The sequence below is a fragment of the Anopheles arabiensis genome, chromosome 2, assembly GCF_016920715.1.
Source record: "Anopheles arabiensis isolate DONGOLA chromosome 2, AaraD3, whole genome shotgun sequence".
Lineage (NCBI taxonomy): Eukaryota > Metazoa > Arthropoda > Insecta > Diptera > Culicidae > Anopheles > Anopheles arabiensis.
The window spans coordinates 14,294,197-14,411,629 of record NC_053517.1 but is presented as its reverse complement, the minus strand read 5'-3'; the positions used below and the strand labels follow the sequence as shown (position 1 = coordinate 14,411,629).

The 117,433-nt window shown below is 47.6% G+C and overlaps 9 protein-coding genes across 19 annotated transcripts; 6 read left to right on the top strand and 3 right to left on the bottom strand.

Moving 5' to 3' along the window:
• Positions 1-33,970: 33,970 nt before the first annotated feature.
• Positions 33,971-48,069, bottom strand: LOC120894157 (ATP-binding cassette sub-family G member 5). The gene is made up of 8 exons (XM_040296576.1): positions 47,795-48,069; positions 47,353-47,652; positions 46,974-47,272; positions 46,751-46,894; positions 35,628-35,795; positions 35,352-35,563; positions 34,949-35,279; positions 33,971-34,880 (listed from the first exon to the last, which is right to left on the bottom strand). The coding sequence occupies exons 1-8, from the start codon at positions 47,846-47,848 to the stop codon at positions 34,580-34,582; spliced, it is 1,809 nt and encodes a 602-aa protein (XP_040152510.1). The 5' UTR covers positions 47,849-48,069; the 3' UTR covers positions 33,971-34,579.
• On the bottom strand, positions 35,906-43,430 carry LOC120894156. The gene is made up of 2 exons (XM_040296574.1): positions 41,077-43,430; positions 35,906-38,065 (listed from the first exon to the last, which is right to left on the bottom strand). The coding sequence occupies exons 1-2, from the start codon at positions 41,392-41,394 to the stop codon at positions 35,999-36,001; spliced, it is 2,385 nt and encodes a 794-aa protein (XP_040152508.1). The 5' UTR covers positions 41,395-43,430; the 3' UTR covers positions 35,906-35,998.
• A 704-nt stretch (positions 48,070-48,773) lies between the features above and the next one.
• On the top strand, positions 48,774-80,885 carry LOC120895938 (ATP-binding cassette sub-family G member 8). Of its 4 annotated transcripts, none has more exons than XM_040299682.1 (9): positions 48,774-48,839; positions 50,732-51,063; positions 75,144-75,323; positions 77,003-77,368; positions 77,855-79,072; positions 79,151-79,294; positions 79,371-79,630; positions 79,699-79,979; positions 80,059-80,885. In XM_040299682.1, exons 3-9 carry the CDS (start codon positions 75,166-75,168, stop codon positions 80,302-80,304), a joined length of 2,673 nt encoding a protein of 890 aa, XP_040155616.1. In that variant the 5' UTR covers positions 48,774-48,839; positions 50,732-51,063; positions 75,144-75,165; the 3' UTR covers positions 80,305-80,885. The 4 variants fall into 4 exon arrangements, with proteins under 4 accessions (XP_040155616.1, XP_040155615.1, XP_040155618.1 ...); XM_040299681.1 differs by having other exon boundaries at positions 48,777-48,888; XM_040299684.1 differs by lacking the exon at positions 48,774-48,839 and adding an exon at positions 48,897-49,045.
• A 2,318-nt stretch (positions 80,886-83,203) lies between these two features.
• Positions 83,204-84,516, top strand: LOC120896868 (protein D2-like). The gene is made up of 2 exons (XM_040301368.1): positions 83,204-84,055; positions 84,132-84,516. The coding sequence occupies exons 1-2, from the start codon at positions 83,562-83,564 to the stop codon at positions 84,271-84,273; spliced, it is 636 nt and encodes a 211-aa protein (XP_040157302.1). The 5' UTR covers positions 83,204-83,561; the 3' UTR covers positions 84,274-84,516.
• An 880-nt stretch (positions 84,517-85,396) lies between these two features.
• On the top strand, positions 85,397-87,489 carry LOC120894286 (phosphatidylethanolamine-binding protein homolog F40A3.3-like). Its single transcript, XM_040296789.1, has 2 exons — positions 85,397-86,043; positions 86,148-87,489. The coding sequence occupies exons 1-2, from the start codon at positions 85,622-85,624 to the stop codon at positions 86,299-86,301; spliced, it is 576 nt and encodes a 191-aa protein (XP_040152723.1). The 5' UTR covers positions 85,397-85,621; the 3' UTR covers positions 86,302-87,489.
• Positions 87,490-88,679: 1,190 nt separating this feature from the next.
• Positions 88,680-89,787, top strand: LOC120897006 (protein D3-like). Its single transcript, XM_040301576.1, has 2 exons — positions 88,680-89,113; positions 89,202-89,787. Exons 1-2 carry the CDS (start codon positions 88,895-88,897, stop codon positions 89,691-89,693), a joined length of 711 nt encoding a protein of 236 aa, XP_040157510.1. The 5' UTR covers positions 88,680-88,894; the 3' UTR covers positions 89,694-89,787.
• Positions 89,788-90,787: 1,000 nt separating this feature from the next.
• Positions 90,788-91,887, top strand: LOC120897825 (protein D3-like). 2 transcript variants are annotated; one of them, XM_040302951.1, is made up of 2 exons: positions 90,788-91,489; positions 91,568-91,887. In XM_040302951.1, the coding sequence occupies exons 1-2, from the start codon at positions 90,838-90,840 to the stop codon at positions 91,621-91,623; spliced, it is 708 nt and encodes a 235-aa protein (XP_040158885.1). In that variant the 5' UTR covers positions 90,788-90,837; the 3' UTR covers positions 91,624-91,887. The 2 variants fall into 2 exon arrangements, with proteins under 2 accessions (XP_040158885.1, XP_040158886.1); XM_040302952.1 differs by having other exon boundaries at positions 90,790-91,477.
• Positions 91,888-92,813: 926 nt separating this feature from the next.
• On the top strand, positions 92,814-102,196 carry LOC120898084 (yemanuclein). Of its 4 annotated transcripts, none has more exons than XM_040303427.1 (6): positions 92,814-94,351; positions 95,476-95,712; positions 95,795-98,452; positions 98,524-98,599; positions 100,129-100,399; positions 100,772-102,196. In XM_040303427.1, the coding sequence occupies exons 1-5, from the start codon at positions 94,046-94,048 to the stop codon at positions 100,272-100,274; spliced, it is 3,423 nt and encodes a 1,140-aa protein (XP_040159361.1). In that variant the 5' UTR covers positions 92,814-94,045; the 3' UTR covers positions 100,275-100,399; positions 100,772-102,196. The 4 variants fall into 4 exon arrangements, with proteins under 4 accessions (XP_040159361.1, XP_040159363.1, XP_040159364.1 ...); XM_040303429.1 differs by lacking the exon at positions 100,129-100,399 and adding an exon at positions 98,710-98,913; XM_040303428.1 differs by lacking the exon at positions 92,814-94,351 and adding an exon at positions 94,376-94,656.
• A 653-nt stretch (positions 102,197-102,849) lies between these two features.
• LOC120898085 (atlastin) lies at positions 102,850-116,830 on the bottom strand. Of its 4 annotated transcripts, none has more exons than XM_040303432.1 (8): positions 116,538-116,830; positions 108,166-108,642; positions 107,933-108,082; positions 107,704-107,859; positions 106,979-107,608; positions 106,612-106,892; positions 106,469-106,535; positions 102,850-105,012 (listed from the first exon to the last, which is right to left on the bottom strand). In XM_040303432.1, exons 2-8 carry the CDS (start codon positions 108,358-108,360, stop codon positions 104,878-104,880), a joined length of 1,614 nt encoding a protein of 537 aa, XP_040159366.1. In that variant the 5' UTR covers positions 108,361-108,642; positions 116,538-116,830; the 3' UTR covers positions 102,850-104,877. The 4 variants fall into 4 exon arrangements, with proteins under 4 accessions (XP_040159366.1, XP_040159365.1, XP_040159367.1 ...); XM_040303431.1 differs by lacking the exon at positions 116,538-116,830 and adding an exon at positions 113,612-113,739; XM_040303433.1 differs by lacking the exon at positions 116,538-116,830 and adding an exon at positions 108,808-108,932.
• Positions 116,831-117,433: the final 603 nt, after the last annotated feature.

The window sequence follows — 117,433 nt, the reverse complement described above, 5'->3', positions numbered from 1 at the left end:
AATAACACTCCAAGCTGTTGAGGTGGTGCTGCATTTTGGACCCTGGATCTAGTGGCTGCTGTGCGTGTGTGTTGTGTGGATGGTTTCCGAATGTCGTCCGATCGATGGTTCTTTGGCGAATTTTCGTGGTCAATCGATGGTCAATTGAGGTCATACGGATCAACCACACGGTAACAAGACGGATCAAGTTTAATTGTGTCTGTATAGTTGACTTAAGCTAAGCTGACCGCCTCTTGTATGTATATTAATGAGGTTTAAAATCAGTAAAGTAAGACTTTAAAAAATGAAACCTTTAAAAACATAATATTATTAAACTAATATTTCATAAAGCAACATCACCAAGTCATTCGTTCGTTAGATTCATCGTTCTGTATTGATGATAATACAATTTCTATATATTTTCGATTATCTTTGTCATGAAATTGATGATAAAAACACAACATAATGCTCTATGCATTCTACCGAGACTCCACAAAGTCTGCAACGGTTGCTTTGAGATAGAATCAGCAGCCCTGTAATGTAATATTGCAACACTTTCCTTTTCCCTGGTGCACTAATTTCACTCTCGTTTTGCCGTTACTGTGGTAACGACGCTCCTCCTCTCGACTTCTTCTTTTTCCCTCATTTCTTTAAGCTACCATTTACCCTCTCACCCTCAACATAGTGCCCTTCCAGGGGCGTACAAGCTCACCCACCCGCCAAGAAGCTGCTCGACCAAAAAACCGCAAACCGGCAGACGGTCGTGCGAGGTGCTCGGGTTAATTTGACTTTAATGCGCACGCTATCCGCCGGGGGAACCGGGGATAATCTGGCTCGCAAATTAGTCATTAATTTTCGAGCAGTGGCCTCCCGGGCAAGGAAGATGCCAGTGGTTGGCATACGTACTTAAAACCCCTATCCCGTTTTGTGTTGTGGGGTTTTTAGTGACAATCAGAATGCCAATCAAATTCGAACGCTTATCGATCAGTTGTGCGAGAAAAGAAGGAGGTTAACTTATCAGCCTTGAGTTAATTATGTTTTATTTCGTTCACATTTCGCACTAATCCCGTGTCATTTACAAACACCTTGGATGAGCAAAGTCCACCACGCAGATTCACACAAAGCTAAGTGAGTGCTTCGCTTTTGAACAGAGCTTATTAGGCAGAGACGATCGCAAAACACCGAAATTACCCTACAAAAACGGACATTTGGCCTGGGTGCAAGCGTTACGCCATCGGTGATGTGAGAAATGCGGACGGCGTTTCGGAGCATCCCGTGCGGGGGGGGGTTGTGCGGGGGGGGTTCGAGATTGGGTGGGATGCATGCTAATTGATTTTATGATCATGTGGAGTTCAGTACCAGTAGCAATAGTAGCCACAAACCTTCTTTTTTATGTCTGCTCCTGTACCATGTGTCATAACGTTTTATGGTGTTTATTTGTTTGCAGGGGGTCGGACAAATCGAGCAGCCGAAAAGAAGCGTCGGCGAAAGCCATTCGCCAGGATTGTTTGCTTCAAACACCACCGCAACAGTAATTTCCCTAAACAGTCCTGTGCTTGCTTTTGTGTGAAACAAAATGAGTTCTCTATTGGGCAAGGGAGTTGCATGCTCGCGGAGTTGGTCAGTTTTATTAGCTAACCCTGTCGTAAGGGTAACCGATTCAGATAAATGTAGCAAATCAAAAGGTAGTTATTTGCACCACACTACAGAAACAAAACAAAACAGAAACAACGCATTGCGAAACAATGACACCACACTGTCTTATCATTACATCATAATTCTACCAGTGCTTTAGTTTTTCCAACAAAGCCGGGAACCCCTCGAAAAGGGAACGAAAATGATGGACATTTCTTCGAAAATAATAAAACACATCCATTACGGATAGTGTCGTTACGGTCAAACCCATAATTTTAGCACCATTACGAAAGGGTGGTGAGGTGAGCGATACCGGAGCGAAGGTGGGATTTTGGGCCGAGGCGGAAAGCAAAGATCGAAAAATAATCGCCAACTAACACCCTTGCGGAGGGTCCGGCTTAGCCTGGCCTTAGGACCCATAACCTGTTGCGTAAATATGAACCACCCACCGGGGCAAGCGGTCCATCAACGAGGGGCGTGAATTTTCGACCACTTTCCCGGCCTGCAAACGGAGCTTGAGGACGATCATTTTTGGCTTGACTGAGGTTTGTCAACGAAGTGTGAAGAAGAAGACGAAGAAGAAGAATAAGAAGAAGAAGGAGGGAAAACATTCATTTATGACACACTCGAATCAAATCGGATTAGAAAGGGGTGGATGAGGGCAAGTAGAATCGGTGCATATTAGTTGGAGGTTCAACTTCAACGTGAAGGAAAAAGGGGACCAGAACCAGTTGTGGAATATGTTCACAATTGTGGGGTCATACATAATCTTAGATTTAGTTTTCCCTTATTTTTCACATAAATTTGAAGCCGTTTGATAACATTCGAACTATCTTTCTCGCGAAGTTATTTATTTTTAGTTAAAATAACGACCTTATTATCGGATCTAGACCAATCCCAGTGCTGATTGGGTCTTTATTTTAAATACCAAAATACATTTAACAAATATCTGTTTCATTCCCCAAACAAAAGACATTGCCAAAGAATTGTTCTCTCATCTCGAAAAAAAAAGACTCCACTCCAACCACACTTTACATAATTAACGATTCGCAGTGCGACAGCGCAAATATTCAATCGTCACTCACTATCCCCAATCTCCCAAAGCCTAGCCCGGGGATGGTACCGTCCCCCGCCCGCAGGGGGCAGGGTGGGAATTATTTTGCAAATGCGCCAACGCTCCAAAAGCTAAAAAGCGACACCAAAACTGGCGACCCGTGCCAATGCGCGACACTCGACCGACCGGCTTTTGCGAACCGGGGTGGGCCTGACGGTCTGATCTGTCCATTGGCAGTCGGTCAGCCAGCGCAAAGGGGGATCTTCTTCAACGCGCGCAGATGAAGCAATAGCAATGTCGGCATGCTTGCTGCGGCTGCGGCTGCTGCTGCCCGGTTGCATAATGCTTTCCACCTGAGGCACCGGACAAAGGGAAACCCTTGAGGGAGGGGGATGGTGCGGTGCAGGATGGTACATTGAAATGGCCCAGCGACACGATGCGCGAAACCTAATGAAGACGATTGCTGCACATCGGTGGTGAATGTGTGAGGGAGGCCGAAAGTCGAAAGCACGTTGCGGGAGAGGCATCTATCGCTTGTTGATAGTGGTGGGCAGAATAGGAATAATCAATGTTTCACTGTTTCTATCGGTACAGCGCAGTACAATGAGGAATGATTGTACGAAGAAAAATGTAATTTCGAAGGTACGTGAATGTGCTTTTCATAAAAAGAGAAATGAGAAATGACACATTCCGTGGACGCCTTTTTTCTAGACGTCATCCTAACCGATCGATTGATCATCCCAGCGATGACATTCCGGTATCGCAGAGTGCTCTTTTTCTGTTCGCTTCATTTACATCATAACTTTCACTGGTGATCGCAATGGCGCACAAATAGAAACAAAAAAAAGCCAGTACACAGCCTCACCGCAACCCCCGCTCGCTCCGGTCAGTAATTGTGACGATCGGACGATCTTTATTTTAAGCGTAGAGAAGAAAGACAACCGTCCCAGTTCACCGCACGCGAGGGACGCGCCATAAATGCACTGTGTTTATTTTGCGTTAGTTTTTCCCCTTCATTTGAGCCATCTTTACGTTTTATGTCTATTCCATTTTCCTTCACTGTGCGTTTGGCGTTTGCTGTGTTTCACATTTTCGGGGCCCTTGTAACACCTTTTTTTGTTCTTCTATCGTTTACGGCTGCTCAAGCAAGCCAGCGCGCGTATTGCACGCGTGTGTCGCGCAAAGTTGTGTGCCTCATGCGCACAACAAAAAGCGTCGCAGCCTTCCCCGTACTTTGGACGGGCGTTATGTTGGGCCCCCCGTTTCTTCTATCAGCCTCATTTTACTATTATGCTGACGCTACAGCTCGAGGAGTTTCCAGCGGCAAACGTAGGGAGAGGATGTGGGAGTTTACTGTTGACTAACATGGCCACGATTAGACACAGCGGCACGGCACGATGTCATGGGCTACTCGCGGCTTCCTTTTATCGCGCGCACCTTGGCTCCTCTTCTTTAACTCTCCAGCGGTTCGCACGTCAACGATGGTGTGGCGTCGGCGGGATGGTAGTGACGGTTAGTTTTTTGTGTTTGTTGTTTGTTGCTGCAATTTTTTTCTCAGCTTTTTTTCGTTTCTTGTGCTTCAATCGCTTGCTGATGTAAGAAAGAAAAGTACCAACACACACACACACAAAAAAACTTAATCCCTCGTACCCCATTCACTCCCAGTCCAGTCCACTAAAGTGGCCGCGTGCGGACGGAATTAGACGGAGCGCTAGCTCGCCCCGCGGCACACAATTGCTCCATATTGTGAGAATTTCGTATCGGAATCGCCCATTTGGCAGGCGCGACGCTTGGCACGGAAAATGTGGGTCATTTCCGTCATTTGGCAAGGTGGCGAGATATTTGCGACGAGAAGAATTTTTAGGGCACTTTTTATGCCTTTTGGTCGGTGCGAGGGCGGGCTGGTTGTTTGTTTGTCTGTTTATTTGCGGGTTTTCATTGCTTGCCTTAATTAAAGTGTGGTGTGCAATGGTGCTGCTGTCGAATGTGAAAATTAGCGAAGGAATTTTCACTCGCCAGCGCTTAAAGCGGGGAGAAAAGTGTCCAAGAATCGCTTAGTTGGGGCTGAGATTTTCTCATGCAAATTAGATCGATGTGTGGTGAAATTGCAGGTTTGTTGTTCGATGTGAAACCTCAAAAAAAATCAAATTACTTCCTTTGTGTTTGCAATAAGTTCTAAGCCAATTATATTAAATGTTTATTGAGCTTATTTTAAATTCCATTAACTGTTTTTTTTAAACAATCTTCACTAACGAATGCATTTCTCGGAACTGATTGTAATTATCAGCGAAATGGGTGTTGCCTAAGCTACTGCAAAACCGCGCGAACACAATGCGCAATTCTTGTTTTAAAACACATTAATTCGGTCGTTCACACCAGCGCAACGAAACAAACCAGCGGCTAAGCTTCCGTACCCTGTAGCAAAGCCGAAAATTCGCACACTTTTATTTCGAAAAACAATTATTCATCAACGGAAAGGTTGGACCCGTGACCAGTGCTCGCTGAAGACAGGGAAAATTCGCAACGACGAAATTAACGAAAACTGCAACCCAAAAAGCAAAATAAAAACAAAAGTCTCCGAAAAGCCGAAGAGAAAAGCAAGCTGCCTTTAAGATGATATTTAAAGCATTTTCACTCCCAGTAGCCTCCCGGTGGGTGGTTCCAAAGAAAAAAAAAGCTGTTGTGGTTGTATTTATGCATTTTTTTTGCCACTAACGTTTGCAGTCTATTTTCCATGCTTTTCGTGCAACACTTTTTACTCGCCATCTCTCTCTCTCTCTCTCACACACATACACCCACCACTTCAGAGCGTAACGCCACCAATGTTAGAAGCGAGGAGAGTGCGATGTCATTTCGACGAGCATCAGTCAGTCATTAAGGCGGTGACTTTTTTTCCATACCGTCTTCCCGCTGCCTGCCCGCTCGAGGTCGTCCGTCCGAAGCACCACCGAGTGTGGGAGTGTGGGAAAATGTGCAACCAACTCGGCCCACCACGGGCTCAGACAGTGGGCAGACACGATAGCGGCGCGCTGCATTCGATCTCGATCTCGCTCCCTTCCGAACGTAAGCGACGAACCTTTGCTGCTCGGTGTGTTTGTGTTTTGCTTCTGCAATATCAGTACGCTCCATGTTCACCTTTCCTTTAGTTGCATTTCCCTCTGACTGTGTGAGTAGCAGGAAAGAAGGGGCCTTGGTACGGTACCTCTAAGACGATGTAAACGAAGTGGCATCTTTAGAACATCCCTTAGTACCGGTGAATGCTTTTTTTGCTATAGCAATTGTTGTAAGTGCTTTCGCTTTTAAAGCACTTTTCCCCTACTCGGATGATCCCGCTCAGCCGAAAAGGGGGAAAGATTACGTAGCCCGTTCTGCACATCGGTACCATTTTTCACTCAATTCAATATCCATATGCTCCGGGTGCAGCTATTAGGCGCAGCATTTCAGCCAAAGGTGTCGATCGATACCTACCGCTAATGACTATCATTAATGACAAACGATGGTAACGGTTAGGTCGTGGGGCGGTGGTGGTGATGGTAAGGAAATTACAGTTTTTTCCGAAAAAAGCTGCAGCTGGAGATTGTCGTGAAGCAGGCATCACGCTGGATTACGTGTTGGTTTCGCGAATATTGTGTGTGAAAAGTGTCTGCTGGTGCTGGTGGTGAATGGTAGCGTTCACTGTGCCGCTCCGGATGCAGAGGGAACGATCGATACGTCACCCGGAAATTGCATTAAAGCTTACCGCTGTGTGAGTAGCAGCTGGTAGCACCGGGAGGAATGGCAGCGTGTCCGCTTCGGTGGGTAAAACGTGTGTGATTTTGTCTAAATTCCCGATGCTTTCGATGTGCTAATTAAGATCCATTAGCCATAATGCACGTCTTGATCGCCTCGGGAATAGCACGGCCAGTGAATAAATAAATTCACTAATAGTTCTTTTAAATAAAAATATTTTATACTAATTTTAAAATAAAAGCATAATTTAAAAATAAAATAGCAGTTTTTGTGCATTTTTGTTGTCGTTAATTATGATCTTGTTAATTGATTCACTTATCGCGATGAATTCAATCGTTTGTAAAATCTCCGGCTGTATCAAGTCATGCATGCATGCTTCATTATCTTAACGTTTATGATTTACGGTCATGTGTTTACATAAAGCACACCACAACATGATCAACTCGTGCGACATACACCCATAAAGAAACAGTGGAAATGTCCCATAACCGTCGTCGTCGTGCCGCAGCACTGTTTTTATCGTGCACTACCTCCCCTTGGTAGGACATTGCCTGGAACGAGCTCAATAATTTAAGCAAAACGTATGCTGCCACACTATGTACACAGTCCGGCACGTCCGTCGTCTCTAGCGCTGCATCATTAGTGGTGTAATAACTTCATCGTATCACCCGCGCCTTACAGCCGGAGTGGAGCTGCCGATCGTTCTAGCCGTTACGTAAGCGCCGCGCCGTGGGACGAATCACGCTGCCGCGATGCAACGAGCAACGAGTCGCCATAGACCACGCACCTTTCTCCTCGGTCTCGGTCGATAAAATGGGCACCTTTTGGGAGACGGTCGACGGCCAGCTGTGGTAAATTCGAAAGCATCCAAGCTGGGTGGATCGAACATTGAACACGGTAACATAGAGGAACCATTGGGCAAGCCAAGGCTGGCGTCCCGGGTACGAGCGCAAAGGAGGGAAAAATTGATGCAGCAATGGAGGTGATAAGTACGGAATCGCGACATGCTAATTGTACAGCTTGTTTCCTTCGCTGCTCCACTCCATCGGACGGCTTGACCCAATGCCCTATTGCGTGTGTGGGTGCGGTAAGGAAGGTGACCGACGGTCCGTATTGTTTGTGGGGCGACCGGTCTGGATGATGCATATGCCACTAACCCAGTTCACGCGAGCCGGACGGTTTAAGATTGTTTATGAGATGCAGTAATTTTAATACGCTTTTAACTGCACGTCGCAAAACATTTCACCATACACACCCAGTGGGGGTCCATTCATGCTGCCCAAGTCTATTAACAGGGGCTGTATGAGTGTGGTATGCAAAAAAGCAGCATCTCCCCGCAGCAGCCTGCAAAATCAGCAATTGTCCACCGAATTGTATGCAAATCGGGCGTTCAATTTCTCGCACAAACTGGACCGAAGCTGGTCCGACGGGCGTACGCGCAGAAACAAAAGACTTGCCCGTACGAGCAGGCGACGAACGTTACCACCTACTCTTGCTGCAAGAATTAGCCATTCGGGGGGTGAGGGCGTTTTTTTTTTGGTTTGTTTTTGCTTCCACTCTTGACCTGTTCGTGTGTACTCACACCCTCCGCGGGTAGGTGATTATTTTGTCACCGTGTGAGATAAATACGTCATTCCGCCGGGCGCCATTCCGATGTGGGGTGGCCTCCATTACAACGTGCAAAACATGATTATGACACCCGAAAAACGAACGCCGAGGCGAAGGAAGGTCGGTCGGCAAGGGGTAATCGTTTTCGTTTCGCTCCACATTCAACCAGTGTTGTGAATGAAAACTCTTTTTTTACTGGGTGTAAAGAAAAACACACACACGCGCACACGAGACCGTGTATGGCGTTCGGTTGGTTTCCCATCGCGCTCGGTGCACATTTGTCACAGTGCGGTGTTCGGACTGGCAGTTGGACAAATTTGACAAAATGAGCCCAGTGTGTGCGAGAAATGAGCTCCACCCGTCTCAGTGCAGGGTGGTGGTGGCGGAAAAGGGCTTTGTTCTCACCACTGAATTAAGGTCGTTTTTTTATTGCTATCCCCTACTCCACTCCACCGGAGTAGTATGTTTGCTAAGTAGGTTGAGCTTTTGATTTCCGAGTTCGATACGTCTGTCAAGGAGCGTAATGGCCCACGGCCCAATCAGGCTGGCTCCCGCTTCAGCTGCGTTGTTCCATTGATTTTGCTGATGGAAAAGGGCATCTGTAGTTATTGATTTGTTTGTTTACCGTACCGTGCTGTTGTGTTTCCGTGGTCGAGAGGGGCGGACTGCGTTTGATCGATTTCGATGTGTGAGAGCTTGCAATATTATGCTCTCAGCATATGTGGCTAGCAACGCCCGCAGCCCAAGAGCACCGTGAAACAACAATCAAACCAACAGTGTTGCAATGCGTGTGTGTGTGTATGTGTGTGTGTGACCCCCAGTAGTGTGCGGTTCGAGAGGTGTCGATGGCATTGGCTGTCGGCAATTCGTCAGCAGCCGATCAATCGACAGAACGGATCCGATTCGATTCGATTCGAGCTCCGATTTCGCAAGGCGTTGAACTGCAATGAAAAAGAAGGTATGAAACCGTACCGCAGCAGTTGACGAAAGCACTGTGTTTTTTGTCTTCTTTTTATTCTCAGCCCATTTGGGGTGGATCTGCGATGTCGATCGCGAAATGTCATTTGATGGGTTACGCACTTTTTTTTTGATTTGGTGCGACCCTTACAGGGGTGCTTGCAGGCTGATGGAAGGCAAGGAAGTTCTCTTTTTTAGAAAATTTAAGATAATATTTTTGGCTTGAATTATGTACAGTGGCCGGCAATATAAAGTGGCCACTACTTACAATTTTATATTTTTTCCATTTTTTCCGTGAAAGATGAAGTTATTGTACTGCTTTATTTTTTGAAACATTGTTCGTGATATGCTTAAGAATGCGCAGTACCATAGCATGACAAAAATGAGAAGTTTGCTACAAGAAAAAATATTTTTTCCAAAATTGATCAAAATCACTGTGCCAAAATAAAGTGCCCACTTTATTCATTCTACAGAAAATATTTTTCTGAACAAATATAACACTAAACTTATAATTTATATGCGTTCCTCTTGCATTCTTTACATGTTCGAGGATCTTTGACATAATTTAGTTTTGTTTTATTTGCACATATTTGGCATTTATTCTTCCTAAGAGTATTTCAGAACTTTAACATATTTTATTTTTCCTAATCACGTCATTCTCACCACATTTGCATCAAAATTTGCACACGAAATCTCGATAGTATTAAAGTTAAGACTAAGTAGGAGCCATTAAAGAAGTTTTATTCGATTTGATTGAAAAAAAAATTAAAAAAATCTTCGTGTGTAACTTGAGTCGTCTTCCTGTTGTAACATAAATTTATTTACTAACTCCGTATTTTTCACAGAAAACAGATAAATTCACACAGGATGCTTATATAGGTATAAGCTTTCATTATGCTGTCGATTCATACCATGCTCCCCACTCCTCGCATAGAAATCCCCTCCTTGGTCATCACATTGCACTCTTCATACACATAGGTTTGTTGGATCGCGTCTACTTATTTTTGAACATCAGTTCTAATTTGGACTCATCTGTCCAAATACCAGTTTTTCATCAATCTAACGATATATCTGCATGTTCTTGATCATATTGAAGCCAATTGGCTTTGTTAGATTGCTGTAGCTCGAGCGAGGAAGTTGAAGGACGCCACATCTAACGGGCAGTAAATTACGAAAATTGCAATGTGATAGCTAGGGGGTGTTTATCTTTAGGAGTAGCGTAAAAACTGGTGTGAATCGAAAGTACAACTATGGCTGATACCTTTTTTAACATTCTTCATCAATACTTTGGGATATTTCTTTTTAAAAAATGGGGTTTGAAAACTAAAAACATGTTCCTACAGGCTAACATCTCAACACACACAATCAATACAAAAAACATTTCTCAACTAGTATCGTATGAAACACCTTGCATGTCCTCCATGAAGTCTAAATCTTGGTTCCATAGAGAATTTGAGGCAGATTCTATGTGCGAAGGTGGATAAAACTGGTGTCACAAACAAATAAATTGAAATTTAAAGCTCTTGATAACGCTTGAGAAGAACCAGATCCAAAAACTAGATGCAGAACTAGATAAACCTTTAAAAATTAGAAAAAAAATACGCCAAAGATCCTCGAACATGTAAAGAATGCAAGAGGAACGCATATAAATTATAAGTTTAGTGTTATATTTGTTCAGAAAAATATTTTCTGTAGAATGAATAAAGTGGGCACTTTATTTTGGCACAGTGATTTTGATCAATTTTGGAAAAAATATTTTTTCTTGTAGCAAACTTCTCATTTTTGTCATGCTATGGTACTGCGCATTCTTAAGCATATCACGAACAATGTTTCAAAAAATAAAGCAGTACAATAACTTCATCTTTCACGGAAAAAATGGAAAAAATATAAAATTGTAAGTAGTGGCCACTTTATATTGCCGGCCACTGTATGTGTGATGATCGTCATTGGATTCAAATAGGGTTAACCATGTGGAAATCACATAAGAATGGACAATCTTCCCATACGAATCAAACAGTTGCATTGAAAACAGTTTAAAAGCAGCAAAGCACATTTTAAATTAAATTGAACGAGTAACCTTAGGATGAGTCTCTGCGACGAGCCCTGCATCGCAGTGAGCGAATCGATTTCAAATCTCCCATCATCTGAACGATCGGATCGGCATAATGCACGCATCGCCCTGCATGGTGCAACAAACCATCGTCGGAAAGGTCGTCATCGAATCCGCGCAAAAGTGACCAATTAAGCTAGGCAACTTCCAATTTGAGTGCCCACCTTCTTCTTGGGTTGCCACTGCTGCAGTCCGGTTCAAAAAATTGTGTAAATCCGTCGTTGCACGCTCAACATTTCGACGCTCTTGCGGGGGGCGGAAATTGTACCTTTCTTTGTTGCGAGCGGCGGCACGGCGATCGTGAGCGGCACCCGCTCCATGTCACAAGCGTGCACAATTTCGGTGCGCCAACACCACCGACAATTAGTCCGGCCCTGGCGCCGAGCCTGGGTACCATCTTCCCGGTCTGCCAGGGACGGATCGACATTTGCGGATCCGATCGAACGAAACCCACCAATCTGCCGCCATCCACCGAAGGAAGGGGGGGGGGGGGGAGAAGAGCCGATCCGATTCGGGATGCACTGGGTGGGAATCGCGGCTTCCTTCCCGGGGGGTTTTTCGGCTGCCGGTAATCGATGACCACATCGCTAGGATCATCAATCGACACCGAATCGATCCGCGGAAGACTGCCGTATGATCGTGATCGTACCAACCCACCACGAAATGACCAGCAGTCCGGAGGGCAGTCAAATTTTTATGAGCCATTTAACACGTTCGCTCGCGAGTGCCGTACCGTCCCACAGGAACAACCTTTCTTTTCTGAAAAGGTGCGCTGGAATTAAGCTGATTGCAGGGCGCATTATTGTTGCGCGATTGCGTGATTTGAAATTGAGTGAGTGCGATCAATGCGCGTGCGACATTTGCCAACATTTCAAAAGAAAAAACGCGCGCCTCAGAATGTGGACGATATTACGACGATGGTAGAAAGGTAGAAGGCTTTAAAGACCTTCAAATCTGGAACAAGCTCATCTAGAAGATCATCTCCACACACAGCTCGTCAAACAACATTCCACCATGTTTTACCTTTTTGCAGCTCGTGATGAGCTCAACACAAACACAAACACACATACACACGCTCGTAAAATCGCACGCAGAGAGATCGTGTGCATTCTGCGCCAAAGGTGCTGCTGCGTGTGCCCCGGGGAACGGAGGGGACTTCAGTCATCCGAAGAACGCTCGCCAAAACCCGGTGGCGAGCGGGCTTGAAAGTCAGCGATCAACGTTCATCCCAGGCGGGTAAAGATCATCTCGCCTCGCGACGGTCTAGATTTATGACGGCTGCCTGTCGCTACCGATCGGCGTTTAGCCGCGATCGAAGTAGAACTACGTGTTGTTTGGCAAATGTGTTGCAAGCCACCTCCGCAAACGAACCTTTCCCTTCTTTTTTTTGGTCTGTTGCTGTTGTTTCTTCTACTACTAGTGCAGCTCCCTGGGCTGACATTTTACATTCGATTCGTCGGCGGAGTGGCGGTGGTATATGAGCCGACAATCGATGACCCGAGCGCCATTCTAGCCTGGAACCGATCGTTTGTTCTGCGCATTTGTTGCGCGAAGGTGAGAAGGTCAAAGGATGAGCTTGCTTTTCGAGCATGAGCGAATGGCGCAGTGTAAGATGGTTGCGAAGGAGAAAGGATTCGCATTTTTCTCTGTGCGCCCCGTTCCTTTCACCCGGCATCTGGTTGATAAGCTCTTGCGCGAAGGTGACATCGATTTGTGCCAAGCAGAGGATGGGTTTCTTGTTGACTAGTGATATTCAAGGCGAATAGAAAGTAAAAGTTGGGTATGCAACAAGAATGGGCAAAGAATGTAATAAAAGCTTAAATAAAATTAAAAGGCGTAATTTGATACGGTATTGCATACATTAAGGCGTATTGAATTATAGATGGTACATTTAATTTCATTTCAGCTGCTTATAAGCTCAAAATTGGTAAAAGTGTTGAAAGATTAGCAGGAAGAGATGAAACGGTTAAATTTACTTTCAATATTTAATTTCAACCATTTGCGAAAACGGCGGATCAGCATAAGTTTCTCAGCATTTTTTTTGTACATTTCCCCACAAGGTACACGCAAAGCCCCCGAAACCGAAACCTGTCCCACGATAGCAAAAGCTCCAGTTTCAATCACAGTTTCAATCACAGGGTAAGTTTTGGGGGCTGCTCGCTATTTTCTGTTGCATTTGATTTACGATTTAGCGATTCACAGTTTTGGGACGGGTTTTAATTGTTTTGTCATGCCGTGGCGTTTCCCAGCCAGCCGGTGGGTTGCAAAAAGCCGAACGAAATTAAACGCGTGCACCATTTCGGGTGATCGCTCGCTCCGGTGTGCAGAAATCGCTCTGTGAATTGCAGTGCTTTTGTTTGATTTTTTCGATTCATGCCAGCATTCCAAAAGTAGGTGGAGAGGGATGGAAAAAGACTGCACTGAACTGCTTTGCATCGGCCCCCATCGGCTAAGGGGAAGATTTGAAAGCAATAAAAATGTCAGCTCAGATGATTTTATTTGTTACGTCACTTTGTCACACCGTCATTGCGATCGAGAAGGTTTCTTTTCCCAGTTTAATTGTACCCTTTTCTCTACCACACATTGCCTTTCCAACATGTCTAAGGTGAGCTGCAGTGCGGTATTCTTTGCATTATGTTTATTACACTCTACATCTCGCCGGCATTCGCCACTTCCTTGCGATCCCGAATGGGAGGTTAATTGAATGAACTTTCGGTGTGGAAATTAAAGGCCATCTTCCTCACGGATACCGTGCACCGTTCCGTGGTGGCAGTGCCCAGTGGCTTAGAAGAGGCACGAAAACGGTCACAATTCAGGCAGTAAAGAGAGAACAAAAAAAAAAAACATTCCAAACAAATGAAGCATCATCCTCTCTTTCGTAGAGTTCACGGTATCGTTTGCGGTTTGCGGTCGCATTGTTGGGCGGTCATACAAAGCACACGAGCGCCAGCGAAGATGGACCGCCAACCACCGGGCCAAGAAGAAGGCCACCGGCTTCACATGGCGATCCTTTAGAGTGACCGAGCCGATGGACCGACCTTCACACCAGCGGCTCCGGGTTGTAACGTGTGCCGGCAAACACGCAGGATAAATGTTAATGGAGAATCCGTTTTTATTGGCATTTAGCAAATGGCACATAAAATTAGAGAAACATTAGCGGAGCAGTTGGGGTGCGTGGCACGGTGTGTAGCGAGCGGGTGAGATCATACCCCACTCCAGTCATAATCAAGCGAAGATGCAAATGGTAGTTTAATCCATACCTTGGCCGGGGGATAATTTAATGTGTGCGTTTTTTACGCTTCCATTGCAAAGCAGATTACGTTTAAGCTATTGGTTCTGTTCGCAGCGGAAGCTAGAACGTGGCATAATAAGCTTATTAAAAGCTAATGAATGTGCTTGATTGCTTAATTTAGGGTACTTAACCTTTATCATAATTTAATATATTTTTTCCCCCTGATGGGAACGGGTTTTGCTTTGCAAGATTGAGAGGAAAATGGCAAATAATTCGCATTACCTGTTGTGTATTTTGCAGACGATCGTTTTCTAAGTTGATTATATTGACTGTCTCGCAGTAACGCTGTAGAAAAAATGATGCCTCCACATCGTGTCGTACCAATTTTGGATAACAAAGGCTACCATCTTATCCCGGGTGTCACAAAAATTGGCATCCCAACCCTGCGTATCATCTTCCCCGCCAGGGGTCGTCGACTTGCTCGCCGCAGATCAGGGATCATGCGTCGTTCGCCTCATCGTTGTCAGCATGATGAATGGGTTTGTAATGAAAGTGAAGCCATCTCTTTTTTGCGTAATTCCTTCCTTCGATTTCCCCTCGTTCACAGCCCTATTGATTGGTGTAAGGCATAAAATAAACATAATCACGCCACACATATGGTAGGTTCGCTGGCAGCATCCATATGCAACGCGCTTGCCTCATGCAGTCGTTTGACCTGACCGACCGCGTGCTGGGTTTTTTTTTCTTGCATTCGACCTTTCCCGTGCAGGTTCGTCGCTTGATCATACCAACAGCTTCCCGGGGGCTAATTTTATTTCATTTTTTTCGTACCAACACTTCCAAATCGGGTTGTTAAAACACGAACCTTCCCGTTTTATGATGAGACGGTGATTTATGAATCGTTAAGGGAAAAAAAACACCCCAAATGTCACATCTTAAGCAAGCAGGTACGGTTCATGGTTCGAAGATGCAATTGTAGCGAAGAATTTTGGAAGAGCTAAAAAGAGGGAAGCAAGAGTGTGGAGACAGTGGATTTGACCATGTTTGGGTGGGTTTGTATTGGGGTGACCTTGAATTATTTGCAATTCAAAACAGCGCACGATGTTTCTGCTGAGGCAACTTGTTCGTGACAGGTTTGGTCATTCCACTTTACGAATATTGTACAGTAAAAGTACAAGTGTAATTTGTCGATTTTTCACTTATGTGTACGGCCCTACAACCTCGAAAGTGCGATTAAAACGTTACAATAACATTGCTTCCTGCACAGAAAGCGCTCAAACCTTCTGCAGAGCAGAAACGGGTAGCCGTAATGTTTAATGCACGTAATAGATGTTATTATTTTATTACGCAAAACGGATCATCAGCACAGCGGTTCCCACGCCCTTGATGCGGATGCGGTGCACAACATGGGCAGCTGAAACAACACACAGCCAAATTTCACATATTTATCTATCATGTGGTGTTTTTTCCCCCCGTTTTTGAACATTTACAGCAACCAGTCGAAGATCCGAGGTCGTTGTTCATCTTCTCCCGGTCGGGATAGAAAGAGGTTTGATGGTTTTAATTCGCTGGGTGCTTTAAAAATAACAACCACATTCCATTGCCTTCATGTTTTGGGGTTGGCGCTTGTGCGAATTGAACGAGTTTGCGTCTATTTGTTTGGTACCGAAGCAGAACGCAACGCAGCGTAGGAACGATCGGTCAAGCTTTGTGTCATCGTGGGTAATTGGACATACGATTGTACTGCGCATGAGTTTCGCGCCAGTTGGTTTCACACAGCCAATAATCTACCGGCAAAGGGATCGCAATAACGGCCGACACAAACATGAGGAAACGCAAGTAAAACTAATGAAACGTACAATCAAATCAAGTGCGTTTGCCTTCATGAAGTTTTGGGGGGTGGCGTGAGTAGAAAAGGAAGAAAAAAAAGGCACAAATGTATAATTGCAACATGATGAAATAGTAGCTTGGGCCGCTGATCGGACGTTGCCGGTATGATGACAGGAGAGTTACATGTAAATGCACATTTGTATTGTATTTTTTATGCTCAATCCGATTTTTTTCACATCTGCCATCAAGGTTTTTGCTTCGGCAAGTCGTTCACTATGCCTTTTAAGGTCGAATAAGAGTGGAGAAGTGCACACTGCTCAAGTGATTCTATTTTTACTTTGTTGCAAAAATAGCTCAATTTTTTGAAAAATATTGCATGAGCGTTCAAGATGTTGAGCCGCATCACTTTGTTATGAAAAGTTTATCAAAACACACTCCCAACAAAGTTCCTACGGCAGTTGTCGGCAGTTGTCCATGAAGGCAAGGACGTCTGTATTTGAGATGATCTTTTGAATGAAAAACAAACTACAAAAAGAGAAGCCACTTTTACACTTTTCTTCCAAGCCGCAAGTGGCAACATGTGTCCATGTACACCTGCGGTGCCAACAATCGACAAGAATGCTGAAGGCTATGCAATTGAGTACGATCGCGTAGCGCGTCTTCGCGTGGCCGATGGCTCTCTTAATCAAACCCAACTGCGAAACGAATCGTCTCCTATTCCATTTCCACCGGCCAATCGAACGGCCGGCGAAGGTTCGGTGTTTGTCTTTTACGTACGAAAAGGCGCTTATGGGCACAGCGGTACATGGAACTTTGTCTCCAAAGCCGTTTTTGTCAGCGACGCAACACTCGCAGCGGGTGATTGGGATGCGATGGATCAGGTCAAAAGGTGCACGTGCAGTGCCGTTTGGGGGGGATGAAGCAGAATGGAAAGGTTGTTGCTGCAATGCAGCTAGCTGCGACAGTAGTGTGTGTGTGTGTGTGTCTGCTTTATGAAATTGACCACAAAAAGTTAATTTCGTTTAATTTTTTCACTGTTCGCTGGCGAACCAAAAAGGTCGCCGACGTTTAATAGCCCGCAAAGGAAGAAGCTTCTACCTATTTATAATATTCAGTGAACATTATAATCTTCAATGAAAGCAGCGAAGTAAACATGTAAATGATAAAGCTTCCCATTACCCTGGTTGAAACGGAGCTGTACTTGTTGCAACACGATGCGCGAGCACTAGCGAGCGCATCGCAACGATCGCCTGGAGGGAAATTCCTTCACCACGTCCGAATCATTGGAACGATCGATTACATCGGAATGAAGAAGATCGGTTGCGTCACCGTGGGGTCTTGGACGTGGACTAGACTAGACGGTACGCGACAAGCCAGGGCCTGAAAAAAAGCTGACACGCTGCAGTATGCAATCCAGCGCTGTCCCTTTACGCCTTGAAGCATGATGGTAATGCAGTTTAAATTTTATCACATTTTAATTTTATTCATAAAACGATGAAAAATGCAAACCATCATCACTTTCAATATGGCGATGTTGCAATTTTAATTAACTTAATAAAGCACCGATAAACTGTGCACCGTTTTACATTTTAAAGGGAAGCATAATTGACTACATAATGGCACAAAAAGCAAAGAAAACTTCGTTAAGAAACAAGAAAAAAGGTAAACCGATCTATAGAGATAGTTTAAACGCACGAAGAAGCTACGATATGATGCAAGCATGAAAAGATCACATTTTGTACTGCTATCCAAAGATAAAAACCACACAGGAAACGAAACAAATGATTCACTTACCGCGTTTGACGGCGCAGCGTGACAACAAATCGCTTTATGATGTGTTGATCAAAAGGGTAAAGCAAGCTCGTCACGCTTGACCAGCCAGGCAGTGTGCTACTGGGTCACCAGGAGCATCCCGCTTACATCACGCGCCAGTGAGACTTCAATGCGCGCGAAGATGCGCGCCAAGCGACGAACCTGCAGGGATAAAAATCTGTCCCCGATTCGGCCCCAGCAGCGTCCTCAGTCCCATCACCCATCACAGCAGGTTGATTAATGGTTGGGGCTCTTTCTCCTGCCTTGAATTGGCCATTCGTCGACCATTTCTCGCTGTTCGTACCTTTAATGAATTGGTTGTCCTGCTGCCGGCCTCACGCCGGACGTGGGAAGATTGAATATTACAATGTGCGTTGTTTATAAGCAAATAAAAGGCATGCTTTGAAAACATTCGCAAACGATGGCGCCATACGGCGCATCGCAAGAGGACAGCGGAAGCGCGGGGGCCGAGCTGTTTTGACATTTTCAGCGTAGGTCGAGGGTTTTGTCGGGGAGGGTTAAGTAATTTTTCATCCCATCGTCACTCGCGGGGCGTACGCGCGGGAAGATTCATTCCTTGCCCACAGGCTCTTCACAGCATGATATTCGCTTTTTACATGGTTGGAAGAAAAAACGGGCCTTGATACAGGTGACGTTGGGAGCGTTCATTTATTAACTCAATGAGTTATTAACACCATGTCCGATCGGATGAAAGCGCTCCGTTATGGAATGGATCCTCTCCAGTGGTCTGTACTATACAAAGATTTGTCATCGCAAGAGGATGATCTCCAGTGGATGGACATTCGTTTGACGACGTTGCAAAGCGATGAAAGCTTTCAAGAGAAGGTTGAGCTCAATGCTTAAACATTTCGGTTTAATGTGGATGGAACTTCAAGTTGTCGAAAGAAAAAGGTTTTTAAATCTTCATGCGTCTGTTATATAAATCAAAGCTAATCCTACTTTACTTTCTTTTTTAGTGCTGAAACTTTTGATTTCAGGTGCCCTTGCTACAACACCTTTTTGTCATAAATCCTGTTGAAAGTAACAGAAAAATCTTACTAAAACATAACTCCGTCTAGAAACACCTTCTCTCCACTCGCGCACAAAAGACCAGGCTGGGGTTCTGCGGATGAACATGCCCACTGAGCATTAGCAAACCGCAATAAACCGTGTTCCGTTTTGTTTTTTGCATCATCAACGCTCGCATACGGTACTCGCTGGAGGCAACCTTGAAGGCAAACCATCATCCACCGGCCGCATTCAAGCATAACACGCGGCTGTGAGAACCTGCCGGCACAGCTGAATCCGCCTCCGATGAGCCGCGCTTCCCCATAGCATCACAAAACCCGGAGCCGGAGCTGGAGCGTATCCGGGTCCGGGGAAGCACAGGCAGGACGCGGACGCAAGGACTGACCGAAAGTGACCGATTTTCCATCGTGCGAACGGAGCGCAGCGTGGTGCAAAAGTGGTTTACCTTGCGCCGGTCACGTGTCGTGCTGGCTCGCTCGGTTACAACTGCTGCTTCACCCGTTGCACCTGTGTTCTGGCCGATTGCGACGACGACGTGTGTTGTATGGTCCTCCCCCCTCCCGGGTGAATCGTGCCTCAAGGGTCCGTTCGTCCGCGCGATTGTTTGGCTGAAAGGGTTGTTCGAATTCAAACGTTCTCCACGGGTCCTTTCCCTTTCCGGCTGGCCGTCTCCCTTTCGGACCGTAGTCTGCGGTCGTGCAGGAACCGTCACAACTATTCAATTATTGGAACCCCTTCGGTGGTGATGGTGGTGCGGGAAGGGTTTTGTAGGGATGGATGGTGTTCGATGGTCTGTAGGATAGGAGCTCACAGTGCTGGCTTGCTTATGCTTCGGTCGGTCATTATTTGTGAGGGGTTTGTGAGCGGAAGATGGTCCGTTTCGAGCAAGCCCTCGACGGGTGAAAGACAGCTGAAGGTTCTAGAGACGTGATTCATTTGTCCCTTAAAATGTTACGATATTCTGCATGTGTTCAAGTTATAATCCAGCAAACGGTAATATGTCCTAACCGTTACCATTAACTACTGCATTTTTGAACTAAAATAAAGTTGATAGACAACATAGCTCATTTTAATGCTTTTATTCAAAAGAAACCACTTTCCCGCACAGCTAGTAAAAGGCAAATACTTCAACAACCAACAACAACAGCTAAATGCTACTTGCGGCAGTCTAATTTCACAATCCTAGCGCATCAACGGCCACCAGCACCACCCACTCTATTGCAAGGGACGGGGCGATGCCCTGGCGTAAATAATTATGGTACCCAGACAGTGGGCCACCGCGAAATACCACTGACCGGTTGCTCCCGATTTGAATGCCGCTCTCCGCTTTGTGCAGGAAAGAGTGCAATCTTCGGGCGATGAAGATCGACTTTCGACCTCCCTTCCCATCCAGCCACGGTACGATCGCGTGTGTTGCAATTTCCGGTGATTCTTTTAATTATTTTACCTCACTCGGCTGTAACATTGGCAGAGGGCTGGCGTTGTGGTTGGGGACGTTTCAGGGCAAGGAATAGTGCGGAAAACACTCTTATGAGACCATGCTGGTAGCATGTTTGAGTGCTGAGTGCTTTGAAAAAGTAGAACATTTCCTGAATTACCATTCAACCGCGCAGGGGATGTGCCTTGGAACGTGTTATGATGAATGAATTACTCTGTTTTGATGTTTACGAATAAAGGGAGCATTAGAAATTGAAAACAAACTAAAATACTATGCAGTTCCATTTCGATTCCGGTAGTGATTTTAAAACAACACTTCAAAACACTACAGAAAAAGCAGAAAAAAACACGCTTCCATAAAACGATCCATCACGATGGTATTTGAAAATCAAATCATTCCATTTTATTGCCCGTTCCTCTACTAATCCTTTGTCGACGAAGCAAAAGTCGGAAACCGGATCTCCGCAAACGATACGAACGTAAACACATCAGAAATAAAGCTCTCCACAGGCAGCGTGAGTCGACACGGTTGATGCGGTGATCTTCGCTTGGAGTTATTTCGAACATCACTGGGCATGCAATATATGTTCCAACCCGTTGTGTGCTGTGTGTTTCGGACAATGCGACGATAAAACGCATGCACGGGCTCAAATGTCAAGGATCTTTGCTGCGAGGGATCCGTGGGAGATCTAATCGCCACCGTACGGCTCTGGTCGGGACTTCACGAGCACACTAATTAGTGTGATTTCTAGTGTACGCATCGAATCGGACTTCTGGTGTGGAATGCGATCAAGTGAAAGGATTTGCTGACCGGGTAGGTCGGTCCAGCCGGTGAGTATCCGGAATGTAGGCTACACGAATGTACGGGCCTGTATTGCTGGGTCGGTGTGTCACGTACGGTAGATCACATATCACGGTGATAGTCAACGGTTGATGAGCAACAATCTGAGACCAATCTTTCACTCAATCGATGACGAATTGGAGATGGTTGGCATTTAAGGTAATCGAATGCATAATTTTTGGTCGTCTCATATTAAGTTCGTTATCGTTAAATCAGTCTGACAGGGATTACCTACAATTATGGCTTGATGGATTGTAACTGATTTTTTTTCCATAATGGATTAGTAATGGCGAACTCGATTAGATAACGCATATGGACTTAGAGAACATATTTTCACTTTAGTTTTATTTATTTATTCGTTTACATATTATTCTGAATATATCTCCTTTTCTTAGCCTTTATGGTATGAACAAGGATTTCAGAATGCAATCGAGAATAGTTGGTACTCGCCATGATCGTCCAAATGGTCTATTTGGCAAGTGCATTGAACTGTAAATAGCGCAACGAAAGGTGAAGTAGTTCAATTCTCTCCACCTAAAATATGTAGTATGTGGAATGTTTTGAATATTTGCTCAGGAATCTTTATCTCTACTCCGTTCACCTCCACAAACCCTAGTCCAAAATTGTACGCGAGTGTGAGGGCATTTGCAATTGAAAATGGACAACACATTTTGAAAGTCCACATTCCACCACAAACTGTTACTATGAGGCACAGCGCCAGTGATAACGCAATCTTAATAACCGCACCATATCGTCCCATACTGTCTGCCCATAGTTTCGATTACATAGTTACCACCACCGCGGTACCGTTTTTATGCACTTCTCCATTTTAAATACAACGTGCCGAGGAAGATTCCCCGCATTCAATGGACGTCGGCGCATGGCGGGGCGCACGATTCTGGCACGCTACGATTCGATAATCAAAATACGCGAATCGCCCGCAGCCATTTGCCAGCGTTGCAAACGTTGCGAACCGATCCGCATGCTGGCAAGTGAAAGGGCTACACACGCTCGCGATCGAGGATGCACGTGTACCTTTCTGGCAGAGACGGAGCGGAGCGATTGCCAAATAAGCTGCTAGCCGCGCGGCTAGAAGCGAGAGAATCATTCGAATCTCGTACCGATCTGCCGCCGACTGGCACAGTTTATGCTGCGGAAACTTGTTCCAGAGCGCGCAACACTGCATCGTGTGTTCTCGTGGACCCACTTGTGGACCACGTCCACGTGCGATTGATATGTTACGCTCGTCGGAGGTTGTCGTTTGCCCTTCCAGCGACAGACCAGTGCAGGAGATTTGTGTGGATGAGTGTGGTTTTGGTTTTGCAAAATGAAGCAGTGGCCGATGATTAACTAGTGCCCGAGATTGTAACTTTAAGCCGAAGAAGCACCATCAAGCATCGCTGAAGATGCGCCCGGGTCTGGGGCCGAGCCTAGCCGATGGATGAGAATGTCACTTGATGAGATGTGTGCAACGCGTGACACATAATTCGTTCATCTGAAGCGTTACCGGTGGCAGAGGCCGTTAATTAGAGGCGCTCTAATGTCTTTGAAATAGGTGCCTTTGCTCAGTGAGCTGCCTGCGCTTTGCTAAGTACGTTGTGAGATGAAGGCACCCGTACTGCCTTTCACTTCACGTCAGCTGATTATTGATGTGCACTGTTCGGTGAAAGGATCGGTTTGGGGTGAACCTTATTAAAATAAGTTTAATTCAATTACCCCTCAAGCAGAGACGCAATTGAACCCGCGCGTACTAAACTGAAGTAGTCAAACCAATAGAGTACACAGAACGGTACAACGAAGCCACGAATAGAATGACGTTTGCGTTTGATTGCCAACAAGCAGCGTGCATGTAAGCATGAAACAAACATGATGGTTGTTTTTATCGTTTCGATCTATCTTTATGATGGCTTTATCTAATGTGTTGTTTGGGAACATTACGACCTACAGATAGATAAAAGAGTAGGAAAAAACAGGCTCGTTTAAACAAGCAGTACAGCTAGCTTCGCCCACGGGAGTAGGTCGCTCATAAGTGTCGATTGCATAACCAGGTTTCTCATCACATTCCCCCGGTTCCCCTTTCGAATCCACTCCAGCGCTGGACGCTGGACCGTTGAACTTTGACACCTTACGCGAGGGACACTATCTGTGCGCTCAGCATCTGCGTATGCTCACCGGTTCACGCACATCAGGCGGTGATGGTCAATTTAATTAGCTGCGGGCTCGCTCGCTTAACGACCCCGTCAAATGTGTGTCTCACACCTTCTCGGTGGTCACCTTTACTTCTACCTATATTTTACGCCCTGTTGTGTATGTGAGCTCTGTTTTGCGCTGGAAGATAGTGGACGCGTACCACCTCATCGACTTCGTATCAACGGTGCAATGCTTTCGCAAAAAAAAACACAGTACACAGCACGGTTTGTGCTTTCGTTCCACCCCGTTTGGATGACACTTGGACAGCGATCACGATTTATCACTCGATTCAACGCGGTGCCAACCGTTCCACCAAGCACGCCCAAGTACGCACGCGTGGTTTGTGTCGCCCGAGTCTGTACAGGGAGGGGTGCGTAGTACATTACGCGTATCACTGTGCACGACGTGTGGCGTTGTAGTGGAAAATTGTTTCTCCGTCATACACCGCAGCATGGAATTGGGCGGCTCCAGGGAATGCACGATGTCACTGGGACAGCGAAGAATTTGATCGTGGTACGTGTGGCACGAAGGGAATGGGCCCTGCTAGGAAGTGGAAAAGCAACATCTCTCCCAGCTCTCACCCCACATGCTGCTGTTCGGTGTAGTTTGTTGCAACTTCTGGTCCACATCGTTAGAGCGAAAGGTTAGACTGGAGGACGTCCTCCAGGCCCGGTTCGGCGACGCTGTGGCATATTTTATGCAACCACGCCACCGCCACCGAATGGGCGTGAAATGTGATTTGCGGCGCGAGTCGAGGTTCGTCACTTACGCCTGTCAAAGTCTTTCGATTATTCTTCCGTTCCGTAAAAGCGGGGCTCGTTGCTTCAACGCTGGTTATTGCGTACAGAGCGTTAGGGGCGTGGAGGATGGTTTTTGCTTGCAAGTAATGGTACGAGAAGGTACGTCAGGTCGCGCGCCACTTGGAGGATACTCGTTGCGGGCCGGGTAACTCGATCTGCCCGGCAGGCAAATTGATCGTTTCGATGATCGGTAGGCTCGTCGCATATATTTTTTCCCCATCTCGACAAAGTCCGGGAAAGAAGAGGTTAACGACGGTACGCAACGCACGTTGCATCATCGTGCTCGAGTGCTGAGGATGAGCTGCAAATTGTTCAACTACCCCCTCAGCTTGCGACTCGATCGATAATTGTGGGACAGCGACGTATTGCGCGCATATATTACGCACGACCCTGACATGTTAATCTCTTCTGCGCTGGTTTTTGTCACTCTCGCTGTACCGTTTCGTGGTCGATTTTTGATTGTCTTGCATCGAAAGGAAGGACAAAAAAGCCCCCCGAATTCGTCCTCTCGAGTTGATGCACGCTGAACAATATAAATCGCAGCTAAATGGGTATAGGTGTGAACAGCCCGAAACGAATGTGTCACGCCAACCAACAGAACCACCCATCGAACGGCATCAATAAACTTTATGGAATTGTCACACAGGCGGCACCACAGGAAGCATTTGTTAATGCACATACGCCATCGCGATTTGGAATGGTGCACCCAAGGGTCGGTTTTTTCGGTGTGTTCGCGGGAAAAGGTTAAGCAATGGAAATGATATGGCAGTGCCGCACCGTGGCACGTTATGCGGGGGCGTTTGATCGTGCTCCGCGCAGCAAAAGCGTGACAGGTGTGTGCAGGGGACAAATGTGTGAGAAATGTGGTCGGGAATTTCACGATGGTTCGATCGACGGTTGTTTATTCGTATAAAGCCAGGGAAAATAATAAAAAAGGCTGCAAATATCATGGGTTGATATTTATTGCAGGGTGGTAATTCCCTATGTATCGTGCAGGAATGTGTCGCTGAGGGAAAGTTTTAAAGGTTTATGATACCGTTAAAAAAAAACAGTAAACTACCAAGGATCAATTTGAGGTTTTGTTATACCGCTTGCGCACACTTCACGACGCTTGTGAACAACCTATGAATAATTCATCCCGAATGAGTAATTACAGCTGTTCGAAACCGAATGTACACATTAACCTACACCTATCAAACATCAAAACAGTAGTCAGCAGCATTCAATTCCATCAAATAAAGCATCAAATTAGCATAATTTCCTCCCATCACGCAGCGTCGTCCCACGATTATTCGCGCTTCACGAATTAATCAATTCCATCGCCGTATTACGTTGGCTCGCGGTGGCTTTCCTTGCACCCGGCCCAGACCCAGCCACCCAGGTCCACTCACGGTCGTGCTGAAATGACCATAATTTATCCCCAAAAAAACAAAAATCACTACCTCCTCCCTTCGGGCGATTATTAGTGGCCTGCAGCGGTGTTGTAGCGGTTGAGCCGTTCGACAAATTAATGCTCACTGCTCCATGAGGAACTGCGCCGCCAGCGATGGCCCGGAATGGCCTTTCCACCCCGGCACCAACCGTCATTAACCGGAAGGTATCAATTTAACGCCGAGAGACGAAAATCGATCGTGCCCGTTTTGGCTAGCGTTGCGGTGTTTTGCCCACCCGAGACACTAACACGACCGACAACCGGCAGAACAAATTGATTGTCGAATTTGAGGCGTTCATACCGGTAAGCGGTAGCGATCCACGGTGACAGTTAAATGATAGACAACAAGCCATTGTAAGTTGGTTCCGTAATGGTTGTGAGTGGAGTGGTGAGCAATGTTGAAGCAATGACCCGAGGGTAGTCTCATCATCTTTAACACAAAATGCAAGGACACAGCCGGACGGGACGGACAGGACGGACCAAAAAAGGTTAAGATACTTCCTGTACTTACCCGTTTTTTTGGGTGGTTCGCTTTCGCAGTGCACAATTTAACTGGGAGCAAGTGAATAAATGAGCGAAAAGATCGATCATAGTGACAGATTAAACAGCGCTGGTGAGCCGTGGGAACTGGGCGCTTAATTTCCACTGTCCAAGCCGCCACGTCATCAAAACGCTAAATGTTAAAATACGCATGTCAAAAGTCACCCGACAGCAAACGATCTCATTAGGCAGTATACAGGGGCGCATCCCGGAGCAAGTACTTGTCGTGGCCGGGGGTTTTGTACTTTTACTTTCTCACAGGTGCTTTTCGATTGAGAGGACGCACACACACACAGTCTGATTGAGCATTTTGTCTCCTCGGAGCGGGGAAGCTCTAGGCAATGGGCGATTAATCACGTTAGATAATGTTCGTTGACTCTCTCCCTCGGTTGCTTCTTTTTTTGTTGTCGTACAGAATCGCTAATGAGGTGAAAAGTAAGATGCACCAAAGTTTACTGATTCAGATCTGGTGGCCGTGGCAGTGCGTAGTGGAGTGTGTGTGTGTGTGGGAATTAATTTGTTTTACGAGCGAGTAACGGTCAGTGAGGAATAAGATGAAACTTTGGATGCGGTTAAATTATGACAGAGTTTTTTTTAGCACCAGGTATATTATTTAAAATTAGATTTTACTATAAATTGGTAGGTGAAAGGCCATTTAAACAAGGCTAGAAAGTTATACTTCAATAAATAATTCGTTTTTAAGGTGAAGTTGAAGTACATTACTCTTTTCGGAGTGCTAATAGTGATCATCCACAACCTACAATGTAACACACAAAGCAGAGCCGCCTACCGATCGTACACATAATCGATCATCCCTATCACTATCGAAGCGCCGTCAACTCTTTTATCGCGATCCGAAAGCACAATGCCAAACACAAGAAGATGAACACCGGCGCGAAGATGTCGGAAAAGCATCTGCCAACGCGACAGCACGGTTCTGGGTTTGGGGGGTTGTGTAACCATTACCGGGCCACTTGAAGGAAAAAGCTGTGGGAAAAATTGATACTGTCTCGCAGTGCCCGTGGGTTTGGATATCACGTGGTGGCAGCAAGCTGTTCCCTTTCGTGCCGTACCGTCATCATGCTGAACCTTTCCTTCTGGTAAATTTGTGGGCTGTCAAAAATGCTGTTGCCACTATCGCGTGATCGATCTTGAACCCGGCGTAGGTATGCGCGATTGCTCAACGAGTGGGATTTGGGGGTGGCAACGGACGGGTGCGGAGGAGGGGGGATATATATTGGGGAGGAGAATTCCACGGGGGCAAAGATGAAACCGTGGTCTCTCCATTAGGTGATACGTGGTGGTCAAACATTGCACTTAACAGTGTTTCCCGTCAGATTCGTAGGGGTTTCTCGCTGGATGTTGCGTTGAAGTCTTCCGTTCGATTTGCTCAATCGGGATTGTCGTTTCAGTCGATGCACAGCGGGAAATGGCAAATGTTTTAGCTTGATTGGGGAGGATATAGGTTCGTTCTTAATTATACGTTTCAGGGAATGATTTACTGTACGTGTTGGGTGAAAAATGAACCACAAGATCGCAATCATCTTCTCGGGGATATCTCACGTTAATAGACAAATGAACCCTTTCGTGGGATTGGCAGATGTTTACAGGAGGAAGGCATTAGTGAATATTGTATTTGATTGTTTCGCCTAAAACTGTAACAATTTTTGCTGCATGCTCTAAGTAAAACAGATAAAAATGAGCTATGTTACCTGTCCCATGTTTATGAAACGATAAAAGAAACTGCTTTTTGGGTTTGTCTAATTACAAATTCCAGCATTGTTGCGACATTCAGCCAAGATAACGGAGGGAAGTATTTGTAAGCAAATTTTATGCACGGCAATTAGGAGACAGATACGGACAAAGAAAATGCCTCCTACCGGCCTCGGGCGTGCCATCCCATAAACACTACAACTGGTCGTGTCATTTCCATTTCTAATGAAAATTTACAATCAAAACTATACTGCGTTCCGCCTACCGTTGAAGTCGGCCGGAGATGCACAAAAACCAGGAACAAAGAAGCTATAGCTTTGTCAGTCAACTAGTCAGTTTTCAAGCTGTTTTGAAAAAACTTCCTCGCTCCCCGAAATCCATTCCGCTCTCTCGTTTGTACATGAGAAGATCGCGAACTCTTCACATTCCGTGGGGGTTAGTTTTTTCGGATAAAAATTCACAAAAGAAAAGAAAAAATGAAGCCAAAAAGCCCACATTACATGCATACTCACCACGGTCCTATAATTATCACATCGTCATTATTCAGGTCCTACAAAACGAGGAAAGAAGGCAAAAAAAAGGTATTCCACTCATGGTACGGTTCCTTTTACTTTTTCGTGGTTTTGCCCTACAAATCATCTCATAAAATGTAACGCATCTGTGTGTTTATAAAAGGGAGGCAAAAACAAATAAATTTGAGAGCTTCAAACAACGTTGAACGGTGAAGAGAAGATGTTCCGAAAATTCCCAAAATTAAACGATGGTAACGGGCTCTTATCAAGATGGGGACTTGTTTATTTTGGGCAGCGTGTGTTATTACGACCTCACTATCTTACACTATGATGATGAGGTGTTAGAGTTCGCTACCGGTTTTTAGTATCTCTACAGCCGGGGGAATAGGATTAATAGGTGAAGGGAACAAATTTGCTAGAAAAACGAAAGGCAATGGTGGAGTTAGTAAAAGTGAATCAAAATTTTCATTACATAAGTAAAAAATTCAATGCTATGGATTTCTTTCTATGGCATCATATAATATTTGATGTAAAAGCCTATTAATTATTCGTATTTCAGTTGATTTAAACCATTTTTGTCATTAATTCATGTAGAACGAATAACCACAAAAATTACTTTTCCTTTCTCACGCAAATCTAAATAAACACTTCCATGTGTAGTGATTTGTAGTAACAACAAGAAGAGAACAACAACAAAAATGCCGACACTAGCAAAAAATAAATAAAATAACCTACAGGCGGCAGTCGGCCTCTCCAGCAAAACACATCGGGGCGTACGTGGCAATGGAACGCCCGCAAGCATATGCGTTCCCTCCCATAGATTTACTTCCACCCTTTCTAACCATCTCTCACTCATACACACACACACAGACACACACAAACATACCTACAAGCTAAAGGTATGTTGCGCGATTCAGGGCGGTTTAGCCGAAACCACCCTCGTGCAGCGAAATTAGCCCGTGGGATCCGAAAAAGTAACGCCTCGCCACCTCGCGCAGAAATCAACCGAACAAACCAAATTCGCAAATTACCCCGTGTGCGCGGGCGCGTTTTTCTTACGTTACGCAATAACTGGTACAATAACAACAGTGAAAAAGGGCCTCACAAATAGCAAAGCAAAAGCCCTCGGTGGAGTAAACACAGTTTAAGGTTGATTTGAGTTTTGGGAATTGAATTTAGTTTAATCGTTTCGGGCGTTGTAATTGTGTGAGCGTTGTGCCCGATCTTACTAGATAACAGAACGATCAGATCTGTCAAACCCAAATCATGCTACTGGCCTTGATGCTGGACAGAACACGACGGGGAAAAGCAACACCTAAGGCAGCTTGGAAAGATCTGTTTTACAGTTGCCTTGGCATCTCCATGTCATCTTCAAGAGAGGTTCTTCCTTTAATTTAGTATCACCTCTAGCGGAGTGAAAAAAAAAAACAATCACAAAAAAGGAAGATCATTCTCAGAGCAATAGTAGAGGCAACTTAGGCTTCCTGACACCCCCAATTAGACTGGTAGCCCATTCGACCTTCCAACTCAAACCAGTGCCCTGGGGGTTCGGAACAGCACGGAGATCACACGCATTATAGCAAGCAACATCCCCCCAACCCTGCGAACCGAAAGGAGGTTAAATTCTGTCGTGACCTTGGCAGGTTGGATGATGTTTAATTGCTACCCGCTCGCGCTTGCTGTCGAAGTGAAGATTTACTCGATCTTCAGTCAGATATGAGCCTGATGACGATCAGATACTTGCTTCCGTAGCGTGGCGAAGAGACGCACCTAGCAAGGTGCACGATCAATCGTTAGATCGGTGCGATTGTGCCGGAAAATCTTGCCCATCCTACGCCACCCGGTGCAGCGCGGTCACAAGAATTGGATGGTTTTTTGTTGTTGGTGTTTGCTGTTGTCGATGCCTCGTCTTAGCTGACCCTAAAAAGACGCGCGTTGATGCGTTTGTTTGAGCGCACAACAATATTGCGTTCCGAGTGGAGCAGGGGTGTGGGTGGGTGGTAATTTGGTATTAACAATGCAAATTCTTCCCTACCTTCTTGGAAGCTCCGGCAAACATTAACGCTTTATTACTGCTGCTCGCCATGATTATACAGTGCGCGCGCTCAAGCTTGCGGTTCGGGCAGAGTTGGTGAGGTTCTGAGCATCACGTGGGATCAGGGGCAGGGGTCCCGATTGTAAGCCCCACTTATTATGATCCAACCGTGTGGCGCCCGGTGGTCAGTTGCAGCTTCATTCGAGCGTGATGAAACCGTGTGGTTAAACGCATGGCGACATACTAGCACGGCCAGACAAAAAATCGCAGTCCAACGAAAAGAATGAAGCATCAATTTTATTTTTTTTCGTTGGTTTGCGATACTTTGCATCTCTTCTGCGCTTCCCCTCTGGTGGGTGCATTTTTTGTTTGCGATCGCATAATTCAGCAAAACCGGGTGCTAATCATGCCATTGGACGCTCCCCCTCCGTGGGAACACTGGTGGTACGCGAAGAAAAGGTTAAGAGTTCTGCTGAAATCGGTCGGATCGGTGGCTTGACGTGCTAAATGAAGCGCAAAAAAGCAATGCCGCCGCATTAGCAGAGCTGGGCTCGAGGCTCGAGAAATCGAGAAGATCTTAATTGGGTGGTTGGTTTGGCTCTTCGTCAGGTTCGGTTAGGTTTGATATGCACCCTACTGCCCATTATGTATATTTCTTTTTTTCATTGCAGCATGTTTAGACTGTAAAGATTTGTTTGTTTCTTGTCAAATAATGAGATCTTGTGTGAAATGTGTCAAACGATTTGTGAGGGAAAATCAATTTAAAAATAACTGAGCGTAGGTTTAAGCTGATGCCGTCTGCAGTGATCACTATGTTGCTATTTTAAACTTATAATTGTTATAGTATGGTACAGTAAGCATACAATGTAATTAATCGTCGCAATTTATGCTCCAAGTAGACTTATCAACTGCACATTACACTTATTTAGGAACGAATCTACTAAAATCGATCTTATTTCGCCCTTCTCGTATCCTCCAAAACAGTCTTCTTCAAATACAAGCAGCCCTTTGAATGCCATCACCCGATCGCCTACTGCCCTTTGCCTTTCGGCCGACGACAGCCGCATCATAATTCTATTCATCATCCCGCCCTACTGCCCTTCGCTAACCGCCGGGTGATGGTAATTACCGATGGATTAATGCCTTCACGTTGTAAACGTCAAGCCGTTGTCGCACACCCGCACAAGACCGCCTCAGCTCGGGACACCCATTCTCGATCCCGTTCTCCATCCGTTCGATCCGTAAAATCCATCCGGCTTGTGGGGCTTGTGAAATGAGCGCCGAAGAGAACGCGCGATCACGCGCTGGTGCGCAACCTTCCCCGGGACAGGACCTTCAAATATGTGAGAGCGCACACGCAAGATCTAGTTCAACTACGACGGCTGCCGCTGCTAATGAAATACTTGTAAAAAGTTCGTTCCATCAAAAAGTCGATTGTTCTCATGGGTGATCCTCCGTTTTTACGACCACTCTCCACTCACGCGCGTATATTATTGCCTCTGACCTCTGCACCGCTCAGGGGTCGGCAGGCGACATCGGTAGCATCATCCGGTCGGAGCGGAATCTGCACCAGCGTTGAACGGGACCTCACCGGGCTCGCACTTGTCACACGGCCTTTTCCGTGTTAATGGCTTAACGATCGTTAAATCGTTCACCGATCAGTCGGACAGAACCACACGCGATATCGCACGAACGGTTGCTTGATCTTCGGACGGCAAGGACGGCACCGTTGGCAGTGCGATCAAGATCAAGTCCCCCAAACGTTCGCGAAGCAAATGCAACGGAAACACAACAATCGAAACCAATTCAAATCACACCGACTGCGATCGTCGTTTCGGGTTTATTAGCTACGGATGGCAGCTCTCGGATGGCTTCGCACAGCTAGGTAAGTATTGTTGGTTTTTGTTGTAGTTGATGGTAATTAACCGACTTCCTTTGGCACCGAGGGAAAGGGACACATCGAAAGGTGGGTAGAGATGGCCTCCGTTAACAGACTCCTCTGTTAACGTTCTATAGAGTCTGCAGTCTGTGGAATGTTTCATCTGCAGCGCGAGTATTTTTGGCCACTGTATTAACCTTTGCGCTGGTTTTGTGAGTTTGTGTGGAGCGGATATTAATGTTAGCTGCATTCAATGAAATCCAGAGTGGAGGGATTCATTACAAACAGGAGATATAGATGTAACTATACGTGTGAGACTGCTAATGGAGGCAGTGAAGTAAATTAGTCAGATTGGTTTAGTGTCACGATTATGCAACAAAGTGCAGAATAGACCGATGAACCTGAAACTTTGTAAGTTTTATTGTTCGTAACACAAGAGGCATAAACTGTCTCTTTTGAATCTTTTTAATAATTTAGTCAAGATAGTTTTGTTTCTTACTAATACTTTAATGATCACTTTAAAGTATTGGACGTATCGTATCGTGTATAAGTAGACCGTTGGACGTATAAGTATCGTGGAACTATTTTGTCGAACAAATTGAAAACGACAAAAGTCCCTTAACCCTGTGGAAAAATCGTTGAGCCATGTAAATAAAACAAAATCTTGGTTTATATTTCGTTGAAAATGGTAAGCTTGTAACATCGTCTCATTTGTTTTGAGTTTCAAATCCCTGGTGGTATATTTATCAGAAAAAAATGGATTGATTTGAAAAAAATTACCATTGTGAATTGCTTTCGTTACGATTTGTTCACAAGATTGAACTCAAGTACCGGGGGTGTCTCGTACACAACATTGCACACAATTGTACAATGCAACCTTACCGTGCGCTCAGACATACCGCCAAACAGCGACGCGCCGTGAAGCGTGAAACTAAAATCAATGATATTTGATGAGAATGATTGTTGGAGCAAAATCCTTGTTCGTGGTTTTTGCGACAAGGCACTAAGACACCATGAATTTTGCAAATATGAATTTGGCGACCTAACCCAGGATTTTGCCACCAACAATTTTACAACCAAGAAGTATGCGACCAACAATTTTGCTATCAAGAATTTCGAGAAGATTTAGCAAAAATTACAAATCTGCTATTGTTACAAACCCAATTTTCCAATTCACCAAAAACAAGATTGCAAATTTTGGAAAAAAATTTTTTTGCGATTGTCGCAAAGAATCTGCGATTGTCGTAAAAAAGGACTTTAATAACTCGCTAACGGTAAAAGGACGAAGGAAACGGTAAGAGGACAAACAAATTCATATTCGCAAAAAGGACTTTAACATGAGTTTTTCAAAAATGATTTTTCCCCCAACAGAATAACAAATTTCAAAATAAAACTTTACACTTAAATATCTCGGAAACTAGAAGAGATAGCGCAAAAAGGAATTTAAAATGAGGTCAGTGGAATGTAAGAAAAACTTAATTTTCTCGAAAATATCAGAATTTTTGATTAAATATATTATCTTCCCCAAATTTGTGAAATTTGCTTACATAATACTCTTTAATCTTAAATTTCTCGGAAACTAGAAGAGATAGTGCAAAAAGGATTTTCTTATGAAATCAGTCTAATGTATGAAAAACTATATTTTCCCGAAATAATCGACATTTTTTCATTAAATATGATTCCTTCCACAAATTTATGAAATTTAATTTATTAAACAAGCAAACCTTTTAACTTAAATATCTAAGAAATTATGAGAGATATCGCAAAAAGGACTTCAAATAGTTTGTATAATTCTTAACACTATTCGATACATAAACATCCAGTTTAGGGGTCGCTTTCGTCGGTTTCAATGTATTCGGCAGTGTGCACTCATTGGGTATAAAGTGTGCAATAATAGAATTTTGAGTTTTTGTAAGTATGCAACAATTGAGTTTTTGTATAGGTTTAAAAATCTGTATTTCTTGATATTAATCATAATTTTTCTGCCTGAAATAAAATACACGTACATTTTTTTAACAATAATGATGTATACTAGGCACGCATAACATGCATATTGTGATTTTATCCATCTCAAACATGTGAAATACGTTGGCTCTAAAGTGTGCCACAATTGGCAGATTACCCTAATTAAACATAATTTAAATAAAATACAATTACAGATTATCCTTAGAGTGTACGATAATCTGTAATGGTATTTCTCTTTCACTATCTCCCTTTCTCTCTCTCTACTCGCGGAACTTCCGTCGCACAAAGCGAGGCATCGGTAGCAGGTACAGGATCATGTTGAACGCACACAACCCCAGGGCAAAAGCAATGCTGGCGGCAATATCGGTCGTTTCCTGGGGATTCGGGCGGCCAAGCCGCTCCATCAGAAAATCGGCCGGCTGCGGACATACGATCCCGTTGGCGGGTGTGCAGTTCATCTTGCGGCCCAAAAACGTGGCCGTGTGCAGCAGCGAACTGGCGTACTTGGTGTGCACACCTTTAGCGTTTTCCTGCAACCATCCGGGCAATCCTTTGGTGGATCTGTGAAAAGGGGAAATAAAACATTAGCAAAACAGAGGTAAAAAGTCGTATTGAATGTTCCACCTTACCTGATAGTGCCACTGGCGAGCGTGAGACACACGATAAGTATGTACGAGGTAGCGATCGCCGCGTTCAGCTGCGACTTCATCACCAGCAAAAACATCACGCACAGCTGCTCGGCCAGCATGAAGCTGGTCCAGAGCGCCACCAGCAGATACGTGAACGTCATACCGTCGGGATTGGACGGATCCAGGACGAGCGGGTACAGCACACAGGCAGCGACGGCCGACGAGATGAAGGAGAACGGTATCGAAACGGTGTTGTACGCGATCAGCATCGTTGCGCCAGTGTAGAGACCCTCCGCATACTCCTGGCAGAAGCGTTTTCTCCACGGTGGAACTAAAGGGAATGAAATGAGGGTTAATGTTTTAGCAAACTTGCAAAACCTTCTCGTTTACAACTCATCCATACACAGTGAGATTGTTGCCCATATGCCGACACCGTAGCTGAGTGCCAGTACGCTTAGGATGAGACCACCCTTGCTGAAGAATCCGTGCGCATCGTCGCCAGTTTGGCCGTAGAACAGCCACAGCAGCCCCATCGTAGCGGGCAGTGCGAGAAGGCGCAGGAACAGCGCCTTCATACCAGCATATCCGCAGGAGAACGTGGCCGCCAGAAGTCGTCTATCGAAAGAGCGAAGTAAAGTTAGTTTCATATTGGTCCGATTTACTCAGCAGTGTTACTCACAGATACAGGATGCCCCATACTTTCAGCTCGCCCGGTTTTCCGTACGCCAGCGGTATTTTGCCACTACCGATCGGGTTGATCGGTGCTTCCGGGATGGGCGTTTCACGGGCGAATCGTTCCACCAGCGCTTCAATCTGTTGACTTGACTCCAGGAAGCGATCGCGCGATCTAAAGTGTAAGTCAAACAAATGCAACTGGATGTTATCAAACGCTCAAAGTCTTGCTTCTACTGTTTCGGACGCTGCAGGGTTCCGTTTGTATCTCAAAAAGAACCAGGGTTTTAAAAATTAATAAATATAAACTTTATTCTTATATCCTGCAATGACTCCCCTTCTTTCTCCCCTCTGCTCTCACAAAAAAGCACAATCTTACTACGGACTGCTCACGTTCTGATGCAGATACATCACCATATCGAGCTCGCTATTGCTAAGCGCGAGCCGCCGCTTCTGCAGGTCCCGCTGGCCGGTCTGACCGAACAGCTGCCGCATCTCATCACAGGCCGCAGGAATGTTTAGTATGCGCCGGCACAGGCGCTTCAGCAGCGGGAAGGCCGTCTCGTTCCGCCAGTACGACATGATGTCGACCGCACTCTCCAGCTTCACGTCCACGTACTGCTGAATCTCGTCGTCCACCACGTCCTCGCACTCGAGCTTCAGCGAGGCGTCCATAAACTCGTAGAACGGCAGCTCCGACGGCGCCAGCGAGCTGCGCCGCTTGCGCACCCCGTGCGTCCCGTACTGGCCCCGCTTGACCCGCTCCACCCCGTCGAGATCGGCGTGCAGGTGTTGCTTCACCTTGGCAAGCGTGTCGTTCCGCTCCTCGTCCGACAGGAAGCGCAACCCTTTGAACTTGGGATCGAGAAACACCGCTATCCGGTGGTAGTCGTGCAGCGGGAAGTGTGCCCTCAGCTGGTCGAGCAGCGTTTCCTTCAGCAGCCGCACGTCCTCCTCGTCGTCCGGCTCGGGGCGGAAGCTAAGCTCGAGCTTTTTGCGCCACAGCACCACCTCGCTGATGGTGACGCCCGTGTCGGAGGCGAGCCCCCGGATCGGCTCGCGGAACGGCTCGAGAAAGCGCTGCAGCACCGCCAGCTCCGCCGGTACCGTCTCGTCCTCGTCCTCGCTGCCGAGCATGAACCGCTCCAGGTAGCGGCCACTGTCGTACTGGAACATGTCCACCACGCGCCTCATAATGCCCCACAGCATCGTTACCGCGCACGGTATCAGCTCGTACTGTTCGCGCTGGTTGCGCAGCGTCCTTTCCGGCTCCGGGCAGTCGTCCGCGTCCGGCGGGCCCCCGTACACCAGCTTGAGCGGATCGGAAAACGACCGGGCGAGGCTGTCCTCGATGATGCGCTGCAGATGCTCGACGTAGGCCGCCTCCTGCCCGGTCACGTCCAGCGTTTTTACGTGCAGCGGCCGGAAGTAGTAGTCGGACGCGACCGTGTACGCGTTGATCGCGACGTACGTGCGCCGCTCGTGCTCGTGCCGGAACAGGCTGAAGCTGAACGTGAGATCGCAGTCGGACAGCACCTTGTTGAGCTGGCCCTTCGCCTCGTGGTACATGGCGGGCAGTACGGTTTCGAGCAGGGCGTCCCGGGACGCGAGCAACCCCTCCGGCTGCTGCCCGTAGAACGCACCGATGTTGACCAGCATCTGGGCGAGCGTGCGGAAGCTCGGCTGATCGAACAGATCCGCACTGACGATGTCTTTGTACAGGACGCAGGCCTGCTGCCGCACCAGCTCGTCCTTCACGTTCTGGGGCAGCACGCCACCGTACTTCACCATCTGCGGCGGGGTCGTCGTGACGGCCGTGCTGGACGGTGGCGCCGCGGGCTGCACCACCTTCGCGGCGCCAATGGCTGCGGCCGATTTGGGCACCGCGGGCGCTTTGCCGCCCTGCGAGCTGTTCCAGCTGCTCGACACTTTCGGCTCCAGCTTCACCTCCACGCCGGAGGGCAGCTTGATCTTGCAGCGGTGCCGCAGCAGGCTGCCCGTGCCGGTGCTCGCTTTGTGCAGCACGAGCCAGCCGCACTCCAGGCAGCGCACGTAGTTCTGCTTGATGCCCTTGTAGTACATCGGCATGTAGCGCTGCCAGGTGCTGTTGTTGTTGTGGTGCTTCCGGTACTCCAGCTCCGGGTCTTTGTCGCTGATCATCCGCTCCAGCTGGTCCTTCGTCAGCAGCAGCGGATTGTGCATGGCGGCGAGCGCACCGGATTTGAGCATCTGGTCCGTCAGCTGGTACGTCACCTTGCCCATCTGCAGCCGGACGACGGCACCCTTGGCTGGGTAGCCGTCGGACGTGAGCTTGCGGAAGGATTTGTCCGCCTTGCCGGCCCGTATCTCGACCTCCGGCTCCGGCGGTGGCGCTTCATCGTTCGGCGTGTCTTCCAGGACCTGCACCAGCGCGTGACCTTCCTCCAGGGACAGTTCGGAGTCGGCCTACGGGGAATTGGGAGATCGTTAGTACGGTTGTTCGAAGCGTAATCCAGCGAACCCAGTGGGCAATAGTACCCGTGACAGAAACGTGACTGAGACAAAAATGGCAACCGGAGTGGGAATGGAATTTCTTCCAGAATCGACAGACAGTTCGTGAAAAAATAAGGGAAAAAATTAGTCCAACGTTAAACGGGCGTCAAAAATCAACAAGTGGCCTCGTGTCTGTGAGGTCTTTTTTTAAACGGCTCGGGCCCTCGGGTTATAAAACCACCTCTTCAGTGGGAGCCATTTTGAAGTGAAGAGAAAATACGCACGAGATGAAAAACAGAATCGTGAGAGAGGGAGAGAGCGAGAGCGAGCAGGTGGGCAGCAGAGCGTGTGTGTGCGAGCAGGAGCAAGTGAAAAGGAAAACAGAACAACGTGAGGCATTGACTGCAAGGGAGCTTTTTTTCGGTGCGCACTGTGATCCAAGATGCCTTTGGGAACGCGCGCTGCTTCTTCTTGCCCGCTTGAAGGCAATCGGAACGGGGAGATGCAAAAAAGAAGAAAGAAAGAAAACAAGCCAACACGAACGCAAAGAACGAACAACACGGAATGGAGAACGCGCAAGAAGTCAACATCATGCGAAAGGGGGAGAAGGCGCAGAGTTGGCACGATCGAACCTCTATCCAACGGACTCGTGATGGAGTAGAAAAAGGGAGCTGGCAGAAATGGGAAAAAAATGTTCTGGAAGTGAAAGAAAAACCACCCCTTCTCCCTCGATACTCGAGCGAAACAATGAGCTAATGTGGTTGAGTGCAGTACGAGGGAACGGTTCGCGTGCACAGGGAAGACACGGGGAAGAACTCCAAGAAGGCACCATATCTTCACGACCATCCCTCACACGCAGGAGGAAGATGTTGTACAGTGATCGGAGAGTTTTGTGTGGTCTGCTGGAAGGTCTGCGAACCGCAGCAAGAATCACCAAATGCTAAGGGATGAGGAATGCGCACAAGAGCAGGCTAGCCAGCACGCTGAAGCGCTGGCGAAGAAGTAGAAGAAGAAGAAGAGGAGGAGGAAGAAGAAGAGAAATAAGAGGAAGATCAACAAAACAAACCGCGCCGCGCACAACAACAAACCCGGCGTTTTGCGTTAATTGAGGGGGATGGTTCGAGGGAGTAGTACACACAATCAACCCCCTTGCCTTGCACCTAAACGCTCCAAGAGAGAGAGAGAGAAAGAGCGCAGCAGTAGTACTCTCGCAGTAGGCGAAATGAGAGAAGCGTGAAACGGGCTTACAGTGCTGTGCACGATAAATGCACAAGAAATCAGTTTTGTTTTAAATCAGTTGGTCATGAAACCTGGCTGGGAGATGTTAACTGTCGAGAATGAAAAACATGATAACGCTACCTTTACGCTAACTTTAACGTTAACGTTAAGCAACATGATCAGCATGCCAAAAAAGCCACAGACAACATCTAGTCTATATTATGTATCGGGAAAAAATCTGGTCCACGCATACATATATGTAGAAGGATAAACAACTGCCGCTTTCGATAATCACTCCAAAGAAATTTCCTTTTGAACCGGAACATTCGCAAAATGAAAGAGTTGATGGACTATTTACCAAAAATTACCGCAAAGCTTGCTTTTAAAGTTCTTGAATGTGTTTCGCTGCGCTTTTGTATACGTTACTGGCTTACATAGCATAACAGTTAATTGTGAAGATTAGCTTTACCAGACGAAAACATCTGTCAAATAGTTAATTTCGCCACACTTTAAAATTTGTTATATATTCTAGCTAAATTGGATAAATTCGCCCTAAGAAGACATTCGTCTTGAAGAGCTCACCCTTTTAATGTATTGAAGACATCTTAGAGTGAATTTACTGTATGTTGAAAAACGTTGTTGACTTTTAGCTAACCTATAAACTCAACGTAAGTCCGAATTTTAATGTAAATATTCCATCCAAAACATCAAGACATACGAGTTGCCGAAGGAGAACCATCAGGAAAAAAATTGGTGTTTTAAAGACATTAGTTATACATTTTGGTACACACTGTACAATGCAGGAACACGCAAATCTAATCTCTATAGATACTTCGAACAACAACAACAACAAAAAAACGCGTGAGCACGATTCTATTACCCTCCGTCTCATTCACTCGTTTACTCTCTCTCTCTCTCTCTCTCTCTCGTACACGATACCATTGCTATTTCCCTCTCGTTCTAGCGCACGTGTGTTTTGGCAGCCACAAAACGGAGCGGTAGTCTAACGAGTTGTAGCGAAAAATGCGTATCTCATTAGGCCGTTTGTTTGGCGTGCAAAATGTGTTGTGAAAAATGTAAAAATAAAAATCAAAATAAAATTGAAACATTACCAAAGCTTGCACGCCGTTTTTAAAAACCTGGAGCTAAAAAAGTAACAAAATTTCCAATGCTTTCATTGAGCCAAGTGGGTTTCTGCCTCCGCTGTCCGCTGAGTGTGCAGCACCGAAAGGTGGGAGTTGCGTGCAGTGAAGCGCGGCGGCACTGGGAACACAGAGAACCACTCTACCGGACGATGTGCACGAGTGTGTGTGTGACTGTGTCTGTAATGCGCGTGAGTAGAGGCAATACAACAGAACGCACAAAAAAGCACACCATCTTTGACGTGACAAACGCTGTGACAAAAACGCAGCAGCGCAATAATAAAACGCTCTCTCTCTATCTCTCTCTCTCTCGGCAACCGTTTTGCCAGCACTAATGAAGGAGTCACACAACCTTCCCGGGGAGGGGGGATGCGAGGAGGGTGTAAGTGTGGACAAAACCAAAAATTTGTCGAGTCAGATTTTGCAAACTAAAGTGGAGCATTGGCCGGGTCCCTCCTGTACTGCCTTCACACCTGCCTGCCTGCCTGTCTGTTACGATTTTGCCCACGATCGGCCGGACAGGCAGGTAATGTGCGTGAAAGCTGCCCACCAAATGGTCGCCATTTTGTCTGTCACGAACTGTGCGTGCTGTGCCGCGTGGGCACACCCCCTCCCCCTTCCTACCTGTATTTCCGGTTCCGGCAGCTCCTCCTTTATGTTGGCCAGCCCCACTGGCATGTAGAGCACCTGCGCTACCGACGGTGGCTGGCCGGTGGTGACGGCCGGTGGTGACGCCGCCTCACAGGTGGACGCCGACGAGCCGCTGGTCGAGGAGGAGATGGAGGACGGGGCGCTCGGGGAGCTGCTGCTCTCGCTTCCGCTACCGCCCGTCGCCGGGCTGAGCGGCGATTCTTCCGGTGAGTCGCCGGCGGAGGCAGCGGCGGCGGCGGCGGCAAGGATGCTGCCGGCACTAAGCGTACCGACAACGGCGGCGTCGTTCATGTCGGTTTTGCTCCTTTCCGTTTTCTTTTTTTTTTTCTCTGCTACCTTTCTTTTAGGTGGCGACGAGATTTGCGACAATGTTCTGATCACGTTCACGGTGCAAACTCACACACAGAGGGGGAAGTGCAAACTCACAGCCCCCTTTAATCCTGTTTTTGCTTCTTCTCTTTGTTCCGTTACTGTTTCACGTTGAGCAGACAAGAGCTTTTAACCTTGGCAAAAAGCAACGGGGCGAGGATGGTGGCGCGGTTGTTCCGAGTCCGTGCTGCACGACGGTTGTTGGCAAAATAGAACGCGCCCCGTTCGCAGGGGAGAGAGAGCTTGAGCTTGGGGCGTACGTGCACGACTCTACCGAGCGACGGCGACCGTGGTGGCACGGAGTAGCAGTAGGCTGCGTCGTGCCGTGTTGTGTGCGTGAGATGACGCCATGATTTCGTGCGCACCCGTGTGCACCCCCTTCTTTCAGCACCACTGCGTTGAGGTGTCTGTCGTCTACTGCCGCTACAAAAGCACACACAATGATGATTCTGCAACACACACCAGCCGAGGGGAGAAACGTTTTAATGTTGTCACGAAACGCACACACACTCATACACACACGCTTCTGTCACGAACGAACGAGAGCCGGTGGTTGTTTTCGAACGTTTGTATTTGTGTTTGGCTCCGCCGTTCGCTGCCCGCTTTTGTTTCGGTGAAGCCCTCCGTCGTTTTGACGTTTGCCAGTGCTGTCACAGGGTGCGTGCGTGCTTGTAGAACGTTCTGCAAACGCACACACTCACACATACAGCTCACACCGTCACTGGAGGGTGGTTGCCCACCCCGCACTGAAAGCGGAGCGGTTGAGTGTAGTTAGATTGTTGGAAAGCAAAAAAAAACACGCACAAATCGAATGCCCGGTGTCCGGTTACCGGTTAATTCCAACTCAAATCGCACCGCGGAAGTTAAAAAAACACACACGCACACAAAACGCGATTCAATTTCCACACTCGCTCGCTCACACACAAGCGCTTCTCGGTTCGATGCCGTAGCCGCGCGCTCGCTCTCTATCTCCGTCTCACATTCACACACCGCAAACTCTGTGTGTGACGCACAGGTTCCCGAACACGGCGAATGTGCGACTGCTGCTGCTACTGTTCCGTGCCAGTGTACGTTCCTCTCTCGCAGGATTCCGGTGAACGATTGAAAGAATGCGAAGTCAGCGCATCGAGCGTGAGCCTCGAGGTTGTGGCTCGGGTTCTTGACAGCGCGCCCGCTCTCACTCTCTCCCACCGGCGCGGTCTCTTTCGCTCGCTCGCCTGCTCGCTCATTCACTCTCTCGCGCACGGTATAGGCTCACGGCGGGATTCTCGATTCTACGCAACCTTTGCTGCTGCTAGAAGTTATACCCTTTGCTCACGGCACGTACACACACAGAGACGCACTGTCCGGTGCCCGTTTCGTTCTGCGAAATCAACATCCACGGTTCAACATTCTATATTCACTCACGTTTCTCCTGGCCATCCCCTCTCTCCGACAACCCTTCACCCCCGTGGCTCACCCTGCCCTTCCAGCGAGCGTCGTGTTGCGTGTTCAAATTCTCCTTTCCGTGTGTGCCGCGCGTCGTTGGTCACGTTTTTCCATTACACACCCGGTTCTGCTGGTGTGCAGCCGCCAACAACGTCACACCTTCCCTCCTACCAAAACCATGGTTCCCTGCCCCGGTTCCTGGTGTGTTGCTGTGGGACACTCTGTGCTGCGTCCGGATGTCACTGTGTGGTGTGGTTTTTGCCTGTCTTCCTTTCCCAGCGACCCTTTGCTCACATGTGCCCTCACACACAAACACACACACACACACGGGGTTGCTGGCTACCTGTGCCCCCTTGTGCCTTGCACCTCCGCACAGTCGTTAATGTGAAGTTTTGTTGTTTTTTCGTTTAGTTTCATTCTTTGTACCTTCCAGCATCACAGCTAAGGGTTGGTGGGGGGTTTGACGAGAGCATAAAAAGCATAGCGGTGCCCGCGGTGCCCAGGGTTTTGTGCTCGTGAAACGGCCAACAGAGCGGACACGATTTTATAAGTTTGCTTCCTGATGTTGGTTTTCCTTTTTTTTTGTTTTTTTTTTAAATATATTTTTTTCATAAAATGTAAACTATGAATGTTTTATAATAAATAGTACATAACATGTTTCATTACTAATAGTAAGTAGTAAAAGCTAAATGTTGTAATTAAGCCATTAGAGTGTTTATAAGTTAAAAAGAAAAGAAAGATAAAAGATTTTAAAAAAATGAAACGAAGAAGGAAAATACAAAATACTAAAAATGGTTGAATTATGTTTGATTAACACGTGTTACTAAAAACATAATTTGTTAAAAACAAAGAAGGAACTAACGAAACTAAACAGGAAAACGCTTTCAACTTTTAGCTTCTTTCAACTCCAAAGCACATAAAATACACGTGTGCGTGCGTGTGTGCGTGTATGTTGATCTTCATATAATCTTCTTTCCCATCCTACTTCTTGCACAGGTCAAAACGACGGTTCTTACCTCGAACACAGAACAACAACAACAACAACAACAACCCTGCAGAGCACCTTTCGTGATCAACCTAATACTATGGCGCATTTTACCATTTTGCGTGACTGGATCTTCTTTCTCTTCTTCTTCTTCTTTTTCTTCTTCTGCTTCTTCTTCTTCTTCTTGTGCTTCTGCCTGCTTTGGTTCACTTCCCTTTTCCTTCCTAAAGGGGCCCACGACAGTACACGGACCGACCGTTTGCTTGCCCCCTTTTTAAGTGAGTGTGTGTGTGTGTGCTTTTTCTTTGCGCTTTTTCCTTTCTCCTTCCTTTTGTGTTGCATCTTCGCACCTTCCGCAGGACAAACGCAGCAGGCCCCTTTCCCACACCCTCTGTTCCCGCGTGACAAGTGTATGGCTACGTGTGCGTGTGTGTGTGTGCCTATGTGCGCGGTACCGCGGTAAGAGGCTGGTGAAACCGCACGCAAAGCGAACCTAGAACGTTCAACTCGCCAACCGTCGCAAACAAGACGCACGCACCAACCACCCCCCATAGGGGAGGGGGTGGTTACAGCTCGGTGTCTTTTTTTCCTTTGTTTGTTACGCGGAGGAGCGTACGGTTCGTGCGCGTACCACGAAACCACCACCACCACCAACGGACGAACGCTCTTTCACCCTCATGAAAACTACCCCTATAAAGGTGGCGTGCTGAAATTGCTCTACGGCACAAAACGGGGGAAGCTTTTTTTCCTGTTTCGTTTGCAAGACGCAACATCTCACCCGTGAGTTTCCGTAGCAGATGAGCTGCGAGCTGCAAGTGAGAAGAGAGCCGCGTGAGAGTGAGCAAGTGAGCCAGCGTGATGTGTGTGCGTAGCGTGAATCACACTATCGAAGCGAGGCGCAAAGTACGCAGCCATATTTCCGGTAAAACGTTCGCTGACGCGTTAGAAACGCGTTCGCGGGGCAAATAAACACTAAACCGCAAACACTCTCATTGGGCTTGGTTTGGCTCCACAGTACAAGGCGGAGGTCAGCCCCAACCCTCACCGATTCCCCCAACGTGACTTGCTGCAGATTTAATACTGTATCGCACATGGTGGGTAGTTACTGTGCAGTGGCATTTGTTTTGCGCTCTGTGCACGGTGCAATACAAAATCGTGCCATTTGCCCAAGCCAGCATGGCAAGCCACGGAAGTGGTGAATTATGGGTGGACGTTTTACGGTCGTGAGTAGCGTAACGGAAGTGAGTAGCGGAATGACGTTGGATTGTTTTAATATTTTCACGTTTCGTGCGATAGTGTTTATGATATTGGTTATTATGTTGGTATCATTATTAAAAACAATAAAGCATAATTGAAAAAAATATTTTACAGCGTGGAGTATGATTTTAAGAATTGTATATTATGATTTGTTCGAAAATATAAGGAAGTTTCAAACGGCACTTGTGTTGTTTGTTTTGAATAAGCAGAAAAGTATGACAATAAAATGGAAAACAAAACATAATAACTACAACAGCACACAAATATGACGAGGAAATTGAGACTCAACAATCTAAACATAGCAATGGTAATAGTTTGTGCTGGTGGCTCCACAACAAAAGTAGCAAGATGATTTATAAAAAAAGTTGTACTGCGTTTTTACATTTACTAACTATAAATAATTTACTCAATTTACTAGGGTTTCTTTAATTTGAAATAATTGAGCGTATAATATTGTTGAAATCGAACTATTTTGATGAAATTTAAAGTTCGAATACATACATTTGTTGTGGAAAATAGCACTTCATTTTTCCGACTGGAATCGGGTAGAGATCATGTTAGATAAATAGAATAAAAACAAAAATAATTCCTCTGTAAATGTCTACAACACAAAATTGTTCAGATGGCCTCGAACGAATGCATGATGCTTAAATTCTAATTAGACAACATAACAAAAACATAACAATGAATTTTCATTAATTATTCTCGTTTGCCATAGCAATATATATAAATTTTAACACATTGAGTCTAAGAAAAAGAGAAAGAGTTGCAAGAGTGCAAATGTTCCTGGGGGCCAAGCACTTTTATTTTCATATTTTATCATAACGCAGTACTATATATGATAGTCACGTCCCCCAAGGAAGTATAATGGAATACAAGCATACAAAAAATGATAAAAATAATTGATTTTAATACCTCTATGAGAGTGAGTGAGAATTGCTTGTAGTTTCCTCGTTTGTATTGTGGTTTAAATCTTCAGATTGGGAATGTTACAGTTTTATGTTGTATATGCTTAGGATTTCAACAACATATTTAGATGATGGAAATGAAAATACTGATGATGTAAAAAACGTAGGATAACATAAAATAAATATTTTTTAGTTATATTTGTTAGCTATTAGATGGTTTGAAAATTCACAACATAACTAGAATATACTTGTCTACAATATATTCATCAAAGGAATTGGTAATTTCAATTTCAGTTATGAAAAAAAAAATTTTGAAATTAGTAGTTCCTATTCCTTCATATATGATAGTGATATGTGTTAAGCAACACATAAAAACATTAAAGAAACAATCATGAACGATCATGGCCACACTTAATTATCACCACTACTTAAACTCTAAAAGCTTTGTGCATTACATGAGTTGTTCGTTTTGCAATTGCAAATTTGATTTGCGATATTGAATGAACATTTTCGAAAGGTATAATATGTTGTTTCATTTTATGGTGTAAATACTTGCTTGTAGTGACAGATGTGTGTTTTTTAAATAAAACTAAAAATGCACAAATTGACAGTTTCATTGACAGACTATGTAAATATAAATATTATGTAGAAATTCATAAAACAGCAATTATTCGTTATGAAAGCAAGCAGTGGCACTTACCTTCGATCCACCGTGGACAGGCATAGATAGTACATGAGCGGATTTTCCAGCTGGGGACACGGAAAACCAATACCGTGGAAGTACTCCAGCATGGCGCGGGTACCGCCAGAGTAAACAGCACCTCCCAGACACAAGAATAATGCCCTAAAACAAAAATAAAACATACAGCCAATTAGTCAAGAAATTTTCATATTTTAGTAGCGTTCCATGCCATCCAACTTACCTATCTAAAAAGGGGAACACATCCGACCGTGGCTTCTCGAGCGAAAGCAATATACCACAGCCCGTTTTTTTGGCCGAGTTAGACAGTATGCTAATCAGCAGGTAAGCGCTGAGCGGATCAAGCCCTTGCGTCGGTTCGTCCAGCAGCAGCATCACCGGATCGCGCACCAGCTGAATACCGATCGCGAGCCGGCGCTTCTCACTGATGTTGAGATTTTCCACCTTCTTGTGGGACACCTGCGACAGGGCAAGATCAGCCAACACCTGGCGCACTTTGGAGCTTTTCAGATAACCTCCCAACTGGTAAACAAAAATGGAGAACGAGAAATGAGTTTAATTAAGTAATCTAAATCAGATTTTTTAACTCAGTTTTTACTTACGATCGTTGGTGTGTAGTGAAGCGTTTGGGAAACCGTCAGCCCGGGAATAAAGTCACAGGCATGCGTGACATATCCGCACCGCTGCTGGAACAGTGACTTCGTCAGCGGTGCCCCATTCAGCAGTACCTGGCCGCGGGACGATCCATCCGACCGGCGGGCGATAACATCGAGCAGGGCACGCTTTCCGCTGCCCTTCGAGCCGAGGATGGCCATCACCTCACCGCTGTGCACGGTCAGATGCACTCCCTTCAGCACCAGCGCTGACTGGCCGCCGCCATTGAAGCACCCGCCCGTATCAACCTGCCAAACCAAAACAAACGACATCAACGAGCGCACAGGCACAGAACGGTGCACCTTGAGAGCGACTGTTCGCTGCGGGAGCACGTTCGCAGCGTACACAGCAGCGTAGGACACTCAGGTCGTGGTGGCTGGGTGTACGTACCTCGGTCGTGTGGTAGATGTTGTGTGCCTCAAGCACGTAGTCGCTCCCGATCATGACGATCTGACCTAGTGTTGATGTTCGACACAGCACAAGCGACGAACCTGAAGCAAATGAAATGAGCTCGATCGCTCACCCACTGAGTGCGCGTGGTGAGTGGTGCGTGGCGCAACCCTTGACAGATGGTTACCGTGGCAGAACAGCAGAACGGCCACCGATCGGGACAAAACAGCGGCAACCTCCACCGACAACGTTACAAGCGAGACTGTCGGGTCGGTTCCCCGATCCACGATGTGTCGGCCCGTTTCGTACGCTTTTCCGGTTAGGGAGGGGGGAGTGTTGATGAATCGTTGACCGGATTTTTCAACACTCGTAGCTGGATGCGTCCGATGGTTTGCTGGTATTGGTAATGCCTACGGAATCTGACGTTGAAATGGGGCCTTAAAAGAGATTTTAAATGCTTCGGTACTTTTCTTATGCTGGCAATTGGATTTTTTTCATCTTCATTTTTTAAATACTTTCTCTTCTTTAAAGATATCATCAAAAATTATTTTATATCATTAATGAATATTATAGTCTATATTTATATTATTTACATAAATTATTATTGTTTAATTTATTTATCTCACTTAATTGTTAAATGTTTATTTTTCATTAAATTTATGTTTTTACTGTTGATCATCTTTACAATTGATCATCAAAACAAATGCACGATAACCTACCCTGTTCCACACTCACCCCCTAGGTGGCTTTGGCTAACCGACCCTCTCATCCCTCACGCCCCTAACACAATGTTTACCTTTTTGCCCACGGCACGGCTGCAAACGTACCGTGTGCGTCACAACCCACACAACGCCAGCCCCGGACGCAACCGCACTGTGTGTGTATGTTGGTAGTTGTATGCGCGAGTCACAGCCGAGGCCTATCGATCGCGCTTGGAGCCACCCGAACCAACATGGCGTCCCGAGCAGGGTTAGTTGTAGTTTCGCCTCGCTGCCAGCAAGCCGCAGCAGCGCATCAACCGTTTCAGCAGCGCGTGCCCCATGCAGTGAGTTGCACTACCGTGCAGAAGCTCTGTGTGCACTCTGTGCAGCTTTGTGAGTGAACCGCGGACGGTCGGAAAACTCCCTCCATTTTATCAGTGTGCAAATTGTCCTCCATTGAAGAATTACTCATCAAAAGTGAAGAAGCTTTGCATTTCAACGGGTGTACCGATATCCATCTGATGACTGATGCTGACTATGTGCTATGTGTGTGAGTGTGTGAGTGCTCTGTGATTCTGTGTGTGTGTGTGCGGGTGTTTTGTGTTAGAGCGAAAAAAAACGCACAGATTCACCGAAAGTGTTTGATTAAAATGCAAAACACTGTTGTGATCCGCGTGCCTGAAATGAGATCACACCTTTTGAAGGTTACCACAGTGCCCACTCGCATTGTTTCACTTTTCGTTTTGTACCGCGTGTTTCCGCCGACGCGCAAGGTGCTTCTACGTTCTACCGTATGCTTCGTGCTTGTATTTTCCTCTCCTGGGGCTTTTCTGTTTGGCGTTAGATGTATTTTTGGTTTGTTTTGTGTGTGTGTGTGCACTTTTCCAATGTGTTGGCTGTAGGGGGCGTTAGAATATTCTATGAATCGGTTTCGATACCGCTGGCCAGCAGTAGTAGCGAGTGGGTGGAAAAAGAGCGTGGCCGTTGCACAATTGCACAACCGTTTGCGGGCTGCATTGGCTCTGCGCTTTCGCAACGCTTCATTCTTTACCGCTCTGGCGTTCTGGCGTTCTGTGTTCGCAACACACATACACATTTACAGAGGGTGACGAGCATCGGTTAGACGCGCTCGGTCGCTCGGTCAAAATGTTTCATGCCATGATCACTGAAGAGTTTTTTTTGTCCTGTTCTGACCATCGGGTTTTCGGGTTTCTGGTACAGGATGAAGAGGATGAAGATTCATTATTTTCAATCAAATTAATACACCAATCGAACTAAACTCCAATGAAGCCTAGCGCTGAGGAGATGATATTGCAGAAAAGGTACTTTTTTGCGATTACTGCAAGAATAGAGGGTGCGTGAGGGTGTGTGAGTGTGTTTGAAATGTTGAGTATGAGTAGATGACACCAGTTCGCGATGGTCATCCGGACGCTCTTTCTCCATTCTTGCTCCGCACAAAGACAGCGTTCCGCAAGCGTTCAGCAAAACGGAAGATTTCAACGAGGGTAAAAGCGACGAAGCTGCGTTTAATTCTCGATCGCGCTGTAGACACCACGAGAATTATTTTATCGTGGTTCAAGTTTTTTCTCCCTGGCTTTCAGACATTCCAAACATAAATCGTCCCCTGGAGCGAACAGGTCCCGAGAGAGCAGGTTACTTTTTCGTTTTATTTTTGGCTTCCTTTTCTGTCGAAAAAAAAAGTCGTTTCTTTTTTGTCTTTTTCGTCTAACACTGGACGTAGAAAGAAGAAAAGCGACAGAAGACAGGTGTGAAAATCGAAACCCTTTTCTAACCTCCCCATGAGAGAGGTGAAGAAAGCAATGAAAAGAAGTAGAAAAAAAACGGCAGACACACTTAGAATGTAAAACAGTTAACCCCGATTCGGTGTGAGAGAAAAAAAGTGTGATCGCGGTGTTTAGCCTTTAAACTCGTTGGTCATACAGGGCGGAAATGGGGTAAAAAACCCCGCTGATCCCCGAAAATGACCAAAAATTCCGACCAACTGACCGTGAAACAGTGTCAAGAGTGAAACCTTCCGTAGAGGGGAGCGTAGAGTGGGAACTGTGAACCACTGTGAAGACGATCGCCACGGTCGCCAAACAAGTGATCATCAATGTGCCCGGAAGATCGGACTGATCTGCCGCCCGATTCCCATGCCCCATGCATTAATGTGGTCCAGTTGCGGGGGGTGATGGGACTCGTTGTTTTACTTTTCTAACTTCGTCTCGCTTCTCAGTGCCGCCCCTCTAGCCGTACGACGATTCGACAATGTGAGCGCGCCGTGTGAACGCGCGGAATGTTTTAAGAAAGTGAAAGAAGTTAGTTTGTGGGTGAAGTAGATTGAAAATAGTTTGAAAGGCCGAAAAGCCTACGCACAAAAACAAATATATCGAGTGATCGTTTTGGCAAGAGGAAAGGAAATAAACAAATAAAACAAAAATCACAAGCAAGCAGAGTGATACAGCATCACCGAAGCCAACGAGGAACACGGGAGAGCAATCGAAGAAAAATCGTCCAACAGTGACCGATTAAAGCCTCATCTTTAACGTATTTCTTTGGAGCAAAACGGTAAGTGAAAAGATCAATTTTCAGCCGTCATCAAAACCGTTGCGAAAATCCTGCCCCAGGCCTGATGGTGACGATAGCGATAGTTTTCCACACACGTAATAGGCGATAAAGGAAAATGGATGGATGAAGCTTTTAATTAATAAAATGCAAATTATAAGACGATTCAACCCACCCAAAGCTATTTAGCGTCGAAAAAACTACGAAAAAACGAGTCTTTGTGTTTATCCTCCAGCCGACTAGTTGGTGGAGGTCACAGCGTCTTCCTAAATACACACACCCACAAAGCGAACGATTCAAAAGTCATGGTAACCGAAAAAAGTAACTCAAGGTTTTCTCCGACCAAGATGCGATGGGTCTTTTGCCCGATTGCGCTTGTTTTGAGCGTTTGGCGGGGTTTCTTTCTTCTGCGCGTTGGAATCAAAGACAGTCGCCGAGGTGGAGAAGGAAATGGTGCATCGGCTTTTCCGGCTTCCCCTCTACGTCGGGCCCTCAGAGCCCCAGAGCGGAGGAAACCGAAAAGCCGGCCGTCCATGAATTATGGATGAACCTGAAAGCAACTGAACCACGTCCGCACGGAGCCTGCCTTTGCCTTAGCCAGCGGCGGTCTTCGGTGACTTACCGGTGGCACCCTCGACGTGCCGTATGGTGGTGGTGTGCGCTGAGATCTCAGCTGAGAGACCTTAGCACACAGCGATCATCGTCGCAGCGTTTTGCTTCTGAAGCTGGGTTTGCGGTTATGTTTATGTGCGCACAGCGATTTCCTGACGGTGCACCTATCGCTCGTTCGTTTTGTAAGCTTTTGTGTGATCGCGCCCAGGCATGTGTGTGTGTGTGGTTAGCAGCATTTCTTTTGGTTTCATTTTTTAAACGAACTTGCACGGTTACAGCAGAAACTATCGTCAACCGTCGCACCAAAACGACAATGGTCGCTCGAAGCCTCAATGAGGTCAGGCACGGTGCAGGCTTGCAATCGGGGCGGCTCACTCGTGCGTGTTCCGCGCAGGGCCGCCCCGATCAACCGCATCCCACCGCACCCAGCGGTAGCTTTATACGAGAACGTGTAACTATTAGGAAAAACATAAAAACATTACCAAATGCACACAAGGGGGGTCTCTCCCCCCCGGCTCAGAGGTTTTCTTTGGGAAGTGGTGTTGTTTTTAATCTCCCGTCGACTATCATAACATCGTAGCAGCCAAGGCTATATATGTACCGCCGTGCGAGTGGATGTGTGTTTTGCTTTCGGAAGCTTAAGCCATACCGTGCGCGACTACAAGAGTATCATAACGCCGTCATAAACAAGCGACCGCTTTATGGACCTTAACGGTTACCTTCAAAACAAAAAAGGGCCACTGCTTTTAACAAAACCGTTCAATAAACCCCAACCTAACCGAACTGATTGCACGGGGTGCATCATGGTCGATTAGGGTTTGCAACATTGCGTTACGCGTGCCATCGCGCACGGTTTGCTGCACCGTATTGCTGCATTCCAGGTGGCTAATAAAATGTAACATAATGACCATTAACAATCCGAAAACTGCACCTGCACTGTGCACTGGAACGGTTCCAAGGGCGGAACGTGCCGTTTAAGAGGTTGCAGGCGTCGAGGTTCGTTGGTGCAAGATCGTTCCCAAGCTTCCGAGATGCGCTACGCGGGTAGGAAGCAGCAGCCGCAAAACAATGCGTGCCATACGTGGGCAAACATTATCAGAAACCACTGCAGGATTGAGGAACTGTTTGGGAAGCTGTTTAAAAGAAAACCAACTTGAAAATTGGCAAACAGACGCGATTGGAGCTCTAGCTTCGATTACATTGTCGGAATGTCGTTTAAAATACATTTAGTGTACAGAGATTTATTGCTTGGTCTTGGAATGTTAGTGCATAGTAGCTTTAATGCCAAACCCGGTTGCTAAAAGCATGCTGGAAATTTCTGAAAAGTCATTTTGTTTGCAACCGTAACATGGTACGTTTACATAGTAAAAGTAATTATTTTTAATGGTCTGTTGTAAAAAAGGCTCTCCTAGTGGTAGAGCAAAAGTTTCAATAGTATACAAATAACTTTCTACATAGTCTTACACCATAAAGCACACATCCAGCTGAAAGCCTTGAGCAGTATCTCTTGTCAAAGTACAGGAGACCCTCGATGAGATAAAAACACCCCGAGTTTTACGACTATTTTGATTCGCATATACGAATATTTTGAATCTGACAGTTAAAAGCTGTTATTTAGAAAAAAAACAATAAAGGAATTGTTTTTAATTTCTCCATCATATTAGTTTCATACACATACCCCAAGATTTCCCAACAACCCGAATTTCATTACAGTAGAACGCCGTTTATCCTTTTATTCGGCTGTCCGTATATCCGTGATGTTTGAGAAATGACAGTTCAATACAAAGATGACATTGCGTGCCGAGGAGGATATTTGAAAACAAATCGTAATCAGAGCACATCATCATAACAAAAAGCACTAAGATTTTGGGCAAATTTTCAATATTTTCGTTGAAATAACATGAAGTTCATAATAACTGACCAGGCTTCACCAAAACAATGGCTGGTATTATTGAATCCGTTCGTAGCGGGAACGTACGGCGCTCACAAGAAATTCTAGGGATGGCAACACATTTCTTGAGCCCGGTCATACAACGCCGCGGTGAATAACTGTAGCAACCATCTAGCACGTTAGGAAAATTAGTGTCGGGACGTACGCCGCCGCTACGAACGGATTCAATAATACCAGTCAATATGTATATCAATAAAAAAAACTTCAAGAATTAATGATAAAAACGTTCTTGGACCCAATATCCGTGTTATTTAAAAATTAGGGCGAGGTTGAGTCCCGATGACCCCGGATAAAAGGCGTTCTACTGTACTTATATCCTGCAAAGTCGACTTTGGAATAAAATTAATACATCATCGAAAATTGTTTTAGTTTAAATACACGATATCATAGATTTCGACTTTCCAATTTCGGTTATAAACATTATATTGACAGATATTTAATATGCGACTTTTTCGACTTAGAACTTGCTTTGGAACATTTTTTAAAGATCCCAAATATTGTCGTATCTGGGGGGTTTCCTATAATGAATACATACAGAGAATGAATACATGTTTCGAATGATTTTGATTTTGACATTTTGACAAAAAATGCTTAAAAAGTAACAAAGATCCTAACATTTCATTCCATAGTATTGAGCTTCTAGTCAGTATAGGATTTTTTTGCACACAAATTTTCCAACTCTAAAAGAAGTATAAAATACATTTTATTGTAGAGTGTGATGAATTTATCATCGTTTCGTTTTGGACAAAAAATAGTATAAAAGTTGCTCATACTATCCACGCTACTACCTGCACCGCTTGAAAACTAGAGCAAGAAGATATGCTTGCGCAAACGAGCCCAGCTAACACGTTTTCTAAAGTGGGATCAACTGGGACCCACACCTGGCACATTCCGCCCTAATACGGCATGGCGATCGCGACTTCCGCGTCAATGCACCCTTCCCGCGATCGCATTGAGCTCATCGAACCCTCATCATTTAGCACCCCCTTTGATAACCGAAACGTGTCTACCCCTAAACCGCACCGATTGCTCACAGAACGCGGTAAAAAACAGCTCTCCCCTGCTCACCGGGTAGTGTGGTGGTGGCCCAGTTTCTCCCAAGCGCCCGCGTAAGTGCGTAAATAAATAAAAAAAACGCAAATAATCGTGTGGCCAAAAGCGCAACCAGTCGGTAACGGTGCTGGTTGGTAAATGTGGGGGGAAAAGATGCAAAAGAGAAGAAGGGAAAGAGAAAGAAAACCCATCAAATCCTAAAATTGGGTTCGCTTCTTGATGTTGCGTTGTGGTTTCGTTGTTAGTTTTTCTCGAGCGCCAAATTTCCCAGCTCGCAGCGCATCGCACGTACCACGGAAGTGCGTGGTGATCGATTTGTGGCGTTGTTTGCACACATAATGCGTGGTTTCACTTGCAGCACCCATCCTCTGCCATCCTCTTGGCGCACCTGTATCGATCGAAAGAAAACGCTACACCGAAGCAAGATTGGAGTGGCAGACAAAAAGTAGATTAAACGAGAGAGAGAGAGAGAAAGAGCTATCGAAGCGCATTCCTACACACACCGCGGACATCATACATCGAACGTAAACAAATGAACAATTAAGTAATATTTCAATTTACCCAATTCTACATGCACTACTTCTGAGCGATGATGATGGCTTATGATTGACGATCGTGAACCGCGATGGAAAGCCGGACCGGAGCGAAAGCGGTGCAGGCAAGCAAGTGCGGAGGTAGGGCGGGCAGGGCAGGAATCATCTTTCCAATCGATTTACGGTGCGTTTCGCATATCGACGGCAAATCATTGTCGAGATTGCAATTTGCATTAGCGTATCGCATGCATCGCATCTCTCGCACGCTCGGCGGACCGCCGGGTGGAAAATCGATCGATCATCTTCCATTTCCGGAGCTTTCGCCTGCTCGGTGCAATAGGGGGAGGGAAAGCCAGGGAAGGCAGCTTGGGTAAGAGTTCATACTGTACCAAAAAGGGGGTGAACGGGTTGCAGAAGAAGCAGGAAGGGTGGTAAAGAAAAGCAGCAAAATTTGCACCAAACGATCGGAGTACATAATTTCTGGCCAAAAAAAGAAAAAAAAGGAAAACAACACTCACACACACATTTGGAGAAAGAAACACTGAAACCCCCAAAGTGTTCCGGTAGTGTGCGGAGTGTAGCATAATCTTCTCAAACGCTTCCCCATGTCCACCTCGCTACCACCGCGCAGGCTCGGTTCAGGCTGATCGGATTTGGTTTGGCTGATCGTGCCCGAGCAGTAGAAATGAGGTTAGGTGGTTTTTCGTTTGCGGTTGATTATTTTTCCCTCCTTTTGCCAATTTTGCGCCCCAAGCTCAACGCTACTTGCACGCGGTCATGTAAATATATGGACGGAGTGGGCTGCCAAGATCATGTTGCTGCTGCTGGTCGTGGTCGTGTCGGTCAGAAGAGATTTTGGAGAGTTTTGAGTGCAAAAGAGAAATTCAATGCTCGTCGCGATGTACGTGTATGGCGGGCCAAGCCGGCCCGGTTGTGGTGGGTAGCGGATTTTCGGGATTTTACGCACGTCGTTTAAAGGAGCCGATGGGCCGACATTGGGCGCGTAATATTGTAATCACTGCGCCACGTTGAAGACGGACGATGAATAAAACATATGCTCAAAGGTGCCACGAAGCATGTCAGTGGGTGCGACTTGGTTAAACATATTTGCATGAATCGTGTGGCACACGAATGTTTTTGAATTGGTAGCATTTTTTTTTGTTTGCGGGTGGATTAGTTTGCACTTTGTGTGTTATTTTGCATACCATCATCATTACGACATCATCGTTCAATTGATGATTGCTGACCCAATTCAGTGGCTCAATCATTTGTATGATCGTGATGGTTTGCTAGAAATTTGATGCTTTTGCGAGCTGTTAATGTATGTCTCTGGTCAACACATGTTAGAGCCTTTAGCTTCAAATCGCATTCAATTCAAACGATCCACCTGCCTGAAATTCTCTTCAAAGAAAGACAGAAATAACCAATTTCTCCTCACCATCCAATTCGAATCGTTACAATCCAATTGGATTTTATTTCATCTCTCTCGTTGCTTTCTGGTTATCGAAAAGTCCACTGTCAACGTTTAAGCCCAAGCCACCCATTAGCATACCGCAGCGAAAAGCCCTTAACGGTATCGTGAGTACGGGGTCAACGAACCGTTGCCCGATGCGTGCTATTAAACCGACTTGGGGTGGACCGTTCTAGGCCTGCGATAGGACGTCACCCTAGACACCGCCGATCGAGTCCGATCGTTCGATTGAAACGCATTAAAGGGCTTTTCTCCATTCAAATTTACAACCGTACCCTCTACCGCTGGCAGCCACAGCTCGAACGATTGTCAGTGCGCGATGGGGAAGTCTCGGTTGATCTCTGTCGAAGGAATGCCAAAAGCAATTAGCAACCGCGTCGCTATCGTCATTTTTCTTTCCTCTCAATCGCACTCTCTCTCTCTCGCTTGGTCATTGATCGAAAGGGGGTGAGAAGGGTAGGCCGAAAGGGCTACTTTCTTCTTTGCTGATGCGCGATCGTTCGGTTCGGGTAATTTTCTTACTGGAATGGAGGCCACCGACGGAGCTCATCGAAAAACAATACAATCGATCGTCGTCGTCGTCGTCGTCGCTGTCGTCTTCGCAGCTGCTGGGAGGCAGTTGCCTTTATGGCTTTGTAAAGTGTATATTGCTCATTCCGTTCTCATTCAGACGCTCTCTCCCTCTCGATCTCATATCAACATCAATTCCATTTTTCCATAACAAAAAAAACCCCTCTCTGTTCCCCTTTTTCCTTCGCTACTATTGGCCCTTCATGCGTCGGCACGGTTGCGTCGTTGGCACAGGCCACTTGTGCCTTCCGCCTTCCGTCAAAACGTGGCTTCGTGAAAGTGAAACGCTCACAGCACAGCACAGCACAGAAGAGTGAAAACTTTCCCCCGCCGAAACAACAGCAGCAACAAAAACAGCGATGCAATAAAGCGTACGAAGCCTTCCCACATGCCTGCCGCCTGTTTCCCTCTCTAAATCGTGGCCTCACCATCGCCTGGAAGACATCGTTTTGTTGTCTCGCGTCGCATAAAACACACGTCACAACATCACATGCAGGCAGGTATGTGGTGCACGGAATTACCACTTTCGCCCGTGCAAGTGCATACGATTGTTCTCGCGCGGGCGCTAGATGCCGTACAGCAATAGCACACGTGGCACAAAACGAAAGACTGCGGATGAAAGCGACGAACCCTACTTGCGCGACGCGCCATTAGCGTCACGGAGGTGCATAGAGAAGCGTTTGCGGGTAGTAGCGCAGTGCCCCGGCCAAGGGATCGCTGGGCTGTACGGTGTAGTGTAGTGGCCACATTTACCTTTCGGTCGAGCGACCGGCCGGCCGGCATTATCACTCTGTCCGAGCGGGCCGATGATAAATGAGATTGGTCGGGATCGAAATGGACGCTTTGCGTGTGCTGTTCGGCTTTCTTTTGACCGTGCACGTGTGTGTGCTGGCGAGCAAATTGAACCTGTTTTGAGGACGCTTCGAATGCCGCGGGGCCTACACAGAGAATGGGGCGTCCGATGGCAATGATGGCCAGCGGTGTATCTCATCGGTAATGTTGCCGAGCTCGGGGGGCGTGGAGGTGCGGCTGACCTCAAATTTGGGGGAAGATTTCGGGCTCGTTTCCATTACAAGCAGCCGCCAAGCAGAAAGAAAGTTGGTCACCGTGATTACGACGCGGCCATTCTCGCTGTTGGAAGGGGGAGCCAATCCATTCAAGTTGGCGCTGTGGGGTTTGAGAAAATGTTATCATGTGATTAGAAATGGAAAGAGTGAAAACAATTACATTTATCAACCCAATTCATCACAATGATAATAAAATTGCAATTTGTGAGTAAAGTGAGCACAAAAAAAAAGAGAAATTGTAGAATACAATGCATCATTTCAATGCTGAACCACTTTGCAGCGAGTGGTTAAATAATTTTTAAGTAAAATGTAATCTTGTATTTAATACATTGTTATCTTTCTCATGATTGATTGATATTATGTATTTCATTTTAATGAAACAAAAAGCATTCAATTAAATCATACACGCACTCAAAAATTTCTATCGTCCAAAAATGGTTTAACCTTATTCCACCCATGATACAGTTATCAGATCGCTGAGATATGATCAGCTGCCATCATCACTGTTATGGTTACATCAGAACGGCCGTGTGCCTGACGCGTGAAGCGTTTTACAAACTCCTGATCCGTATCAGTGCAACCATGTACTACTGCCACCAGCTCTTGGGCTCTCGGGCTGCCGTTGTCTTTCCCTGTGTCGCTTTTCTTGAGCGCTTTCCACCATCGAAACCGTCATCGTGTAACATCATCCATCACGAACGAAACTAACCACTCCATTTCCCGCCATCTCCTACACCTGGGTCAGCTGTCATTGTCCTCCGAATACGCATGCGCCGTTTGTTCCGTCATAGAAAAAGGTTGAATTGAAAAACGCTGTTTCTTGCGCCCCTCCCTTTCCCCAGTAGTGGTGCGTATCCAATTGGACACCCGGTGATGTAAATGATGTAAAAGCGCGCAAAGGTGCTGTACCGATAGAACGAACCCGTTAAAAATGAGTTCCAGTGGACGATCTTTAGAAAATGGTTAATTGTTGGGCGTTGGCTTTTTAGCGCGCCGTGTTCTTTTACCACTGTCCACCGACATTATGGCTCATCATCTCAGGCTCTACACGCTGCTGGGTGAGTTTAAATGTATTCTCTCTGCTGACACATCCCATACACAGTGCCGAGGCCACTGAACCTGCCGCATTACGCATGCTTGCAAGGTGAAAAGTAATATAAACAAGCTCAAGAATCGATCCGTTCCCATACGGCCGCTGCCAACGGGAAATGCGTGGACTTTCGCCCGGCCTGCGGAAACTCATTTGTAACCATTTGTGTGACAGATGGGAATGGTCTTTGCCGCTCCGGAAACAATGAATCGAAAACTGTACACGAAATAAAACAAACCTACCTATCATCACAACCTCCAGGGCAAAGTGTAGCAAATAAACAAATGTCACGAAAGCGATCAACCAAAAAAGAAAAACATAAACACAAAAGCCCGTCAGAAACTTTCTTTCACTTTCAACACACTGTGGTGGAACTGTGGTTGATCGCGGGGAACCACGTATGAGGTCGCGTGTTTATTTGCATAGCGACAAGTGGCTGTTGTTGATGTTGATGCTGTTTCCCGGGTCGGACGCCACGGTCGCGCTCGGACGAAGGTTTGAGCGCATAAAATCTTCACTCTGTGTTGGAAGAAAGCATTAAAACAACAACAAACTAATACGATCGACTCCGCTCTGCATCTCTCACACAGCGACTGTGATCTGAACTCGACCGGTCACTCAACTTTCCCTACGCAATCTTCGCCGGCTGGGAAGGAGATATTTCGAAAGAAAAAAAAAACCATCGCGAACGCGATGTGAAGGCGTTTTCACTCCCCGGGGAACCGGTTCACACGCGGAGGGGGGGAATAAATCTCCAGAGCTCGAGACATGTACGGGCCGAAAATAAATCGATTCCCGCCCGTCCGCCGGTATGCAAAGCGCGAGAATCGGTAGGTGGAATGCACGCGTGTGCGAATGCTTGTTGCGGCAGGGCAGCAAAGTGGTCGGGAAGATTTCTCTCTACAACTTACACCGAAATCCCAAGCACGCCGAAGCGTTAAAGTATCAGCCAACGGGGGAAGAAAGAACAACCATCCGACCATCCGGTGATCGTACCCTGAAGAGGCTCTCGCAGCTAAGTGTCGCTCCTTAGCGTCTGATGATAGTGTTTATCTTCCCAGTGGATAGGAGAAAAAACATTCTTTCCCCGATCTTGTTGAACGATCACAAACCAAAAAAAAAAGCAAAAACGGTGTGGCCTTCATAATTACGTACGTTTATCAGCTGTCATGGTGATGTTTCTTTGGGGCTGAATTCGAAAGAACGAAAATCTACCTGCCTAAGTGTTCTTAACCGCCTGCAGCAAAGCTTTCAGCAGCAAAACAGCGTTCGGATCCGATTTTGATAGGGCGTCTTCCGTTGGGGAGTGCGTTTGCTAATGCTGGTTACAGTTACTTCCCTCACTGGGCCTGTGCGTTTAGGCTTCCTCCTGCTTCCCGATTGAATAATGATGCTTAAGCGCACTTTGGAAAAGGGAACTGCCGAGGCTGGGAGCGAGCTAGAATTAGAATAAAGACATAACAAGCGCGGCGATACTTCTCACCCGCAGTAATGTCCGCCCGATTAGAGTTGAAGTAGCGAGCGATGGGATTGTAGTTGCGCAAAAAAATCGAGATCTCACAATTACTTGAAACGTTAGCAGAGAAGCAGCATCAACCTCCAATTGATTGGTGGAAGTGTAAGCATCGAAAGATTTAAATGAGTGGTGGGAGAGGAATGTTTCCAGACGTTTTTGCTTTGGCTGTTTTTGAGTGCTTGAGTGCTATTTGTTGATGAATGTGGTTGCCGAGATGTGTTTAAGTGCCGTATTCATTAGGAGAAATCAATTTCTTTACAATTGAGTGTAAAAATAATGCACAATAAGAGTTTTACATACACAAAATCAATCATGATTCGCTGTAATTTGTACATTTTACTACAATTTTAGCTGTTGGACCATGTATACCCAAAATAAAAAACATGCAACATCTCCACAACAGCATTTTAACAACCATATACACAAAAAAACCGCAAGAATATATCTTGCAGGAGCAGCAAAAGGAACGCCAAAGCAAAAGACGCCAAACCGCCGCGGGAAAAGGTCAATGGCACAGCGGAGCAAGCAAACACCCGCACACACACGTAAACGTATCCGAACGACGACGACGCGCTTAAAGACGGCCACCACCGCGAAGACGGTTCACGTGAGCTACCCCAGGCCCATTCGTGGGCAGCAGCGCGTTCTTAGGAGGTGGAGAGTGCGGGCGCGCGTAGGCCCGGAGGAAGCCAAGGTTACGAAAGCTTCGCCATAAAGTGAGATGGGTGGGCGTACGAAGCAACTTGCGGAAGACATGCGGCGGACGAGATACAGGCATAACAGCAGCAGCAGCAACAAAAAAAGGAAAATTGTGACTGTGTGAGTATCTTCTGGAGAGATGAAGGGATGCGTTTAGAGCGCCGTAAAGGTAGTTTGCGCATTTTTCCTGCTCGCTAGAACTGTTTCAGCATGAACTTGAAACCGCAGCATACGCAGCATCCGTAACATGAACACACCCGGGGCCGATACAAGGCGATCGCAGGCATGTCATGCCCGTGGACGATCGCGCTGACACCGTGGCCTCCAGCGTGCTATGTGCTTCGTGTGTCGCTGCATGTTATGCGTTAGCGTTTGACAATTTTGACAGCTGTCAGGTCGACCCGTAAAAGGTACTGAGGCCGGACCGGAGGAACCAAATTTGCAAATTCAAATACAGCCGGCAAGCATATGGCAATCCGTGTACAGCGACACACTAGAACGGTACCATCGCCACACAAACCCCCGCATAAGGAAAGCTGCGTCTGCGACTGCACATGTGTTATTTCCTTCGCAAGTGCTATTATTACACCAAACCAGCGTTCTTATCGCGCGCGCCGCGAAAAGTTCAGCGACTTTTTGCCTCACTCCCATCACTGCAAACCCTTTCCAGGCCTTGCGTTGTACTGCCGCGGTCCGATTTTGTCCATGAATTTTCCACCGTTCTGCTTCGGAGTTTTTTTCCTCGAGTTCCAAGCTTTTACGCAAGAAGATGATGGTACGTTCGGTTGGAACGTCCGTTTCGTTCCAGCCACTCCCCACAGCCGCGGGTTGGGTCGTACCGGCCGTGCAAGGTTGTGTTTGTGTGACGAAGCGATCTTTGCCGTCCGATCTGAGGGGAAAAATGGAAGAATTGGCTTTTCCTACCCATCCCGGCGTCGTCGTCGACGTCGTTTGCGCCTTGTTGGGACGCTGTAGAGGTAACGAGCGCGATACGCCGCCACTCGGAGCTTGGGCCTGCCAGCTGAGCGAATTGACGCACAAAGAGTACGGGCGTTTTTTTGTCTGTTACTTTGGTTTGCCCCTTTACGGCAGCCCTCAGAGACGTTCGAGTGCGAGAGAGCTTCGAACCATTCTTCGGGCTTTGTTGAGCAAGATAAATGTTTAGCAAATCCAATAGGAAAAAGCATTCGACCGATCGGAACGTGAGGTTTTGTTGTTACTCGCGATGGTATTTCGTTGACATTTTTATGCGCTCCCACCGACAGAACACACATTAAAATTCGCTATTTGCCATAAGCGTCAAACGTCTCCATTAAAGGGGAGGAAGCCAGTCCGACTGAAAGTTCTACGCAACCTTAGCTCCCGGATCTTGTCAGGGGTGGAAAAGCTGAGCGGCCTGGGTCGCGTGTGTCTGAGCACACATCACGCGGGACGCACCACATTCGTTCCATGTGACGCTCCAGGTGTTTACAGTTACGTTTCTTACCCTTACCGTGCGTAGAGGAGAGAGAAAAAGATAGTGATTTAGCGTGATGTTGCAGAGACTTTTGCAAGAAGCACCTCAAGAAACTGGTCGAGAACGGCGATCAAGCGATGACTCACCGAGAGAACATGACCGGACTGTTAGTAAAGCCACACGTGATATTCTCGTAAAAACATTCTCGCAGACGTCAGCAAACATCGGCCGAACGTCAGGGCCAGCTGGTAGGTAGTAATACAGGCGCCACGGTGACACGTCAAACGTTCCCTCTTTGCCTCGCTGCTCGAAGCCTACGCTACCCACCAAGTAAGTCACCAACCAGCGGCATACCGACTTGGTGATTCCGAAAAGTATAGACCATCTGGAGTAACAGCAGAGCAGTGGATTTAGACTTCACTCTGCATTTTTGTCTCTCTCTCTATCTCTCTCTCTCATTTTTTTGTGGGCTGCTTACTCAACCTAGTATAAACAACCGGTAATTTACTGGAAATCACACGACCACTATTCCGGCCGACTTGCGGTGCTCTCGTTTGCTCTTCCCGCAACACAAAACCTCGTAGAAGTCGCCGTGCTGTGTGGGGATTTGTGCCTACCGTGGCACGTTCGAAGCGCCCCAAAAGCGCCGAAGCACGATTGAACGTTTCAAACAGTTCCTGTCCGCCGTTCCTACTGCTGGCTAATTTGTCTTCCGTTCCGTCACTCGGGGACTCGGGATCGCAACTGGACGGACGGATTGAGACGCCACGAAAGCCACAGCTCGCTCCAAAATGAGAAGACTTTTACTTTAATGGGGTTTGGCCCCGCTTGTTGGCCCCAATTCGACCCGGTACCCGCGTCTCGGTCGTCGTCCCAGTCCGCCGGGTATGTACTACCGGTGTTTGTTGTTGTGTCATGTTTGGAAATCTTTTTCCCCCAGTTTTTTTTTGCCGAAACTAATAAACAGACAAAACAAAAAACATTAAAATATTTACCTCCTCATCTCATATACCCAGTGGTAGCAAAATGATCGCGAAAGTTTTATGCACCCTGAGCGAGCATCATCAGAGCGGGTTCTTTCGCTCATTAAAATAGGTTTGCAATGTTTGCTGCTTTCTTCTGCCGCAAACGATTAACTCACGGTCGAGTGTGATGATGGTCAGGAAGGGTTGTTTTTTTGCATTGCAACGTAAAGCTGTTTTTTTGTTTTGGTTTCGCCTGTACAGCAGTCTGAACAGTTTGAACGGTGAATGCCAAGGCAGCCGCAAGATAAATTGCGTGGGAATGCCAACGGTAAGCGCAAGCGAAAACAATGGTACGTATTGGAGCAAACGATAGCTTCATGTTGTTGCGTATTTTTTGTTTTGTTTTTGCATATCGTCAATGATAAACGATCGTACGCAAAGTAGGTTAAATCGTTTGTGATAGGCAGCAAGGGCAGCATACTGCCGAGGTACCGTTTGTTTGATGGCGCGAAAACAATAAGTGTGTGCATCAAACCAACGAATCCGGTTCGAAGGACCAAACCTAGCAGCACGCTGCCGTTCGGTACGCTACAGCAGGGACGGGTGAGAAAATTCTAATTCAAAAGCCCGTCCAATCAATCTTCCAAGCCAATTTGAAGGCAAAACCTAAAGCTGAACTGGTCGCAACTGGACATGACATAAGGTATCATTCGCCGCGAATTGAAGGCAATTGAATGCGCTGCTAAAAATGAGCGACACGTTGCAGCTGGCCGATGCACTAAAAACCACTTCCCAAGGTCGTAAACGTTACCCGTGTGGAACGGCTTTGGATGGCCGAAATTGGCGGCACCGTTGCAAAGCAGAAATAAAGCAAACCTTAAAACAAACACAGTTTGTGGCCTCACGGTGTGGCCGGCACAACTAAAACAATTTGACAGCATTATTTTGACAGCAGTTTGGTTCGGTTACCAAAGACGTACGTATCTTCGGCAACCGGCCCGGGTCCTGGAACCGGTAAGGGAGGCATAGTTTCAGATTATCAAACCTAACGGTGATATCACTGCCCGTTGGAGTTGCACAGTTGCATAATGTAGCCGTTGCAACGTTTCGTGCATCGCTGGATTTGGTGAGAGCGGGTGTGGTGCCGCAATAGGAGATCGATCTGGGCTCCCTCCAGTTTTCTGATCGGCTGTTAGGTCCGGAAAACTGGACCTACGATAGGTCTGCATTCCGTGCATCCAAGTTGATAGAAAACTGGAATTCTATCCTGTTTTGGGTCCCTCTCTCTCTTTCTTGCTATATCTATCTCCGTGCAAGATGCAAAGATGTCACATGCCCGTTGGCAGTTGCCATTTCTCGGCGTGCAATGGTTGTGTAGTTCAAGTGCAAGTCCCACCGTACGCCTTCAGCACATCTCGAGGCCTGCCAACGCATCACATTTGCGTTTTGCTGTGGGATATTGCATTACCTGTGCATGTTCACTTTGACATTTGTTACTGTGGAAGTGTAGTGCGACAGCCGCGCTCGACTACCTTTTTTTTGCATGATCGATGAAGCAATCGGATTTGTGCCGCATTCCAGTGAAATGATCGATGATCGTGAGAGTGTAGCAATGAAGCAATTTGTTGGAGTGGAAAACGCATGCATCTTTGTGTTTGTTTTGATTTGATGTAGGCAAATTACTACTAAAAGGTTGACTAAGATGTGTTTATTGCGTTGGGTTGACTTCTTAAAGAGTCGATGGATAAGTTCGGCGTATTTTGACGGTTTAAATGGGCTCATTTCTAGAAGTAAATACCACAATGAACGTCGTCTTGATGATTGAGCTTCAAAGCTCGTCAACAATCGTCACAAATTCACTTTCCGAGGATGTCACAGTCATAAACCGGAACCTCGACGCAGACACACTTCCTCTGTGTCGCCGGAAATGTCAATTTATTTGCTTCCCATCCTTCAAGGACCTTACCGTGACATCTAAACCACAACTTCAATGGGCAAAAGCGAAACCATCTTCAGCATTGTTGCAGCCTGTTTTGTTTCCTAACTTCAGCTTCCTATTTCTCCTTCTATTCCTTCTACTGACCCGGACGGAAGTTCATTAGTATTCTTTTGTGCACTTCATCATCTCCTCAGAATGCGCGTAAAGACAAAGCAGAAATGTCACACAAACACATAACGTTAGTACTGGTCGAGAGTGCAATTTATTTGCTGTTCGAGTTTGCGCTAGCCTTAATTGCAATGCTTCGGGACATATTTGGGTCCGAATGGAGTGGAATTTAATTGAAAGCAAACAAACCGCCGACGCCAAAGCGCACAAAGCGCGTGGTCGTAAATGTGGGCCGCGCAACCGGACGGGTGAGCCGTTGAGGGTGTAAAAAACATACACCCAGGAAAGCGTCGAAACGCATCATTTACTTATTCAGCATTTCAAGGTGCACCGCCTAATGAATCGCGACCGAATGGTAAACCAATCCCGTTTTTTTCTTTTTCAAAGTTTTGTTTGACATTCACTCTCAGCCATCGTTTGCAAATGGATTGGAGCAGATCGAACGGCTTTGTAATGTGATCAGTATGCCCAAAAGGTGTGGTTGACGCAATATCATTCAACGTATTGATCGACTAAAAATGAAAGCATTTCACACAAAGCGGCCACATCGAACCAACCGAGAACCGAGCCCATAAATGCAGAGGAAAAAGCTTCTCTCAATGTGCCAGCATTGCAGGTTAATTGAAACGGACAAAATATACAAAATCAGACACACACAAGCACAAACCCCGCACAGATGTGTTGCAGGAAGTTGACCAGTAGGCAAGACCTTGCCTTTGTTATGCTGTCTGTCTGCATGTGCATTCCGGGTTGGTGTTATATTCGGGTGAGCTATTGTTTACCCAGGGCGGGCCAAGGTTGACGCGTTGCTTAGAATTTAATTTTATAGCCCTTTGTTAGGGGGTTTGTGTCTCGCGTTGTGTTTAAAAATAGAATTTAAGATACAATTAAAGGGGCTGAAACATATGCACGACGAAGGTGACTCTCATAACTCTGAAGGTTATTAGCAGACACTTCACTGTACTATAATTAAAGCCTAATTCCATTAAAAGAAAGCTTTAATAAGCTTTTGTTTTTTCTTCTTTTTCTGCACATCCATAAGTGAAACCGAGAAAATCATAAAAATCAGAAAAACATTATCGCGACGCATTAACACCCTTTTTCCCTCCGTGTGCGCGTGTGCGACGCGAAAGCGTTCATTTCATTTGCGCCGGCGTGCTATTAAGTCAACCTCTGCCACCCTTCTGCGTCTAGTACCGACTGACTACTCACGCACGCAAAAGCTGTTCGACTGAGCGCTCAATTACGGGTGCACAGTGCACCAGCGTTTGTCAAATATCTTTATTTAAACTAATTACCCACAAAGTAAGCGCCCTAAGGTGAAGTAGGTGTGTCTGCTGGTGTTGTGTGGCTTTCTCAGGGCTCAGCCGAAAGGTGGCCGCGTGTCGACACGACCGTACCCAGACAGCCAATGCTTTGCTCCCACGCAACTTTCCCTGCGCGGCTCGGCTCGGTTCGGCATGTCGTGGCAGGTTGGTTTCCCATGCTCCAGATTTGTCACCACTCTCGCTCTCATCTTTCACCGAAATTTGGGGATGCAATTCCCAGCGTGAGATGCGGTGCGTGATGATTGCACACTTTATTGCCCTTTGCCACCATCCATCTACCCCCCTGTCTTTAAGCTCAATGAATCGTTTAACCGATTTGAATCGGGCTGGCGAGTTTTATTGCCGGTTTGTTTGAGCAGTTTTTTGAAAAGTTTAGCGTCTCGGGCTCATCCATACATTCATTGGCGGCTGGATATCGCTCTTCTCCGCCGCCCGTCTTTATGAACACCTCCCGCACGCACGCATGCACCCTTGGACCATTGTTTCAAGGTGCAATTTCGGTGCCCGCACCCTTGGCACAGCAGCGAAAGCGGGATGGAAAGCAACACAACCAGGGTGCGCGAACGGTCTACGGTCGGTGCGCGAATTGATTAGAAGGTTCACACAGGGCGGCTGAATTGCCCTTCCGAAAGCGTTTTTTGTTTTAAGGAGAGAGAAAAACAAAAATGGGCGTCACAAAACACGAACCGGCGCGGTTCGTCGCCGTACCGCACAGTGAAGTCTTTCGTTCGGGTGTGTGCATTTGCGCTCGAAGCTTGATGCGCTGCGCGGACGGCTACGCGCGTACGCCCATCGTAAGGGAGGGAAAGGGCCACCCTACTTTTTGGGGTCAAGCATCCCCCCCCCCCTCGATCGTCAACAGTCCCCCGGCCTGCGCAGGTCACGGACAATCGGACGACGTCGATTGACGATTCGCTACGCGCGTAAGAAAACACCGTAGCGCGGGTCGGTAGGAAGTCTCGGTTGCCTCACCGTGGCCGCTGCGACGCGACACCTGGGCACGAAGCCCTTTGCAGCGGGCCGCTCGATTGAAACGAGGCCACGCTTGGGACCATTTTGCAGCCAATTTCCGTTTTTCGGGGTTTGTTTCGGCGCATCTGTGCGCTGTGACACACACACAGTGCGAAGGCGGAGCGAAGGGTGTTGGAAGATGTGTGTTGCAAGGGAAGTGGTAACGGACGGCTTCGCATTTCGTCTCGCGTATTGCGTACGTAGCCGTCCGCGTACGCGCACATCGAACGGCAAACGGACGTTACGACGTACCTGTGACTAATTTGCTTTCCATTGCTGCGCTTTTCTCACCTTTCCACGTGATTTCCATAATGCAGTAGGTGCCTGCCCGTAGCAGTAGGAGTGCGGGGACCGTGTCATTTACTTTTATTATGACACCTTACGTGAGACGACTTACATACTCAACGCAACGCATTTAGATTGTGCTTCCTCCGATTCAAAAGTGTACTTTCTTTCGCTCGTATCAGCACCGTATCGTGTAGACTCGCACAACAAAAAAACCCTTTTATGCGTTAGCCAACACACCTAGCCAAACTCCCCGCGAGACGATTAGTTCCGTGGCATTATGCGCGATGATGTAATTTAAATACTGAGCCTGGTTATCGCATTACTTCAGCACCCTTGTTGGTTTGTTGATTTACTCTTTGTGGGGAGCCATTTTACCCGCTTTTCTAAAGATGTTTGATTATCTACCCACCCAAAACCCTCTCCCAGGTGGATCCAGGTCAATCAAAGGGGGTTGATGCCGGGGTAGAGAAACGAAAAAATCTCGGTGTTAGTAGGTCATACTGGAATTTAAAATAATCAACACCTCCTCTTCCCGGCAGCTAACGAGCCGGTTTCGGAAATTCGAACTGAAATAGAAAAGAAACAAGCAGGCTTGGAATATAATGAGTGCTGCACCGCAACAACAAACCCCCCTCCGAAAAGGTCACCTTCCGATCCGAACCGGCAAACAGCAGGGAAATTTGGGCAGCATCTTCCCAATCGAAACAAGCCGACGAAAGCAGGCCCGTTAGTCGCCGGCCAGCTCAAGCAGCTCATCTTCTACTGCAGCAGCTGATCTTGCGGCTAGCGCGGCGGCCCAATACAATCGGCCACTGCCCTTTCCCAGGCACCATACGGTACATACGGGAATAGGGTCTGCGAGCGTGGAAAGGAAACACTTCGCGCACATCCAGTTGGTGGATAGGAAATTCCAGCGTTAAATAATATAAAAAAAGGTTTATTTCTTTCCACAGCCCTCGAAAACAGCCGTTACAAGCACGGTAAACGGTTTTGATGGGTGATCGATCGATCGATCGAAAACAAAACCCAAAACTCCTCGCTCCCTTGTATCTAGTTCCGATGGGGGCCATCGCCGGAATTCGATACGATCGGGTGGAGTGGAAATATTGGCGTTTGTGCGGGCTCGTCCGGCGGCCACGCTGGCCACATTGACCTCGGGCCATCGAGGGCGTCAGGTGAATGAGGGCTGGCAAAAAGGGAAAAGTGATCCGGCTGCCCTGCGCTTGCCGAACTTGAACATTGCCAAGGGTTTCAAGCGAGCTCGGAATGGCTAATGAATTGCTAATCGAACCGTTTCGACAGTTCGTTGAGGTGCGGTGATTTCGTTTCTATTTGATCACAAAGCGTTAGGGCGGGAAATTATGGAAATGAAGGAAAAACACTATTTTTCAAAGATTTTCATGCTTTTATTTGGAAAAGTTAATCGGTCTAATTGTGTATTCGTTGGAGGGCAGAGGTGAAAATAATGCCATTATAAGGGATCGTTATCACAATCAAGTATTTATTAAAGCCGGATGTGGTATTGGAAAATTGAACGATCAATTATTTATAACTTTATAATAAATCAGTGAATGATACAGAAAATCATGTTGATTAATTTAAAACAAAAAAGCAAAAAGTTAAATCTAACAAGAATAAATCGACCATGGAAACTAAACCAATACACATGTAAGGAGCCCAATGTTACTTTCATATTTCAACACACCTTTTGCTCTTTTTCCGATTAGAGTTTCGCCTTTTAAAAACCTGTTTTGCTTTGAAATTAGCAATCCGACCGTAAATTAATTTACTTTCCATACCCCCCCGTTTACCTTAACCTTCGATCGAACTTTTTCCTACTTATCCCTACCACTCGCACTGAAAGCACCACCGCCCCCAGCCACAGGTCCACCGATAACCGAAAACAACGCAACGCAAACAGCACTTTCATCCCATCAAAAATCCATCAATTTCGCTCATGATCGCCACGAAATGGACAACGCGCACCAACGCCCCTTTTATGCCATGCTCAATCATAACCACCTGAATCGGCACCACAGCACACACACACGCTATGGCTCTTGGGACATTCACTGTCTCCGTGCTGGGAGGGCCTTTTTGCCCTTAGGGGCGACAAATTTTGACTCCTATAGCTGGGGAATGACATTCAACGAGCCACAGACACGATGAATGGGGCTGTACCATGGGTGACGAAGCAACGCGCGAAAAGAAAATAAATAAAAAAGGATGCAAACGAGCAATAGGGACCGCGGCGAGGGGAGACATATTTGTGATGAAAGTTTTCGGAAACAAACAAAATCGCGAACGTGCGGCAGCCACATCCGGGGTGGAATGTGTGTAACACTTTCACTGGCAAGTCTTGGTACGGTAAGAGTTTGGTGATGAAGCTTGGGAGACAGATGAGGGTGGGGCAAAAGGATTCGCGAGATAAATTTATGTCGGCTTCTGTTGGAGACATTTTTTTGTGACGCGAGAAAGTGATGCTGAGATTGATCACATTATTAATGACTGTTCGAGGTGACAAGCTTTCAATGATTGTATACGATGTGTTTATTGTCTGCGCACAACACAAAACTCTTGTTTAAACAAATCGAAGCGTACCATTTGCCTTGAAACTAATAAAGAAATGGTAAATAGAAACCTTCAGCCCGGGGTGACCGGGTAAGCGAACGGAGCGATGGTCCGTTCATTGCAAGCAGACTATCCGTGTCGCGAAATGGTAAAAGACGGTGCAAATGCAGCGCTTGCACAAAGCGAGCCATCCCGTGCTGTGCAAATGCAACCCTTTTGCAGGAGGGAATGGTCAGGAAAACTGGGCGATCACGGTGCTCGCACCGTGCTGTGGCAAGCGTTCCGGTGCCGGTGTGCCAGTGGAAGCAGAAGATCCCGCAGGAACGGGAATGTAGAAGAGAATCAACAACAGCCACTACCACCAGTGCAGGGCAAATAATCATCATAAACCGGTATGGCAATAGGGAACAAAAAACCGGTGAGATGGCCCGTACCCGTGTACGGATTTACAATTAGCGTTAGACGAGCAACCAGAGATCGGTGGTCTGGGGTGGGGGGGGGGGGTGATCGGGGACAAAGAAGGGAAGGGAAAAGTGTGTTACGCTTGGGGGAAATGGACACACGGTGGTTTGGAACGCTGCTGGTCGCACTGTTTGCCCGTCGTTTATCAAGACGACCGAAAACCGGACCATCGGCAAGACGTCCAGGAAACGCAACCGCCTGGAATCGGGACGGATCATCGGGACGGGCTGCCGGGCGATGAGGATGATGATGATGATGCACCGAGAGCACCGAAGACACATTTGGTCGAGTTGGAAATGTTGTGTTGCCGTGTGTTAGACGTGTAAAAACGAGAGCCTAGAAATTCATGAGCTAAATTGTGCGAACTAGAAATGTTATTTATTTCCGTAACCATTTGAAAACAAATTATCAGCTTTTTTGGCTCTAATTAGTGATTTTTTAACGTAGATATATGAGTTCATTAAATTTCATTTAATATGTTAGGATTTTTTTAGCTTTTAAGCTTTCTTGTGACAAAAATCAATTTCTGTCAACAAAATCATTACTTTTGATGAAACCTTTGCATACATTTGGGCGCTGAAGAAGCAAGCGCTGCATTTTGCATATTTTAGCGCTTCAACACTTTCTGCCACTTGGCTAATAAGAAAATCTTGAACTCCTATAGCTGGACACTTTCATTATTCAAACCAATTTCCAAAGACACTTCACCGCCTCCACCCGTCCACCGTTCGATCGCAGGTCGATCGTTATTCGCTTGCACTCGCCTCTCCCAGCCTCTTCACCACATATCCCACATGGCTCGTGGCAAAAGGAGCGGATGGGTGGGTGTTGTAAAACAATAGACACACTTTCCCATCTAATTACCTCTTTTACACCCTCACCCGGTACCCGGTACCGCGCGATCGACGTGAAAGTGACGTTAGGGGTTGCAGTGGGTTCCAATAAGCAAAAAAGCACAATCTCATCCGCCGGCTCCTCTCTAAAATCGAAAGCAGAAGCAGCAAAGAATTTGCGGGATCGAATAGAGAGCGACAGAGAGAGAGAGAGAGAGAGAAAAAAAAAATGCAAACGAATGTAATTAACGGACCAAACGGATCAGGTGCAGGGTGTTCTGTGGCTGCCAGGAAGTGAAGCGAACATACACTCGCTGGACAATCATCCCACCTACTCGGCTAACATTTGTTGCAACTCAGGGCTCTCCCCCTCGACTGAGATTGGTTTACTTTGTCCTGGGCTGCTTAAAAGTAACGTTACACACCCGTTGAAAGCCATTTTGACGGACAATGCAAATGACGTGTCGTGCAGTGTGAAGAAGGCAGCATCGAGGGTGCTTTGGTACGTTCTACAGTAGCCTGTTGTGATGCACAAAGAACAGAAAAGTCCACTTACGGAGGGGAGAAAGAAGCGAGTCGCTTCATCTCCCTGCATGGTGTCTTCCGCATTTCCACTCAACCCTTGCACCGCTCACCACTCGCACACCGGGCAAAAGCTGCACCATCTTCAGGCAAACCCACCCTGTCCATCTTCTGTGTGTGTGCTTGGTGTGCGGATCTTTCTAACGGCATCTTTCGTCCACAGCGTTGTGGTCCACACGCAGCGCCAACTCATAACTGTACGTGATAAGGCGTGTAAATTGTGGCATCCCCCGGGTTGTGGCAGCACGCAATGGCATAATTTCTTCATCCGACTGCTGCCGAGCATGCGTCGGTACGATAACGGATGCTTTCGGTGTGCAGCGGCGCTGGCGTGGCGCACCGTGGGGATGCCGTCGTACGTGATTCTTGCCAGGGTCATCGGCAACGGGGGTTTTGGGCAGCTGGGAAATCACAGCCATTTAGCAGGCTCATGGGGCCGAGAGGCTCAAAATGCAACAAACGCAACAGTCATGCGTGCGTTTATGTGACAGCTCAGCAAACGGATTCGCTGGAATGGTGTGTGTGTTTTACTCATCAGGCCTGGATCAGGCGAGCTTTGACGTGCACCGTTTTGTTGGAGCCATGTTGTTTATGGTCACGTCAAAAGATTAAACTAACGCGTTTATATCACCCGAAGTAAATGGCTTTAAAATTATTCAGTTTAAAGTGTTTCTTGAAGGCGAATGTCTAAAGTCTTTCAAACCATGCAGGTGAAAGTGGAGCCTACGGTAGCATACGTGTAGAAAGTGATGATCTGTACCAGAAGAGGAGACCAACGATGAAGCAAAAAAAGAACTTTGTAGAGACAATGTGTAAAGCTTAATCTATTGTGCTTTTTTTTGCTAAAACTTTTTGCCTCCCTCACAAACTGCATCTTGCATTTACTGCACCGCTGCACACACTCGCCGGAGCGAGCTAAGCCTGGTACGTTACTTCCACTCCACACCACGCGATAAGATCTAATCCCATCTAGAGCTGGAGCCGTCCATCAGGCTCCATTGTCGAACGTCCAGTCCAGTGTGGACTGATTGAAGCATAACCCACAACCAAACTCACGAAATGCAGCGTAAAATGCATTCCAAAAGGAATGGAAACGTCTTAAGTTTTCCTTTTCGGTACAGCGCCTTCCACCAGCCAATCGATTCGTTGATGGTGAGGCAGAGGAACGAAAATCCAAAACCCCTCATCCCATCGACGGGCCCAACGGTACCACGGCAAGCCCCGAGAAGTCCCGATTGCGCAACTGCGCGACTGTTTGAGCTGAAAGGAGCTCGGGCCGAACGAACGAATCTCACAATCACTGTGTAGGTTCATTTCGTAACACCACCCTGGCACCCCGGTCGAGTTTATGATTTATTGATAAGCGATGGATGAAATAAAAAAAACGCGCACACTTCAAACAACACACGGCAAACGAAATCAAGCACCTCACTCAGCTTCTCAGCTTGCGAGCGGGCGAGTACGCTAAGAAATGTCATGATGAAATCAACCGAACGGAATGTCCATTCCGTTGCGCCTAATGGATCGAATGAATGGCCCGGAAGGGTGTCGGATCATTACAACAAAAAAACGAAGGGAACGTACCCAGGCATCCCCCGTAGTTGGTGGAAGTGGCTGAGTGATTTAGTCAAACGCTCTTGGGGTGACGAAGCTCTCCAGAGAACCGAAACCGGAGATGAAGCCCCCATTACGCCGTGATGGCCAAATGTGTCCCATGGGGAGGGGGTGGGAAAAGTGTACGAAACTGCGGCACAGTGGCACAGTTTATTAGAGGAACCATTCTGCGCTAAAGTCTTGTCACAAATGACCCTAGAGTGTGTTGTGTGTGAAAAATAAAACATTGAAGTTTTATCACATTTTCATTGAATTTCTTCTAATCTTCTACCTCGTATGTTCTTATTCTCCACCCCTCTTTCAGACCCCCATCGGTTCTGCATGGTATGGAACTGCGCAAAATGAGTACGGCCAAGCAGCAGCAGCATCAGCAGCAGCAACACCAGCAGCAGCGCGAAGATCGACGGTACTCGATGCCGCACGGTATGCACGGCACGCTACCACCCGGAGCAACGGATGATCTGCACGCGTGGTCCATCTATCGGTAAGCGGCACTTCACACCCGCCAGCATAGAATGGAGGTGTTGAAATATAAAGCAAACAAAAAACTGGAACGAAGTGATGTGAATCATGCGGTGTGTGTGCTAAATTCTAGGCCGACAATTAACCGTAAGAACGCGTAATTAATTTATATCGGGACTTTGTTTTGGCAAGGTAGTTCTTTTCCCGGAGGAGAGCTATGCGTTGCCAAACGTAGGATTATGCTATATTGAACATTCTTATGGAATGCTATGTAAAAGTAAATGAAAAAATATTGAACAACATTGAAAAAAGGGGACAAAGAGAGCGAAAATCACATCCAACAGACTTCATAACATGACGGACAGAAAAACGGCTTTAAAAACGCATTAAACCAATAGCCACACAATTACTACATTTTCCGACACCTAGATCGAATCAAACCCCTTTTCCACCTGGGCAAGAAAATAACAACTCACCCCACCGCAAGCCGAATGATCGTTAATCGAGCGGGAAAACTGATCATATGATACCAACAGGCGTGCGCGCGCGCCACCGGATCGCATCCAATTGAATTGCGCAAATCGGGGCGCGCACGAAACGTGCCCGTGTGTGCTCGTGTTAATGACGCTACACTTTTTCCGATCTTGTTGTCCGGTCGAAGGAGGGGTGGGAGAGAGTGGGAAAAGCCACCGGCTAGATGTGGTACGCACTGTAAGCCTAATCGATTCGTGAGCAGTTTGGCTGACCTGGATTCCGAACGAGCTTGTTCGAAGCCCTTTTTCAACGAGTTACATCGAAACTTCTAATAAGGTTGCAGCAGTCTGTGTTTTGGATGGGCGGGGAAAAAAACGGCAAGGGCACGGCTTTTCTTACGCCTTTGAATGTCTCGCTTTGTCTCTTGTAACGCAACTTGAACGGATCGATTGCAAAACGGTTCGGCGTAGTTCTTCTATGGGAGCCCCGTGCAAGGAGAACAGACCCAACCCGGTGTAGATTGTCACCTTCGACTCCATAGTTGGGATCGATTGTTGCAATCGTACGGCACTAACGCAGGGGGGGTCGCATGGTCTCTTAAGTACTCCACCCCAGGCAGCCTAACCTTGCGCGTTTGCAACGCCTTTAGCAGTGCAGTGCTCTACGAAAAACCACGCCAACTCTAATTTCAAGCCCGTGAAAGCATTTCCGTCGCGGCATTCGGGGACCTACTCTAGCAGCTGTATCGCCCACAGCTGGGCCCACCGTTTACCCAGTACCTGTGTGACCTTGGGCGGTAGACATCGACACCTAAAACCTAAAACTATGCCACAAAGCCTACCCGCCAGCGGAGAGTGACGCTAAAGTGCAACGAGCCAACCTAATGTACGCCTCATCAGACGCAAAAGGGAACGGACATTGTGCAATCCGACAGAGCGTATGTGTGTCTATAGGGTGTACCCGAAGGCAGTGCCGCGCCGTTGGAATGTAAAAATGCATTGTGAGTGTGTTAAGCCGGCCGGTTGTTTATTATTTGCCGTAGAGAGCGATGGCAAGGTTTTACGAGAGCGTGCTCCAATGACTAGAACCTTGATTGTACTTTACGTTGCGTGACTTGCATGCAAATCTTTGCATGATAATGCACTGGCGTGTGTGTGTGTGTATGTGTGATCGCCAACTTCAATTAATCTTTTGCCTCGTTTTTGTTTTCGATTCTCTCCATCACAGCCAGAACCTCAACTCAGACTTTGCCGACTCGGCGCTCGGCTCGTCGGACAAATCGCCCAAACCGTACGCCTCCCAGTACCATCAGCGAGACACAGCCATCCTCAACCATCCGCGCTATGGCCCGAAACAGAACCCGATCAACAGCAACATGTACACCTACCTCAAGTTCGGGCTGCCGCGCGTCTTCCCCCCGAACGGTGGCCAACCGATGGCGAACGGACGGCCGGGCCGGGCCTCCTCCAAAGCGAACGGACGGGGCCGGGTGAATCGCGGATATCGGGACAGTACCGGGCCCGGGCCCGGCTCGTCCGGCTACGACAGTAGCGACAACGAAACGAACCGCGGTCGTGTGCCAGCTAATCTAAGGTATGTGGTGAGGGTATGGGGGTTTGCAGCGGCTCTGTTACTTTTTGCACACTTTCTGAACTCCTTGTGTAGTTGCAAAGCTCGACCAAAATATCGCAAGAACCAAAGGATCGATGTTACAGAATTGCTTGTAAGTTGATCAGCTAACCATGACTTGCCTATTTCATGTTGACAGCTAGTCGGATTTGTGATATGTATCAAATCCATGATGTCCCTGACGTTTATGTCCCATATGTATCTACAAAGTAATAATTCTTTAAATCACAAATGTTACACAAAGTTCAGAAATTGTGCCTAAAGTATCAGAATCAGAACTACCAGCCATTGTTGTTGAATAAATGTATGGAGATGAGAAAGCAGCAAAGTTGCATCTATTTTCAAATCCAATTTCTACTTTTTGGAAACAATGTCAGCCAGGACAATGTCAGATTCAAGATCTTCGCTTCATCAAATCATCTCACTAATTCCTTCCTTCTCGAATTGCAGAAAATACCGCAGCGAGTCCGATTTCCGAGCGATCGGTGCCACCAACACGTCGCGGCCGAGCTCCCGTGCCCAGGGCATACCGCTGGCCGCCCTCAAGCAAGCGAACAGCCGCGCCAGCATAGCCGGCACGCACGTCTACAACCCGTACGCGACGAACCTGCGCCATCACAATCTGCGCTCCCAGAGCGAAGCGGACCTGCTGGCCGAGTGGGACTACGACGATTCACCGACGTACGGCGAAACGCGCCTCTACCCGGAGGAAGCAATGTACGCCACCCAGAGCCGGCGCCACTCGATGGCCGGGCTGGTGTATCCCAACATCCAGGTGCACTGTCTGGACGTTCTGCCCGGGCTGCGTGGCGTATCGCTCCAAGCGAAGGCGGGCGATCTGTTCGCGATCATGGCGACGGCACAGCGCGAAGGCACGGCACTGGTCGAAGCGTTGGCCGGTGTGCGGCAGCGTATGGCTGGTGAGATTCTCGTCAATGGACAGCAGGTAAACAGGCGCATCCTGCGCCAGCTGTGCGGGTACGTTCCTGCGCTCGATGCCGCACCGCTCGATCCGCGCATGAGCGTCCAGAGCACGCTATCGTTTGCGGCCGCCCTGCGCGGCCCGTACGATCGAGCCGATCTGAAGGAACGCATCGACATACTGGTCGAGGACCTGGGCCTCACTGCTGTCCGTTCGGCGAACGTATCGCGCCTGACGCACTCGGAAAAGCAAAGACTGAACGTGGCCTGCCAGCTGCTGACGCAGGCGTCCATCCTGCTGCTCGACCAGACCACCATCAACATGGACATCTTCGACACCTTCTTCCTGGTGGAGTACCTGCGGCAGTGGTGCAGTGCCGGCCGGATCGTCATCATGACGCTGCAGCCGCCCACGTTCGAGATCCTGTCGATGTGTTCCGGCGTGCTGCTGCTGTCCGGTGGCCGTACCGTTTACTCGGGCAGCCGGGCCGACCTACCCCGGCACATGGGTCAGCTCGGGTATCCGTGTCCGCCGTTCAAGAACCCCGCCGACTACTATCTGGATCTGGTCACCCTGGACGATCTGTCGGCGGCGGCATTGCTCGAGTCGTCCGCGCGCATCGAATCACTCGCCAACTCGTGGGATCACGTCAACTCGGAACCACCGCTAGCGGCACCCGTTGCTAATCTGCCCGAGCCGACGCGCAGTGCCGGTTTCTTCAGTCAAATCAACGCGCTAGCCAAGAGGTAAGGGTGGCATTTGTCGAACGATCTGTAAACGAAGAGGGAATCTAATCACAAATTAATGAAATGTTCTTTCTACAGATACATGACGTACAAGCAGCCAGGATCGCTACTGACCTGGATTAGCCGGCTCATTCTTGCCGCCGTTCTGTCGCTCCTCATTGGCTGTATCTTCTGGGATGTTCCGGCTTCCGATCCCCAGCTGAACCTGAACGATCGTCTTGGGTGAGTGGAGTCTTGGGCTTTATAGGATCTCTTACAAGGAGAGGATCGCTAACGACGAGATCTTTTATTCTCACAGCTATCACCATTGCATGATGATGGTTGCACTCTGGCCGCTACTACTTCTACAGATACGAGACGTACAGGAGGATCGTAGACATGCGGAGAAGGACCTCAAGCTAGGCCTGTACGGTCGCTTTCTGTACATGATCATCCAGAGCACGCTGAGCGTGATGCCGAGCCTGTGCATATGGCTTGCGTACCTGTTGCCCGCACACAGCATGGCCGGACTGTACTCCTACACCACCAACAACGATACCGGCATCTATTTGTACATGGGTAAGTGGACATTGCAGTGCATACGATGCTCTGTTCGTTGCCTAACCAACCTCCGATCATCTTCACAGGCTACATGCTGCTCTATCTAATGGCCATACAAACGATAGTGCTGTTCATCGCTCACCTGGTGCCGTGCGGCGTGACCGCCTCGATAGTGACCACGCTCGTCCTGCTGACGATGGCCGCCGTCGGTGGCTTTGCCGTGCACGTCGCCAACGTGCCCGACTATCTGCGCTGGATGGAGCTGGTAGCGCCGCAGAAATGGCTCACCCCGCTGCTGACCGAAAACGAGTACAGTGCGGAAACGCTCGCGAGCATCACCAGCCAGCAACAGTGTCGAAACAAACAGGTACGAAAACGGGACTGCTCCTGCCCATCAGGACCTTAACGGCTCACTAAAACCATCACTCCTCTGCGTTCAATTCCAGGTTCAGTACACTGAGATTATCGTGCAGCAGCCGTGTCCACCACCGAACGGTACCTTCGTGCTGGCCGACCATCAGCTGCTGCCGCGCGATCACGTCCTGGATGCGGCCGACATGTACACCTCGACCGTGCTGGGACTGCTGCTGACCTGCATCGTGTTCTTCGCCCTTACCATGTTCGTCTTCCTGCTGAACTGCCAGTCGTTGATGCGAAAGAAGAGCACGGGCCGTTCCGGGAAGCGTGTGTAATGGCAAGGCCGTTAGAGAGGGCCCCCGTTGCAGCATTAGACTTAAGCCTGCAGGATGTAAAAGTGCTAGTTAATTTTATTCCTAATTATCATTTCCCCCTGATACGACCCTTTCGATCCATTGCCGCATACAAAAAGGGTGCACGGCGATGGAGCTTCCCGTATAACACAACCGTCCAGATTAGGTGGTATGTTTCGCTTCCGTCCTTTCATTATGTGTATTATGATGTTTTCTATTTTTAGCGAAATAATCAAGGTAGCAGTTTTCTTTTTACATATATACATATAAAGCCAGCCAGTTGTAACCGACTGGTAAGCTAGTGCATAGGGACGACGAGCAGCTGTTAGCTAAGTAGTAGAGATCGATTTTAAAGGTAGATGACATGGAGATAGTGGGAGTAGTAGTTAGGGGCCAGCATATCTACGCAACTTGTTCGTGTTACGTGCTAACGTACGCGTGGCATTTAGGACGATATGGGAGGGCAGCGGCAAAGTAGGATACATGCATTAGACAACGGATAGAAATCGAATGAGTAACATTTCTTTTAAATTAAACGACAATGATGTACGAGGGAAACAATACCTAAAGGTTGTCAGTTCTGTTCTGTTAGTTGATGACATTTCTTCTGCTTCTTCTTATTATTCTTATTCTTCTTATTCTTCTTCTACTACTTCTTGTTCTTCTTCTTCTTCTTATTCGTATTCTTTGTTGTTCTGGTGACGGATGAGAACGTTGTGCTGACATTGCTAGATGTCCCCAATATTTCTCTAGAGAGTTCAATGCTTGTAAACACATGATCTTCAAAACACTCTACTGGTAGTGGTAGGTAGTCCTCTGAGTCTCGTACTGAACCGCTGAATATAATCAAATACAAGTACAAGTGAGGCAATTGGATCTATCATTCTTACAAGCTTAGCAGGCAGACCAGCTCGAGATACAGTGCCTCATGATAGCTGAGATCCGCTATCGGAATGGTTTCCAATGATCGATCGATTAACAACGATCGTATGTGTGTTGCATGATTCATCGATTAACTGAGTGTCCGTTCTACCTACTTCCAATCTGTTGCAAAGAAGAGCCTTACAACATCCCTCAATTTAATTTTATAGTTATTTAATTTCAAGTTATTTTATTTAATTTAGTTACAGGGTTTCCCACGATTTATTGGTCAGTTCCCATGATTTTTTGGTGCGTTCCCACGATTTTTTGGTCGTATCCCATAGATTTTTGGTTCGTTCCCATAATTTATTGGTATTTTCCGATTGGATATCAATACAATTGGACCAAAAAATTCTAAGGAACGACCAAAAAATCGTGGGAACGCACAAAAAAAATATGGGAACCCACCAAAAATTGATGGGAACCAACCAATAAATCGTGGGAAACCCTGTAATAGCGATTGCTCCTGATAGATCGATAATCGAACCTTTTTTTAACATTAAAGTTCCTATGTTTTTTTTTTTTTTGTTAATGTGAACCGCACACAAGCACTTAAATAACAAAAAAGGGTTGTTGGCTGTCAATGGACTCATTAAAAAAACCCTGTTATCCGATCCGATAGTGATCATTAATTTAGTCTGCGATAGTTCATCTGTTGTGCATGAAGATCCATTGGGATTTATCTGCTCTACATCTTTCGCAATGTGATTGACTGAGAGTGAATTTCGAGCAAAAAATGGGAGGATTATAAGGACCAACTGGTATGCTGAGGATCAACATGGTTACCACTTAAATGCATAATTTCGTGGTAAGTTGCTCAAGCAACAGACCTCACTGCGTAGCGCGCCACAACCAAAACTGAACACCAAATGTGGATTGCAGAGTTTTCCAGGGTTTCTCATAGTTGTGGGACACTTCCTTGTCTCTTTCTTATGGAAAAAGATCTCTCATATGATGAAACACTCAAATAAATAAATAAAAAATATATTCTTGCTATGCTGTGCACAAAGCTACGAAATAATTAAAGACGTCGGCATTTCCCAAACAATTTAAAAATGAAAATGAGAAGACACAGCATGGGAAGACCACACTGTTCGGGAACAATTATCACTTTACATTCACTTGAATCTTCACATTGATCACAAATCATGTATACCGCAAAACAAACAAACCTGCAGGGAGCTATTAGCATTAGCGAGCAGTACCATCGACTCCTCCAATGTAACGAGCACAGGTAGAGCAGTGTTGGTTCTGTACAAAAATTGTCATTCGGTGTGTCGAATCTGTTTTGCAGCTAGCGTGACAATCAAAAACAGTCCCCTCGTTTTGCACCCAATTCATTCACCCTTTCGGTGGGAGGGAGGGTCACACATTTAAAGTGCCCGCTAATGCAAACAATCGTTTGGACTGTACAATGTCTCTAAAGCGCGTTCACATTAGTTGCCGCTTGAAGCCGGCCGGCATTAAAAGTCAATTATCATGCGCTGTCCGAGGTAGCACCACATACACATTCGTCGAAATCTGTCTAATGATAACCCGTGCAAAGGCATGCAATGGTCGGGCGGGTTGTGCACATCAGGCAGGGGGAGTGGGGCAAACATATGATTTGCGAACGTGCGGGTTGATGGCAGTGCAATCGGGGTTTCATCGTCTGCAGCAACATCATCATCAACCAGCATTACCATTTCACAAACACAAAGCAAGCCCGATCATCATCGAGCTCGGAAAGTCTGTCTATCGCCCGGAAACAAAAACTTCGGGAAATGAGCTATACATGTGTGTGAGTTTTTGTGTGCGGCAAATCGTGGAAGAGCCCGTACGATGGGGTGCAGTGTAGCGCGGCGCGAAGGGATCATGATGGATCGATGCGCAACCCCAGCAAGACCGTCTGACTCGTCTCGTTGAAAGTGTCTATGTGTGCTGTAAACGGCTGGTGGGTATATAAAAGAGCATCTGGAACGGTGCTTTACATAACCGGTCCGCGGGTCTGCTGTCGTTGTAGCCCGTCTCGTACATCGCGCTTGATCTGCCATCGTCAAGGAAGGGGAAGCGTCTTCTAAGACGCAGACGAATACAAACACAAACGCCCATCGCAAGGGTCCCACGAACTGGCTGTCCGTTCGTCCGTCCGGCTGTCTGTCTGTCTGTCTCCGCCGTCTGGACACTAGGGGGATCAGCTACGAACGGCCGCAGTCGCAGTCTTTGTTGTGCACTCGCTCCGAACGGAGTCAACGTCGGCGAGGCAGTAACGTCGCCGTGAATCGCTCTTTCAGCTGAATAAAGACACACATAGACAGGTCGAGTGAAAATAAAAAAAAATGGCACTGCTACTCCGTGTGACCGTTGCGTGCGGTGCAGTTCTAGCGCTGGTGACCGTTCGCGGTCAAGCGGCGAACCCAACAACCGAAGCGTTTGAGCGCAACGAAATCGTGCCGGATCTGATCGACGTCGCACCGGAGCAAACGATCAAGATCACCTACCCCCAGTCGGACGTGGAAGTGTCGCTCGGCAACCAGCTCACGCCGACCCAGGTAAAGGCCCGCCCGAAGCTGTGCTGGGAGGTGGAACCGAGCGCCCTCTACACGCTGCTGATGGCCGATCCGGATGCACCGTCGCGCAGCAATCCGGAGATGCGCAGCTGGAAACACTGGCTGGTGGGTAACATCCCCGGCGCGGACGTCGATGCGGGCGACGTGCTGGCCGATTACGTCGGTTCCGGACCACCGCAGGGTACCGGGCTGCACCGGTACGTGTTCCTCGTCTACAAGCAGCCGTCCCGGATTGTGTTTAACGAAACCGTGCTCAGCAGCAGGTAGGTTTGGCGCGTGGCGTGTTCCAAGTCCTTCCAAGTAACTGCTACTTTCTCGACTCCAAAAAACCCCACTTAGGAACCCGAACCGTGGCAAGTGGAATCCGGCCGAGTTTGTGAAGGATTACGAGCTGGGCGTCCCGGTTGCCGGCAACTTCTACCAGGCCCAGTACGACGACTACGTCCCGGAGCTGTACGCCACCTTTACGGACACTGCGTAGAAGTACGCGTGCAACAAAAAAAACGAGGCAGGATCTTCGTTAATCGTTAAACTCCCCTCCCCAGTTCCCCTTGCTTCCTTCCGTTGCGTTCCTTTCCCGTATCCTCTCACACCCACACACACACGCTCTCCCCCATGTCCCCACACACACACAACTTGTTTTTCGGTTCCATCCACCGCACAAAATCACCGTGTTACAATAAAAAACATAACGAAAAAAAAGTACTTCGCAAGAAGAAACGAACCTTTCGATGTTTGCTCGAGTGTTTCCTTTTTTTCCCCACTATGACACAGACACACACACACACATTTCGCACATTTGCAACAAAAGTAAATGGAAAGGATTGGGGTTCCACTTTCGCTCATGTGCAAACGGAAGGGCGAATGTATTCGCGAGTCCTTGGCGTGGCACTACCGGGAGCCGCCTCGTTTGACAGCGATGGCGTCGGGGCTGGAAGTTATTTGTTTATTGTTATTTGGGCAGTGCGGCAGGTCCAACATAAAAATGCGCCTTGGGTGAGGGTGGGGGGGGAGGGGGAGGAGAAGCCTGGAGCCCACTTTCATCGCACTCCTTTTGTTTCACCCCCGGTTGGCATGGAAGCAATGCAGCGGGGACTGTGCGAAGTGCACACAGCGTGCTACGGGAAAAGGCTCCGGTGGCCACAATCGGGCTTTCCCTTCCGGGGATATCTTGAATGTAATTCTTCAAAAAAAAAAAGGACATTTGATTCCCCTTTTTCACGATGCACCGATGAGGTCATTAAAATTAGGCAAACAGCATTTGCAGGTCATTGCACGCCGCCCCAAGAGTCATTAGCAACGATTTCCGAAGTGGAGTTGTGAAGTTAGAAGGTGCTGTCAGTGCCTCAAATGACACTCGCTTTATGTTTGCACTGAACGGAGCGGGAACGGGGGAGGAGGAAAAAGTTTAATTAATTGCATTCAGTTCATTTCTACACTTTTTCGCTGGAAATGGAAATTTTGTCGGAACTTGAACGCTTGGAACAAACACGACGCCTCTCTTCCATAGTTCGGAACAGTGTCGGCGAAAGAGGCTTGCGTGTTTTGCCTTGCCTTGGATTTTCCAACAGTGCTACGAGTTCTGGACGTGTTGTAGTAGTGGTAGTAGTAGTAGCAGTAGCAGTAGCACCAAACGACCTATAAACCTAGAACACAGCCCCACAAAACTAGCGCACCGTGGGCGGTAAGGGTTTCTCTTTCTACCCCCAACGCACCAGGTCCCTCCCTACCGCTCCCACAGACGTTCCGGTGTTGTTACCCGGTGCTCCTGCCCGGTGTGGGTGTTGTTCGCCAGTGCCAGTTCGTCGCGAACGTTCGCCCCCGGCAGGATGTCGGACTTTGTGCGCGATATGCGCAACCACAAGATAGTGCCGGACGTGGTGCCGGTCCCGCCCGAGAGCCTCCTGCACGTGACCTATCCCGGCGGGCTGCGCGTCAACCTTGGCAACATCCTCACCCCGACCGAGGTGAAGCACGTGCCAGAGGTGGCCTGGCCGGAGGCGGAACCGGACGCCTACTACGCGCTCGTGCTGACCGATCCGGACGCGCCGAGCCGGACGGCGCCCAAGTTTCGCGAATGGCACCACTGGCTGGTGGTGAACATACCCGGCATGGACCTGGCGAAGGGGGACACGCTGTCGGATTACATTGGCGCTGCGCCGCCCCGCAAAACTGGCCTCCATCGGTACGTGTTTCTGCTGTACCGGCAGAACGAGCGGATCTACTACAAGGAGTCACGGCTCTCGAACAGGTAGGTACGGGACACTTTTTCGTTGACCGGGTTGACCCCGTGGAAGTGCCAACATACCACTGACCCTGTGCGCGTGTGTGTGTGTGTGTATTCTTCCTTAACAGAAGCACCCAGGGTCGGGGCAAGTTCTCCACGCACAAGTTTTCGGAAAAGTACGAGCTGGGGCTGCCGGTGGCGGGGAACTTCTTCCAGGCCCAGTTCGATGACTACGTGCCGAAGCTGTACCGTCAGCTGGGACACTTTCAAAACGCATTCTAAAAGCTGCCAACAGTGCGTAGGATGAAAGGGAGAGAGAGAGAGAGAGAGAGAGAGAGAGAGAGACAGAGGGAAGAAAGTGCGCATCAACTTGCGACTAGGGGTCGTTCAACTTTCGGGGTCAGAAGCAGGATCTTTCTCGCGATCGGTTGAGAGGATAATGATAAAGTGCGATGCTCGTGGTCTGCTGCGCAATAAAAACGCACACAGATACACACATTCGCACAGACAGACAGACAGACAGGGACGAACGGTGAAGAAACAGTTCACAGCATCTGTGAGCTCTGTGGGGAGGATGAAAGGATTTGTGAAGTTATAGCTAAAAAGGAGAGAAAAAAAGCCCAAAAGAGTGGCTGGCATAGGGCAGGATACATAGGCCATGGGATGGAAATGATCATCTCGAGAGGGCAGAATGGCATACACAACATACACACAAAGACGTGCTTCGCAGATCGATTTAACGTCGGCTCACCTGTGGTGCCGCTGCTGTTGCCATGGTGCCTTCGGAAGGGATCTTTGCCACCGAGCGGACAATTCCGGCGAAGGGCGAAGGCTGCCAGCCTGCTGCTGCATGCTTCAAGAATCCTTCGCCGAGCCGAGGAAAGGCAGACAAAAACAAGGATAAAGCGAAAAGAAAAACGAAAATTAATAAATAGCAAGAAGCGAAGAAGAAAAGCGCAAACAAACAAAGAAAAAAACGGAAGCAGAAGAAACGATTTTATGTAAAACAAAGATCCCCAAAGATATGTGGTAGTATAGGTAGAGTGATTTAGCATATAACGTTGTACGATCATCAAGTCAGACAGTCGGAAGAGGTGAAAAAATAAGAGAAAAACAAGCACTAGCGAATGTACGTTTGCACGTTGAGGAAGGGCAGTGGAGTGATGAGAGAGAGAGAGAGAGAGAGAGAGAGAGAGAGAGAGAGAGAGAGAGAGAGAGAGAAAATACGTCGATTTTATTATTCTTATTACTGTTTAGTCGCAAGTTCCGGCAATAGGTTGTATGTGTTGCCCGAAAGGGCGGTAGCGGTAGGGTAGGATAAAACGGGGTGCCAGCCTTGCGCTCACACACAGTGCTCACGCTATGTGTACGTGTATGTGTGTGTGTGTTGCAGACGATGGAACTGCGACCTCTTGGAGTGTTCAATAAAAATTTGCGACCTCTCCGTGCGCACACGGCAGTGCTGGGCGGAAGGGGCCAATGTATCATTGTATCGTATCGGTGTCCTTTTACGTACCCGGTGAAGCTTGCTGCGTGCGTGAGAAAAGGGCAAGAAAGGGGCACAATGTTGCAAGCGCGGCTGTGCGGCTGGAAATGGATTGGTGCTGTTGGGATGGAGCGAAGGATTTGGACTGGGTTTGTTTTTTGCTCGAAGGCGGCGGTTTCCACAACGCAGGATGTAAGTTCGATTCTCAGCCTGATCGCTCGCCGCTTCGTGTACGGTAAGATAACAAAAATGGGTTTGTAAGACTTGTGTATAAAGGTGTTTCTCTTTGCTTTATATTATTTATTTATTTATCTTTTCCATTACAACGGTACATGTTTGAGTCGTTTTTTCAGCCCTTCAATGTTGATAGGTCTACATCAACGCATTTCCTCCGTGCGAATTTCCTTATCTTGACCATACGTGGTTTATCTCTTTGTTTTCTGTAATTTATTTATTTTAAGTATTACGTTGAAGAGCTACAGAGTTCCTGTGACTTTTTTGACATTTACTCATTATTTTTATATGTTGTTTAAATCGATTCACAAATTATGAACACTTCCCCAAGTATTTGCTCAATCTGTGCTACTATTTATTGACTGGTTCTCAATATTTTCAACAGTTTGATTCATACAATGACCGGCATAATAAAACGCCCTCTTCTTACAAGTTTAGATTTGTTGTACTTTAAGTAGTGAGTTAAAACATAGTTAAAACATAAAAAATGACATTTCATTTTTAACAAAAAAAAACTAAATTGAACAAACATAAAGTTGTAAGAAGTGGGTACTTTAATATACCGAATGTTTGCGCATTATTAATTGGCAATGATGTACAATTTTTGAAGCAAAGTTTTCCAATAAAATCAAGAAACCAAAGAGAAGCCAAAACATTAAGGATAGAATTTGAAAAGTTTAAGAAGCTTTAAAATTACTTGTGGAAAGCTTTTAAATTACGGAACAAAAGAACAAAGAGAGATACAATTTGTTAGAAATGATCCAACGACGCAGCAAACGCCTGCACACACCAACACACGATCAACGCGCCGCCCTACGCAGCTCGATCGCTTCAAAGGTTGGGGGCACAATGTCACGCAAACTATGATAAAATGGGTGTGTTAGATTGAACCCCTCTACTCCAAAACAAAAAACCGGAAAGGTAGAAAGCCTCTCAACAGCTCGAGAGGGACTGAGAAGGCTCTGGTCGTCTCGTGACTGCTGAACGCACTCAAAACGTCCAGTCCAGCAATCTCTTCCAGATCGGTGCGTTATCATCGCACGCCACGTCCAGAAGAGGAGATTAGTGTTTTTCGCTGTGGTATAGCACTCCAAACAGGCACACATCTAAGCTCACTTGAAGCTTGTCAATTGTTCATCGTGCGAGATAAGCGTGATGGCACCGGCACGCCTACCATCAGCCCGTCGCCGTACAGCAACGCTAGCGCTAGTTTCACTCTGGCTGTGTTTGGTGCTGGACGACATTTCGAGTGCCAGCGGTGACGCAACGACAGCAGCAACCTCCAACAACATGACGACCGAGGTGCAACAGGTTTTTGCCCAGCATGAGGTGATTCCCGACGTGATCGACGCCGCACCGAAAGAGTTTGCGAAGGTAAGAGCACGCTAGCAGTGGTGATATTCTGGTATGCTGGCCAGTTTGCAGTGATTGATATCCCTTCCCCTCCTTCGTTTGTTGCCAGATCACCTACCCGAGCGGTGTTACCGTGAGCGGCGGTAACGAGCTACGACCGACGCAGGTGAAGGACCAGCCGCGCGTCGAATGGACCGCCAAGCAGGACGCCTACTACACCCTGTTCATGGTCGATCCGGACGCACCGAACCGGCAGGAGCCAAAGTTCCGCGAGATTGGCCACTGGCTGGTGGGTAACATTCCCGGCACGAAGGTGGAGGACGGTGATCATATGTACGCGTTCGTTGGCTCCGGCCCACCGAACGGATCCGGGCTGCATCGGTACGTGTTTTTGGTGTACGAGCAGCCGGGCGGCAAGATTGACTTTTCTAAGGCGCCTCGAGTTTCGAACCGCAGCCGCAACCATCGTGTGAACTACCGGCACCGGGAGTTTGTAAAGCAGTACGGGCTCGGCGAGCTGGTGGCCGGGAACTTCTACCAGGCGCAGTACGATGACTACGTGCCGACGCTGCACGCACAGCTATCGTCCGGCACGGAGTAAGGCGGTTGATAAGGCCGGAAATGTATTTTTTATGAACTCTGAATCTGTTCGAGGTATTTTTCGTAATAAAAAAAAAACAAATCTGGTGACAGCATAGGGCGAGTTTGTGGTTTGCATCAAATTATCAAGGTTTGTGGTCGCATAGGCATCCACAGCGGAGTCATTATCACCCGATTCCATCCAATTAGGCTCAGTTGAGCGTAGTGTGCTAGCTCTAATGATCGATTTTGCTTGGTCTGGGCTTTCGTATAGTGGTGGGCTCTTGTAATCGGAATTATTCGGGTTCGATTCATGAATCTATACTGAAAATGATTCCGAATGTACCCTGGAGTCGATTCCGTAATCAACTCTGGAGCCTCTTCAAGCCTGCGGGGTTCAAGTCTAAAATGGACCGTCCTCCCGTAGCAAGGACTGACTATCCGGCTGCGTGGTACTGAATAAGTCTCGAAAGTCTGTATAGGCCGACAGATGCTTCCGACTATAAATTAAGACTTAAACTTGAACAACGGTTGAACGGCATCTATTTGCATAAAAGAGTTCGCATCATCGTTGAAATTGAGCCTGTTTAAAATCTACTCTAAACAATCATTCTGATTCCGATTTCGGAATTCCATGTCAATCCTGGAATCGATTCCAATTCCGGAACCTATTCCGATTCCAAAACCGGAACCGATTCCAGAGCCGATTCAGATTTTGCAATAGATTCCCAAAACGATCCCAACACCGATTCCCAAGCCGACTCTGATTCTGGGCCTACCCGACGAAATCGCTTCCAGAAAAGTTAGGAGCTTGTCGGAATCGATACCGACTGCACCACTTCATTATGTCCATCACTACTCTCGTGTGCAGAATGCAATGACCCGTGCTTGTTAGATAATCGATGCACAAAGACGCACGGACATCTGCTCTCCGTTCACTTTTCACTCTCACACCGGCGTGGAAGTGGAAAATTCTACGCATCGTGGGGGTGTCCTCATAAGGGAGAACCAGTTTTTCGCAACTGCTATACTGCCAGCTGCTGTGGGCTGTTGAAGGGTTGCCGCATTCGATGTTGGAGGGGATTTGTTTAAAAGGAAAATCTCACCACCGTCCGGAGGACAGTTAGTTGACGCCATTCGTGACCCACAGTGTGTTCCCCGGCAGTATGTCCACGTGTGTGCGCGGTGTAGCGTTGTTGGTGGTTTGTTTGCTGCTGCTAGAATCTCGCGCCTCCGACATACTGAACGATGCGCACGTGTACCGTGCCTTCGCGTCGTACGAGGTCGTGCCGGATGTGATCGACGAAGCGCCCGACTGTTGGGCCCGGGTGTCGTTTAAAAGTGGCCGCCAGGCGGAGGGAGGTAATCGGCTAACGCCAACACAAATCCGAAACCCTCCGGTTGTGAGCTGGAACGCGAACGAGCGTGCGTTGTACACGCTGATCCTGACCGATCCGGACGTACCGTCACGGGATGATCCACGCTATCGGGAGTTTATCCACTGGGCTGTGGGGAACATCCCCGGCAACGATATCGATCGGGGTGAAACGCTCGTGGAGTATCTGGGAGCGGTGACGCCACGGGGCACAGGGTTGCATCGGTTCGTGCTGCTGGTGTTTGAGCATCTGCAGAAGCTGGACTTTTCGGCGGAACCGAGGATCACGGCACAGTGCGGTACGGTGCGGCGATACTTCTCCACGCGCAACTTTACGCGCAAGTACGATTTGAGTGGCGTGTACGCGGGCAACTTCTTCCAGACGCAGTACGACGATTACGTGAACACGCTGCAGGCACAGCTGCGCGAATGTGAGAGCGAGCGTGAGTTTGACTGGCTGGTGCAGTGAGTTTGATGCTAGAATTTGTTTTGCTCTTTCTTTTCCCGGTGTCTCCATCTAGGTTCGCTGAACGAACTGAACGGCGCGCGCAATGGAACCGTTTTCGGTGGGCCGTAGGTGGAAGAAGGGTTAGCCCAGTGCTGCCACTGTTGCTTGGTAGGGGCTGCGATGTGTGTGAATGTGGGGAAGGGGGTCTTCATTTATGGGGAAGAGACGTGTGTGTGTTTTGAGAAGTAAATAGCTTTTTTATGGTGGAATCAGTAGTTGTAAGATAAACGTAACAAAATCAAAATTTCTTCCAAAAAAACTCAACATGGTTCAGCGTAATAGAATAAAATAAGAATAGTGGTGATACAGATAAATAGACATCCAAAAATTACACGATTGATGCATTCATTATGTTTTGAAAGAATTGTGTTGACGGTTATACTTTAAAGAAAAGATAAAATTTAAATATCGTCAGCATGACCATCCCGTCCCGGTAACCATAGCAACGGCCTGTGAAGCTCTACAAGTGATGGACGGGAATCAACATTTGTAGGGTTTTCCCAAAAAGCTTGTTGAAGCAAGAGCATCCCCAACGACAATGAAATGTTATTCTACGTCGAATAAAACTTCGAATAAGAAATAAAAAATGGTTCGAATGGTAGTACCTTATGCAACTAGGAATGGAAGTACTGATTCGAATGTTTTAGCCGAACCTGTCATGAAAGAATGTTACTCTATACAATTCATTCCCTCATACACTTTTTTAATTTTATGACTGTAACCTATTTTGCTATCCCGTTGTTCAAGGATTATTAAGTAATTTTAATTTTCACTTCAATGTTGATGGAAACGATACGTCCGTCTTCATCGATTTTCGGTAGAATTGGTTCGTGTGTGAATCGTTTCCCTGCGCCTTCCACTCTTTCGGCCAGACACACATTCACATGTACTGTGTTTGGTGCTACCGAACTAGCAAAAGATGACATGCTTTCTCCCTCTAGCACAGAAGAAAATCTTCGAATCAGTTGTTTGTTGGGTTGACAGTTTGCTATGGCAGCAAAAGCATTTTATTGAAACATTAAAAAACACGGTTCGAAGTTGAGACAGTTATGCAGTTATGCAGTTATGAAAATTGAAAGATTTTTTTTACATTCTAAAATTGCAGAATTGTATAATTGTGTTTAAAAGAAAAATCCACCACGAAAATGTTGGCTTTCCGCTCTGAACCATCAAAAAGAAAAACCCCATTTCGCAACTGTCAAAGCGAGCAGACTTTGACGCACGGTCGCATTTTGTTCGCTGGGTCACCGAGCCGCACTGACGTTTACGGGCCGATTGTTTACAGCCGCAGAAGCTGCAGACGGAAGGCAGGAAGAAAAGTCTGATTGTCCGTGTTCTCGGTGCGTGCAAGGGACGACCAATTTTTTTTGTGCAAAACCAATCGAGTGAGAAGAGTCACTGGTGAACTGTAACCTAACCTACGGAGAAAAGTGTGTTTCCTTCACCCTCCGTTGTGCTCGTGTAAACGTTCGTGTGTACCGTCTTGTACTGAATCGTGTAATCGTAGTTGAAAAGCAGCGGGCAGTGTGCCACACTACCAAACGGGCACGTCCAGCTGCAGGTCCCCAAAGAGAAACATACACACTCACACACACGCATATCACAAGGGTTTTTTCTTCTTCGTCTCATTGCAACGTGCGTGCCGTGTATTGCCTTTCTCGCGCGCGCATATGTGTGTGTGTGTGTATGTATGTGGAGTGAGAATTGTGTGCGTGTCTCATTTAGTGCGCCACGGGAGAAGGTATCGCGAAAATCGAAGCAGCCGTCCCTAGGAAAAAGCCTCGTGTGTGTCGTGTTTTTTTACGGTGCATTTCGCTGAACCGACGCGTACGTACGGAAAGTCCTGCCGAAGCTCCATTTTGTAAATTAGCACACCGCTCTCCTCGTTTCCCGTTGCGTGCACATTCGGGGGAGCGTTACCTTTTTTTGGGGGGGCCGTGGTGGTAGTGATGATAAGTGCCGTTTGGTTGTGTCCTCCGTAGCCGTTTTGCACACCTTTCGTTACCTTCCATCATCGGTGACCGCGCGCGCGAGTGCTTTTGTGTTTCTGCGTGAGTGAGTGTGTGTGTGTGTCGATTTCATTCTATCACCCCCTCCTTACCCCACCCGTGTTAGCGGGGTCGTCACCCTGCCAGCCTGTGTTGCCGAATGAAGGGGCCAAACGGAGTAAGCGCCGCCGGCCCCCTCCTACCAGTACCATCGTCATTCCCGTGCCGTGACGGTGTGCAACGCATGTAGCGTGGCCAGGAGGAAGTGCAGGAAGCCGACGTAACGAAGAAGCCACCGCGTGTGTCCGCTCACACACACACACACACGGGCACGCCACACATCGTTTCACCGTTCACCGCTCCCGTGAAGAGGAGCCAGCGCGGCTAGAACGAAGGGCCCGTGCTAAGCGAGGAGGAGCGGCGGGTGCAGCGTGGTAGAGAGTGAAGAGTGCGTGCACAAGACACGGCACCTTTGCTGGGGTGGGTGGGCTGGTGGACAAATAATGTCGGATGTAAAACGCGTCACACTCACGACGATCAGTGATGTGGTGAAAAAGGGTGGCACCAGCCCGTTCGGTGCACTGTCGTCGGCGTTTGAGTCGAGCACCGCGGCGGCAATTCACCCATTCGGCAGCAGCAAAGGAGGGGAGTCCACAAGCAGTGGACCGAACGCCGGAAGTGGTGGTGGTGGTGGTGGTGCGACGGCAGCGAAGAAGCTCAAAACTGTCCGCCTCGAGCTGAACCTGTTCGAGCCGACCGCAGACAGTTTTCCCGAGTTTAACTTTTCCAAGCTGATCCACGTCGAGCAGGTAGGTTAGACGCGGGGCGGTAAGGGGGAATGTGTGTAGAAAACGTGGCCATCTTTGTCGTGTATGTGTGTGTGTGTGTAAAGAGCGCAGTTTCTGCTGTTTTGTTTCCCTTCAATTGTCAAATTCTGTTACGGAAGAAAGGGGGGGAATGTTTCGCCTATTTGCCAATCCTTAGTAGGCTGGGGTGGAAGGGTACTCTCCGCCTCACTCGCCCCTCTCCACCAGAGTGCATTTCCACATCCGATGGCGTGTATCCGAGTTTGGTGCGCGTCATTAATTCATCGCTTTATTACAGTGCAATTGAGGTGATTCTTTTTAGGGTGTGCGTGTGCGTATTTTGCTCGCTTTTTTATCCCCCCTCCCCTCTGCCTGCACCCCTTACCTGAGGGTTGGAATAGTGCATGTGTGTTCGTGGGTGTATAAGTACGCAGTTTTTGTGTTTTTTGGTAACATACAAACGCACTTTGCTTTTATGTTTTTTTTTGTTGTGTGCGTGGGTGAATGCAACCCACAGAGCGAAGAGGAGGGGCGTGGGAAGAAAGATGTCACTGCACCGCGCCTGTGTCTCGCTTCCCCACCTACCTCATTCAACAATCGATTGCTGCGCTTCCGTTCTAATTGCGCGAATCTTGCGGCGGAAGATAATTCTCGCGCTTTTTCTGTTGTCGCCCTGCTTCTTGCGCATTCTCTCCCTTTTTGCGTACGTGACTTTGGGTGGCTGGTATGCTGCTAGACGTGTGTTTTTTTTATGAGTAGCAGCGCAACCCATGGTCAAAAGGGATGTGTGTCAGTGTGGTAATGTGTGTTTGTGTATGCGTGTGTTTTGGTAGAAAAGAAAAAGAAGAGAGGTGCGTTTTTGACGTTTCTTCCTAAAGTTACGTCAAAGTGGTGCGATGAGGGGGGGGGTTTAAATAGATGTCAACTGTTGTGTTTGAATTGGCTCTTTTTTTTAAATCGAAAACGACAATTTATGAATGAAACTGTGTGAATGGGTCTTTTTTTGGAAGGAGTTTGTTTCACTCACTTGAAACTACTTTTCCCCCTTAATTAAGTTGACTATTTTCTGTTACATTTTGCATTTCCATCGATATTAATTTGTGTAATGCTTTCTGATTTCGTTGCAGAAACGGCTGAAGAAAGCACAGAAAAAGCAGCAGCACGACGATGAGGCGAACGGGTTCCTCTCCGACCCGGAGCTGGACAACGACGTTGCCCGAATGGCCCGGGAGCTGGAGCGAAAGTACGGCTCGGGTTCGGACTACGCAACCAAGGGCAAGGCAGCCCGTCCCTCCAAGCTGGACTACTACGATCGTGGCGCCGGCTACGACGAGGAAGACTCGTTCATCGATAACTCCGAAGCGGTAACTGCCACTGGCTCCCTATTTTGTGATATTGAAGAATGCTTTTTTTATTTCTTTCCCGCTCCTTCTTCTTCCTTTACAGTACGACGAACTGATCCCGCAAGAGATAGAAACCGTCGGCGGTGGGTTTTACATCAACTCGGGCCAGCTGGAATTTAAGCAGCTGTCGAACTTCGAGCGCCCCGAAGATGCGCACCGGATGCCGAAGCCGAAAAAGCGCGCCCTCTCCACCACATCCGAAAGCAGCGACGAGGATGAACCGGCGGGAGAGAAAAAGAATGCCCCGGTGGCGGAGAGTAGCGCCAGCGGTCTGCCAGGGCAGTCGAAGCAAACGGTGGAAAAGCTCGCGGCCACGGCTGGCGCGCTGGAACCGGGTCGGACTCAACCTGAAGGAGTCGAAAAAGGCTCCGATGCCGGCAAGTCCGGACCGGAACCGGAGGACAAAGCGCGCACGAACGGACACGTGGCCAAGAAGCAGAAGATCGTAGATAATGGGCAGGTGGCGGTCGAGCAAAAGAACAAACCGTCCGCCAGCGAAGGAGGAGGTGGTGGCAAGGAGAAGGCGAATGGTGTGAAGGAAAAGGTAGCGGTGGCGCCCGGCGGTGTGTCGTCTACCGTTGGGGGCGAGGAGGCCAGCAAAAAGGACGAAAGCGGTATGAAATCGATCAAGACGACCACCGTGAAGGATATGCTGCGGGCCAAGCGGGACAGCTTGCGCAAGATGGAGCAGGAGAAGAAGGGACGCAGCAGTGGGTCGAGCCGCGTGTCCAGCTCGGAGGCGGAAGAGGACGGCGACGGTGGCGGGGACGACGAGGACGAGGACGAGGAGAATGACGAGGAAGATGACGAGGACGACGAGGAGGATGAGGAGGAGGACGATGAGTACGATGAGGAGGGAAGCGAGAAAAATTCGCCCGAGTCCGGTTCCGAGGTGGACATAGCGTCGGAAAGCGAGAGCAGCCATGGGAGTGAAAAGGACGCCATGGCTGGGAAGTCGGGCGAGCCACTGCCAGTGGCGAATGGAGCGCTGGACGGTGAGCCGGCCAAGGAGCGCAAGCAAAAGGACCGCAAGCTTCCCGAGGACATTCCCGACCAGCTGCGGCGCGATGTGGATTCGCTGAAGGAGCTAGCGCGCGGCCTGTCCGGTGCAGGAGGGAAGCTGAACTTGTTCGAGAGCAAAGTGGCGGACCTGCTGCTCCGTATCGACGACGGGGCCCGCGCGTCCGGCAGCAGCACACGCAATGCGGTGTTTCGGCATCTCGAGGCGCAGCTGTCGGTCAGCCGGCAGTCGCTGAAGCTGAAGCTGAAGAAGATACGCATCCGGAAGCTAGAGGGCAGGACGAAATCGCTGGCTTCGAAGCTGGAGGACGTGATCGCCGATACGATGCCGGCAATCGTCACCAAGTACGAGCTGGACTGTCTGAAGGTGAACGAGCTGCGGCTGGCGGCAGCGGCCCAAACCGTCACCAGCAACCCACTGCCAAACGGGGAGAAGGGTGATGCCCCACCCAACCCAGTCGCGCAGCAGATACGCAATCCAAAGAAAAAGTACACCTGGAACGAGCGGTCGCGCGATCTGCTCTGGGAGCTGTATAACGTGCGCCAGCAGCTGTTTGCCCTGGTGCGACCGCGCAACCAGTCGGAGGACGAGGTGCTGGCGGAGTTCCTGCGCACGAAGGTGGTGCCGCTGTGGCCGAAAGGTTGGATACGCTACGAAGACATACAGAAGGAGCTGGACCGGCGGAAAAAGGCACTGGCGAAGGGTCAGGCTGCTGCTGCTGGTGGTGCGCCGCTTCCGACGGGGAAGAAATCCACGCCGGTCGTTTCCCCGCTCGTGTCACCCAGCACGACACCGTTCGAGTCGGCGGCACTGCCCCTGCCCACCGGCAGCACCCCGAACGGTGTGAAAGCACACGAAGCTGCCTGTCTACCACGTTCGTCCACGCCGGTAAAACCGTCGGGGACCGGTAAGGGTGGAGTGGACGGTGACAAGAGCGCCGCCACTGCCACACATCACTCACTGTCGGCGGCCGCCAACATGTCGCCCAACGCTGCCCACAAACGTACCTCGGACCATAGCATTATCAACATTATGAACTCACCGCCACCACCGCCTGCGGCGGACAAGCAGTCCGCCGGCGATCAGCGTCGCTCGTTCGACGCGATGGACACGTCCGGTGCCCCGTTCGCCAATCCGGACACCGGCGGGACGGTGGGAAGGGACAGCTTGAAACGATCTCCTGCCACGCCGGCAGACAGAAGGAACCAGGATCGGCAGCGGTGGAACAGCCGGGAGGACGACAGCGACAGCAGCATCGAAATTATAGCGGAATACAACGTTCCTAGGGCACCGGTCGGTGTTGGTGGTGGTGCGTTCCAGGCGGGGAAGCTGCCCGCTTCCGCGACGGTGCTGCAGATGACGACGCCAACCCTGCCGGGTGCATCGAATCTGCCCGTGCTGAACAAGGAAAAGTATAAAAACTTGATCGCGGCCAAGCACAAATCGTCGTCGCACGGTGGCAGTGGCAGCAGTGCGGGCTCTAGCCCGATCGGCATGGGTGGTGGTGTGATTGGTTTTGCTGCACCTTCGGGCAATGTGAGTGGTGGTGGTGGTGGTGGTGGTATGCATCTCCCCGATATGGCCGGTGGCACTGGTGCTGGGAGCGTCCGGCTAAAGGATACGCCGTCGCCCATCGATGTTGACGTCCATCAGATCATGAAGGATCTCAAAGAACTGCAGGTAAGTGGAAGGGAAAGGAACTTACAAGAGGCATTCTTTTACTAAAATGTGGCTTTTTCTCCGTTTTTTAGGAACTCCAAAAGCAACACAACACCAGCGGTAACCGGAAGCCGGATAGTTCAGCGTTACAATCACAACAGCAGCACGGTAAGTGGAAAGGACTTTACCCTCTCACTCATACTAACACGCGTTGAGGCGGTCAAATCGATTGAAAGTATACATCAACACATCACTTCTTGTCCCTATTAACAACGTAGTGCAACAAGTTCCACTGGCGCAGTTTGTTCCACGATCGTAAAGGTCGTCCCGGTCGTGATGCTGCATCCCTGTCATCCTTCAAGGGGGGTGGTCCGTCATATTGCGGTGCTCGTTTAACGTAGGAATCCTCGCAATCCGACCGAGGCGATGTGGCGACGGATCATACAAAATAGCGTTGCGTTCGCGGTGTAGATATATGGAAGGTGTGGATTTTGAAGTATTTTAGCACTAAATTTGGTCTGTTTGTGGCTTGCCGTTTGTTACCGTTGTTGCTCGATGTGCTTGTTTTTGTAGCGATCTCGTTAGAGAATATTTGTTTATTTTGCTGTTCGCTTTTTTTGTATAATCGGTCTTGTAGTAGCATGAAGTCATTTGCTTTTGTGGATATAATCGAAAACGATCGTCAAATCACAGGGTTGTGTAGTGTGTCGCGTTGCTTAAACTTCTTGGTCCTCAGTACGTTGGAGCGAACGGCGAAAATCCGTTTGTCGCTCACGGGTTTCCGTTGCTTTAATTTAAAAAAAAACCTGTATCACATGTTTATTCTTATAAGAATGAATGGTGTTTTTTCTTATCAACAGTTCAGTTGCGCACAGCTAAAAATACAAAACCTGGCTAAACGTGATATACCGTAAGGTATACTGAATAATCATATTAACCTACAAACCAATCCGTTAGGAATGCGCAGCTCAAAACTCTTCGGGCAATTCGGGAATCGGTTCCGAAGTCAAATGCAGTATCAGCTCCGGAATGAGAATCCGCTCCGGAATTGGAATCTGCTTCGAAACAGAGTCGATTTCTGGATCTCTTTAAGAAAAGGCGTTTGGGTGCAATGATGCTACGTATCATTGTAATCGATCCTTTCTCATGGAGATTTCCGGACCTGATTTCGCTTCTGAAACTTCTTATTTCAATTCAATAACTGAATCTAATTCCTGAGCTAATTCCATTTCTGGAATCAATCCTGATTATGTTCCTGGGGCAAAATGCGATTCCCATGTTAATTTCGAATCTGGAGCCGATTCTAAATCCGGAGCCGATTCCGGTAGCTGAATCGACTTCGGAGCCGACTCTGGAATCGGCTCCGGAGTCAACACCGGAATCAGCTCTGGAGTTAACTTCAGAATCAGCTCCGGTATTGGCTCCGCAGTCAACTCCAGAATCAGCTCCGGAATCGTCTTAGGAATCGGCTCCGGAACCGGCTCTGGAATCGGCTCCGGAATAGTTTTCGAACACGGAATCGGGTAGGTCCGGTTCTGAGCTCCACTAGTTCCACCACTAGTTCCAACGACCTGAGGACCGTTGTATTCCTCTCACTGTTTGAACCATCGCACGATGGAAGTGATGATCCCCACTCCCTAATCGCTCTGTCTCTCTCTCTCTCTCTCTTGAACCTTCGTGTATGTTCTCCCTTCCAGCCGCAACGGCGACCCCTACCACTACATCCAATGCAGCAGCCCGCTCCGCCACTGTTGCCGATTACTTTATCGACTGTGATATGGATGAGGAAGATATACTGTTCGCCACCAACTTCACCTACGGTGGGGGTGCGCACAAGAACTGAATAGCTGTCCCCATGTGCATGTGCTTAAATAGTGTCGTAGTGTCATCGTCCTTCCTACCCATCCTGAAGCGTATCTCGGAAGTGGTGTCCCATTCGCCACAGTATGTCGGTATTGCGCAGTGGAGGTAAACTACGAATGTATGCCCGATAAAACGGTGTTTAGACAGGTTGTTCCAATTGTTATCGGTGTCTGGGAGTAAATAGTCGAATCGTGTAGAAACCGATGAGTTTGCGTAGAATAGTCTTTTGGTGTCTTTAATCTCCTCTCTGGTGTCTCTGGGATCATACTGTAATCATACATCACCAGGCGCACACTCTACACGCTAATTGCACACACTTTCCCGCACGACTCATTGCTCTATGCTGATGCTTTTGCATGCTTCTTGTTAGTTTTAGCCGCTTATGTAGTGATTATTGGTTTTATTGGTGAAATTCTAGTTGGCTACCCAAAACGTGTTTACTGATTACGTGTGTTGTTTCTCGATTTTTTTTTTTAGATCGTTCGGATAAGAAAAAAATGGCAGCATAAAAAAAACCGCATGCGGCGGGGTTCGTTACTCGCGCGAATTCAATGGAAAGATTGCTTTCCTAAAAAGATGACCTCTCTCCAAAAGGCAAACGAGGAAAGGGCTTCTCCCGCGCGCTGCGCATGAACGCGCCCGAGCGCAAAACGCCACTGCTGCGTGAAATGTGGTTTGTCCGGTTGCGCTTTTGTGGCAAACCGCGTGCGCAACCGCCCGTTAATGTGTAGATACCCCTCCCGGAGACTAATTCGCAGTGTATCGACACGGAACACCTTCTGGACACAGCAATGCATATAATTGATCCGAGGGTTTAGTTTAGGGACGTGTGTGTGTTAAGCTATAGCAGGCGGCTGTATTACCCGCACGCACTTCTTCTGTTGCTCACGAAAAAAAGCCAGTGGAAGTGTAAGAAGTAGGTTAAACAAAGGGCTAAAACGTGAAGAAGGATATTGATTCCCCGTGTGGTGGTGGTAGATGGGTAGGTAGTTGTGGTGGTAGTGGTGGTGCGTTTAACGACAGATCCCACCAACCCGATCCAACTCGCAGTACTCTATTAGAGAGATTTATGGGTGCATTTTTGTTTCACACTCTGTTTTGTACATTCGCGTGTTAGCTAGGCGACACTCACTTACATAAACAGTAACTGCTGGGTACCACACACCACTCGCGGGGGTTTATTGTAGCATAAAAAGAACGTTGATTGTGTATGAATTGTAAAAAAATCAAGAAGGAAGGAGCTAGATGGACTGCATACAAAGATAGCCTAAAAGAGCGATAAGAACGTAAGATAAATGATCACTTTAAATTGAATACTTTTTAATTCAACTTCCCGCTTCTCACCCCCCCCCCCCTCCACACTTCATTACTGCCTAATGCAGGTGTTACTTACGAATGTTTTTGTTTGTTTATCTCTTTATGTTTTGCTCATGTTATGTATAAAGAGTGTGCGTGTGTGCTTATGTTTTGCTATACTATTTATCCCCAACAAGAGCCTGATTTGATTTTAAAACGTTTCTTTCTGTTTTCCGATTTCCACTTCTACTGCTTACGTCCCTTCTTAATGTAGGATATGTTTTTTTCTTCTTCCAAACACTCTGGGATCATTTTTTGTGTATAATGTTTTAACTTTATCCAACATCGTGCTGTGTTCTCTCTCTCTCTCCAGACGAATGGCACGGAGAGGATGGGGAGAGGATCCACCGTTACGTTTTATAATGAACTCTCCCAGATCACAGGGTAAACGAGAAGGGACGGGAAGGGGCATGATGGAATCTGGCAAATGAATGTAAAATTCCAGCCACACTGTTTCAACGGTTCTCCATCAACACAGAGTTACAGAAACACACACACAGACACAGTAAGATGTAATAAAAACGGAAATTAGATTTCTACACTGAACGGACTGTTGTTTAGGGATTTTGCTGATAAAAAAGAAAGAAAAGGTGCTTATCAACATGCATGCTGCTGGTGGAGAGATAGATTGTTTGGAGTGGAGGTGTAAATATTTCACTGCTTGATTCTACAGCAGGGTATGAATGAAACAACAAATCGGCAATTTCGTTTTTGACAATCGATAAAAGGTGGTAAATCTTTATTTAAACTATCAAATGATATTTTTGCGAGTGAGAGCACGAAAAATTTTCAGTCACAATATACCGTGTCGCAATCGAAATAAAATTCACCTCAGCAGCTTACATTCTTCCCTTTTTCTTTGTTGCTGTTGCACTGTGTGTCCTAGCTAAACCTTACTGTTGAATTGCTAGCGTTAGAGAGAGATGCATTAATAGGATGGTGTTGTGTTCGCAGAAAAATAACCAAAATTTCACATTTTTGTCACCTTGACACAATTACAGCAAAAGGCGCATTAATCAGAGACGATTCGAAACCGTTGGTATTGTGTGAATGTGGGTTTAAAAGGGTAAAATTTAGCAAACGAAAACCAAAAACAATAACAGCTTTTTGTACAGTAGTACTAGTAAAGTACTTGAAAAAAAAGGGGGGTTATTGTTTGTTTCTTTCTTAAACTTTTACACGTTGCCGACGATCGACGATTGACACACACAACAGAGCAACAGAGGCGGGTTGGCCTCAGTAACTAGGTTTATGGTTTTATATATATGTACAAGAGAATTTGTTTTTAAACGCTTTTACATTGCTTTGCACCTCTCTTTCCGGTATCCGTTCTACTAACAAAACAAATATTACGCATAATATAACAGAACAAACATATATAAATTCTTATCAAAATCAAAAAAACAAACAAAAAAAAAACACATTTCGTAAATGGCGATGGCGCGAGCGCCCGCTGATGATTGTGATCTTTGCGGGTAAATCCGTTCTGCATCTTCCTTTCCTTTGTGTTTCGATACACACACTGATGATGCTGCTATGCAGTTGTCTCTGTGTGTGTTTTTTTCCTCACCGCCGGTACGTAATTGTGGATTTTTGTGTTTCATAATAGTTCGAAAAAGCTCGATGCTTTGTTTTGCCTCGATTGTTATTCATGTTTCATTTTCCGTGTTCCGTGTATGTGTGTGTGAGGTTGTTGTTGGCAAGAGTTATTTAAAAGAATACATTATAATGCTATATGCGCAGAAGAGAATTTGCAATGCAAAGGGCGCTCGCCAAAGGACTGCATGCGGGGCGTTTGCTTCACTTTCTGGCTTTATCCAAAAATTTTGAGCGTACGATGTTGTGTGTGTGTGTGTGGTTTTGATTTGACCAAGAGACATACGCCCGCCAAAAAGGAGCTTTGTTTTGTGTGTAAACAAACCGCTCTGTTCTAATTCATTTCACATGTTTTTAGTAACCGTGTAACACCGTAATCTTTCCACAACGTTTGGCACAATAACACTATATCTCAATCGTTCTAAGCTGCGCTCTCTCCTAACTGCACATTCATTCCGTTTTCACGACGCTGCTGTGCTGTGGCTCCACAAAAATGCAGTATGTAAATAGAGCGCGCGCGCGTGTGTGTATAAAACAAATAGCGCATATTTAACAAATGTAAAGAGTTCAACAAAGTAACGTAACCGTAAACAAAAACGCCGCGCAAAGATGCATGATCGAACGACGGAGGACAGAAACGGCCCCACTCCGCGATCCGATCTACAACAAGTAATATTAAGTGGGTGTGCCTAACACGGGGCAAGGGAGGGAAGGGAGAGGGTTTAGAAGCTGAGCAAAATTCTTTTTTTCCTGGTTAGAGTGTTCATGTGTTCGTTTTTCGTTTACTCAAAAGGGAAGGTTAATATAGGGATCTGAGGGAGACAACACTTCAGAGCAAAAGAGAACGCGAGGCGCGAGACCCTTCCAAAACCTTCCTATGTGCGCCGGCTGTTGTTGTTGTTGCGTATTCCATTTGCCGTGGGTGGTGCTGTGACCCCCGCCGTCGGTACTTTGTGGCGTCCCCGCTTGGTGCAATCGGTGAATTGTTCGTTCGAGCAGCCACCACCGCCGGTCGCTCGCTTCGTGACGGATGTCGATTTGATCACCAGTGGTCTCGTGCTGCTGTTTCTGCTGCTGCTGCTTCTTTCGTGATCATTGCCAGCTCTCAGCAGCTCGTTGGTCCTGGCGTCCTGTTGCGTACCGCACCCACCACCAGCAGCGTTGCTACCAAAGGCGTACTTAATGCTACTGATAAATTTACTAAACCTAGTGCCGCCGTCGCTGGGGACGGCGGGTCCATTGCCACTATCACTACTGCTGTCGCTGTCGCTGCCCAACAAGCTGCTGCTATGGCTTCTGCTGCTATTCAGGCTATTGTTGGTGGTGTTGGTGTTTTTGTTGCCGTTGCTATTGCTGAAGGTGGTTCCTCGGTGGAGAAGGATCGTTGCTTTACGGTCACCCGCGGCAGAAGACGCCACACAGTACGCGGACGTCCGATCGGGTGCGTTGTTGTTCATCGGTTCTATAGTAGCAGCAGCACCAGCAGCAGCAGCAGCGGGCGTCTCCACCTCACGATACCGCCAGGACCATCGCCAGGGCCAGGTGCCGTACGTGCTGCTGTTGCTGTTGGTTGGCGGTGGTGGCGGCGGCGTCGTCGTCGTCGCTACCTGCCATCGGCTGGAAGCGTACTCTCAAGAGTGCTTCACCTTGCCGTTCAGCTGACGGCCGCCGCCCGCATTGCCGCCGCTGATCGCGTACTCGGTCGCGTGCGTCGCCACGTGCTGGATGCCCTTCTCCATGCATGACTGGTAGATTGGTTTCATCATCTGGAAGTGGAAGGGGAGAAGAAGAAAAAGAAAAGAACACACACACACATACGCATGGTGGGTGGACAAGTACTCGAGCGATTAGAATCCGTAACGGAGAGACAGTGAGAGAAAGAGGGACTGTTCTTAAACGCTATACCCAAAGGGTTTGTTTGTGTAATCGACACGACTCCACACACCTTGGACGGACGGACACACACACACGCATACATGCAATATCCCTCTTTACCACAACCAGCTGAAGGACACACAATTTCGGACGGCACCACAGAACGGAACATGGACTCATACCCCTTACCCCTCCATACCTACCTACCTAGATAATGATCGGAGACGAAAGGCAAGCAATGGATTCGAAAAGGAAACGGACAAGAATCTATATCCCTCCGGCAGAGTGGGGAAAGAGAGAGAGAGAGAGCGGAATGAAAGAATGAAATTTTGATTTGAATTTGTTAAAGGAAAAAAAGCCAATGATGTGTGTGTTTTTTTGTAAAATGAAAATATAACATAAGGAAATAAAACAAAACAAGAAACAAACAAAGAGATCAAACAAAAACAAAACTAAGAACATAAAGCAAAGAAAACGGAACACATTTACCCCAAACATAAAAAAACTGAAGTAAATAACATTGAACGCACAGACACAAAGTAAGACAGAAATTAACAAATAAGACAAAACCACACTAGACACAGCCAGGACACGAACCCCCAAAAGGAGAGAGAGAGATAGAGTGATCGAGTACGGTTTTGTTTGGTCAATTTTGATTGACTTTCTTTGTTTTTTTTGTTCGCTTTTTGCTTTTACAATTGCTTTCGTGTTAGTGTTCTATTTCATTTAGAGCTTTGGTTTTTTTTCAACTATTTTGAGTTTGATTTGCGCTTTTTCTTCTGTTTGGGGTTTTTTTCGATAAATAATCTTGCGCTTTTTCTTGGGTTCCAAAAAGTAGCTCCCGTTCCTTGTTGTCAACAATCTTAACACACCACACATCGTACTACTGTGTTAGTATCCACACACAGGAGAGAGGGGGTATTTCACACCTGGTTTGGTTCGCGCTTTTACTTGCTTTTTGTTGCTGGGAGGATTAGTAGCAGCGGCTTCTTCTTCTTCGTCCTACGGTCTTTGAACGGGATTATTTGTAGAGTATTGTGTGTGTGTGTGTTGGATGCTCTCTCGAAACGTGTGATAAATAATATATTGCTAAATTGAGTTAACCCACCACCCACCCACCCACCAACGACCTACCCTATGCACACACTCAACACGATAGCTATTCCCGGCAGCCCACCCGCTACAACAGAACACTACAACACACACCGCCCGCCCCTTGCCTTCCCCATCCGCTCCGCACTTCTACAGTACGTTCAGCATACGCATATAGTACACGATCTCGTCCTGGTGCAGGTACAGCAGCGCGCCGACACCGACAATATAAAAGGAATAGCAAAAGTAACTTACATTTTCCCACAGCAGGTTCGCGATCTCGTCTAACCGTACGCCAAAGTCGCTCAGCTCGCCGCTATACCTGGGGAGAGGAATGGAAACGATCTCAGTAGCACCATGCCGGATCCCGTTTTGCTCCCCCCACAACACCCACGTACCTGATGTAGGCCCACGTGCCTAGCGTGATCAGCGCAACGCCCATGATCAGGTTGGCAAAGTTGGCAAACGTGTACAGCCCGACCAGCCCGAAGATGCCGCTCATGATGTACATTACCATCGCGATCACGAAGTAGACGGCGGGCGTGCGGGCGGCCTTGAAGATGTTCTTGCTCTCGTTGTGCGCCCGGAACGTGACGAACGTTTCGTCCAGATCCTGTTCCAACTTTTCCCGATACTTTTCCGAAAACTCTTCGCCGCCCATTTTTCGCTTGGACGAAAACTGCAAAACATCAAAACCCCAATTATGATCATTTCGATTCCACCATTACGCGGTTACTTCCGCCTCCTTCGCGCTCCTCTCCTAACCTGATGCAACGCCTTCTCCTTGATGCGGCTGTGCTCCGAGTCCAGGTGGGCCGTGCTGAGGTACGGTTTGGTGCCCCCGCACACATCCTCCATCAGCTGCGTGTAGATTTCCTTCGCTGCGGCGACCGCCGTCAGGTTGTTCGCTTCCGCCGTCGCCACCAGCATGCTTTTCGGCTCCGGCAGCTCGTTGCCCTTGTAGATGGCCATGTACGATTTGAAGTACTGCACCAGATCCCGGGCCTTCACCCGCTGGCCGTTGATTTCCTTCACGATCAGATTTTCCGGCGCCAGCAGCATCGGGACCAGCTCGCGCAGGCTCTTCTTAAACTCGGGCGTAATGTCGGACAGGCGGCCGTCGAAGCTTGGATTGGTGGCGACCGTCAGGCCCGGGTGGGGCATCAGGAAGCAGGCGATCTCGGAAAAGCAGGACGTGATGTGGCGCCGCAGCGATTGCAGCTCCGGGTGCTGCTTGTCCGACACCTCCAGCCGCCGCTGCAGGATCAGCTGACCGCCGAGCGCACCGTACTCGGCCTCGTACGGGAAGCTCCAGTCGCGCACGAGAAACTGTAGCCGCTGGAACGGCTTCTTGCCCGAGTCGGCCAACGCGAGCCGACCGTACTCTGTGAAGAGCTGCAACGAATGGCGAGAGAGAGAGAGGGAAGGAGGAAACATTCGGTGGTTAGGACGGTTGACAGAGTAAAGGCCTCCCCTTTTCTACGGTGTACCTGTAGATGTTGCAGATCATCTTCCTGTATGTTCTGTGAGAGGTTGTAAATCTGCACGGAGGATAGCATGGTGCTGAGGGCGAACACGGTTGCACAGTCCCGCACGGTACTCTGGCTGTCAAAGGCGCCCTGTGTGTCCATCAGTATAATTGCCAGCTGAAACCGTGCCAAACACGAGTACAATTAGAATCACATATCTTGGTCAAATGCACCCTCTTCTTCTCTTTACCTTCTCGCCATTGGCTCTGTCGTGGAGGAAAATGTCGGACCACATCAGGATGCCCGTTGTGTCACGCTCGCTGCCACCGCGCCACGAAAACCCGGACAGTGGTTCACTCTCATCGCCCAGCCACTCCAGCACGCTCTGATGATGCACATACTGCAAACGGTCAGACGTAATGAGGTAAATTAGCGATGCACAAACAATTCATCCCCAACCAAGCCAAACCACCACCAACCTACCTTGGCGTACATGTAGCGGAGGAAAAAGTCCAGCAGGAAGCTTTTGCCCTTCCGGAAGGCACCGGCAACCGAGACGACCACGATCGCCCGGTCTTTGATGCTGTCCTGCAGCAGAATTTCCGACAGTGCCTCCTCGTTCAGCAGAAAGCTGTGATCTTCGCTCGTCTCCACGACCTGCACCGGTCTTGCCTCCATGCTTTTGGCTGTGTTTTTAGCGCACTCTATTTTAACTATTTTGAAACGGGGACACGAACGAGCGCGCTTTTGCCCTACTACTACTATTACTATACACTAGATTTATTTTCTATCTAAAAATTTGCACTAAAGCGGTTTCTTTTTTAAGTTACACACTCTTTCTGTTCGTGGGGTTCGTGGGAGTTCAAAACGTGTTTAAAACGTATTCGTCATTTATACGCCCGACCGTGTGTGTGTGTTACACTGTTGCTGGGCGAACTTTAACACGGCGTCAGATCCGGGCTGTTGGGAGAAAAGCAAAAAGAAACAATTTATTAATACAATGCTAACGTTTAAAGCTTCTATGTGATCAATTCTTTGAAAACATCCGATAATGCGTTGAAAACGTTTATACTTCTATTAAATAACATTATATTCAAACGTCTGAAGATCTCCAAAACTCCGTACGTTGCAGAAGGATGGGGGAACAATGCGTCACACACTTGGAAACTGTTTTTTTTCTCTCTCGTTCTTCAAGATCGCAAAGAAACCATCTCGACGCCGAGCGTGCGACTGGACCGCAACCGTCTAAATGCGTTAGAAGTGGCTCAACATTTACGGCGCAACCACGATCCTCAAGGTCTTCCCCGAACAGGGGGCCATTTGGCCGCGCGTGTGTAGATATATACTATAAACACAAACACAGCGAGAGCGCATCCAAAACGATCAACGATCAATAACGACACACTGGTGGGGCGAGTTGCGCGATATAGTATACGAAGCGTTGTGGAGTCGATAGTTGGAATTAATGATGGAGTGATGACTCGCGCACAATTACTACCACCACTATATATGGGGGTTGACGGACACACAATTACAACCTTGAAACACGCGGGGAAGATCGCAAAGTCAAGATCAGTAGCGTGTTGCAGCAGAGCGCCGTAATTGGCCTGTGAAGCTAAAATGGGCATATACTGTGTGTGCGATCGAGCCACGGTTAGAAGATCGAGACGAGACTGTTACTGATCTTATGTTCTTTGAAGCAACTCGAGAGCTGCAAAGTTCAACTTCACAAACACATGGAAACTCTCTCACTCTCTCTCTTTAAAGACACAGGCCCGAACAGGTTCTCTAATGGGCGTTCTTGTTATGGGGCTTTATGGCTATTAAATCTGCCTTTCGGTGACAGCGCCCTGTTGCGACTACAATCCCTACTCTCTCTTCGTTGGCGGCTCGCCGAGTGACCCGCTTTCTTCTTGGGTTGACTTTCCAACCCGTCAAACCGGAATATGAGTAACCAAACCTTGTGTTTGTGTGTGATAAAGGTGCACGCAAAGATTGATTTTTCCAAACCACAAAGACATTAAAGATCGCGCGTCCAAAATGTTGCATTCTTTCCACCGAAATGACCCTGAAAGGATAGACGAAATGACTGTGGCCAAAAAAGTGTTACATTAGGCTCAAAGGTTTGAAAGGTTCGAGACCTTTTGCAACAGGAGGATGGTGTAATGGTACTGAATTAGAAGGTTCATATAATTGGCCAGTTTTTCTGGTAGGACAACCCCATCCAAGCCCTTGGCACACATTTTGGCACAACAGCAGCAAGGGTGTAATGTACGGCGACAGCTGGGCAAAACAAGTACAGCTGCAAACAAATGATTTACTGAAGGGTAGAGTAGAACACTTCTTAATACTAGAGCGGGTCAGGGTGTTAGCTTTTTGGCGTACGAAACACGAAAAGCGCATCTTTCGTTTGGTTTTCAAGAAGCCGGGCACCATCATATTCCTGAGATTTTTGTGCCCGTGAACTATTAATAGAGCATCCCTCCTCCGCCCGCGTGGTTGAAACAATTTTTGGTGGTTTGTTGACGACGACCGGGGGCATCGCATCCGTGAGATTATTTCACTCCCGCCACACAAACCGCTTGATCTTCTGCTTGTTAGCTTCTTGTTAGCCTCTATTTCGTTGCGTCGCTCAGCCAGGATCGCAAGTGGTTCAGGGAAGAGGAGAGATGGTGCAATCCCTTCCCTTGATGTCATGCGCTTTAACCATCTGACACACGTCAGAGACACACACTTGGGTTGGTAAGATTTATTCCTGCCGTGCTTGATGCTATTATATCACTTGATCTTGTAATGCGCCGGATCTGGCTCTGTCTGCTTGCTATCTTCAATGCCCTATGTTTGCGTGATGCAGTGGTGCATCCAGAAGCCGCCCCACACCTCGGGAAGTATGGTAGGAAGCGGCTGAATTCCACAACAAAATTCACTCTCCATGCAGGGAATTTGACCCACCGGCCGTCTCGATTACGTGTTAATCGCTGTTTTATGCCCTCGGTTGCTTCACTTTCGACATCATCACACACATGGGCAGGCGGGGGGGTTTGTTTATATGGTGGTTGCTGGCTTTTCTTTCTTCTGCCTCGTCTTCAAACAACTGGGCCAGCGAGCAAGGGGAGTTTGGAGTTGAACCAGCGAGAAAACGGTTATCAGGGCGCATTTTCGATGGACGCGGGTGCGCGTATGTTGTGTTGCATATATCGAACGCTTCGATCTTCGATAGTGCGCGCACGTCCCAGCTACTATTGCGTGGAGTGTAGCAGTGTAACTTACACACTGCATTGGCTGTTTCGCTTTCGATGACGCGCACGGGGTCGTCTCTTGATCATCGATCGCGATTAATAGAGCGTGTACTATGATCGTGTTTAAAGAAGAATTGATTAAAGCAGGTACCCATGTTAACACCAGCAAAGGAGGGCATATGTATTAGGTATGGGTAGGTGCATTTTGAAGATGTCAAATTATACAATTTAGCACTGGTTATTTTGTATGTAATTCCAATCATTCCCAAGAAGATCACACCCGGGGATGTTTTCCTTTTCAATCTCACTAACGAACACACTGATTCGCAGTTTCGCGATCACGCTGATTGATGGACGAAATCAGATAAGGCTGCCTCGGAAGAAAAGAGGCGCCCATTCCTTTAATCTTCAAACGAAAACAACTCACTTTCGGTTTTGGATCGGTCTCGGTAGAGGGTTTCGAGGAAAGAAAAAAAAAACAGAAAAATGGAAACATCAGTAGGGCTTCGAGCGAGGCGGGTGGTGGGTGTAAGTGCTTTTGTGATGCGTCTCTGCAACGCTGGGTGAACTTGAATTAGTTTCCCACCCCTGCTGCTGCTGCTGCCCATCTTAAGCCGTGCGCGCAGACATTGACCGATATTTCGTCATTGCGGGCGCATTGCGTAAAATATAAAAAGCAGGCTTCAACCACTACTACATCACTGCTGTTTGTGGATTTAACTTTCAAATCCATCACAATAAAATTCAACATGCAATCTCGTGTGCGGGAGGGAGGAGCGAAGGGGCAGTGCTTAGATAACTCTTATCGTGCGCTTTTGCTTTTTGGAGCGATAATATGACTTAATAATGAAAATAGTAATGAATTTATTTGATTATAGAGTCATTATTTGTTAGTTTTTACGTTCCAATATATAAAAAAAAACAAATAAATATCTTTTCTCTAGAATGTTCACGTTGCAAATTGAAAAATACAAAGTTATAAATAAAACCAATTTGATTACGCAGCACAATCGCGCACTTGCTTGCTTCCAATGGGTAAGAAGACGCACGAAGACACGCAAGGCGATATTCTACCTGTGCGTTGTTGGCTTAAGTCCAATTAACCCTGATGTGCCCTCGCCAGTGGTGGACCAGGTAAATGGAACAGAGAAGGCAGAGAAGAAGGAACTAGAAAAAAAGAGCATCAACGCAAAAATAATACACAAACCATATGTGTGTGAGTGTGTCTGTATTGGTGAGCCTCCCTTTGCGGCTGGAAAGGGGGTTTGATGGGAGAAGCGTTGCGCACTGTACTTTGACCAGGATCAGCAACACAAAAACACACACACACACACACACACACACACACACACACACACACACACACACACACACACACACACACACACACACATCACCATGCAATTGCTAATCATTTCCAATTCCTGGAGCGCCGAAGGTTTTGGAGGTGTACCAGATAGGTGTTTGCTGTATACAATTTCAATTTAAGAGGTACAGCCAATCCTATTTTACTTTAAATTGGGACATCAGACGCCCTAAATTGAGGTTGCTCAATTGTTATTGTCGAAGATGACGTGGCATTCGAGGCGCGTTATAAGAGTTTCAAGTCAACTTAATAGAGCCAAAGGTAGACAACGGTGTACGATAGAAGGTGTTGGTGTGTCCACGTGCAGCCTTAGGAGGAGCTGTAGCTTTTGCTAATTAATTTCTCCGCCATTTGGAGCAGTAGTGTCCGAGGGGGGTTTCCATTCTGATGATGGTAGTGTTGGCATATTCTCCAGCCACGGCTCTATTCCGGCTGCTTCCCCACTCTCCGACTCTGTGGCGTGTTCGGATGGTATTCCGGTCTGATAAAACACGCTACACCTGGCCATTTTCACGCAAACACCACCACAAACGCACACACACACACACACGCCGAGTAGATTGCTCTCAATAATTCACATTTGAGCTGTTGTGCTGGAAAAAGACTCCACCGAAACGGGGAGGTTTCCTCGTGGAAAAAGGGCAAATGAATCGCCACCAACATCGAGATCTTCCACACCTGCCCGTGCCCGTGTGCGCCATGCAATGTGCTGTAATCATCATTTCTCCCTGCTCCTTTTCTTTCCGGTAGCAGCAAATGTAGCAGAAAACTGATAACGATTAGAAGAAGGTGTGAACGATGTACATAAACACACACACCCACACACACACACGTTCACTCACACACATCAAAGATTATCAGCTGCGTGGATTAATTTATCGCGCCAATCATCCCCAAAAAAACCCCTTATGGACTATGGCCTGGGTTTTATGGGCAGAAAAAGTAAAGGAAATGGTTACGCGAACCAGCTGTTCCACACACACATACACACACACATACGTCAATGTGATGTGTTCACCCACGCACTTTCTTTTCGCTCTCTTTCCATCACACATTAAGCATTAATTAGTATTAGAAGGGAGACTTTGGTCTGTGCTGTTCCGGATTTTTGGCTTTTTGTAGAAGCAGTGACTAACGGCGCACTGACCAAATCTTCCCTAGCGCTCCCTGGTCGGAGGGTTTACGGGGTACTATTTTTAAGGACCCAACCACATACACACACACACACACACACACAAACACACAGGGGCGCGACGGGGACAGTAGCGGTCACGTTCTGCGCCTTTTTCGTGGCGCAGCAAAAGCGAAAAGCGGAGAAGCTTACACGAAACCACCCGGGACGGACACACGATCACGGCGCGCACCACAGACGACGACCACACGGAGCGTACTGATGAGTTGCGCGCGGCCGTCGAGCCGTTTTCCATCGCCCCGTGTTCGTGTGTGTGCGCGCGCGTGTTGGACCGACCGTCGTGGCGGTTTTCGTGGTCCGGTTCCTACTGTTGCGCTGTGTACGTGTGGCTGCGCGTTTGCGTGTACGTTTGTGGTGGTGGCCGACGTGAGCAGCATATATGCGCGTCACGCGCCGTCGATCGTCGTGTTGTTGTGTGTGGATGGATGTGCGCGATCCCCGGCAAACTTGAGCCCTCTTGCCTTTCGCCGTGTCCCTTGGGAGTGGCGCGCCACCAACACCCATGTGGGTGGATTTTTTTGTTTATTTATATGCGATGCTTCCCATGCGTTCGCGTTCCATGCGGTGGTGGTGGCTAGTGACGGATTGCCAGGTGTATTTTGAAGACAGATGAGCACGTTTCGCCGCTACGTAGGAGAATGATAACAAAGATGTGTTATTCTCTGCCCTTCTTAACTGGACGCGTTGGGGTGGCTTTGAACTGCTGGAATAGGGAGAAAAATGTGTAAAATTAGCTCGGTTGCAAAAGCACGCATCTTCTCCACCGTTTTTTCTGATGTAGAAGAAGCAATCCCCAATTCCAACTCACCCAATTGGGAACTGTGGTAGCGAGGGCCAATTTTCAATTCAAAATAGAGCATTACTCTTCTTCGGTATCTTTCGCTGTACATTTTCCAGCTCAATGGTGTTAATTTAACAGCGCATTACTGACTCAATGCTTCCACATCACTCCACCACTGGTGTGTTTCCGTGCGGTGTTGTACACCAGCAGGTTTGATAGGTTGATAATGCTTCTTCTCCTCCGACGAACGAACTGTTTGATTCGTGGTCATTCCATGCAGCTGGCGGGCGGGCCGGCGCTTTATCGTCATGGATTTCTCAGGGTCGGCCGGTCGGTCGGTAGCAACTGATGGGTTTTTGGTTTTGGTCGAAAGATAAGATGCAGTTTCGGTTCTTTTCGATGTTCGACTGACGCAATTCGTTGCAAGAAAGCGCGGAAAAAGGTGTGTGTGACGTGGAGGACGAACGCATTATTTTGTAATCAACTTAATGAGGGTTCCACTGCTGGGCGAATATGCTGATGGCGCATGGATTGGCAGAATTTTGCTGTCGCGTACGGAGATTAATTTGCGTTGAAATATCAACCTGCTTCACAAGGTATTAATACAATATTTTTACATTGTTGGAACGCATTTTGTCGTTGAATTGTAATGCTCTTGATCTGCCTGCAAAATGTCTTCAAAATTCAAATAAAGCTAAAAATCAATCTGCATGCGAATTCCTTTGATGATTTTCAGTGAGTGAAGCGAAACAGATCAGCAGAAAGCGCCTCCTAATCATACCACATCGCGACATAAAAATGGGACAATTTTCATCCGGAGCGCCCGCATCCGCCTCACTGTTTCCACAGTGGGGACAAGCAGAAACCCATCATCAAAAAAGGGGTAGACAGTGGCAAGAAGGTGAAAGCCAGCATCGTGTGTTGTTGGGACGGGGTGGAGAGAAAAAGAAAACAAAAAGAACAACACAACACACAAACACACGGCCCACATACAGATTTCCCCTGGCGGGCGCCTCTGTTGTGTAGAGTGCTGCGTTTGCGCATTGCCACGAAAACAAATACCGTTCCGTTCTCCCAGTTCCCCTGCTGCTCATCGCCCCCTTCTCTCCACGAGTGTGTGCTGGCTTGCATTCATGCTGTCGTCTTTCTGCTTGTCAGCGTCTCTTGCCTTTCCACGTGGATCCTCTCCCGAGACACCGTGAGCTTCCTGTTGCACTGGGGAGAACCATTCGCGCGCCCTTCATGTGTCCACAGCCCGGGGGTAGCACAAACAGAGCAACGGAGGCCTACTTCTCTTTGGAAAGGGCAGAAGCATAGCAAACTGATGTCCAAATTTCGGACCGCGTGCACCTTTATTCCCCCCTGCTCGGTTGGTATCAGCAATGGTGGGAAGGTTTGGTTGTTTTTGTTTCTGTTCCATTGTGCCACTGGAGTCTCTCCACCTTTGTGCTGATTCTTTTGCTGAATCGCTGTGAGGATTTGGAGAGGGACTGTTTTGCATCCGGGAAGGTGAACAATGGCCTGTTTTGTTTTCACTGTCTTCATGGCCGCTATAAACTGTGGTTCCATGGTTACTGCAAATGGCCCTTGAAGTAGCCTGCTGGGAAGAAATGGAGCATTATTAAAGCAGGCTATGCCAAATCGGTAGCCCTTGCATTTGGGACCAAACATTCAGCCTCTTTCGGGCGGCGCTGGAATGTGCTGCATTTTTCGCATTCCTTCTATTTTGGACCCATTTTTCACGACCGGACTACAGCTACACCTGTGCCGCGCTTTTCTATGGTCAGCAACCGAGATTCTTCTTTTCGTTCCACACAATGCTCCGTGTAACACGAAACATTTCGCTGCTGCTGTGAGTTTTCGCCTTTCACCTGGCAGACAAACGTGCACCAGCTATCCCCCCCTCCGTCGGCCTGTGGTAGCCTGCGTGGGGACACAAACATTGTGGATTGGAAAGGTGATTGGGGCCAATTCAACAGACATAGTCCCCCTCCCCACACACAAACACACATACACTGCTGCATCTCGTACTTGCACTTTTTTCACACTACCAACACTATACCAACTTCGCTAGCACGTCAGGGTCGAACTTCGGCAGGAGCCACCTTTCTTCACACCAGTAGCTTCCTCCATCACTTCACAAGAAGAAAAAAAACACGACACGATTCGCTGAATAATGCAATGTCACCCTAAAAGTGTTGACTGATTGCTCGACAAATTGCATTCCTCCAGAAGGAGAAACAACCAAACGAACCAAATGAAGAAAATATTACGCACTTATTTTGATCTTTTCTCTCGCTGCTGGTGTCGATGGAGTTGGTTCTTCATCAACAAAAGTTATGACACGATGTTGCTCCACGCGCGCACTGCCACTGCTTCTCAATGCCAATCGTGCACCACCGGATGTACGATAAACGATGCACTCTGCACTTGCTAAAACGCACAGCACATTTTGGGACACGCAATTTCTGCCAATTTGGTGTAGCACAATTTACATCACACATCAGCCAGTGCGATGATGGAAAAGCTGACCCGTACTTCGGGAAATATCAACGCTAATGCTGCCCGAACACGGTGACGTTCGCAACCTGCAAGCAGTGCTGTTGGCAGTGTGGCCAGATTATTTCGCCAGATTTCGGTAGGAGCGTCAATATTTTATCGGTAGTATTCGGTAGGAGTTTCAATTTGTATCGGTAGTTTTCGGGGGGTGGGGGGGGATTCAAGGGGGAATCCTAATCTGCAGGAGAAAATACATCCTTTTTTATTTAAAGGAGATGCATCAGATTTGGTCCATAGCGGTCACACGAATGAGGCCTTTCTGAAGTGTCGATCTGAAAACTGTACTACGGATTCTAGGCCAACGAAGGATTGAGATACACATTTTCTTTTGAGCGGTGGCGATTCCCTTTTCTCGGGGTTCCACGCGGCCGCTTAGGACCAGTCGCAGTGGCAGTTCTTCTTCTGGTTCTGGTCGCTAGTGATTTCCATATTACACATGGAGTTTACTGCATGAAATCATTTGAGAAATGGTGTTATGACTTTTCGGTCAGTGTTATGGGAAAATCTGTGATTTTCGGTTGGATAAATGAAAACATCGGTAGTTTTAGGGTGGTCATCTGCGAATCGGTAGGAATACAGATAAATCCGTATTTCTGGTCACTCTGGCTACTGGG

Bases quoted from the DNA above. Each gene is read 5' to 3' on its own strand.
- LOC120894156 (XM_040296574.1), bottom strand. From the start codon at position 41,394: ATGAACGACGCCGCCGTTGTCGGTACGCTTAGTGCCGGCAGCATCCTT. The intron at 38,066-41,076 runs GTAGGAAGGGGG...AATTCCCCGTAG, and splicing joins TGCCGGAACCGGAAATACAG to GCCGACTCCGAACTGTCCCT.
- LOC120894157 (XM_040296576.1), bottom strand. From the start codon at position 47,848: ATGATCGGGAGCGACTACGTGCTTGAGGCACACAACATCTACCACACG. The intron at 35,564-35,627 runs GTGAGTAACACT...CTCTTTCGATAG, and splicing joins GTATGGGGCATCCTGTATCT to ACGACTTCTGGCGGCCACGT. The intron at 34,881-34,948 runs GTAAGGTGGAAC...CCCTTTTCACAG, and splicing joins CTCGCCAGTGGCACTATCAG to ATCCACCAAAGGATTGCCCG.
- LOC120895938 (XM_040299682.1), top strand. From the start codon at position 75,166: ATGGAACTGCGCAAAATGAGTACGGCCAAGCAGCAGCAGCATCAGCAG. The intron at 77,369-77,854 runs GTATGTGGTGAG...CTCGAATTGCAG, and splicing joins CGTGTGCCAGCTAATCTAAG to AAAATACCGCAGCGAGTCCG. The intron at 79,980-80,058 runs GTACGAAAACGG...GTTCAATTCCAG, and splicing joins AACAGTGTCGAAACAAACAG to GTTCAGTACACTGAGATTAT.
- LOC120896868 (XM_040301368.1), top strand. From the start codon at position 83,562: ATGGCACTGCTACTCCGTGTGACCGTTGCGTGCGGTGCAGTTCTAGCG. The intron at 84,056-84,131 runs GTAGGTTTGGCG...AACCCCACTTAG, and splicing joins GAAACCGTGCTCAGCAGCAG to GAACCCGAACCGTGGCAAGT.
- LOC120894286 (XM_040296789.1), top strand. From the start codon at position 85,622: ATGTCGGACTTTGTGCGCGATATGCGCAACCACAAGATAGTGCCGGAC. The intron at 86,044-86,147 runs GTAGGTACGGGA...CTTCCTTAACAG, and splicing joins GAGTCACGGCTCTCGAACAG to AAGCACCCAGGGTCGGGGCA.
- LOC120897006 (XM_040301576.1), top strand. From the start codon at position 88,895: ATGGCACCGGCACGCCTACCATCAGCCCGTCGCCGTACAGCAACGCTA. The intron at 89,114-89,201 runs GTAAGAGCACGC...GTTTGTTGCCAG, and splicing joins CACCGAAAGAGTTTGCGAAG to ATCACCTACCCGAGCGGTGT.
- LOC120897825 (XM_040302951.1), top strand. From the start codon at position 90,838: ATGTCCACGTGTGTGCGCGGTGTAGCGTTGTTGGTGGTTTGTTTGCTG. The intron at 91,490-91,567 runs GTGAGTTTGACT...GTCTCCATCTAG, and splicing joins GCGCGAATGTGAGAGCGAGC to GTTCGCTGAACGAACTGAAC.
- LOC120898084 (XM_040303427.1), top strand. From the start codon at position 94,046: ATGTCGGATGTAAAACGCGTCACACTCACGACGATCAGTGATGTGGTG. The intron at 98,453-98,523 runs GTAAGTGGAAGG...TCCGTTTTTTAG, and splicing joins AGGATCTCAAAGAACTGCAG to GAACTCCAAAAGCAACACAA. The intron at 98,600-100,128 runs GTAAGTGGAAAG...TCTCCCTTCCAG, and splicing joins ACAATCACAACAGCAGCACG to CCGCAACGGCGACCCCTACC.
- LOC120898085 (XM_040303432.1), bottom strand. From the start codon at position 108,360: ATGGAGGCAAGACCGGTGCAGGTCGTGGAGACGAGCGAAGATCACAGC. The intron at 107,860-107,932 runs GTAAAGAGAAGA...GCACGGTTTCAG, and splicing joins ACAGAGCCAATGGCGAGAAG to CTGGCAATTATACTGATGGA. The intron at 106,893-106,978 runs GTTAGGAGAGGA...GATGTTTTGCAG, and splicing joins AGGAGAAGGCGTTGCATCAG to TTTTCGTCCAAGCGAAAAAT.